The sequence below is a fragment of the Heterodontus francisci genome, chromosome 13, assembly GCF_036365525.1.
Source record: "Heterodontus francisci isolate sHetFra1 chromosome 13, sHetFra1.hap1, whole genome shotgun sequence".
Taxonomy (NCBI): Eukaryota; Metazoa; Chordata; class Chondrichthyes; order Heterodontiformes; family Heterodontidae; genus Heterodontus; species Heterodontus francisci.
Genome location: NC_090383.1, coordinates 38797187 through 38941365, shown reverse-complemented (window position 1 = coordinate 38941365; position 144179 = coordinate 38797187). Strand labels below are relative to the sequence as shown.

General features: G+C 45.0%; 1 protein-coding gene across 1 annotated transcript; it reads right to left on the bottom strand.

Annotated features, from left to right (window-relative positions):
• Positions 1 to 52825: 52825 nt before the first annotated feature.
• Positions 52826 to 130730, bottom strand: nt5e (5'-nucleotidase, ecto (CD73)). Its single transcript, XM_068044678.1, has 9 exons — positions 130327 to 130730; positions 99608 to 99830; positions 99341 to 99529; positions 78184 to 78381; positions 75456 to 75610; positions 74575 to 74683; positions 58336 to 58485; positions 56154 to 56354; positions 52826 to 56057 (listed from the first exon to the last, which is right to left on the bottom strand). The coding sequence occupies exons 1-9, from the start codon at positions 130651 to 130653 to the stop codon at positions 55891 to 55893; spliced, it is 1719 nt and encodes a 572-aa protein (XP_067900779.1). The 5' UTR covers positions 130654 to 130730; the 3' UTR covers positions 52826 to 55890.
• Positions 130731 to 144179: the final 13449 nt, after the last annotated feature.

The window sequence follows — 144179 nt, the reverse complement described above, 5'->3', positions numbered from 1 at the left end:
AAACACCATGGGTTGTGGATGCCTGAACTGCCTTGAAAGCTCCCTTCATGGACTTGATTGTAACCACTATTGTGGAATTGTCATCTACGGGTCTTAAGAGTGTTACATGTGCACACTATATGATTTAGATTTAGAGATACAGCAGTGACTCAGTACAATACTCATTCGTGGTCATGAGCAAAGATCCATTATTTATTTAGAGATATAGCACTGAAACAGGCCCTTTGGCCCACCGAGTCTGTGCTAACCAACGACCACCCATTTATACTAATCCTCCATTAATCCCATATTCCCTACCACATCCCCACCATTCGCCTACCTACACTAGGGGCAATTTACAATGACCAATTTACCTGTCAACCTGCAAGTCTTTGGCTGTGGGAGGAAACCAGAGCACCCAGCAGAAACCCACGTGGTCACAGGGAGAACTTGCAAAGTCCTCGCAGACAGTACCCAGAACTGAACCCAGGTCACTGGAGCTGTGAGGTTGCAGTGCTAACCACTGCGCCACTGTGCCGCCCCACAGTGTTGCTCTAGTCCCACTCTATGCACCATTTCACCCTTGAGCACTCCCAGAGATTCTGTTCTGTATCCCCCTGAATTCTTAGTGTCTGTGCCATTATCAGCAGAAACTTAAAAAACGTAAGTGTCTCTTTCCTACCGCCACTAGTCGGTCGGGTCACTAGTAATTCTTCTTTACCTGGTTCCAAATTAATCAAACTTAAGCCACAAACCTCCCTGTCTGTGTATCTGGGCACGGTGTCAAACTGAATAGCCTCGATATCTAATTCCATGTTGCCAATTAAATCTCGAGCCAGTATATTGCAGGTCTGTCCCTTAGATTTTGAACCAGTCAAACTCATTATGGCTTCTCTCAACAAAGTTAACCCTTTCACTAACCCCGTGCTTTGCAGATCTATGGCCGTGAGTGCATATTCTGTCCCTTGGTCCGCAAATTGCAAGCCTTTAGTGCTTTCTTGCATTACCCACGAGGCATAATCATTAATATTCGAAATACCCCATGAATTTAAAACCAAGTTAGTACTGCCCAACAGGCTCCCTACATCCCCAGATATGTTCCGCTTCTTCCTCCCCAGGGGCTATCCAATTCTTATAATCACTGATCTGCTCCTGCAATTTGTGCTCTGACCTTGGGTGATTACAGCAATTGGCCTTCAATGCAGGAATTACATTACTTAAATTATAAGTCATTTTTAATGTAATCATGGTAACATCATGCAATAACATCTTTGGTTTCCCTATCCTTATCACCGTCCTTGGGAGGCAACACATTGGTGGGGCACTGTGTCAGCTTCCCATAACCACATGTCATTAGATTAAAGTATCTTCCATCAGTACATCCTAGCTAGTTAATAACATCAATACACAATTCTTGACAATATTATCCTTTGAGTCCTGGCTCGCATATGAATGGGGGCAAATTGATCGATCCTGATCGCACCTTGACTCCCATTGAAAAATACTATGTTTGGAGCATAATTCAGTCCGCATCCAAACCAATACTCCCTGAGTCCCGAGTTGTTATCAATATCCCAATTATATCCATTGACCCAGCCGACCGATTGCTAAATGATATATTGGTCTGGCCTAAAGGTATTCCACAACCTCGTGGTTCTTCACATGCTTGCGTTAGGAAGAACCATTCTACTGCATCAACCTTTGCCTGATTGTAAAACATTGTAACCTCATCTCACACCCTGGGTTCAGTTGAGAGACTCTCACACCAGAACACAAGAACACAATAGGAGCAGGAGTAGACCATATGGCTCATCAAGTCTGCTCCGCCATTCAAAACGATCATGGCTGATCTTAGGATTCAACACCACTTTCCTGCCCGCTCCCCATATCCCTTGATTTCCTCCTGAGAGACCAAAAATCTGTCTCTCTCAGCCTTAACTGTATTCAACGATGGAGCATCCACAACCCTCGGGGGTAGAGAATTCCAAAGATTCACAACCCTTTGAGTGAAGTAATTTCTCCTCATCTCAGTCCTAAATGATCGGCCCCTTATCCTGAAACTGTGCCCCATGTTTTAGATTCCCCGACCAGTGGAAATAATCTCTCAGTGTTTACCCTGTACAGCCCCTTTAGAATCTTATATGTTTCAATGAGATCACCTCTCATTCTTCTAAACTCCAGAGAATACAGGCCCAATTTACTCAGTCTCTCATCATAGGACAACCCCCTCATCCCATGGAGCAATCTAGCGAATTTTCATTGTACTGCCTCCAATGCAAGTATATCCTTTCTTAAACGTGGAGGCCAAAACTGCACACAATACTCCAGATGTGGTCTCACCAAAACCCTGTACAATTATAGCAATACTTCCTTATTCCTGTACTCCAATCCCTCTGCAATAAAGGCCAACGTGTCATTTACCTTCATAATTGCTTGCTGTACCTACATGTTAACTTCCTGCTATGAAAACAAAAAGTGCTGGAAATACTCAGCAGGTCAGGCAGCATCTGTGGACAGAGAAGCAGAGTTAACGTTTCAGGTCAGTCACCCTTCATCAATTCTGAAACGTTACGTCTGTTTCTCTCTTCACAGATGCTGCCAGACCTGCTAAGTATTTCCAGAATTTCTTGTTTTTATTACATCAGCATCTTTAATTTAAAATGTAATTTAGTTTTTATAGCCCAATTCTAGGTGCACAAGCTTGAATTGAAATGAACATACTCAACATTCACATTCACACTTTTTAATTCCAAACAACTTAGAAATATTGATGAAAAGTCACAGGCCTGAAACGTTATCTCTGCTTCTCTCTCCACAGATGCTGCCAGACCTGCTGAGTATTTCCAGCACTTTTTGTTTTTATATTAGAAATATTGATTCCTGTAATGGGTTATGAATTCAAAATACCAGAAATTTGTGTTAAATTCCCAGTTCCAAGCCCAAGGAACACACACAGGTTCAACTAGTTCACAACCAAAACATAACTCAAGGTTCCCACAGAAATATACACATGCAAAAATAGAGTAAGTAACTGACTCATACTTTCAACACTAAAGCCAGACCACAAAGGATGAATAACTGTTAGCTCTACAGAACACAAGCTACACAGATAAGGACATTAATTCATAGGAGCTTCCAACATTCATTCAGACTTGAAGACACACAGTAGGCGGCGAACGTAAACAATGGTGGTCCGTCTGTGCAGGTTGCACGTCGCAGAACCACCACGATATTAAATGCATTTAAATTAGAATTAGAATTAGAATTAGAACATTACAGCGATGTTGCGCCGACCTGTGAAACCATCTGACCTACACTATTCCATTTTCATCCATATGTCTATCCAATGACCACTTAAATGCCCTTAAAGTTGGCGAGTCTAGTACTGCTGCAGGCAGGGCGTTCCACGCCCCTACTACTCTCTGAATAAAGAAACTACCTCTGACATCTGTCCTATATCTATCACCCCTCAACTTAAAGCTATGTCCCCTCGTGTTTGCCATCACCCTCAGCCTTTCCTCGTAAGACCGTCCCTCCATACTAGGCAACATCCTAGTAAATCTCCTCTGCACCCTTTCCAAATCTTCCACATCCTTCCTATAATGCGGTGACCAGAACTGCACGCAATACTCCGGGTGCGGTCTCACCAGAGTTTTGTACAGCTGCAGCATGACATCGTAGCTCCGAAACTCGATCCCCCTACTAATAAAAGCTAACACACCATATGCCTTCTTAACAGCCCTATTAACCTGGGTAGCAACCTTCAGGGATTTATGTACCTGGACACCAAGATCTCTCTGTTCATCTACACTACCAAGAATCTTCCCATTAGCCCAGTACTCTGCATTCCTGTTACTCCTTCCAAAGTGAATCACCTCGCACTTTTCCACATTAAACTCCATTTGCCATCTCTCAGCCCAGCTTTGCAGCCTATCTATATCCCTCTGTACCCTACAACATCCTTCAGCACTATCCACAACTCCACCGACCTTAGTGTCATCTGCAAATTTACTAACCCACCCTTCTACACCCTCTTCCAGGTCATTTATAAAAATGACAAACAGCAGTGGCCCCAAAACAGATCCTTGCGGTACACCACTAGTAACTAAACTCCAGGATGAACATTTGCCATCAACCACCACCCTCTGTCTTCTTTCAGCTAGCCAATTTCTTATCCAAAGCTCTAAATCACCTTCAACCCCATACTTCCGTATTTTCTGCAATAGCCTACCGTGGGGAACCTTATCAGATGCCTTATTAAATATTTAAAGATATATTGTTTTAAAAAATTAAATAAATTGATCCTACAGTCATAGAGTCATAGGGTCGTGCAGCATAGAAACAGGCCCTTCGGCACACCGCGTCCATGCCGACCATAATGCCTATCTATACTAATCCCACCTGCCTGCATTAAATGGTTGGGGTGGACTACTCCCCCCGATGAAGTGGAGGGGGCAGGCGGTCTGGCCCCGGCAATGGTGTCAGGGGCCTTTGCGCAGGCGCTAATGTTATTTGTATAGGGCTAAGAGGCCTAGCGTTAAATTTAAATATTTAAAGATATATTGTTTTAAAAAATTAAATAAATTGATCCTACAGTCATAGAGTCATAGGGTCGTACAGCATAGAAACAGGCCCTTCGGCCCACCGCGTCCATGCCGACCATAATGCCTATCTATACTAATCCCACCTGCCTGCATTAATTCCATATCCCTCTATGCCTTGCTCATTCAAGTACCTGTCCAGATGCCTCTTAAATGTCACTACTGTTCCTGCCTTCACCACCTCCTCAGGCAGCTCATTCCAGATACCCACTATTCTTTGTGTGAAAAATTTACCCCTTTGATCCCCTTTAAACCTCCTCCCTCTCACCTTAAATCTATGCTCTCTAGTTTTACTCACCCCGACCATGGGAAACAGACTCTGGCTACCTACCCTATCTATGCCTCTTATAATTTTATATACCTCGATTATGTCCCCTCTCAGCCTCCTTCGCTCCAGGGAAAACAGACCCAGCCTATTCAATCTCTCTTTATAACACAAGCTCTCCAAACCAGGCAACATCCTTGTGAATCTTTTCTGCACCCCCTCTAGCTTAATCACATCTTTCCTGTAGTGCGGCGACCAGAACTGCACACAGTACTCCAAATGCGGCCTAACCAACATTATGTAAAACTGTAACATGACGTCACAACTCTAGTACTCAATGCCTCGGCCGATGAAGGCAAGCATGCCATACGCCTTCTTCACCACCCTGTCTATCCTGACCCTCTTCTCCTCCCCCAATAGCCCTACAATTAATTGCCTGCCCTCCCCACCCGCCAAAAACACCTTGTGCACCTGACCTTCCCCCCCAAAGTTCGTAAACTTTAAACTTTACCCCTTCTCACCATCCCCTACACCAATGAAAGAACTCTGACCTTGCTCCCCCCACCTCCTGCACTGAAAATCTTACCTGCTCCCCCCTCCCCACCAGTGTTCCGCCTTGGATCACCAAATGCAAATCTCCAGATCCCCATCTGGGGATCCGAAGGCGTGGGAGTGCCAGCCAATGGTACCACTATCACTCCAGGACAGACGGTGGGAGCGAGAAGGTAATGTATTCATTAATTTAAATTATTATACATATTCAAATTTGGCTCCCATCATCGAGTGGCGGGTGGCCACCATGAGGCCTTGCTGCCACCGGCAATATAGGACCGGGCCTTCACAGCATCATGGCCCGGAGTGCAGACTGCAAGCTGAGTCTGGAGATTCGCGTTTGGTGAGTGGGATTTTGAGTGTTGTTACCTTTATAAAAATCTAGTCTGCAGTTAGCATTTAACTGGGATTTACTCTCTAGATAAAGTAGGGTTAAGACAGTAAAGTCGGGTTAAGGAAGTAAAGTAGGGTTAAGAAAGTAAAGAAAGTTTTTACAGTCTTAGGCAGGGGTTAACAGGCTCTGCTACAGAGTAGCTGATTAGTTAAGTAGCTGACCAGTCAAATCTGGTTGCTGCAGTTTCAGCTTTAAAAGGTATAAATACAGAGGTCCGGGTGCACCCTGCAAACCCTAAGTGGTGAGTTTGGTGAAGAGGGGAGGAGGTGCTCCATTAATCTACTTTTTTCATACTTTTTTAACCCTCCAGTATTTGGTTCCTGCTTTGGTGCTGTGGAAGGAGCTGTTTGGTGAGTACCTGGTAAGCTATTCTACTTATAATAAATAGTCTGTAAAGTTATGGTATGGCAGAGCAGCTCTGCCGAGTGGAATGTACATCCTGCAGTATGTGGGAAGTCATAGATGCAGCGTTGTCCTAGACAAACACATCTGCAGGAAGTGTCATAAAAACAAAAAATGCTGGAAATGCTTAGCAGGTCTGGCAGCATCTGTGGAGAGAGAAGGAAAGTTAATGTTTCAGGTCTGACCTTTCATCAGAAGGAAATGTCACCAGCGGGTTTTGGAATGGGAGCGGCGGCTGGAGTCACACTGCAGGTTAGAAGTATGCAGGCAGATAGGGAATGGGTGACCGCCAGGCTGTCTAAGAGAACCAGGCAGGTAGTGCAGGAGTCCCCTGAGATGATCTCACTTGCTAATCAGTTTTCCATTTTGGATACTGGTGAGGGTGATGGTTCCTCAGAGGAGTGCAGTCAGAGTCAACTTTGTGGCACCACAGGATGAAGAGGAGTGGAAGAGCAGTCGTGATAGGGGATTCGTTATTTAGGGGAACAGACAGGCGTTTCTGCGGCAGTAAATGTGACTCCAGGATGGTGTGTTGCCTCCCTGTTGCCAGGGTCAAGGGTGTCACAGAGTGGCTGCAGGACATTCTTCTGGGGGAGGATGAACAGCCAGAGGTTGTGGTCCACATTGGTACCAATGACATAGGTAAGAAGGAGGAATAAGGTCCAGTAAGCAGATTTTAGGGAGCTGGGAAGGAGATTAAAAAGCAGGACCTCAAAAACAGTAATCTCAGGATTACTTCCAGTCCCACGTGCACGTCAGTTTAGGAATAGGAGGATTGAGCGATTGAACACGTGGTTGAAGAACTGGTGTAGAAGGAAGGGCATCAGATTTCTGAGACATTGGGACAGGTTCTGGGGCAGGTGGGACCTGTATAAGATGGACGGGTTGCATCTTAGCAGGACTGGGACGAATATCCTCGCAGGGAGATTTGCTAGTGCTGTTGGGGAGGGTTTAAACTAAATTGTCAGGGGGATGGGAACCTGAGAGGGAGCTCAGATTGGAGGGAAGCAAAACTGGTAATTTGTCAGGGGTGTGGGAACCAGGAGCAAGTATTAGAGAGGAATACAAAGATGCACAGAATACTGGGGGAGATAGATAGCACAAGTTTTTTTGAGGAGGTAACAGAAATGGTTGATGAGGGCAATGATGTTGATGTAGTGTATATGGACTTTCAAAAGGTTTGATACAGTGCCACACAACAGACTTGTGAGCAAACTTGTAGCTCATGGAATAAAAGGGATGGTAGCAACATGGATATGAAATTGGCTGAGTGACAGGAAACAAAGAGTAGTGGTTAATGGATGTTTTTGGGGCTGGAGGAAGGTTTGTAGAGGAGTTCTCCAGGGATCAGTGTTGGGACCCTTGCTTTTCCTGATATATATTAATGACCTAGACCTTGGCGTACTGGGCACAATTTCAAAGTTTGCAGATGATATGAAATTTGGAATCATTGTGAAATTTGAGGAAGATAGTGTAGAATTTCAAAAGGACAGAGACAAGTTAGTAGAATGGGCAGACAGTGGCAGATGAAGTTCAATGTACAGAAATGTGAAGTGATTCATTTCGGTAGGAAGAACATTGACAGACAATATAGAATAAAGGGTATAATTCTAAAGGGGGTGCCGGAGCAGAGGGATCTAGGTGTATATATGCATAAGTCATTGAAGGTGGCAGGGCAGGTTGACAGCATGGGTAATAAAGCATACAGTATCCTGGGCTTTATTAATAGGGGTATAGAGTACAAGAGCAAGGAAGTTATGTTGAACTTGTGTAAGACACTAGTTCGGCCTCAGCTGGAGTATTGCGTCCAATTCTGGGCGCCGCACCTGAGGAAAGACATGAGGGCTTGGAGAGAGTACAGAAAAGATTCATGAGAATGGTTCCAGGGATAAGGAATTTCAGTTATGAAGATAGATTGGAGAAGTTGGGATTGTTTTCCTTGGAGAAGAGAAGGCTGAGAGATGATTTGATAGAGGTATTCAAAATCATGAGGGGTCTGGACAGAGTAAATAGAGAGAAATTGTTCCCACTCGTGAAAGGATCGAGAAAGAGACGGCACAGACTTCAAGTATTTGGTAAGAGAAGCAGAAATTACATGAGGAAATACTTTTTCACGCAGCGAGTGGTTAAGGTCTGGAATGCGCTGCCTGAGAACATGGTGGAGGCAGGTTCAATTGAAGTATTCCAAAGGGAATTCGGCAGTTATATAGAAACATAGAAACTAGGAGCAGGAGTAGGCCATTCGGCCCTTCGAGCCTGCTCCGCCAATCATGATGATCATGGCTGATCATCCAACTCAGTAACCTGTTCCCACTTTCACCCCATATCCTTTGATCCATTTAGACCCAAGAGCTAAATCTAACTCCTTCTTGAAAATAGACAATGTTTTGTCCTCAACTGCTTTCTGTGGTAGCGAATTCCATAGGCTCACCACTCTCTGGGTGAAGAAATTTCTCCTCATCTCAGTCCTGAAAGGTTTACCCCGTATCCTGAGACTATGACCCCTGGTTCTGGACTCCCCCACCATCTACCCTGTCAAGTCCTGTTAGAATTTTACAGGTTTCTATGAGATCCCCCCTCACTCTTCTGAACTCCAGCGAATATAATCCTAACCGATTCAATCTCTCCTCATACGTCAGTCCCGCCATCCCAGGAATCAGTCTGGTAAACCTTCGCTGCACTCCCTCGACAGCAAGAACATCCTTGCTCAGATAAGGAGACCAAAACTGCACACAATATTCCAGGTGTGGCCTCACCAAGCCCCTGTATAATTGCAGCAAGACATCCCTGCGCCTGTGCTCGAATCCTCTCGCTATGAAGGGCAACATACAATTTTCCTTTTTTACCACCTTTTGCACCTGCATGCTTACCTTCAGCAACTGGTGGACGAGAACACCCAGGTCTCGCTGCATATTCCCCTCTCTCAGTTTATAGCCATTCAGATAATAATCTGCCTTCCTGTTTTTGCTACCAAAGTGGATAACCTCACATTTATCCACATTATACTGCATCTGCCATGCATTAGCCCACTCACTTAACTGTCCTGAAACCTCTCTGCATCCTCCTCACAACTCACCCTCCCACCCAGTTTTGTGTAATCTGCAAATTTGGGGATATTACATTTAGTTCCCTCATCTAAATCGTTAATATATATTGTGAATAGCTGGGGTCCCAGCACCGATCCCTGCGGTACCCCACTTGTCAGTGCCTGCCATTCGGAAAAAGACCCATTTATCCCTACTCTTTGTTTCCTGTCTGCCAACCAATTTTCTATCCATCGCAATACACTACCCCCAATCCCATGCGCTTTAATTTTACATGCTAATCTCTTATGTGGGACGAAAGCCTTCTGAAAGTCCAAATAAACCACATCCACTGGCTCCCCCTCATCAACTCTACTAGTTACATCCTCAAAGAATTCTAATAGATTTGTCAAGAATAATTTCCCTTTCATAAATCCATGCTGACTCTGCCCGATTCTACCACTGTTCTCTAAGTGCTCTGCGATAAAATCTTTAATAATGGACTCTAGAATTTTTCCCACTACCGATGACTGCTGACTGCTCTATAATTCCCTGTTTTCTCTCTACCTCCCTTTTTAAATAGTGAGGTTACATTAGCTACCCTCCAATCTGTAGGAACTGTTCCAGAGACTATAGAATCTTGGAAGATGACCACCAATGCATCCACTATTTCTAGGGCCACTTCCTTAAGTACTCTGGGATGCACACCATCAGGCCCTGGGGATTTATCAACCTTCAATCCCATCAATTTCCCCAACACCATTTCTCTACTAATACTGATTTCTTTCAGTTCCTCTCCCTCACTAAGTCCTGTGTTCCCCAACGTTTCTGGTATGATATTTGTGTCCTCCTTTGTGAAGACAGAACCAAAGTATGCATTTAGTTGGTCAGCCATTTCTTTATTCCCCATAATAAATTCCTGTTTCTGACTGTAAGGGACCTACATTTGTCTTCACCAATCTTTTTCTCTTCACATACCTATATAAACTTTTACAGTCAGTTTTTATGTTCCCCGCAAGCTTGCATCGTACCCTTCTTAATCAATCCCTTGGTCCTCCTTTGCTGAATTCTGAACTGCTCCTAATCCTCAGGTCTGTTGTTTTTTCTGGCAAATTTATATGCCTCTTCCTTGGATCTAATGCTATCATTAATTTCCCTTGTAAGCCATGGTTTGGCTACCTTTCCCGTTTTACTTTTGCGCCAGACAGGGATAAACAATTGTTGCAGTTCATCCATGCGCTCTTTAAATGTTTGCCATTGCCTATCCACCGTCATCCCTTTAAGTAACGTTTCCCAATCCGTCATAGCCAAAGGAAGAATGCGCAGGTTTATGGGGAGAAAGCAGGGGAATGGAACTGAGGGAGTTGCTCTTGCAGAGAGCAGGTGCAGAGACAATGGGCTGATTGGCCTCCCTCTGCAGTGTAACGATTCTGTGGTGAGCCTCTACTGGAGACATTTTTTTAGAGATACAGCACTCATACAGGCCCTTTGGCCCACCGAGTCTGTGCCAAACATCAACCACCCATTTATACTAATCTTACATTAATCCCATATTCCTACCACATCCCCTCAATTCCCCTATCACCTATCTACACTAGGGGCAGTTTACAATGGCCAATTTACCTATCACCCTGTAAGTCTTTGGCTGTGGGAGGAAACCGGAGTACCCGGCGGAAACCCATGCGGTCACAGGGAGAACTTGCAAACTCCGCACAGGTAGTACCCAGAATCGAACCTGGGTCACTGGAGCTGTGAGGCTGCGGTGCTAACCACTGCGCCACTGTGCCGCCCATTTTCCAGCCCCCTCCACCACATCTCCCGACGTCAGGGGGGGCTGCAAATTTCGCCCCAGTAACTTGCTTTTATTCACTTTAAATTTCACTAAAATGTTCTTGTTTAAGTTGACCCTCTCGTGAAATAAATGAGGAGGACATAGTAAATAAGGGCAGTAGGACTAAGAGGAAGAGCAGGCAGGGAGATGTTGCTGAGCACAGCGGAACTGCTGGTCTGAAGTGCATTTGTTTCAATGCAAGAAGTATAACAGGTAAGGCAGATGAACTTAGAGCTTGGATTAGTACTTGGAAATATGATGTTGTTGCTTTTACAGAGACTTGGTTGAGGGAAGGGAAGGATTGGCAGCTAAATGTTCCAGGCTTTAGAAGCTTCAGGCGGGATAGAGGGGGATGTAAAAGGGGTGGGGGAGTTGCATTACTGGTGAAGGAGAATATCACAGCTGTACTGCGGGAATACAGCTCAGAGGGGTCATGCAGCGAGGCAATATGGGTGGAGCTCAGGAATAGGAAGGGTGCAGTCACGATGTTGGGAGTTTACTACAGGCCTCCCAACAGCCAGCAGGAGGTAGAGGAGCAGATATGTAGACAGATTTTGGAAAGATGTAAAGGTAACAGGATTGTGGTGGTGGGTGATTTTAACTTCCCCTATATTGACTGGACTCACTTAGTGCTAGGGGCTTGGATGGGGCAGAATTTGTGAGGAGCATCCAGGAGGGCTTCTTGAAACAGTATGTAGATAATCCAACTAGGGATGGAGCCATTCTGGACCTGGTATTGGGGAATGAGCCCAGCCAGGTGGTCGAAGTTTCAGTGGGGGAGCATTTCGGGAGCAGTGACCGTAATTCCATAAGTTTTAAGGTACTTGTGGATAAGGATAAGAGCAGTCCTCGAGTGAAGGTGCTAAATTGGGGGAAGGCTAATTACAACAATATTAGGCAGGAACTGAAGAATTTAGATTGGGGGCGGCTGTTTGAGGGTAAATCAACATCTGACATGTGGGAGTCTTTCAAACGTCAGTTGATTAGAATCCAGGACCAGCATGTTCCTGTGAGGAAGAAAGACAAGTTTGGCAAACATGCTGGTCCTGGATTCTAATCAACTGACGTTTGAAAGACTCCCACATGTCAGATGTTCCGAAGAAGGGTCACTGACCCGAAACGTTAACTCTGCTTCTCTTTCCACAGATGCTGCCAGACCTGCTGAGTGATTCCAGCATTTCTTGTTTTTGTTTCAGATTTCCAGCATCCGCAGTATTTTGCTTTTATTACAGGATATTGTGAGCCTGGTCAAAAAGAAAAAGGAAGCATTTGTAAGGGCTGGAAGACTAGGAACAGATGAAGCACTTGAGGAATATAAAGACAGTAGGAAGGAACTTAAGCAGGGAGTTAGGAGGGCTAAAAGGGGTCATGAAAAGTCATTGGCAAACAGGATTAAGGAAAATCCCAAGGCTTTTTATACTTATATAAAGAGCAAGAGGGTAACCAGGGAAAGGGTTGGCCCACTCAAGGACAGAGATGGGAATCTATGTGTGGAGCCAGAGGAAATGGGCGAGGTGCTAAATGAGTACTTTGCATCAGTATTCACCAAAGAGAGGGACTTGGTGGATGATGAGCCGAGGGAAGGGAGTGCAGATAGTCTCAGTCATCTCATTATCAAAAAGGAGGAGGTCTTGGGTGTCTTGCAATGCAATAAGGTAGATAAGTCCCCAGGGCCTGATGGGATCTACCCTAGAATACTGAGGGAGGCAAGGGAAGAAATTGCTGGGGCCTTGACAGAAATCTTTGCATCCTCATTGGCGACAGGTGAGGTCCCAGAGGACTGGAGAATAGCCAATGTTGTGCCGTTGTTTAAGAAGGGTGGCAAGGATAATCCAGGAAACTATAGGCCGGTGAGCCTTACGTCAGTAGTAGGGAAACTATTAGAGAGGATTATTCGGGACAGGATTTGCTCCCATTTGGAAACAAATGAACTTATTAGCGAGAGACAGCATGGTTTTGTGAAGGGGAGGTCGTGTCTTCCTAATTTGACTGAGTTTTTTGAGGAAGTGACGAAGATGATTGATGAAGGAAGGGCAGTGGATGTTATCTATATGGACTTTAGTAAAGCCTTTGACAAGGTCCTGCATGGCAGACTGGTACAAAAGGTGAAGTCACACGGATCAGAGGTGAGCTGGCAAGATGGATACAGAACTGGCTCGGTCATAGAAGACAGAGGGTATCAGTGGATGGGTGTTTTTCTGAATGAAGGGATGTGACTAGTGGTGTTCCGCAGGGATCAGTGCTGGGACCTTTGCTGTTTGTAGTATATATAAATGATTTGGAGGAAAATGTAGCTGGTCTGATGAGTAAGTTTGCGGACGACACAAAGGTTGGTGGAGTTGCGGTTAATGATGAGGATTGTCAGAGGATACTGCAGGATATCGATCGGTTGGAGACTTGGGTGGAGAAATGGCAGATGGAGTTTAATCCGGACAAATGTGAGGTAATGCATTTTGGAAGGTCTAATGCAGGTGGGAGGTACACAGTAAATGGCAGAACCCTTAGGAGTATTGACAGGCAGAGAGATCTGGGCGTCCAGGTCCGCAGGTCACTGAAAGTGGCAACGCAGGTGGATAAGGTAATCAAGAAGGCATACGGCATGCTTGCCTTCATCGGTCGGGGCATAGAGTATAAAAATTGGCAAGTCATGTTGCAGCTGTACAGAACCTTAGTTAGGCCACACTTAGAATATTGCGTGCAATTTTGGTCGCCACACTACCAGAAGGACGTGGAGGCTTTGGAGAGGGTACAGAGGAGGTTTACCAGGATGTTGCCTGGTCTGGAGGGAATTAGCTATGAGGAGAGGTTGGAAAAACTCGGATTATTTTCACTGGAACGACGGAGGTGGAGGGGCGACATGATAGAGAATTACAAAGTTATGAGCGGCATGGACAGAGTGGATCGTCAGAAGCTTTTTCCCAGGGTGGAAGAGTCAGTTACTAGGGGACATAGGTTTAAGAAGCAAGGGGCAAAGTTTAGAGGGGATGTGCGAGGCAAGTTTTTTACACAGAGGGTGGTGAGTGCCTGGAACTTGCTGCCAGGGGAGGTGGTGGAAGCAGATACGATAGCGACGTTTAAGAGACATCTTGACAAATACATGAATAGGAAGGGAATAGAGGAATATGGGCCCCGGAAGTGCAGAAGGTGTTAGTTTAGGCAGGCATCAAGATCGGCGCAGGCTTGGAGGGCCGAATGGCCTGTTCCTGTGCTGTACTGTTCTTTGTTCTTTCCTCAATCTGATACCTCTCACTTTCCCTTCTAACACTTGTAACCTGTCTCTTCTCCTGGGTCCTTGACCCGATGCACAAGGCTCCTCACCTTTGGGAACACCCGCTAAGCATTCCCACCATGACCTGTCCATCGGTCAGGTGCCTAAATACAATTTGCAAAGCTCTTTACTTCAGAGTAGTAACCGCTAAGCCTCCTTCCCGCTGCCTGTCCATCGGCTGTTGGTGATACAAGATACAAAGTTGTCTCCATATCCTTTTACCTCATTCAATTACTCCAACTCTGCTCAAATGGTCGTTGTCTCTGAGGTCCCTAGGTGGCCCCAGCGATTAGTCAGACCTAATTAAACGTGGGGTGGCAGCAAATAAAATCTACTCACATTCTTGTGTCTGCTGTCCGCGGGGACTCTCCTTTAGCTGGGACCGTCAGTGGACCCTGCCGACTATGCCAAGTTGTTGGGGAACAAAAGCCACTTCAGAAGCAGGATTGAGCTAAAATCAGGAAATCCTTATTACAAGCATGCCAGGGGAGAACCTTCAGTGGACCAAAGTCTCTCAAAAAATTCATGGCTACAGCAGCGATATTTATACAGTAACTTTATGTAGCATTAATAGAGTTGGTTACTCATATGCCCATATTCGGTTATCTTACGATTGCTTGTCCACTTCTTTTCAACACTACAATACCATTCTTCTTTGCAATTTCGCCCTCCCCAATTTTATCTCTCACAACAGATAAACAGACCAAGGCCTCATGATGGAAAGGTACAACAAGTGAAAAAACAACTTCAGTTGTGTGAATTTTAGTAACCTTATTAACCCTTCATTTTCCACATCAGGGAACCTCACAAAATCCCAGCCACAAAGTCAGATATGGACCTACAGCACTCTGACCCCGATTCTCTGACCGTGTTTCCATCAAGAGAGGATTGCTGCTAGAATCACTGAATAAACTCTTACATTATAGCAATAGCACCCAGATGAACACAACATTCTCCTTCCTCGAGCCCCCAAAAATGTTAGCTGTTAGGCTGGAGCTGAACTGTGAAGAGCAAGTTGATTTAAATGGCATGAAGACAGCTCTTTTGTTTCCAATCTTGAATCTGCTCTGATCTTCAGTGGCTATCCTTGGATGGATCTGGTGATGTAATTTAAAAAGAACCAACTAAAGCTGAAGGAGAAAACATAAGACCAAACAAGAATAATTTTCTCATCAATGAGGGATAACATTTTGGTAAGAAAACATAGAGGTTACGTATTACTTGGAAACTGAGAATATAAATGGGATACAGGAGTAAAGGGATCAGAGCATACAAATTCACAAATCACTAAAAATGACGATGCTGTTTTATAAGGCCATAAACAGAAATCAAGCATTTGGGTTTATTTCTAGAGGGATAGAAATGAAAAGTAGAGAAGTTATGTTAAACTTATATCAAACCTTGGTTACGTCACACTTGGAGCGATGGATACAGTTTTATGGTATGGTATAAACTATGGCATAAAAAGGATATAGAGGGACCACCGTGTATATATGACTACACTGACAGGTACCCTACCCAGAAGCCAACTTGATTGGCAGTCTTGGCCTCCACAGGGACCCAGTAGGCATGCGTTGCTGGAGAGAGGGGAAGGAGTGATCCTGGGAGGGGGGGGGGTGTCCAGTCTTTGTGGATTGTATCCAGTCCTGGGGTCCGGGGGGAAAGACGGAGGTCTTGGAGGAGTCAGGGATGGGGGGGGAATGAGAGATCACAGGGCAGTTGAGCAGGCAGGCATGCTGGATCCAGTAAAGGGAAAGGTAATTTCCTCCAAATCCCACAGTTCCTCCCCTGGATTTAGCTGACGGGTTTCCCAAGGCCCAGGGCACCTGGCCATCCAGCGTTAAGTTACAAATTTCAAAGTTTTAAAGTACATGGGATTGGGAGTAATATACTAGCATGGATTGAGGATTGGGTAACAGACAGGAAACAGAGAATAGGAATAAATGGGTCATTCTTTGGTTGGCAGGCTGTGACTAGTGGGCTACCACAAGGATCAGTGCTTGGGCCCCAGCTGTTCACAATCTCTATCAATGATTTGGAAGTGGGGACCAATTGTAATAATTCCAAGTTTGCGGATGACACTAAACTTGGTGGAAATGTGAGTTGTGAGGAGGATGCAAAGAGGCTTCAAGGGTGGTAGGGAGGCTTTGGGTGGCACAGTGGCACAGTGGTTAGCACCGCAGCCTCATAGTTCTAGCAACCCGGGTTCAGTTCTGGGTACTGCCTGTGCGGAGTTTGCAAGTTCTCCCTGTGACCGCATAGGTTTCCGCTGTGTGCTCCGGTTTCCTCCCACAACCAAAGACTTGCAGGTTTATAGGTAAATTGGCCATTGTAAATTGCCCCTAGTGTAGGTAGGAGAATAGTGAGGATGTGGTAGGGAATATGGAGTTAATGTAGGATTAGTATAAATGGGTGGTTGATGGCCAGCACAAACTCGATGGGCCGAAGGACCTGTTTCAGTGCTGTATCTCTCTATGACTCTAAGGGGATTTTGACAGGCTGAGTGAGTGGGCAAGAACATGGCAGATGGAATATAATGTGGATAAGTGTGAGGTTATCCACATTGGTAGGAAAAATGCAGAGTATTTTTTCAATGGTGAGAGATTGGAAAGTGTTGATGTCCAAAGGGACCTAGGTGTCCTTGTTCATAAATCACTGAAAGCTAAAGGTGCAGGCAATTAGGAAGGCAAATGGTATGATAGCCTTTATCGCAAGAGGATTTGAGTACAGGAACAAAGAAGTCTTACACTGGTGAGGCTGCACCTGGAATACTGGGCTGAATTTTACCAGACCCTCAACGCCACGGGTCGCGGTATGGGGGCCGGTAAAATGCTATGGGGAGAGGCCCGCCTTGACCTGCGATGTCGAGACAGGCCCGCCACATTTTATTGGTGCCGGTGGGACCTTGCTGCGGCCCCTTCGTTGCACGGTTGGGGCACCACAATTAACATATGGTAATGATTACTTACCTTTGCTGATTCTGCAGCCCGTCGCCTCTCCACCGACACTGCCGGATTTTTTGTGGAACGGGTGGCCGTCACGTGCCGTCCCGTTTACGATTTGACGATCTAAAAAGCATGACGGGTCCTTACTCTGCATTTTTAAAGGGAGGACGGCGGGGGGATACACAGGGGTCTAACCCTGCATTCTGGAAGGGAAGCGGGGGGGCGGGGAATACACAGTCATCTAACTCTGCATTCTTAAAGGGAGGAGGGAAGGGGGAATATGCAGGGGTCTAACTCTGCATTCCTAAAGGGAGGAGGGAGGGGGGGGGTGGGGGATACACAGGGGTCGCACACTGCATTCTGAAAGGGAGGGGGTCTGGTATTACTGGAGGGAAAGCTGTGCCATGAAGGGAGGTCCCTCTGTTAACAATGTACGCTCTGTGTTTGTGAGGGGGCAATGGCACACTAGGCACCCTGTGTGGGGGGAGGGTGCCAGAAAGGGCAGGAGCATTAAGGTTATATGGATAGTGGGGACAATCGATTCAGTTGGTAGGATCTCGATGTGGTCATGTTATGCCACTGAGTGTTGGCCAAGATGGGCAATGCCATGGCACACCAGGAAAGCAGCTGATGTACCCGTCACCACCAATCTATACCCTGTTAGGAACCTTCAAATACATGCAGGGTTCAACTTTATCACATGGAAACAGATGTGGCTCATCCTACATTGTGTGATCCTCTGCACGTGAAGATCCATATCCTCCAGAGGCAATACCAACAGGCAGGTGCAATCCACATAGAGGCCCCCAGTCGTGAGCAGCAGCCCTCAAGGGGAGCTCGCCATTACGTTTGCCGTGCATCTACAGGCCCCACATGACATGCCGTCAGATGTCAGAGCACCAGTGTCGGAGGAGATTGCACATATAGAGAGGGTGGCGACACGTCTCTGTGCCCTGCTCAAGGATGACCTACAGCCCATGGGCTCCGGTGGACATCCCATGCCTTTGTTCCTCATAATGGCAGCAGTTCTCAAGCCTGATGTCTCTGCTGCCTTTTAGGGGCCCACCAGAGATCTTTGTGGGGTCACACAATCAGCAGTGCACCGTTGCATCAGGGAGGTCACCAATGCCTTGCACTGGAGGGCCAGTGAGCATGTCCGCTCAGGACGGACTCTCACAGCCAGGCCCAGAGGGCGATTGGTTCTGACACCATTGCCGGGGAACCATAGGTTGTAATGTTCATAGACTGCACTCATGTGGCCATCAGGCCTACTGCCAGGTTATCACCTGCAGACATCACCATTAAAGGAGCCCTCTCAATCTAGGTGAAGCTGGTATGTGAACACCGCAGATGCTTGCTGCAAATGTGTGACCGCTTCTCAGGCAGCTGCCATGACACCTGGGTCTTGCGCCAGTCCTGGCTGCCACCGCTGTTCACTGAACTGGCTTAGATGGAGGGATGGCTTCTTGGAGATAAGGGCTATCCTTTGCAGACATGGCCCCCGACCCTGATGAGAGACTCCACCACTGCTGCAGAGGAGAGATACAACACCAACCACTGAGCTACATGAGCCACCATTGAGCAGGAGATCAGCATGCTGAAAGAGTGCCTCCAATGCCTGTATGGATAGGGTGATGCCCTGTACTACGGGGCGAAAAGGCCAGCTCCTTTCTTTGCTGCTCTGCACAACTACGCACCCAATAGGCCGGGCATGATGAGGAGAGATGTCAACAGGATTCCTCCTCGGACTATGAGGATGCTGAGGACCTACAATATGAAAGATGCAAAGGAGGGCAGATGGCACCCAAGCTCTGCACGTAGGGCCAGCAGTGAGGTAGGGACATACGGAAGTGGCTTATCAGACAAAAGCTATCGGCTCTATAGGAACTGACATGAGCTCTGCAAGCCACACATCACCCTTGCTCACCTACTATGCACCAGTCCACATCTGCAGCATCCCTGTGTAAACCATTAGGGGCAACAGCTGACTGAGCCAATTTCCACGTCACTGCATCCGTGGACACACTCACGTGTAATGGTGGCATGGCAATGATGTTATTGCATACGTTGGCTCTTCTGAAGGGCCAACAGTGCAAAGGGATGTGACATTGGCGATACATGCTGGCACGCATCATTCGCACAGAGAAAGGGATACACATATTGATGAGGAACATTTAGTGAAAGACGTATTTACATTGCTGTGACATCCGTGTGTTCCCATTTATCTGTAAACCTCTGTAATATGGTCTATTTAAGTCTCACGTCCTGGAATGTGCAAATTTAAGATTATTCACCCAGGTGGGGCACACCTACAAGAAGGAATATTACACTTGAGTGGGAGAAGAGGATTACAACTTCACAGGACACAACATTCCTGGTTACAGAGTTTTCAGATGGGATAAAGAGGGGGATTAAAAAGGAGTGGGGGGGGGGCATCACAATATTGGTAAAGAAACAATCACAGCTGTGAGGATGGAGGATATGCTAGAAGAAGCATCAAATGAGGTTATTTGGGTTGAACTGAGGAGCAAAAAAGGGGCAATCACTTTGCTGGGGTCATGCTACAGATCCCCAAATAATCAGAGGGAGACTGGAGCAAATATGTAGTCAAATTGCTGAGAAGTACAAAATAGTGCAGTAATAGTATAGGATTTCAACTACTCTAACACTAAAATAAGTGTAAAAGGTGTAAAGGGTGTTGAATTCTTAAAATGCATTCTGGAGAACCTTTTTAGCCAGTATGTAGCAAGTCCAACAAGAGAAGGGGCTACAACAAAAACAAGAAATGCTGGATTCACTCAGCAGGTCTGGCAGCATCTGTGGAAAGAGAAGCAGAGTTAACGTTTCGGGTCAGTGACCCTTCTTCGGAAGGGGCTATTAGTTTTAGGAAATGAAGCTGGGCAGATGGAAGGGGTATCAGTGGGGTGTCTGATCTTGGTGGCTGGGACCCAGTCCTGGGGTCTGGGGGGAAGGTTGGAGGCCTTGGGGCTGCTGGTGGTCATGGCTGATCATCCACTTCAATGCCTTTTTCCCACACTATCGCCATAACCGTTTATATCATTTGTATTTAGAAGTCTGTCAATATCTGCTTCAAACATACTCGATGAATGAGCTTCCAGAGCCCTCTGAGGTAGAGAATTTCAAAGATTCACTACCCTCTGAGTAAATAAATTTATCCTGATCTCGATTCTAAGTGGCTTCCCCCTTATTTTGAAATTGTGTCCCCTGGTTCTAGACTCCTCAACCATGGGAAACATCTTAGCTGCATCTACCCTGTCTATCCCTTTAAGTATTTTGTAGGTTTCAATGAGATCACCTCTCATTCTTCGAAACTCTATAGAATACAGGCCCAGTTTCCCCAATCGCTCTTCATAGGACAGTCCCGCCATCCTGTGAACAAGTCTGGTGAACCTTTGTTGCATTCCCTCTATGGCAATAATATCCTTTCTAAGGTAAGGGGACCAAAACTGCACACAGTACTCCAGGTGCAGTCTAACCAAGGATCTATACAACTAAAGCAATACTTCACTACTCCTGTACTCAAATCCTCTTGCGATAAAAGCTAACATACCATTAGCCTTTCTAATTGCTTGCTGCACCTGCATGTTAGCTTTCAGTGACTGATTGGCGAGGACACCCAGGTCCCTTTGTACATCTACACTTTCTAATCTCTTACCATTTAGGAAATACTCTGCACATCTATTCCTCCTACTAAAGTGGATAACCTCACATTTTTCCACATTATATTCCATCTGCCATATTCTTGCCCACTCACTAAGTCTGTCCAAATCCCCTTGAAGCCACTTTGCATCTTCCTCACAACACATATTCCCACCTAGTTTTGTGTCATCAATGAACTTGGAAATATTACATTTTGTCCCCACATCCAAATCATTGATATATATTGTGAACCTCTATCATGTCGCCCCTCCACCTCCATCGTTCCAGTGAAAATAATCCGAGTTTTTCCAACCTCTCCTCATAGCTAATGCCCTCCAGACCAGGCAACATCCTGGTAAACCTCCTCTGTACCCTCTCCAAAGCCTCCATGTCCTTCTGGTAGTGTGGCGACCAGAATTGCATGCAATATTCTAAGTGTGGCCTAACTAAAGTTCTGTACAGCTGCAGCATGACTTGCCAATTTTTATACTCTATGCCCCGACCGTTGAAGGTAAGCATGCCGTATGCCTTCTTGACTACCTTATCCACCTGCGTTGCCACTTTAAGTGACCTGTGGACCTGTACGCCCAGATCTCTCTGCCTGTCAATACTCCTAAAGGTTCTGCCATTCACTGTAGACTTCTCACCTGTATTAGATCTTCCAAAATGCATTACCTCACATTTGTCCTGATTAAACTCCATCTGCCATTTCTCCGCCCAAGTCTCCAACCGATCTATATCCTGCTGTATCCTCTGACAATCCTCATCACTATCCGCAACTCCACCAACCTTTGTTTTTTTTTATTTAGAGATACAGCACTGAAACAGGCCCTTTGGCCCACCGAGTCTGTGCCGACCATCAACCACCCATTTATACTAATCCTACATTAATCCCATATTCCGACCACATCCCCACCTTCCCTCAATTCCCCTACCACCTACCTCTACTAGGGGCAATTTTATAATGGCCAATTTACCTATCAACCTGCAAGTCTTTGGCAGTGGGAGGAAACCGGAGCACCCGGCGAAAACCCACGCGGTCACAGGGAGAAGTTGCAAACTCCGCACAGGCAGTACCCAGAATTGAACCAGGGTCGCTGGAGCTGTGAGGCTGTGGTGCTAACTACTACGCCACTGTGCCGCAAACTTACTAATCAGACCAGCTACATTTTCCTCCAAATCATTTATATATAATACAAACAGCAAAGGTCCCAGCACTGATCCCTGCGGAACACCGCTAGTCACATTCCTCCATTCAGAAAAGCACCCTTCCACTGCTGCCCTCTGTCTTCTATGACCGAGCCAGTTCTGTATCCATCTTGCCAGCTCATCTCTGGTCCCGTGTGACTTCACCTTTTGTGCCAGTCTGCCATGAGGGACCTTGTCAAAGGCTTTACTGAAGTCCATATGACAACATCCACTGTCCTTCAGTTCCTCATTCTCCCTAGTCCCTTGGATCTCTAATTCTGGGAGATTTCTTGTATCTTCCTCAGTGAAGGCAGACACAAAGTAATCATTTAGCTTCTCTGCCATTTCTCTATTCCCCATGATAAATTGTCCAGACCCTGCCTGTAATGGACCCAAGATTGTCTTAGCCAAACATTTCCTTTTTACGTACCGATAGAAGGTTTTGCAGTCAGTTTTTATGTTTTTTGTTAGTTTACATTCATATTCTATTTTCCCTTTCTTTATCAGTTTCTTGGTCCTCCTTTGCTGTATTCTAAAATCCTCCCAATCCTCAGATTTACTACTATTTCTGGCAATTTTATAGGCCTTTTCTTTTAATTGTACACAATCCTTAACTTCCTTTGTTAGCTTCGGTTGACTGTCTTTTGTTTGGGGTTCTTGTGCCTTGAAGGAATGTATAGTTGCTGTAAACTATGTAATAATTCTTTGAAGACTATCCATTGTCTATGTACTGTCATACCTTTGCATGTATTTTCCCAATCACCTCAGCCAATTTGCCTTCATAATTTCCTTTGTTCAAATTTAACACGCTTGCTTCAAATTGAACTACCTCACTTTCAAACATAATGTAAAATTCTATCATATTATGGTCACTCATCCTGCCCTGCTAACTTCAGGGAGTTCTGATGAAAGGTCACTGACCTGAAACGTTAACTCTGTTTCTCTCTCCACAGATGCTGCCAGACCTGCTGAGCATTTCCAGCATTTTCTGTTTCCTACCAATGTTTGCTGCCCCTTCCTGTTTCTTAGCTCCACCCAAACAGATTCCACATTTTGTTCTTCCGGTCTGAGATCCTCCCTTACTAATGTACTGATCCCATCCCTTATTATCAGTGCAACATCACCTCCTTTTCCTTTTTGCCTGTCCTTCCTAAATGTCGAATATCTTTGAATATTCAGTTCCCAGTCTTTGTCACCCTGTAGCCACCTTTCTGTAATGGCTATTAGATCATACCCATTTACCTCTATTTGTGCCTTTAAATCATTTACCTTGTTGCGAATGCTGCCTACATTCAGGTAGAGTGTCATTAACCTTGTCTTCTTGACGTTATTCTGCATTCTAAGCCAGGTTGATGCTCGCCTTTGTTTTGCTTGCCTGCTAATATCGCTTGCTACTTTTCTACCTCCTGTTACCAGCTTTACTTTCTTCCAATTTGAGCTATCCCTCAGGTTCCAATCCCCCTGCCAAGTTAGTTTAAACCCTCTCCAACAGCACTAGAAAATCTCCCTGTGAGGATATTAGCTCCAGTCCTGTTAAGGTGTAGCCCGTCCATCTTGCACAGGTCCCACCTGCCCCAGTACCTGTCCCAATGCCTCAGAAATCTGATGCCCTCCCTCCTACACCAATTGTCTAGCCACATGTTCAAACGATCAACCCTCCTACTCCTATGCTCACTAGCACATGGTACTGGGAGTAATACTGAGTTTACTGCTCTTGAGGACCCGCTTTTTGATTTCCTTCCTACCTCCCTAAAATCTGCTTTCAGGACCTCATCCCTCTTCCTACCTATGTCATTGGTACCAATCTGGAGTCTTTTAAGTATGAACTGAGCAAAGGCCTTCCCTGTGATGCGAAGGAGTGAGATGCCCCTGGTTGTTCAGTCTCCTCTGTCGCCTTTGTTTTTGTATAGTGTGATGATTTTGGCATCGCCCATCTCCTATGGAACAGTGCCTACTTTCCAGCATGCTGGATCCAGTAAGTAAGTGGAAAGGTACTTACCCCCTAAATCCGCAGCCCTTCCCCTGGGTTTAGTGGGTGGGTTTTCCAAGGCCCAGGGAACATGGCCATCCAGCGTTGAGTATCAAATTGTGAATAAAATTGATGCTTGTAGCATCATTATAATATTCAAATGATAACCCGCCTGCTTGGATTTTGGTGGTAGTGATAATAATTCAGTTAGATTTAGAGTAGTTATGGAAAAGGATAAAGTGAGACCAAAAGCTTTATATTGGGGAAAGGCCAATTTTAGTAAGCAGAGATGTGATTTGGCAAAAGTGGACTGGAAACAGCTACTCTAAGGTAAATCAGTGTCAGACCAATGGGAGGCATTCAAGGAGAAGCTCAAGAGGGTTCAGAACAAATATGTTCCCACAAGGAAAAAGGGTGAGACTCCTAAATCTAGAACCCGCCCCCTGCCCCCATCCCGCACCCTGGATGTCAAAGAGCATACAGAGCAGGATAAGACTAAAGAGGAAATCTTCTTGTCAGATGCCAAGAGCTCAATACTGCAGAAAGCCGACAGAAGTATAGAAAATAGAGGGGTGAAATTAAAAAGGAAATTAGGAAACCAAAGAGAGCCATGACAAAATATTGACAAGTAAAGTCAAGGTTTTATAAATACATAAAGAGCAAACTAAGGAAAGGCCGAGAGGGGGGTTTTGACGCTTGGGCAACTCTCAACCTCCATACATTCGCCCAGGCATGCGCCATGGAGAGGTCACTCCATAGTTGCCTCACAGCGACTGACACCACTGACCACCTCTAGGCGCTTACCCATTGTCTCTCGAGACAAGGAGGCCAAAGAAAGAAAGAAAGAAGAAACTAAGGAAAGAATAGGGCCTATTAGAGACCAAAAAAGGTAACCTGTGGGTGGAAGCAGAAGACATAGGGCATTGTTTTTAAGGAATACTTTGCATCTGTCTTCACAAAAGAGGGGATAATGCAGACATTGTAGTTGAGGAGGAGAAATATAAAATATTGGATGGGGTAAGCATAGTCAGAGAGGAAATATTAAAGGATTTAGCATCTTTGAATGTGGATAAAATGCCAGACCAGATGAAATGCAACCCAGGCTGCTACGAAAAGCAAAGGAGGAAATAGTGGAGGCTCTGACCATCATTTCCAATCCTCGCTGATTGTAGGCATGGTACTGGAGGACTGCTAATGTTGTACTTTTCTTAAGGAAGGGATAGCCTGAATAATTACAGGCCAGTTCGACTAACCTCAGTGGAGGTCAAATTATTGGAAAAAATTCATAATTCATCAAAGCACAGATTAATTAAGGGCAGTCAGCATGGATTGTTAAGGACAAGGTGAATTTTTTGAGGCGGTAACAAGGAGGGTCGATGAGGGTCATAAGTTTGATGCAGTCTACATGGATTTTAACAAGGGTTTTGACAACATCCCACATGACAGACTGCCCAAAGCAGTAAAAGCCGATGCAATGCAAGAGCAAGTGGCAATTTGAATCCAAAACTGGCCCACTGGCAAGAGGCAAAGGGTGATGGTCGACGGGTGTTTTTGTGATTCGAAGGCTGTGTCCAGTGGGGTTCCATTGCGCTTAGTACTGGATCCCTTGCTTTTTGTGGCATATGTCAATGATTTAGACATATGAACATACAGATTAGAAGCAGGGGTAGGCCACTCGGCCCCTCAAGTCTGCTCTGCCATTCAATAAAATCATGGCTGATCTGATTGTAATCTCGACTCCACATTCCTGCCTACCCCTGATAACCTTTCACTCCCTTGCTTATCAATAATCTATCTACCTCTGCCTTAAAAATATTTAATGACTCTGCCTTTGAGGAAGAGAGTTCCAAAGACTCATAACGTTCTGAGAGAAAACATTTCTGCTCGTCTCTGTCTCAAATGGGCGACCCCTTATTTTTAAACAGTGACCCCTAGTTCTAGATTTGCCCACAAGACGAAACATCCTTTCCACATCCACCCTGTCAAGACCCCTCAGGACCTTATATGTTTCAATCAAGTCGCCTCTTACTCTTCTAAACTCCAGTGGATACAAGCCTCGCTTGTCCAACCTTTCCTCATTAGCCAACCTGCTCGATCCAGGTATTGGTCGAGTAAACCTTCTCTGAACTGCTTCCAACGCATTTACATCCTTCCTTAAATAAGGAGACCAATACTGTACACAGTACGCCAGATGTGGTTTCACCAATGGCCTGCATAAACGTAGAGAGCATGATTAAGAAGTTTGCAGATGATACAAAAATTGGTTGTGTGGTTGATAGTGAGGAAGAAAGCTGAAGACTGCAGGAAGATATCAATGGGAGCACAGATGGATAGTGAAAAGAGACGAGCATTAACAGAGTGCTAAAGTTGGGACAACACAAAAGCAAAATACCGTGGATGCTGGAAATTGGAAATAAAAACTGAAAATGCTGGAAATGTTCAGGAGGTCAGGCAGCATCTGTGGAGAGAGAAACAGAGTTAATGTTTCAGGTCAATGATCTTTCATCAGAACTCCCTGAAGTTAGCAGGTAAGGTAGATAAAGTGGTTAAGAAGGCATACAAGATATTTGCCTTTATTGACCAAGCATTGAGTATAAGAGCAGTGAAATTATGCTAAAACAGTATAAAACACTAGTGAGCTCACAGCTAGAGTACTATGTACAGTTCTGGTTACTACATTAACCATTAATTATCCAATCAGGGTTGTTTTCTTTGGAACAGAAGAGACTGAGGGGTGAGTTAATTGAGGTGTATAAAATTATGAGCGGCCTAGGTAGAGTGCATAGGAAGGATCTATTTTCCTTAGCAAAGAAGTCAATAACCAGTGGGTATAGGTTTAAAGACATTGACAGAAGGATTGGGGGCAGTTGAGGAGAAATATTTTTACCCAGAGGCTGATGGGGATCTGGAACCCACTACCTGAAAGGGTGGTAGAAGCAAAAACCTGATCGCATTTAAAAACTACTGGATATGCACTTGAAGTATCATAACCTACAGGGCTACAAGAGCTGGAAAGCATGATTACACGCCAAGACCTTCCCACCCAGAGGCCAATGAAGGCCCTTAAGTGGCTCAATTAATGGCCACTTAAGGGCATCTTCCCACTTGCATTTTACCAGTGATGGGGTGGGGGGGGGACACCCAGTAACACCAGCCCACCCATGGAGGGCCCCCATGTCAAAGGTTGCCCCTGCTCCAACAAACCCCCGCCCTCAACAATAGTGCCCCCACATCCCTTGCCAAGGCCTGCCTGACTGGCCCCGATAAGCCCACCCCACTTACCTGCAGTCTGGGGCTCCAGCACTGTTCCTGGTCCCAGGCCTCCTGCATTACGAGCAGTGGCCAGCGCTCCTGCTGCTGCTGCTGGTACTGCGAGCCCTCTGAGCGGCTGGCAGCTCTTGTAGTGGGATCTTGTCCCTTAAAGGGAACGGCATCCCTGACAGTGGGCATTTAATTACCTCCCTGCTGCTGAATTCAGCTGGGGTTGCCCCCCCCCGCCTTCCGGCCCATTGTCGGACCCCACTCACCGAAATAAAGTCCAGCCCAATGGGCTGAATGCTCTCCTTCTGTGTCATAAATTTTCCATGTTTCTACATTTCTAGAGCTTTAACAACTGTAAAAGAAACTGCATTCTCGTTAATCTAGCTAGTTAACAGAAACTGCTTATCAGGTAACTGTCAAACAGCTATAAGCAATTGGTTGAATAGGTGAGAATTATGGGGAACAGGAAGCTGAGCTTGCAGTTCTACGTCAGCTGTCCCTCAATTCGAGGATGACGTCTACTCAAGATCACTAGTTTATGCCATGCGTCTTCATGACTGAACAGTCCGATTCTCGACCCACTGATCTTTGGGTACATGAGGCAGGATGTCGTTCGAAGCAGTGGGATCTGGAGTGCAGGATTTTCTTCATCTTCTTTCCTTCTGTGCTGCCGCTCTGCCTCATCATCAAGGCATTTGGACTCAAAGCACGATGCAGCTTGATGGACAAGTTGTCGCCATTTTGAACAATTGGCAGCAAGTTGCTCCCAGTCATCAATATCAATGCTGCCAGGCTTCAAAGAGAGTTTCAGAGTGGCTTTGAAGTGTTTTCTTTGTCGTCCCCTGGTACGCTGGCCATTTGAGAGTTGAGAAAACAGCAACCAGAGCAGTGGCACCACGGCTGGCACTGTTCAGCAGGGAGGGACAAAGCGCAGAAGAGCAATAGTTATAGGGGACTCTATAGTCACGGGCACAGATGGGCGCTTCTGTGGACGTGAAAGAGACTCCAGGATGGTATGTTGCCTCCCTGGTGCCAGGGTCAAGGATGTCTCTGAATGGACAGGGGGCATTCTGAAGGGGGAGGGTGAACAGCCAGAGGTGTGGTACACATCGGTACCAACGACATAGGCAGGAAGAGTGACGATGTCCTGCAGGGGGAGTTTAGGGAGTTAGGTAGGAAGTTAAAAGACAGGACCTCAAGGGTTGTAATCTCGGGATTACTCCCTGTGCCAGTGAGGCTAGAAATAGGAAGATAGCGCAGCTAAACACGTGGCTGAACAGCTGGTGCAGAGGGGAGGGTTTCAGATATCTGGACCATTGGGATCTCTTCAGGGACAGTTGGGACCTGTACAAGAAGGACGGGTAGCATCTAAACTGGAGGGGCACAAATATCCTGGCTGCGAGGTTTGCTAGCGTCACTCGGGAGGGTTTAAACTGGCGTGGCAGGGGGGGTGGGAACCAGAGCAGTAGGACAGCAAGTGAAATAAATGAGGGGAACTAGTAAATAAGGCCAGTAAGACTGAGAGGAAGAGCAGGCAGGGAGATGTTACGGAGCACAGCGGGACTGGTGGTCTGAAGTGCATTTGTTTCAATGCAAGAAGTATAACAGGTAAGGCAGATGAACTTAGAGCTTGGATCAGTATTTGGAACTATGATGTTGTTGCTATTACAGAGACTTGGTTGAGGGAAGGACAGGATTGGCAGCTAAATGTTCCTGGATTTAGAAGCTTCAGGCGGGATAGACGGGGATGTAAAAGGGGTGGGGGAGTTGCATTACTGGTTAAGGAGGATATCACAGCTGTACTGCGAGAGGACACCTCGGAGGGGTCATGCAGCGAGGCAATATGGGTGGAGCTCAGGAATAGGAAAGGTGCAGTCACAATGTTGGGGGTTTACTACAGGCCTCCCAACAGCCAGTGGGAGGTAGAGGAGCAGATATGTAGACAGATTTTGGAAAGATGTAAAGGTAACAGGGTTGTAGTGGTGTGTGATTTTAACTTCCCTATATTGACTGGGACTCACTTATGCTAGGGGCTTCGATGGAGCAGAATTTGTAAGGAGCATCCAGGAGGGCTTCTTGAAACAATACGTAGATAGTCCAACTAGGGATGGGGCCGTACTGGACCTGGTATTGGGGAATGAGCCCGGCCAGGTGGTCGAAGTTTCAGTAAGGGAGCATTTCGGGAAGAGTGACCATAATTCCATAAGTTTTAAGGTACTTGTGGATAAGGATAAGAGTAGTCCTCGGGTGAAGGTGCTAAATTGGGGGAAGGCTAATTATAACAATATTAGGCAGGAACTGAAGAATTTAGATTGGGGGCGGCTGTTTGAGGGTTAATCAACATCTGACATGTGGGAGTCTTTCAAACGTCAGTTGATTGGAATCCAGGACCAGCCTGTTCCTGTGAGGAAGAAGGATAAGTTTGGCAAGTTTCGGGAACCTTGGATAATGCAGGATATTGTGAGCCTCGTCAAAAAGAAAAATGAAGCATTCGTAAGGGCTGGAAGTCGAGGAACAGACGAATCCCTTGAGGAATATAAAGACAGTAGGAAGGAACTTAAGCAAGGAGTTAGGAGGGCTAAAAGGGGTCATGAAAAGTCATTGGCAAACAGGATTAAGGAGAATCCCAAGGCTTTTTAGACATATATAAAGAGCAAGAGGGTAACCAGGGAAAGGGTAGGCCCACTCAAGGACAGAGAAGGGAATCTATATGTGGAGCCAGAGGAAATGGGCGAGGTACTAAATGAGTACTTTGCATCAGTATTCACCAAGGAGAAGGACTTGGTGGATGATGAGCCTAGGGAAGCGAGTGTAGATAGTCTCAGTCATCTCATTATCAAAAAGGAGGAGGTGTTGGGTGTCTTGCAAAGCATTAAGGGCCTGATGGGATCTACCCCAGAATACTGAGGGAGGCAAGGGAAGAAATTGCTGGGGCCTTGACAGAAATCTTTGCATCCTCATTGGCTACAGGTGAGATCCCAGAGGACTGGAGAATAGCCAATGTTGTTCCTTTGTTTAAGAAGGGTAGCAAGGATAATCCAGGAAATTATAGGCCGGTGAGCCTTACGTCAGTGGTAGGGAAATTGTGAGAGAGGATTCTTCGGGACAGGATTTCCTCCCATTTGTAAACAAATGGACTTATTAGCAAGAGGCAGCATGGTTTTGTGAAGGGGAGGTCGTGTCTCACTAATTTGATTGAGTTTTTTGAGGAAGTGACGAAGATGATTGATGAAGGAAGGGCAGTGGATGTTATCTATATGGACATCAGTAAAGCCTTTGACAAGGTCCCTCATGGCAGACTGGTACAAAAGGTGAAGTCACACGGGATCAGAGATGAGCTGGCAAGATCGATACAGAACTGGCTCGGTCATAGAAGACAGAGGGTAGCAGTGGAAGGGTGCTTTTCTAAATGGAGGGATGTGACTAGCGGTGTTCCGCAGGGATCAGTGCTGGGACCTTTGCTGTTTGTATTATATATAAATGATTTGGAGGGAAATGTAGCTGGTCTGATTAGTAAGTTTGCGAACGACACAAAGGTTGGTGGAGTTGTGGACAGTGATGAGGATTGTCAGAGGATACAGCAGGATATAGATCGGTTGGAGACATGGGCGGAGAAATGGCAGATGGAGTTTAATCCGGACAAATGTGAGGTAATGCATTTTGGAAGGTCTAATGCAGGTGGGAAGTATACAGTAAATGGCAGAACCCTTAGGAGGATTGACAGGTAGAGAGATCTGGGCGTACAGGTCCACAGGTCACTGAAAGTGGCAACGCAGGGGGATCAGGTAGTCAAGAAGGCATACGGCATGCTTGCCTTCATTGGTCGGGGCATTGAGTATAAAAATTGGCAAGTCATGCTGCAGCTGTACAGAACTTTAGTTACGCCACACTTAGAATATTGTGTGCAATTCTGGTCACCACACTACCAGAAGGATGTGGAGGCTTGGAGAGGTACAGAAGAGGTTTACCAAGATGTTGCCTGGTTTGGAGGGCATTAGGTATGAGGAGAGGTTGGATAAACTCGGATTGTTTTCACTGGAACAACGGAGATGGAGGGGCGACATGATAGAGATTTACAAAGTTATAAGCGGCATGTGGACAGAGTGGAAAGTCAGAAGCTTTTTCCCAGGGTGGAAGAGTCAGTTACTAGGGGACATAGGTTTGAGGTGAGAGGGGCAAAGTTTAGAGGAGATGTGCGAGGCAAGTTCTTTACACAGAGGGTGGTGATTGCCTGGACCTTGTTGCCGGGGGAGGTGGTGGAAGCAGGTACCATAGAGACGTTTAAGAAGCATCTTGACAAATGCATGAATAGGATGGGAATAGAGGGATACGGACCCCGGAAGTGCAGAAGGTTTTAGTTTAGACAGGCATCAAGATCGGCGCGGGCATGGAGGGCCGAATGGACTGTTCCTGTGCTGTACTGTTCTTTGTTCTTTGACCTGGTGGGGGAGATGGTTTTCGTCCGTCCAGACACAATGTCCAGTCCATCGAAGTTGGATTTGCAGGAGTTTTGCCTGAATGCTTGTGGAGCTGACTTCAAGAAGGACACTCGTGTTTGTTCGACAGCCCTCCCATTGAAACCGGAGGATGCAGCGGAGGCATTGCTGATGGAATGTCTCTAGTGCCGCTGATACAGAGTCCAAGTCTCACTGCAGTACAGCACTGTCGTGACAACAACTGCTCTGTACACTGGGACTTTTGTTGACTTGCAGAGATCTTTGTTGTTAAACAAACGCTGCCATAGTTTGTGGAAGGCTGTGCTGGCGCAGCTGATCCGTTGTTGGATCTCATCGTCAATGGTAGCCTTTTGAGAGAGGTGGCTGCCAAGGTATGGGAAATGCACAACATATTCGAGAGTCTCTACTTCAACATCGTGGCACAGTGGTTAACACTGCAGCCTCACAGCTCTAGGGACCGGGGTTTGATTCTGGGTACTGCCTGTACGGAGTTTGCAAGTTCTTCCTGTGACTGTGTGGGTTTTCACTGGGTGCTCCGGTTTCCTCCTGCAGCCAAAGACTTGCAGCTTGATAGGTAAATTGGCCATTGTAAATTGCCCCTAGTGTAGGTAGGTGGTAGGAAATATGGGATTACTGGAGGGTTAGTATAAATGGGTGGTTGTTGGTCAGCACAGACTCGGTGGGCCGAAGGGCCTGTTTCAGTGCTGTATCTCTAAATAGATAAATATGGGAGGTTGAATATTTGGCTGACCAGGTGTGGGTTGCTATGAGTTTTGTTTTGGCAACATTCAAGGGCAGGCTGAGTCTCTTGTATGCAGAATTGAAGAGATCGAGAGTGTAATTTGAGTGTGATTCATAATATAAATATACAGTATCTGTTATGACATTGACTGTGAAAAGAGAGCAGCATTAAGAGTGCTAAATTTGGGAATTTGGTGCAGAGTTGGAACAAGATGTTGCTTTTTCTTCCACCTCCAATGCTTGCAGTGGTTCTTGTAAGTTTGAGGCACTAAGTATTTAAAAGCTTTGTCCACTTCTTCATGCAAGTTATGTGTAGAAAAAGAAAAAAAACACTGACAACAAACTAAAAACCAGATCCATATCGGATTAGTAAAAGGTAGATCTTGCTCGACTAATCTAATTGAATTTTTTGATGAAGTAACAGAAAAGGTTGATGGTTTTATATGGATTTTAAGAAAGCATTTGATAAGGTACTACATAAAAGGCTGATTAGGCTCTTGGAATATGAGGGTCAGTATCCAATTGGATAAAAAAAGTGGCTGCAGGACAGAAAATAGCGAGTATCAAAATTGAGGCTCTTGGAATATGAGTGTCAGTATCCAATTGGATAAAAAAATTGGCTGCAGGACAGAAAATAGCGAGACATAGTATTTGGTTGTTTTTCAGACTGGAGGATGATAGACAGTGGTGTGCCCCCAGGGTCAGTTCTGGGACCACTTTTGTTTGCTATATATAAATGATTTGGATCTTGGAATATAGAGTAGAATCTCAAAATTTACTGATGACACCAAAATTGGAGGTGTGGCAAATAGTGAGGATGATATAAACTGCCTGCAACAGGATATAGATAGGCTAGCAGAATAGGCAGAGAGGTGGCAGATGGAATTTAATACTGACATGTACTTCAGTTGAGTTCATAGATATGGGGATAGTGCGGGTAAATGGCATTGAGGTAGAAGATCATCCATGATCTAGTTGAATGGTGGAGTAGGCTCATGTGAGGTGACGCATTTTGAGAGAAGGAATAGGGAGAGGCAATATATTCTTAATGGCACAGTTCTAAAGAGTGTGCAGGAACAAAGGGACCCGGGGTGAATATGTATCAATCTTTGAAGGTGGCAGGACATATTGAGAGAGTGGTTAGTAAAGCATATGAGATCTTGGGCTTCATTAATAGAGGCATTGAGTACGTAAAACACTGGAAATAGGAGCAGGAATAGGTCATTCGGCACCTCGAGCCTACTCCACCATTCAACTAGATCATGGATGATCTTCTACCTCAATGCCATTTACCCGCACTATCCCCATATCTATGAACTCAACTGAAGTACGATGATCGAAACTATGGACTAACTCTGAAGAGTTATGAAAAACTGACTTTTTCTTTTAAAAAAGGAACCTTTATTTAAAAAAGTGAACAATGATCCAAAATGGCCACCGAAGGAAAGGGGATTGGCCATTGTGTATTCAAACTGTCTGACAAAGACAAAGAATAAATCTTCAAAGCTAAGAGGTGTCAATTGCATCCCATGCTAAAATATTACAGAATTGAATGTCTTCTTCTGAAACAAAGAAGGTGTGACGTATCCACGTCCTGGGCCATGGTGCAATCACCAAGGAAAAAAGATGAGAATGTCTTCTACTAGGAGGAGAGAAGTAACACAGCTTCACCTTAAAGAAAGACAGCCTAAAGCCAGGGAGAGAGAGAGATAGATAGATAGAGAGTGACAGAAAGAGAAGCTACACCTAGCACCTTATGTTCCAGAAAGCCAGAAGGCATGTACCCTGCTGTAGAATCCTACATCTACATTAGACAGCAGTGAACTAGAAGTGTCCCATCGTTTTCAACTGAACCTTCAATCAAGAGAGAAATCTACAAGTATCTCAGGCCTGCACCCATCGAGAACTTGATTTCCAAGAGAATTCAACAGGTTTATCAAGACCTCCCCTCCACTAAAAGTCAGCTTCCATTTTTTCCCTCTCTATCTGTCTCTTCTTATGTGCGTGTGCATGAGCAAATGCCTGAGTGGATGCAGTTGTGACAATTTCTGGAGAAACAATTGATTTTCTGCTTTTCAAAACCTATGAAAACCTGTCGCTGTCTGTTTATTGGAAAAATAAAACACCAAGGGGCTAAACCCTAATAATAAAACACTTGCTGTGGTCAGGGGGGGAGTTGAACAATGTGAATATCCCACATCACACTACATGGCCATAACATATTCTTAATATCTAGAAATCTATCGATCTCTGTCTTGAATATACTCAATGACTGAGCCTCCACTGCCCTCTGGGGTAGAGAATTCCAAAGATTCACCAACCTCTGAGTGAAGAAATTCCTCCTCATTTCAGTCCAAAATGGCCTACTTCTTATTCTGAGTCTGTGTCCCCTGGTTCTAGACCCCCAGCCAGGGAAACATCCTTCCTGCATCAAACCTGTCGAGCCCTGTAAGAATTTTGTATGCTTCAATGATATGGCCTCTCATTCTTCTAAACTCTAGAGAATATAGGCCCAGTCTACTTAATCTCTCCTCAGAGGACAATCCAGCTATCCCAGGGATCAGTCTGGTGAACCTTTGTTGCATTCCCTCTCTGGCAAGTATATCCTTCCTTAGGTAAGGAGACCAAAACTGTACACAATACTCCAGGTGGGGTTTCACCAAGGCTCTATACAATTGCAGTATGACTTCTTTACTCCTGTACTCAAATCCTCTTGCAATAAAGGCCAACATACCATTTGCCTTCCTAATTGCTCGCTATACCTGCATGTAAGCTTTCAATGACTTATGAAAAAGGTCCCTTTGGACATCAACACTTTCCAATCTCTCACCATTTAAAAAATACTTCGCATTTCTGTTTTTCCTACCGAAGTGGATAATTTCACATTTTCCACATTATACTCCATCTGTCATGTTTTTGCCCACTCGCTTAGCCTGTCTAAATCCCCTTGAAGCCTCTTTGCAGCCTCCTCACAAATCACATTCCCACCTAGTTTTGTGTTATCAGCAAACTTGGAAATATTACATTTGATCACCACACCCAAATCATTGATATAGATTGTGAATAGCTAGGGAATAGCATTGATCCTTGCAGTACCTCACTAGTCACAGCCTGCCAACCTGAGAGGGACGTTATGCTGAACATTTATAAATCTCTGGTTATGCCCCAACTGGAGTATTGTGCCCAGTTCTGGTCACCACATTTTAGGAAGGATGTAAGCGTCCTTGAGAGGTTGCAAAGGAGATTTACCAGAATGGATCCAGGGATGGAGGATTTTAGTTACAAGGTTAGGTTGGAAAAACTGGGGTTGTTCTCCTTAGAACAAAGGAGATTGAGTGGGGGGGGGGGGTTTAATAAAAGTGTACAAGAATATGACAGGCTTAGATCAGTTAGATGAGGAAAAACTGTTTCCAATAACTAATGGTTCAAGGACTAGGGGACACAGATTGAAAGTTTTGGGCAAGAGGTGCAGGAGGAATGTGAGGAAGAGGTTTTTTACACAGCGGGTGGTAATGAACTGGGTAATGGAAGCGGAGATAATCAATGACTTCAAAAGGAAATTGGATAGGCACTTGAAGGAAATAAACTTGCAGGACTATGAGGATATAGTGGGAAAGTGGGACTGACTGAATAACTCCATGGAGAGCCAGCTGGACTTGATGGCCCAAATGGCCTCCTTCTGTGCCATAAATGACTCTATGACAAATAATTTAGATGAAGATATGGCAGAGCAGGTTGTGTATCTAGGCTGCAGTATATGCGAGACAGTGAAACTGTCCTATGCAAACAAGTCTGCAGTAAATGCATCTGTCTCAAATGTCTCTGTCGCAGAGTCAGTGAGCTGGAGTGTGAGTTGGAGAGACTCCAATACGTAAGGCAGGAAGAACAGTATCTGGGTAGTTTGCTCCAGACTTTGGTCACACCTCATAGAGAGGTACAGGATCAGAATGGGGTGGTTGTGATTGCTGACGTACAGAGTAAAGGGATCCCAGGTGAGATAGAGATCAAAGACCCACAGAAACTAATCCTACCCAATGGGTACAATGCACCTGTGAGGATAAGGATCAAGACTGTTGGAAGGACAGCCAGAATGCAGACCATAGCACCTTGGTGCAGGAGGCTGACCAAAGAGAGGAGGAGGAGGAAGAGAGGAAACCTAATGGAGTAGTTGTAGGGGATTCAATAATTAGGTAGACAGATAGTATCCTTTGTAAGCAGGATGTCCCATAATGTTTGCTGCCTACCTGGTGCCAGGGTGAGAAACATCTCAAACCAGCTTGAAAGGATAGTGGCAAGGGAGGGGGAGGATTTAGTCATTGTGGTCCATGTGGCCAATAACATAGGGAAGAGTAAGCAAGAGCGTACCAGCAACTAGGAGCTAAATTGAAGGTCAGGAACCCAATGGTTATTATCACTAGATTATTACATATGTCACATGCAAATTGACATAGGGCTAAGCATATTAGGAAGATGAACACTCAGCTGAAACATAGAAAATAGGAGCAGGAGTAGGCCATTCGGCCTTTCGAGCCTGCTCTGCCATTCATTATGATCATGGCTGATCATCCAACTCAGTAGCCTGTTCTTACTTTCTCCCCATACCCTCTGATCCCTTTAGACCCAAGAGCTATATCTAACTCCTTCTTGAAAACATACAATGTTTTGGCCTCAACTGCTTTCTGTGGTACTGAATTCCACAGGATCACCACTCTCTGGGTGAAGAAATTTCTCCTCATCTCAGTCCTGAAAGGTTTACCCCGTATCCTTAGACTATGACCCCTGGTTCTGGACTCCCCCACCATCGGGAACATCCTTCCTGCATCTACCCTGTCAAGTCCTGTTAGAATTTTATAGATTTCTCTGCGATCCCCCCTCACTCTTCTGAACTCCAATGAATATAATCCTAACCGACTCAATCTGTCCTCATATGTCAGTCCCGCCATCCCAGGAATCAGTCTGATAAACTTTCGCTGCACTCCCTCTATTGCAAGAACATCCTTCCTCAGATAAGGAGACCAAAAGTGCACACAATATACCAGGTGTAGCCTCACCAAAGCCCAGTATAATTGCAGCAAGACATCCCTGCTCCTTTACTCGAATCCTCTCGCTATGAAGGCCAATATACCATTTGTCTTTTTTACCGCCTGTTGCACCTGCATGCTTACCTTCAGCAACTGGTATATGAGAATACCCAGGTCTCGCTGCATATTCCATTCAGATAATAATCTGCCTTCCTGTTTTTGCTACCAATGTGGATAACCTCACATATATCCACATTATACTGCATCTGCCATGCATTAATCCACTCACTCAACTTGTCCAGATCACCCTGAACCCTCTCTGCATTCTCCTCACAACTCACCCTCCCACCCAGCTTTGTGTCTTCTCAAATTTGGAGATATTACATTTAGTTCCCTCATCTAAATCATTTATATTGTGAATAGCTGTGGTCCTAGCACCGATCCCTGTGGTACCCCACTAGTCACTGCCTGCTATTCAGAAAAATACCCATTTATCCCTACTCTTTGTTTCCTGCCTGCCAACCAATTTTCTATCCATCTCAATACACTACCCCCAGTCCCATGCGCTTTAATTTTACACGCTAATCTCCTATGTGGGACTTTGACGAAAGCCTTCTGAAAGTCCGAATAAACCACATCCACTGGCTACCCCTCATCAACAGTACTGGTTACATCCGCAAAGAATTCTAGTAGATTTGCCAAGCATGATTTCCCTTTCGTAAATCCATGCTGATTCTGCCCGATTCTGCCACTGTTCTCTAAGAGCTCTGCTATAAAACCTTTGATAATGGACTCTAGAATTTTCCCCACTACCAATGTCAGGCTGACTGATCTATAATTTCCTGTTTTCTCTCTACCTCCCTTTTTAAATAGTGGGGTTACATTAGCTACCCTCCAATCTGTAGGAACTGTTCCAGAGACTATAGAATCTTGGAAGATGACCACCAATGCATCCACTATTTCTAGGGCCACTTCCTTAAGTACTCTGGGATGCATACCATCAGGCCCTGGGGAATTATCAGCCTTCAATCCCATCAATTTCCCCAACACCATTTCTCTACGAATACTGGTTTCCTTCAGTCCCTCTCTCTTACTAAGCCCTGTGTTCCCCAACATTTCTGGTATGATTTTTGTGTCCTCCTTTGTGAAGACAGAACCAAAGTATGCATTTAGTTGGTCAGCCATTTCTTTGTTCCCCATAATAAATTCCCCTGTTTCTGACTGTAAGGGATTTGCATTTGTCTTCACCAATCTTTTTCTCTTCACATACCTATAGAAACTTTTATAGTCAGTTTTTATGTTCCCCACGAGCTTGCTCTCGTACTCTATTTTCCTCTTCTTAATCAATCCTTTGGTCCTCCTTCGCTGAATTCTAAACTGCTCCCAATCCTCAGGTCTGTTGTTTTTTTCTGGCAGATTTATATGCCTCTTCCTTGGATCTAATGCTATCTCTAATGTCCCTTGTAAGCCATGGTTTGGCTACCTTCCCCATTTTACTTTTGCACCAGACAGGGATAAAACATTGTTGCAGTTCATCCATGCGCTCTTTAAATGTTTGCCATTGCCTATCCACTGTCATCCCTTTAAGTAACGTTTCCCAATCCGTCACAGTCAACTCGCGCCTCATACCTTCGTAGTTTCCTTTACTAAGATTCAGGACCCTAGTCTCAGAATCAATTACGTCACTCTCCAGCTTGATGAAGAATTCTATCATATTATGGTCGCTCATCCCCAAGGGGTCTCACACCACTAGATTGTCAATTATTCCTCTCTCATTACACAATACCCAGTCTAGGATGGCCTGTTCCCTAGTTTGTTCCTCAAAGTATTGGTCCAGAAAATCATCCCGTATACACTTCAAGAATTCCTTCTCTACGGTATTGTGACTAATTTGATTTGTCCAATCTATATGCAGATTAAAGTCACCCATAATTATAGATGTTCCTTTATTGCAAGCGTCTCTAATTTCCTGTATAATGCCATTCCGAATATCACCATTACAGTTTGGGGGTCTATATACAACCCCCACTAATGTTTTTTGCCCCTTGGTGTTTCTCAGCTCTATCCATACAGATTCCACCGTCAGAGCTAATATCTTTCCTCACTATTGCATTAATTTCCTCTTTAACCAGCAATGCAACTCCACCGCCTTTTGCTTTTTGTCTGTCCTTCCTAAATAATGAATACCCCTGGATGTTCATTTCCCATCCCCGGTCACCTTGCAGCCATTTCTCCGTAATCCTGACTATATCATACCCGTTTACATCTATTTGCATGATTAATTCATCCAATCTATTGCGAATGCTCTGCACGTTAAGGCACAAAGCCTTAAGGCTTGTCTTTTTAAACATTACTTGTCCCCTTCCCACTATTTTTCACTGTAGCCCTGTTTGATTCTGGCCCTTGATTTCTCTGTCTATCACTTTTCTTATTCCCCTTACTGTCTTTTGTTCTTGTCTTTGATCCCCCCTCCTCAGACTCCTTGCAAAGATTTCCACCCCCCTGCCATTTTAGTTTAAACCCTCCCCAACCACTCTAGCACTGAAGGAGTGGTGTGGGTAAGAGGGGTTCCATTTCATGGGATACTGGCACTAGCATGGGAACAGGAAAGAACTGTACCGTGGGGACAGGCTCCACCTGATCTGGACTGGGCCCAGAGTCACAGCCAAAAGGATAAATGGGGTGTTCACAAAGACTTTAAACTAGTAAGTGGGAGGCAGGGCTCAGGTGGAAAATATAGTATAGATTTGTTCAGAAACAAACAAAAGGGAAGAGAGTCGGGTTATAGTTATAAATTGTGCTTTAGGTATTACAGGTAAAGTGAAAGCTAACGATGTAAAATAATTAAACCAGGAGAGAAATAGGAAACGTGTGACTAAAACATTCGAGCAGAAGCACAGGTTAGGTTCTGATGCAAGGTCATCGACCTGAAAGATTAACTGTTTCTCTCTCCACAGATGCTGCCAGACTTGTTGAGTATTTCGAGTATTTTCTACTTTTATTTCAGATTTCCAGCATTCACAGTATTTTGCTTTTGTGACAGATTCTTTATAAATACACATGGAGTATAAGGAACAGATTGAATTTGCGCCTGCAATTCAGTCAGCGTGGAGTGTATGACGTGGTAGTCATTACTTCAGACACGGCTGCAAGGAATTAAATGTACCAGATTATAGGGTCTACAGGAAAGATAGGGAAAATGGTTGAGGGGAGAAATTGCCTCAATAATTAAGGATGAAATCACTTCAATGATAAGAGAGGATTAACTAGAGATAAGGAGGCAATGGAGACTTTATGGGTAGAATTAAGGAATAGAATAGGATTTAAGACTGTAAAGGGAGTTGTGTATAGGTCCCATGGCAGCAGTTTTGAAGTGGTAGATTGTATAAATGCAGAGATTGGACAAGCATGTAGCAAAGGCAGAGTGCTTTTAATGGGGAATTTTAACTTTCATATAGATTGGGATAAGCAGACTAGCACTTGTCAGAAAGATAGTGAATTTCTTGAGCACCTCCAGGTAGTTCTGTGTAGCAATATGTCCTAGACCCAACAAGGGAGCATGCTATAATAGATTTAGTTATGAGTTATTTGCTAGATTTAGTTAACAGCCTAACAGTGCATTAACATTTATCTAATCGTCTTTAATAATATTCAGTTTTTGTCTGTCGGACTGTTTTGATTGGTCAGTTTAAGGTCAGTCTGTTGATGAGTTAATTTGATGGGTGGAGCCTAGTGCATGTGGGGCACGTGGAGAACAGGATGACATGAGAGGGATGGATGAGGTGATGGAATTGGTTAAGTGTGGTAAAATGGCAGGGACAATTATGTGATGCAATTTATTATTCGAAAACTATTCTTTGCGCTAAAATTGAAGATTCACTAGATTTGAATGAAAAAGTTTTAGAAAAGCTGTCAGGTGAAGTAAAAGAATACATCAGCATTGATTCTATAGACGAAGACGATGATGACAGTCTATACCCTCCAGAGTTTCTACACAGTCTAACTACAATGGACATGCCACTGCACAAACTTAGACTCATGGAAGGAGCAGTAATAATGTTGCTGTGAAACTTGAATCCTAAACAAGGACTTTGTTCAGGAACAACTTTGGTAGTTAGGAAGCTGTTTTCTTCGATGATAGATGCTAAAATTATAACAGACAGATTTCAAGGAAATAGAGGCCAGGATTTTCGTCACAGGGTCAGGAAACAGATGCCTGGAACATGTCCAGGTATCCGATCCCAGGGTATCCGATCCCGCACTGCATCAGCATCAGTGACACAACACGATCTTCAAATGGATATCACTGAATTGGCCTGCAAAGGGGGGGGGGGGGGGCGAGTCTGGCGCTCAATTAGAGGAGCCGGAAACAGGTCACTTAGGGCAATTTTAAAAGACAAGCAGCAGCCATAATAATAAAACCAAAATACTGTGGATACTGGAAATCTGAAATAAAAACAGAAAGTGCTGGAAATACTCAGCAGGTCTAGCAGCATCTGTGGAGAGAGAAGCAGAGTTAACATTTCAGGTCTATGAACTTTCATCAGAACTGGCAAAGGTTAGAAATGTAATAGGTTTTAAGCAAGTATAGCGGGGATGGGGTGGGCAGGAAGAGAACAAAAGGAAAGGTGTATGAGAGGACAGAGGGCCAGAGAGATGACCCGATAAGGAGGTCATGGGACAAAGGCAAACAGAGTGTGCTAATGGTATGGTGAAAGACAAAGCATTAGTGCAGGGAGAGTGTTAATGACAAAATACTGAACAGCCCTAGCCTAAAGCACACACGTGAAAAACCCAGTTTCAGGCAGGCACGTGGTAATAAAAATGATAAAACAAAATAAAATAAAATAATAATAAAAAGGGGCCAGTCATGCTCTGAAATTATTGAACTCAATGTTCAGTACTGACACATCACATCATATCTCGGCCCCTCCCACCAGCACAGACACATTCACCTCGGTTGGGCCAGTGATTCGGGTAGAAAGGGGAGCACTGGGTGAACCTCACAGAACGTGTGAGCAGGAGGAGGAGGGTGAGGCAGAGTCAGCTGTGGACAGTCCCCTCAGAGGACAGACACAGTGATGCTTCGCTTGGTGAAGATGCTGGGCCTCAGGTGTCACAGACGAGGAGGGCCTTCCTCAAGAATCAGAGGCAGCTAAGTTCCTGTTTGTCAGAGTTCCTGAGGCCTTGATGAGCCATGCAGAGCATGTACTCTGTCATGACTCAGGGATTGGATCATATGAGCTCCTCCATTGAGAGATTGGACAACTCTTGGAGAGCCAAATGCAGCACACTGAGTGGGTGCAGGAGCAGTGCACTGATATGCACAGAAAATGTAGTACTGACCGCTCAGTGCCGCTGATGGGGCAAAGATGCTCAGAGTGGTTGTCAGCTGTGTCCCAGTTGGTGGCCACATCTAGATTCGAAGGGCTGAGATAGTAATAAAAACAGAAAGTGCTGGAAATACTCAGCAGGTCTGGCAGCATCTGTGGAGAAAGAGAGTTAATGTTTCAGGTCAATAAGGGGTGAGATTTAAAGTAATTGGCAGAAGGATTAGAGGGGAGTTGAGAAATCATTTCACCCAAAAGGTGGTGGGGGTCTGGAACCCTCTGCCTGAAAGTGTGGTAGAGGCAGAAACCCTCATCAGAATGAATAAATACTTAGATATGCACGTGAAGTGCCGTAACTGCAGGGCTACGGACCAAGAGCTGGAAAGCAGGATTAGAGTAGACAGCTCTTTTTCAGACAAGATGGGCTAAATGGCCTCCTACTGTGCTGTAAACATTCTATATTTCTAAGAAACCTCTTTTTCTAGAGAGTGGTGAGAATGTGGAACTCACTACAGAGTGAGTAGTTGAGGCAAATCGTATAGATGCAGCTGGATAAGCAATTGAGGGAGAAGAGAATGGAGGTTTATGCTGATGGTGTTAGGTAAGGAAGGATGGGAGGAAGCTTGAGTGGAGCATAAATGCCAGCATGGTTTGGTCGTGCTGAACAGCCTGTTTCTGTGCTGTAGAATCTATGTAATACATTTAACACAATTTGCCCTTAACTTGCTGTTAAGAAGTTCATTAGTGTGAGGGCCTTGTTTGGTGTTAGTTTCCTTTCTGCTTGAACATATGACCAGGCTGTGAGTGTGGTATAATATGGACTTATGCAGTTATAGGGCACTAGTGGCACAGGTCATAAGGAAAATGATCCACACATGCTTGTGCTGGGAGGCTTCTGGATTTCAAGCAAATTGGTTCTCCAGTAAGCCCTGGCAGATTGAAATGGTGCTGTGATATTCAGAATGAATGTCTTCATGTAGTTCCTTTGTCCATTTGTTATAAAAAAAACCTTGCATAGTTAAGGCCAGTGTTTGTACGACAACAAGCCACAATCAAAATATATGTTATATATTAACAAAGGAAAATACTCAGGCAGCACTTGAACTGCAACTGATGATTTTATAAATAATACTTTCTAGGATATTACAACTTTAATAAACCACCATTGGGAAAATGTCACACTGCATTGCAATACAACGGTAGGAATCCTTAATTAATTATTGGGATGTGGATGTTACTGGTAAGACCAGCATTTATTGTCCATCCTTAGTTTCCCTTGAGAAGGTGATGGTGAGCTGCCACCCTGTACCACTCCAGTGCATGTGCTGAAGATACTCCCACAATATTGTTAGGTAGGGAGTTCCAGGATTTTGACCCAGCCACAATGAAGGAATGATGATATATGTTCAAGTCAGTATGGGGGTGTGACTTGGAGTTAAATGGAAGGTTCTGTTGAAGAAGCTTTGGTGAGTTACTGTAGTGCATCCTGTGGATAGTACATGTTGCGCCAGTGGTGGAGGGAGTAGAAGTTTGCGCAAGTGATGGACTGCTTTGTCCTGGATACTGTTGAGCTTCTTGAGCGTTGTTGCTGCTACCAGGCAGCGTATTCCATCACAATTCTAACTTGTGCCTTGTAGGTGGTGGAGAGGTTTCTGGGAGTCAGGAGATGAGTCAGTCACCACAAAATAACTTGCCTCCAAACTGATCTAGTAGCCACAGCATTTATGAGACTGGTCCAGTTAAGTTTCTGGTCAATGGTGACCCCCCAGGATGTTAACGGTGGTTACACTCTCTCATGTTTGAGATGGTCATTACCTGGCATTTATGTGGTGTGCACGTTATTGCCACTTATCAGACCAAGCCTGGATGTTTTCTAGATCATGCTGCATGTGGACATGGATGCTTTATTATCTGAGTTATAATAAACAGAGCTGAACATTGCAATTATCAGCAAACATCCCCCACATCTGATCTTATGATGGAGAGTATGTCATTGATGAAGCAACTGAAGATAGTTGGACCTCGGTCACCACCCTGAGTGATTGCTGCAGTGACAATCTGGGGCTGAGATAATTGGTCTCCAACAATCACAACCATAAGATCATAGGAAATAGGTTTCAGGAGTAGGCCACAGGGCCCCTCGAACCGACTTCACCATTCAATATGATTACAGGCCGAACTTCTACATTAACTCCACTTTCCCCCACTATCTTCATCTTCCTTTGTGTAAGGTATGACTCCAGCCACTGGAGAGTTTTCCTCTTGAATCCCACTGACATCAGTTTTACGAGGGCTCCTTGGAGTCACTCTCACCTCACCTCTGGAATTCAGTTCTTCTGCCCATGTTTGAACCAAGGCTGTTATGAGATCTGGAGCTGAGTGGTCATGGTAAAACCAAACCGAGCATCGGTGAGTAGGTTGTTGGCAAGTAAGTGCCACTTGATAGCCCTGTTGATGACTCCTTCTATCGCTGTCGATGATTGAAAGTAGGCTGGCAGCACAATGTTTAGTCAGGTTAGATTTGTCTTGTCATCTGACATGTGGGAGTCTTTCAAATGTCAGCTGATTAGAATCCAGGACCAGCATGTTCCTGTGAGGAAGAAAGACAAGTCTGGCAAGTTTCGGGAAGCTTGGATAACACGGGATATTGTGAGCCTAGTCAAAAAGAAAAAGGAAGCATTTGTAAGGGCTGGAAGGCTAGGAACAGACGAAACACTTGAGGAATATAAAGACAGTAGGAAGGAACTTAAGCAAGGAGTTAGGAGGGCTAAAAGGGGTCATGAAAAGTCATTGGCAAACAGGATTAAGGAGAATCCCAAGGCTTTTTAGAGATATATAAAGAGCAAGAGGGTAACCAGGGAAAGGGTTGGCCCACTCAAGGACAGAGATGGGAATCTATGTGTGGAGCCAGAGGAAATGGGCAAAGTGCGAAATGAGTACTTTACATCAGTATTCACCAAAGAGAAGGACTTGGTGGATGATGAGCCTAGGGTAGGGAGTGCAGATAGTCTCAGTCATCTCATTATCAAAAAGGAGGAGGTGTTGGGTGTCTTGCAAAGCATTAAGGTAGATAAGTCCCCAGGGCCTGATGAGATCTACCCCAGAATACTAAGGGAGGCAAGGGAAGAAATTGCTGGGGCCTTGACAGAAATCTTTGCATCCTCATTGGCTACAGGTGAGATCCCAGAGGACTGGAGAATGGCCAATGTTGTTCCTTTGTTTAAGAAGGGTGGCAAGGATAATCCAGGAAATTATAGGCCGGTGAGCCTTACGTCAGTGGTAGGAAAATTGTGAGAGAGGATTATTCGGGACAGGATTTACTCCCATTTGGAAACAAACGAACTTATTAGCGAGAGCCTGCATGGTTTTGTGAAGGGGAGGTCGTGTCTTACTAATTTGATTGAGTTTTTTGAGGAAGTGGCGAAGATGATTGATGAAGGAAGAGCAGTGGATGTTGTCTATATGGAGTTTAGTAAAGCCTTTGACAAGGTCCCGCATGGCAGACTGGTACAAAAGGTGAAGTCACACAGGATCAGAGGTGAGCTGGCAAGATGGATACAGAACTGGCTTGCTCATAGAAGACAGAGGGTATCAGTGGATGGGTGTTTTTCTGAATGGAGGAATGTGACTAGTGGTGTTCCGCAGGGATCAGTGCTGGGACCGTTGCTGTTTGTATTATGTATAAATGATTTGGAGGAAAATGTAGTTGGTCTGATTAGTAAGTTTGCGGACGACACAAAGGTTGGTGGAGTTGCGGATAATGATGAGGATTGTCAGAGGATACAGCAGGATACAGATCGGTTGGAGACTTGGGCGGAGAAATGGCAGATGGAGTTTAATCAGGACAAATGTGATTTAATGCATTTTGGAAGGACTAATGCAGGTGGGAGGTATACAGTAAATGGCAGAACCCTTAGGAGTATTGACAGGCAGAGAGATCTGGGCGTACAGGTCCACAGGTCACTGAAAGTGGCAACGCGGGTGGATAAGGTAGTCAAGAGGCATACGGCATGCTTGCCTTCATTGGTCGGGGCATAGAGTATAAAAATTGGCACGTCATGTTGCAGCTGTACAGAACTTTAGTTAGGTCACACTTAGAATATTGCGTGCAATTCTGGTGGCCACACTACCAGAAGGACATGGAAGCTTTGGAGAGGGTACAGAGGAGGTTTACCAGGATGTTGCCTGGTCTGGAGGGCATTAGATATGAGGAGAGGTTGGAAAAACTCGGATTGTTTTCACTGGAATGACGGAGGTGGAGGGGCGACATGATAGAGGTTTACAAAGTTATGAGCGGCATGGACAGAGTGGATAGTCAGAAGCTTTTTCCCAGAGTGGAAGTCAGTTACTAGGGGATATAGGTTGAAGGTGCGAGGGGCAAAGTTTAGAGGGGATGTGCGAGGCAAGTTTTTTACACAGAGGGTGGTGAGTGCCTGGAACTTGCTGCCAGGGGAGGTGGTGGAAGCAGATACGATAGCGACGTTTAAGAGACATCTTGACAAATACATGAATAGGATGGGAATAGAGGGATATGGGCCCCGGAAGTGCAGAGGTGTTAGTTTAGGCAGGGATCAAGATCGGCGCAGGCTTGGAGGGCCGAATGGCCTGTACCTGTGCTGTACTGTTCTTTGCTCTTTGTTCTTTGGTTTTTGCAGACAGGACGTACCTGGGCAATTTTTCACTTTGTCAGGTTGATGCCAGTGTTGAAGCTGCATTGGAGTAGCTTGTTCTGGAGCACGAGTTTTCAGTACTACAGCCATGATGTTGTGGGAGCCTGTAGCTTTTGTTATTTCCAGTGCCCTCAGTCTTTTTTTGATATCACGTGGAATTAATGAATTGGTTGTGGACTGACATCTGTGAAGGTGGGGACTTCAAGTTGAGGCAGAAAAGGATCATTGACTTGGCACTTCTGGCTAATAATGGTTGCAAACAATTCCACCTGGTCTTTTGATTGTATAGCCATCAGTCAGGATAGTGATGTTCATGGAGCCGCCTCCTTTTTTTAAAATTCATTCATGGGATGTGGGCATCGCTGGCCAGTCCAGCATTTATTGACCATCCCTAATTGCCCTTGAGAAGGTGGTGGTGAGCTGCCTTCTTGAACCGCTGCAGTCCATGTGGGGTAGGTATACCCACAGTGCTGTTAGGAAGGGAGTTCCAGGATTTTGACCCAGTGACAGTGAAGGAACGGCGATATAGTTCCAAGTCAGGATGGTGTGTGACCTGGAGGGGAACTTGCAGGTGGTGGTGTTCCCATGTATGTACTGCCCTTGTCCTTCTAGTTGGTAGAGGTCGCGGGTTTGGAAAATGCTGTCTAAGGAGCCTTGGTGCATTGCTGCAGTGCATCTTGTAGATGGTACACACTGCTGCCACTGTGCTTCGGTGGTGGAGGGAGTGAATGTTTGTAGATGGGGTGCCAATCAAGCGGGCCGTTTTGTCCTGGATGGTGTCGAGCTTCTTGGGTGTTGTTGGAGCTGCACCCATCCAGGCAAGTGGAGAGTATTCCATCACACTCCTGACTCGTGCCTTGTAGATGGTGGACAGGCTTTGGGGAGTCAGGAGGTGAGTTACCCGCCTCAGGATTCCTAGCCTCTGACCTGCTCTTGTCGCCACGGTATTTATGTGGCTACTCCAATTCAGTTTCTGGTCAATGGTAGCCCCTAGGATGTTGATAGTGGGGGATTCAGCGATGGTAATGCCGTTGAATGTCAAGGGGAGATGGTTAGATTCTCTCTTGTTGGAGATGGTCATTGCCTGGCATTTGTGTGGCACGAATGTTACTTGCCACTTCTCAGCCCAAGCCTGGATATTGTCCAGGTCTTGCTGCATTTCTACACGGACTGCTTCAGTATCTGAGGAGTCACGAATGGTGCAATTGTGCAATCATCAGCGAACATCCCTACTTCTGACCTTATGATTGAAGGAAGGTCATTGATGAAGCAGCTGAAGATGGTTGGGCCTGGGACACTACCCTGAGGAACTCCTGCAGTGATGTCCTGGAGCTCAGATGATTGACCTCCGACAATGGCGCCACAGTGGCGCTGTGGTTAGCACTGCAGCCTCACAGCTCCAGCGACCCGGGTTCAATTCTGGGTACTGCCTGTGTGGAGTTTGCAAGTTCTCCCTGTGTCTGCGTGGGTTTCCTCCGGGTGCTCCGGTTTCCTCCCACATGCCAAAGACTTGCTGGTTGATAGGTTAATTGGCCATTATAAATTGCCCCTAGAATAGGTAGGTGGTAGGGAAATATAAGGACAGGTGGGGATGTGGTAGGAATATGGAATTAGTGTAGCATTAGTATAAATGGGTGGTTGATGGTCGGCACAGACTCAGTGGGCCGAAGAGCCTGTTTCAGTGCTGTTTCTCTAAACTAAACTAAACTAAACTAAACCGCAACCATCTTCCTTTGTGCTCGGTATGACTCCAGCCAGCGGAGAGTTTTCCCCCTGATTCCCATTGACCTCAGTTTTGCTAGGGCTCCTTGATGCCATACTCGGTCAAATGCTGCCTTGATGTCAAGGGCAGTCACTCTCACCTCACCTCTTGAGTTCAGCTCTTTTGTCCATGTTTGAACCAAGGCTGTAATGAGGTCAGGAGCTGAGTGGCCCTGGCGGAACCCAAACTGAGCGTCACTGAGCAGGATATTGCTAAGCAAGTGCCGCTTGATGGCACTGTTGATGACACCTTCCATCACTTTACTGACGATTGAGAGTAGGCTGATGGGGCGGTAATTGGCCGGGTTGGACTCGTCCTGCTTTTTGTGTACAGGACATACCTGGGCATTTTTCCACATTGCAGGGTAGATGCCAGTGTTGTAGCTGTACTGGAACAGCTTGGCTAGTGGCGCGGCAAGTTCTGGAGCACAGGTCTTCAGTACTATTGCCGGAATATTGTCAGGGCCCATAGCCTTTGCAGTATCCAGTGCCTTCAGTTGTTTCTTGATATCACGCTGAGTGAATCGAATTGGCTGAAGTCTGGCATCTGTGATGCTGGGGACTTCAGGAGGAGGCCGAGATGGATCATCAACTCGGCACTTCTGGCTGAAGATTGTTGCAAATGCATCAGCCTTATCTTTCGCACTGATGTGCTGGGCTCCCCCATCATTGAGGATGGGGATATTTGTGGAGCCACCTCCTCCAGTTAGTTGTTTAATTGCCCACCACCATACACGGCTGGATGTGGCAGGACTGCAGAGCTTAGATTTGATCCGTTGGTTATGGGATCGCTTAGCTCTGTCTATCACATGCTGCTTACGCATTTTGGCATGCAAGTAGTCCTGAGTTGTAGCTTCACCAGGTTGACACATCATTTTGAGGTATGCCTGGTGCTGCTCCTGGCATGCCCTCCTGCACTCTTCATTGAACCAGGGTTGGTCTCCTGGCTTGATGGTAATGGTAGAGTGGGAGATATGCCGGTCCATGAGGTTACAGATTGTGGTTGAGTTCAATTCTGCTGCTGCTGATGGCCCACAGCGCCTCATGGATGCCCAGTTTTGCATTGCTAGATCTGTTCGAAATCTATCCCATTTAGCACAGTGATAGTGCCACAGAACACGATGGACGGTATCCTCAATGTGAAGGCGGGACTTCGTCTCCACAAGGACTGTGCGGTGGTCACTCCTACCAATACTGTCATGGACAGATGCATCTGCGGCAGGCAGATTGGTCAGGACGAGGTCAAGTATGTTCTTCCCTCATGTTGGTTCCCCCACCACCTGCCGCAGACCCAGTCTAGCAGCTATATCCTTTAGGACTCGGCCAGCTCGGTCAGTAGTGATGCTACCGAGCCACTCTTGGTGATGGACATTGAAGTCCCCCACCCAGAGTACATTTTTACCCTTGCCACCCTCAGTGCTTCCTCCAAGTGGTGTTCAACATGGAGGAGTACTGAGTGATCAGCTGAGGGAGGGCGGTAGGTGGTAATCAGTAGGAGGTTACCTTGCCCATGTTTGACCTCATGCCATGAGACTTCATGGGGTCCAGAGTTGATGTCCTCCTATTAGTTGTTTAATTGCCCACCACCCTAAATGACTGGAAGTGGCAGGATGGTAGAGCTTTAGTTGTGGGATTGCTCAGCCCTGTCTAAAGCATGCTGCTTTCACTATTTAGCAGGCACATAGTCCTGAGTTGTAGCTGCACCAAGTTGGCATCTTAAGTTCAGATATGTCTGCTGCCAATGATGGCCCACAGCACCTCAAAGATACTCAGTTTTGATCTGCTAGATCTGTTCTGAACCTATTCATTTAGCACAGTGCTAGTGCCACACAACATGGTGGAGGGTGCCCTCAGTATGAAGATGGGACTTGGTCTCGACAAGGACTGTGCGGTGGTCACTTCAGTCATGGACAGATGTGTCTGAGATAAGTAGGTCGGTGAAGACAAGGTCAAGTAGATTATTCCCTCGTGATGGTTTTCTCACCACCTGCTGCAAACCTGATCCAGCAATTATGTCCTTCAGGGCCAGCTCTGTCAGACCCCCACCCAAAGTACGTTCTGTGCCCTTGCTACACTGAGTGCTTCTTCCAAGTGGTGCTCAACATGGTGGAGCACTAATTCATCAGCTGAGGGAGAGTGGCAGGTGGTAGTTAGCAGGACTTCCATGAGACTTCATGGTCTAGAATCAATGTCGCCAACGTCAGTGGGCCACTCCCCTCAAATTATATACCGCACTGTCCCTACCTCTGGAGGATCTGTCCTGCCGGTGGAACAGGGCAGAACCAGTCTGGTGATGCAAGTCTGTAGGATATTGTGGATGAGTTGGACAAATAGTTATCATCACATTACCCTCCTGCCTCCAATAGTCCCACCCCTCACACTGTCTTACTGCAATGAATGGAAAGTGAACTAGATGGATGATTCTTGACTGCCCCATTCTCCAATCCTGGAGGATTGGCAATGAAGCCCGGCTCAGGTATAAAATTAAATCCCGACCCGAGCCTGACCTGGCAACAGCCAACCCGAACCGAGCCCGAGTCCTTTAATTTTTTTAAATGCCCGATGCGACCCGAACCCGACACATATATTCAAGTTTGGTCGGGTAGCCAGGCTTTAGATCAGTGATCGAGTACAGGTGCCAATTGTTGATGTACCTGTGTTCAATTCATGGGAAAAAAAGTATCCATTTCAGGAAATTATGCAATGTAACAAACAAGCTTTTGAACTGTATCAAGTTCCGATGTCATTAACAAAAAAAATCTCTGCTGAGAACTCAGGTTGGGAAGTTTAATCTCCCTATTTCCAGATAATTTTAAATCCTTCGGCCAAGTATAGATTAACGCAAGAGCTCAGTTGTTGTGTCTGTACTTACTGCAGTTCCTGGTATCTTCCCCGGGCTGGTCAGTTTCTCCCGGACTTGATAGATTTCACAGTGCAAGGGGTTAGGTTAATTTCACTTGGGTGCTTTATGTCGGAACTTGCAGCTGTTTCTTTCCTTTCCCCCCCACTCTTCTCACTTCTGATTTCTGTTTGTCCTGATCTCCGTCCACATCCAGCCTGACCCGACTCAAGCCCGAATTTCAGACCCAGAAAAGAGACCCGATCTGAACCCGACACGTCGTCGGGTCCCTTTGGGTTTGGATCGGGTAGCCATGCTCTAATTGTCAACCTTAGTGCTGAGTCCAAGAGCACTAATGGTATTCTTAAACTATAAACTATCCCAAATATTGTCCAATCATTGACCACAGAATGTTCTACAGGCAGATGCTCATTAGAATTAGATTTGGACTTCCCAATCCCTTTTCACATATAGCCACCAGAGAGCGGAGATTTTATGCCATCAGTAAGGGCTAGATTTGAACCTAGCTCTTTGAGCTGAGTATCCAAATCCACTGCACCTCCATGCGCCCAAAGCTTTTGTGCTCATTCTTACATATTTTGCATAGCTGAAAATTACATCGTTTTCTCCAAATTTTACTCTTGCAAAAACAAACTATTCAAAGTAAACAACTGACTAAAAACGTTTATCGTATTATTTCTAATAGATTAAAGGTCAGCGCACTGCTCAACCAGATCTTATAAATATTGAAATTATACAATACATTATGTTATACTTCTGTCATTATAAACCAGTGTACATTGCCATTCAGTCAGCAAGGCCATAGGAGATCAACCAATTTCATCATAAGTTAATTTTAAATAATTTGAACAATCCTTACTGATACCATGCCAAATATGATTTCCTTATAGCTACAGTATCTTTGGTAAAGCATAGGATCTTTAGTTTAATTAAACTGTTTTGATCCCAACACAAGAAACATTCCTTGACTTATGCAACATGAAGGAATTACATTACTTAAAGTAGCAGCATATTCCATAATTTAACACGGAATTACACAAGTTGGGATAACAACAATCGGTTGTTATGGAAGTGATTCTGTTTTTTTGTTAAAATATATTTTAAGGAATTCATAATCTAACTGAATAAAGGTTGGACCAGTTTTTTTCAAGACAGCTATCAAGGACTGAAAGAACTGGTTTGGCAACAAAGTTTACTGGTTGTCACATGATTCAAGTTAAAAATAGAACAGAAACCCTGGTAATGGGGAAGATGTGACAGAGAAGTGACAGGGACCCCTTGATTGGACAAGCCTGGGAGCAGCAGCACGCATCTGAGAGGGCAGAAAACTCACAAGCTTTTGGTTGTATTGTCAGTGTGTTTTACCTTCTGGAATGAGAAAAAGCTAGCCTGCTGCTGAAGAAGTGTCAAGGAAGGAGAGAAGACCATAACCCAGTTCGCTTTCCAGCACATCTCTGAAAGACCCCGAGAAGTCCACTGCATCAATTCATTTTGTCTCCTGTCTCTGAAGAAAATTACTTCTCACTGCCGTCTGAAAATAACTGTTCTAAAAGATCTCAGCGATCTGTTGACGTGTACTCGGAAGTTAGACTGTATGCCAGTTTTGGAACAACATATCTCATCTGCTGTTCTCTTCAAGAATGAACAAGGATTCAGCCCAAGTATTTTTTTGTCTGTAACAGAGCTCTGAACCAAAATCCTTTATATTAGGGCGGGACAGTGGCGCAGTAGTTAGCACCGCAGCCTCAGCGACCCAGGTTCAGTTCTGGGTACTGCCTGTGTGGAGTTTGCAAGTTCTGCCTGTGAACTTGTGGGTTTCTGCTGGGTGCTCTGGTTTCCTCCTGCAGGTCGATAGGTAAATTGGCCATTGTAAATTGCCCCTAATGTAGGTAGGTGGTAGGGAATATGGGATTTATGTAGGATTAGTATAAATGGGTGGTTGTTGGTCAGCATAGACTTGGTGGGCCAAAGGGCCTGTTTCAGTGCTGCATTTCTCTATGACTATTATTCCAGTTAACTGGTGTATGTGTGAGTGTGAGGAACTAAGGTAAAGGAACTTTAAAATTTCAATCTGTGTGTTTATGCTTTACTTCATTACTGGTTAAGACTTGCTTTATCATAAACTGATAATTTTGTTCTTCATTGAAGAAATCTGGTTAGTTTGTTTTATTCTTGGAAAAATAGAGTATATGATTGACCGTTATCGGTAAGTCGAAAAATTTTAAATATATGTTGTGACCTGAGGGACGTGGGACTTTAATAAACGGAGCACTCCTCGTGCCTCGGTTGTAACACTGTGCACATATTATGGGCTGGAATTTAAAGCCTTTCTGCCGCTGGGAACGGTGGCGCGGGGGCAATGAAAATCGGTAAGGAGGAGGCCTGCCACCGACCCCAACAGGACGCATATTAAAATATGTTAATGCCTACTTACCATGCAGGCCGCAGAGATTCAGCCACCATGTTGCAATCTTTACTCTGGCGGCCGTCAATGCCGTGCCTTCAAATCCCCGTTCAGGGAAACGAGACGCGACACCTGTGAGGAGGGGGCAGGAGGTGATTTTCTCTGTGTGAGAGGGGGAAAGCGGGGTTACAATGCTGTGGATTGGTCGGGGATAGGGGTAAAGGACAAAGGTTTCGAACTTTTGTGCGGGGATGTGCGGGGAGGTCAAATTTTCAAGGCAGGTATTCTGGGACAGAAACGTTGTGATATGCCATTTGGTGGCAGGGGCGGGGAGGGTGTGGGGTGGGAGAGTGAAAGGATAGGTCATTTTATTCATTTTTGCAAAACTTTACATTAACAGTCCTTTAAATTTTAAATGTACATTGAGGGTTGTAAGCCCTTTAAAGATGGCGCCTGTGCATTGGCGCCGGAGGCCGTCCCACGATTTCACGGCGGGGGTGGGTGGGGGGGGGGGGGGTGGGGGGGGTGGCGGGTGCCGCGGACATACAAACGAGCCTCCGCATTTGAAATTGTGGCGGCTCTGCGACATGCTCCCCGTGCTCACGGGCCGCATTTTCTTTATGCCTGCCACCTATATATGCCTGCAGCCCTATGAGTTAGAATATTGGTCTTGTTGTCACATTGTACTGCCATACAGCCATGGCTCAGAGATAGCACTCACCTCTGAGTCAGAGGTTGTGGGTTAAAGTGCCACTTCAGAGAGTTGAGCACAACAGCCAGGTTGACACTCCAACGGGGTATCGAGGGAGTGCTGCACTGTTGGTGCTGTCTTAATTATGAGAAGTTGAACTGAGACTCTCAGGCGGACATTCCACTATTTCGAAGAAGAGCAGGGTTATGGTTAACTCTTACCTTAACCTGATGTCCTGGCAAATATTTATCCTTCAACCAAGAACTAAAACAGATTATCTGGTCATTTATCTCACTGCTGTTTGTGGGACCTTGTGTGGAAATTGGCTGCCCTGTTTCTTACAACAGTGACAGTACTCTATTGACTGTAAATACTTTAGGACATCCTGAGGCCAGAAAAGACACTAAATAAATGTAAGTCTTTCTTATTGCATCAGTTGGTTGTGCTTGTAGAGCCCCACTCCATTACCCAGAAACCTTGTGCTTCTCGAGTGAGTGACTAGGCTGGGGATCAACCCATCATTGCTTTAGACAGAAAATATGATTAACTTCTCTCAGGACATGCAAATTACATAAAAAGACTTAATTAAAAGGCAAAAAGCTACTTCACTGGCATAATTAACTGGTCATAATCATCAAAAGTGGAAAAAACATCAGTCCGATTTTTAGATTACTGCATGACCGTGTGCCACTGTTTCCGATAAATGATATTCTTCCATCAACTGCAGGATAAACCCGCTGCATTTCTCTGATGTAGTTTGAAACTACTGAAAGATCTGTCCCACCTAGAGCAGCAAAAAAAATGATTAAAGTAACATTTCGTATAGATATTGGTAGTAAATAGCTGGTGGAGTGAACATCAATTGAAAATGTGTGTTTACCAGTGTCGTGTTTCAGGTTTTCATTCTTCAACATGGAGAACCCATCCCCACCTTCAGCAATATAGGAGTTGGCAACAATTTTGTAAATTTTGGAATCATCGAGAGGCTCATAGTGTGGCACACGGCAGTTTGAGCAGAGAACATCCAGCTTGACTACCCTGTGTCCTGGGTTTCTACTCAGGTCAAATACCACATGGACTCCTAAGAAAATCATCGTGTCAGTCTTGGCAGCAGGGAGAGAATTAACATTACAAACAATCATAATGGGTGTGTGAGAACATAAGAGAATAAGAAATAGGAGCAGCAGTAGACCATTCGGTCCCTCGAACCGGCTCCACCACTCAATATGACCATGCCTAATCTTCTGCCTCAACTTCACTTTCCTTTATCTAATTCAGCATGCTCTCTTGGTGGTTCTAGGACATATTGTTGCAGAAACTATCTTGGATAAACTTAAGAAATTCATTATCTTTCTAACATGTGCTAGTCTGTTTATCCCAATCTATATGAAAGTTAAAATCTCCATTAAAATCACTCTGCCTTTGCTACATGCTTGCCTAATCTTTGCATTTATACAATCTTCCACTTCACAGCTGCCACCAGGAGGCCTATACACAACTTCCACTACAGTCTTAAATACTTTTCTATTTCTTAATTCTACCCCTAAACTCTCCACTGGCTGCTTACTGCTAATTATATCCTCTTATATCACTGAAGTAATTCCATCCTTAATCATGACAGCTACTCCTACCCCTCCACCATTTTCTCTATCTTTCCTGTATAATCTGGTATATTTAGTTCCCAGTTCTGACTGTCTTGCAGCCATGTCTTAGTAATGGCTACTGTGTCATATCCTCCAAGTTGAATTTGTGCCTGCAATTGATTCAATTTGTTCCTTATATTCTGTCCGTTTGTATAAAGAATACTTATTTGGGCCACATACCCGAACCTGTACTTGTGCACTAATGTCGTACTTACACATTTTTTATTTCTCTTTCCTGGTTTAATTACTTTACATCTTTTAGTTTTCTCTTTACCTGTAGTCACTGAAGCACATGAGTCATTACTGCATAGAAGGAACCATTTGGCCCATCAAGCCCATGTTGGTTCTCCGTAGAGCAACCCAGTCAGTCCCATTCTCCCACTCTATCTCTGTAACCCTGCAAGTTTATTTCCCTCAAGTGCCTATCCAATGAAATCATTGATCTTTACAACTTTTTCTGCTTCCACCACCCTCAGAGGCAGCAAATTCCAGGTCAATACCACTTGTTGCAGAACAAAGTTCTTCCTCACATCACCCCTGTATCTCTTGCCCAAAACCTTAAATCTGTGTCCCCCAGCCCTTGTACTATCAACTAATGGGAATGGCTTTTCTTTGTCTACCTTATCTAAACCTGTGAGAATCTTGTACACCTCTATCAAATCTCCCCTCAATCTCCTTTGCTCTAAGGGAACAAGCCCAGCTTCTCCAACCTAACCTTGCAGCGAAATTCCCTGTCACTCTACTCTTTTCCCTTTTGTTTGTTTTGAAACTACTACTTTTACTACCTTTTCTACCACAGCCTACCTATCCCTCTGCCTCCATCCCCTTACAAGTTTAAAGTTATTGTGACTGCCCTATTTATCCTTTCCACTAGGACTCTTGAAACAGCCTGGTTCACGTGTGCAGCCTGTTCCAGCGCTACAGTTCCTCCCTGTCCCAGTACCAGTGTTCCAAGAAATGGAACCCCTCTTTCCCACACAGCCATGTGTTTACTTCCCTAACTGGCTCATCTGCAGGCTCCAACTCTACCCAAAATGGCAACGAAGTCCTATATATGACATAGGACCCCTATTTGCATACTAAAAAGATTGTGAAACATGCAGGTATTTCAGATACCCTCAGGGGTAAAATTGACCATGGGCAGATAGTTGTGTTTACAGGGTGTTAAGTCTACTGATCCCATTTTGAGGAAGTTATGATTTCAGCAAATTAAAAGTCCACAATTACAAAGTTGCATCCATGAACCCCAGCCGAGGGGTATGACTCCTCAATAGTCTTAAAAGTAATAAGCAATAGTGTCACAAGAGAAATGAATGATAGCTGAAGTGTTTTATTGTTATAGAAGAGATTGGCTATCGAATGCCAGCAACAATTGGCTTGTAGGATAGTGCCATGTTCAGCAGTGGAGGATAACCTTACCAGAGACTTGCAGGAACTCCCCTGTGTTCTGCCCATATCTTCTGACTGAATGCTCAAAAGCTGCTTTTAACGTTGAACCTCGGACGTCAAGCAGATCAACAGTACTTCCAAATGGTAGAACACTTAAAAGATTTTCTATTAGTATTGTTCCTGTGTGTAGGGAAAAAAGATGAACCCGTTATTTTATTTGATTGGAATGGACCATTTTAGTCACTGATAACTCTTTCCTCTCCCTCCATTTTCAGCTTTTTACATTTATTTAGTTCAATTTTTGTCTCCCAAACTGCAGAGTTTTATATTTCAAGTCCACTTATTAGTTATCTTGACTTCAGATATTTATCCAGTTTTCTTTTAAAGGATGTAGTGATCTCTGTCTGTGGCAACCTGTCTCCACAGTAAAGTATTCATGAAACTCCAACAGACTGTGTAAAGAAATTTCTCCCAACCTCTCCCCTCTTTCTCTTACTAATCGTTCTAAATTGTAGACTTATTATATCCTCAAACAGAGGAAATTGTCTTTCCCTAATCAAAATTTTGCATCATTAAAAAAAATCCTCTTGATCTGCTCTGCTTCAGTGAGAATAGTCCCAGTACCTCAGGCCTCTCCTCATAGTTATAGACTCCCATCCCTGGTATCAACCTGGTGAATTCACACTATACACTCCCAGCGTTTTCAATGTCTTTTCTATACTGAGGCACCCAAAACTTCACTAACAGTGGTGTAACCAATGTTTTTGTATAAATTCATTATTATTTTTTTACTCTTGTACTCTGTGCCCCTATTTATGAAAAACAGAATGCTGTTGTCCTTTTCTAAGGCTTTATTCACCTGCACTTTCACTTCAGGAAATGATGTATTTAAACCCTAGTTCTCTGTATTCATCTGCCCCCTTTCTTGTCTTTCCTTCGAGTGCATCTACCAAGTGCAAAAAAGTGCATCTAGCACCTGTTTGCTTCCTTCACCACAACAAGTTACATTTATATAGCACCTGTAATATGATAAAACCTTACAAGACACTTCACAGGAGCGTAGACAAAAATCTATTAACCAATCTATGTCTTCCTTAAGTCTTTTGCAATTCTCCTCACTGTTTACCAATCCTTTACTTTTGTCACCAGCAGGCTTTGAGATTTTGCTTCCTGCATTCCAATCCAAATCATTGACACATATGAAGGAAAAACATGAACCCTGCACTGACCCCAAGGACATCCCAATTCCAACTTGCTCCAATCTACGCAATATCCATTTACCCGAATTCTGTTTCCAATCCATGCTGCTTCATTTCTCCTTGTAAGAAAATTCAAACATATAGTACAAGAGCTTGCAGTTATCTTGCATTTTTAAGGTAGCAAAATTTCCCAAGCCACTTGTTAGACACCTTAGGCTGAACTTTATCAGCCCTCTGACGTTGGGGATCGTGGTGGAGGGGCCTGGAGACTTCTTCCGGGAGAGGCCCGCCACGACCTCTGATGCCAAGAAGGCTCCGCCACATTTTACCATTGGCAGCGAGGCTTTGGTGGGTCCTCCCACCACCCCTCCACCCCACCGCTCGGTGGCGGGCCTTCATTTTAATATTAATAATTAAAACGCATGCAAATTGCCCTACTTGAACCCGGCGCCCATCCCACGCTGATATTCCGGCCACGGTGGCTGGAAGTCCCGCATAGTCAGATCCCTGTTCGGGGATCTGAGGCGAGACACTGGTGGGGAACAGGAGGAGTGAAATTTTCAGGGCCGGGGTGGGGGGAGGGGGGTAAATCTGTTGATGAAGTTTTCAATTTTAATTTGCCCACAATGTGCCTTTAAAAAGTCAAACTCCCTGTAAGGGCTTGAAGTCCTTTAAAAATGGATCCGGCGACTGCGTGGTGGCGCCGGACGCCATTGCTGGGGACCCGCCGATGACCTGCTCTGCCCCCTCTATCTAAATGAGCCCCCGCGCGAAATATTGTGGTGGCTCAGTGGCGGCCGTTCTGTGCGGGCGGACCGCCAACTTCAAAGCACGTTGCCGCGATTTGCGCCACTCATAAAATTCAGCCCCTTATCAACACCTTCTGGGACCTCACCTGTCGCCAATGAGGATGCAAAGATTTCTGTCAAGGCCCCAGCAATTTCTTCCCTTGCCTCCCTCAGTATTCTAGGGTAGATCCCATCAGGTCCTGAGGACTTATCTACCTTAATGCTTTGCAAGACACCCAACACCTCCTCCTTTTTGATAATGAGATGACTGAGACTATCTACACTCCCTTCCCTAGGCTCATCATCCACCAAGTCCTTCTCTTTGGTGAATACTGATGCAAAGTACTCATTTAGCACCTCGCCCATTTCCTCTGGCTCCACACATAGATTCCCATCTCTGTCCTTGAGTGGGCCAACCCTTTCTCTGGTAACCCTCTTGCTCTTTATATATGTATAAAAAGCCTTGGGATTTTCCTTAATCCTGTTTGCCAATGACTTTTCATGACCCCTTTTAGCCCTCCTAACTCCTTGCTTAAGTTCCTTCCTACTGTCTTTATATTCCTCAAGTGCTTCATCTGTTCCTAGCCTTCCAGCCCTTACAAATTCTTCCTTTTTCTTTTTGACTAGGCTCACAATATCCCGTGTTATCCAAGCTTCCCGAAACTTGCCAAACTTGTCTTTCTTCCTCACAGGAACATGCTGGTCCTGGATTCTAATCAGCTGACGTTTGAAAGACTCCCACATGTCAGATGTTGATTTACCCTCAAACAGCCGCCCCCAATCTAAATTCTTCAGTTCCTGCCTAATATTGTTATAATTAGCCTTCCCCCAATTTAGCACCTTCACCCGAGGACTACTCTTATGCTTATCCACAAGTACCTTAAAACTTATGGAATTATGGTCACTGCTCCCGAAATGCTCCCCCACTGAAACTTCGACCACCTGGCCGGGCTCATTCCCCAATACCAGGTCCAGAATGGCCCCATCCCTAGTTGGACTATCTACATACTGTTTCAAGAAGCCCTCCTGGATGCTCCTCACAAATTCTGCCCCATCCAAGCCCCTAGCACTAAGTGAGTCCCAGTCAATATAGGGGAAGTTAAAATCACCCACCACCACAATCCTGTTACCTTTACATCTTTCCAAAATCTGTCTACATATCTGCTCCTCTACCTCACGCTGGCTGTTGGGAGGCCTGTAGTAAACCCTCAACATCGTGACTGCACCCTTCCTGTTCCTGAGCTCCACCCATATTGCCTCGCTGCATGACCCCTCTGTGGTGTCCTCCCGCAGTACAGCTGTGATATTCTCCTTAATCAGTAATGCAACTCCCCCACCCCTTTTACATCCCCCTCTATCCCGCCTGAAGCTTCTAAAGCCTGGAACATTTAGCTGCCAATCCTGCCCTTCCTTCAACCAAGTCTCTGTAATAGCAACAACATCATATTTCCAAGTACTAATCCAAGCTCTAAGTTCATCTGCCTTACCTGTTATACTTCTTGCATTGAAACAAATGCACTTCAGACCACCAGTCCCGCTGTGCTCAGCAACATCTCCCTGCCTGCTCTTCCTCTTAGTCCTCCTGGCCTTATTTACTATGTCCTCCTCATTTATTTCACTCCAGGGTCAACTTAAACAAGAACATTTTAGTGAAATTTAAAGTGAATAAAAGCAAGTTACTGGGGCGAATTTTGCAGCCCCCCCTGACATCGGGAGTTGTGATGGAGGGGGCTGGAAAATGGGCGGCACAGTGGCGCAGTGGTTAGCACCGCAGCCTCACAGCTCCAGCGACCCGGGTTCAATTCTGGGTTCTTGAGTTCCGAAGAAGGGTCACTGACCCGAAACGTTAACTCTGCTTCTCTTTCCACAGATGCTGCCAGACCTGCTGAGTGAATCCAGCATTTCTTGTTTTTGTTTCAATTCTGGGTACTGCTTGTGTGGAGTTTGCAAGTTCTCCCTGTGTCTGCGTGGGTTTCCTCCGGGTGCTCCGGTTTCCTCCCACAGCCAAAAGACTTGCAGGTTGATAGGTAAATTGGCTATTATAAATTGCCCCGAGTATAGGTAGGTGGTAGGGGAATATAGGGACAGGTAAGGATGTGGTAGGAATATGGGATTAGTGTAGGATTAGTTTAAATGGGTGGTTAATGGTCGGCACAGACTCAGTGGGCCGAAGGGCCTGTTTCAGTGCTGTATCTCTAAATAAAATAAAATAAAATAAAATCGTCACTCAATCTGACACTTGCCATCAACTCATACTGGCACTGCGCCTAATACAGAGGGTAGCAAAGAGACTGGATCTGCATGTGGCGAGTCAGTGGGCACCAGTGAGCTGCAACCAGGCCAGGGGGAAAGAAAGCATGGGTGCCAGCTCCCCAAAGGGCAAGGTTGCACATGAGTTCTGCTGCAGAGGACTCAGATGGGGCAATGTATAGAAAAGACTGATGGGTATGCACACAGAAATGCTTGGTGCATTGGCAGGACTGCCAGACAGCCTGCGGTCACTGTCAAGGCACGTGGAGGAGTCTGGCTCTAATTTGGCACAGGGCTTTGGGTAGAGCTTGGAGTTACCAGTGTGGAAGCGGTAGTCAACTCAATGAGAATACTGGCAGAGCCAACTATGATGAGAGTCTGATGGATGATGTCTGAGCTTCCATTGCAGCTGCAGTGGAAGCTCAGACTGAGGTCATCAGATCTATGCTTGCTGTCATGCACTCCCAGTTTGGTCCCATGCAGGCTCAGAGTGCTGTCATCATGGCTGCAGATACCAGTGCTCAAAGGGGCAGGTAGGCTCACACAGCAGTCCAGCAATCTATGCTACAGCAGTTTACTCGGATTGCTGAGGTGCCACAGCAGGGGTGAGGCAGTGGCTCCGTGGTGCACAAACTCATTGTTCTCAGGATGACGGCATTTACGCTCCCATCACTGTTGCTCCGCCAGTGCCCTTGCTGTTGCCAGTCAGCCGAGACTGCTGCTGCTGTACTTAGGTAGTGTAGCCTGAAGCTGGGCCCTCAAGGCCCAGAGCTGCTCAAGGTCGTACTGCAAGGCCATCTGCAGTTTACCGCACTGAAGGTCAGCAGCCATTCAGCAGCTACATTGCAGCCACTGGGGTAGCACTGCTTAGGAGCTCTTGGCTAGGCAAAGGCAACCACAAGACAGGCATAAAGGAAATGAACAAAGGTGATTAGGTGAGCTTTGTTTGGAAAATTGTTGGATAAAGTTGGTTATGGAATGATTGTTTTGTGGTGGCTTTTATTTCAGGATTATGACCAAGAGGATGATGTGATAGCCAATAACAGAAGGATGGTAAGGTGTGGGACAGTTGTACAATGGGGGTCTTGGGGTGTATTCATGGGAATTATAGTTGAATGGGATGAACCGCTTTGCTGGCCACGGCCTCAGTCGCAATGATTGCCAGCACTGCCTCTTCCATGAGGTTGAAGACATGTAGCCATGCAGCTCCCCACCAGTTAGGTGCTGCTGCCTCCAATTATGGGCCACCTTGTCCTGCATGAGATAGAGAGAGAGAGGTGTGTCAGTGAGTGTGATGCAATGTATTTGGGGTGATGTGCCTGCGACACTTGAATAGCTGGCAGTTTGAAATCTGTGAGATGTATGTGGCTCGCAGCAGTGTGATGTGTGTGAGGGTGAGGTGAGGTTTTGAATGTGAGGTATGAGTTGTGGTTGATAGAAATTATTGGTAGGTGAGTGAAGGGGATGTGGTGAATGGAACAATGTATGAGACCAGCAGTTCCTCAGAGTAGTGTCCGAGGCCCAACGACCTTCAGCTGCTTCATCAATGATCTTCCTTCAATCATAAGATCAGAAGTGGGGATGTTCGCTGATGATTGCACAATGTTCAACACCATTCGTGACTCCTCAGATACTGAAGCAATCTGTGTAGAAATGCAGCAAGACCCGGACAATATCCAGGCTTGGGCTGATAAGTGGCAAGTAACATTCGCGCCACACAAATGCCAGGCAATGACTATCCTCCTCCTCCTCTTCTTTCTTGTCCTCTTGAGGTGCTGACTAAATCCCTGGTGGCAAGGGCTGTGGAGGATATAGCAGACCACCATGAGCATAAATTGGGACATGAGCTCAGATGAGTACTGGAGGGTTCCTCCAGAGCAGTCAAGCCAGCGAAATCATTGCTTCAGCACCCCAATTGTCTGCTCAATGATGCTTCTTGTGGCAGCATGCCTCTCATTGTATGCGGAGTGGAGTTATAAACCAGGTGTTAAGCAGATAGCCTTTGTTGCCCAGTTGCCACCCTCTGGTTTGACCTGGTGGCTGAATGATTGAAGGAACAGCAGACAGTGAGAGCATCATAACAGCTGCCAGGATATTGGATGTTCATCAGCCTGATTTGCTGAGCAGAGTCACGCACCAACTGCACTTTCAGCAAGTGGAAACTTTTGCGGTTGTAGTACATCACAGCATTCAGATGCAGCACCCACAAAGCCATGTGTATAGTCGATGGCAACTTGCACCATGGGAAAGTCCACTATCCTGGCAAAGCCACGTGCATTCTCCATCTAAAATAAAAGCAAAATACTGCGGATGCTGGAAATCTGAAATAAAAGCAAGAAATGCTGGAATCACTGAGCAGGTCTGGCAGCATCTGTGGAAAGAGAAGCAGAGTTAACGTTTCGGGTCAGTGACCCTTCTTCGGAACTGACAAATATAAGAAAGGTCACAGATTATAAGCAAGTGAGGTGGGGGTGGGGCAAGAGGTAACAAAGGAGAAGGTGTAGATTGGACCAGGCCACATAGCTGACCAAAAGGTCACGGAGCAAAGGCAAACAATATGTTAATGGTGTGTTGAAAGACAAAGCATTAGTACAGATTAGGTGTAAATACACTCCAGCATTCTCCCTCTACCTGGACCCCTCCCCCTGGCCTCTTACCCGCTCTTGATATCTTCATTGAAAACTGTCGGCGAGACATTGGTCGTCTCAATTTCTCTGCCCTCCTCACTCACTCTAACCTGTCCCCCTCTGAACTTGAGGCACTCCGTTCTCTCAGGTCTAACCCCGACATGGTCATCAAACCTGCAGACAAGGGTGGTGCTGTTGTTGTATGGCGTACTGACCTCTACCTTGCAGAAGCTCAACGCCAACTCACAGACACCTCTTCCTACCTCCCTCTGGACCATGACCCCACCACCGAACATCAAGCCACCGTCCAAAGGACTGTCACTGACCTCATCTCCTCTGGAGATCTTCCCTCTACAGCTTCCAACCTCATAGTCCCACAACCCCGGACAGCCCGCTTCTACCTCCTTCCCAAAATCCACAAACGGGACTGTCCCGGCAGACCCATTGTGTCAGCCTGCTCCTGCCCCACTGAACTTATTTCTTCCTATCTCGACTCTATCTTTTCTCCGCTGGTCCAGTCTCTTCCCACCTACAACCGACTCTTCTGACGCCCTATGTCATTTTGACAATTTCCAGTTTCCTGGTCCCAACCGCCTCCTCTTCACTATGGACGTCCAATTGCTCTGCACCTCCATCCCCCACCAGGATGGTTTGAGGGCTCTCCGCTTCTTCCTGGAACAGAGGCCCAACCAGTCTCCATCCACCACCACCCTCCTCCGCCTGGCTGAACTTGTTCTCACATTGAACAACTTCTCCTTCAACTCCACGCACTTCCTTCAAGTAAAAGGTGTCGCTATGGGTACCCGCATGGATCCTAGTTATGCCTGTCTTTTTGTGGGATATGTCGAGCATTCTTTGTTCCAGGCCTACTCAGGCCCCCTCCCCCAACTCTTTTTCCGGTACATTGATGACTGTATCGGTGCCGTTTCCTGCTCCCGCCCCGAACGAGAAAACTTTATCAACTTTGCTTCCAATTTCCACCCTTCTCTCACCTTTACATGGTCCATCTCTGACACTTCCCTTCCCTTCCTCGACTTCTCTGTCTCCATCTCTGGGGATAGGTTGTCTACCAATATCCATTATAAGCCCAACGACTCCCACGCTACCTCGACTACACTTCTTCACACCCTACCTCCTGTAAGGACTCCATTCCATTCTCCCAGTTTCTCCGTCTCCGACGCATCTGCTCTGATGATGCTACCTTCCATGACGGTGCTTCTGATATGACCTCCTTTTTCCTCAACCGAGGATTTCCCCCCACAGTGGTTGACAGGGCCCTCAACCGTGTCCGACCCATTCCCCGCACCTCTACCCTCACCCCTTTCCCTCCCTCCCAGAACCGTGACAGGGTTCCCCTTGTCCTCACTTTTCATCCCACCAGCCTCCATATCCAAAGGATCATCCTCCGCCATTTTCGCCACCTCCAGTGTGATGCCACTACCAGTCGCATCGTCCCCTCCCTTCCCCTGTCAGCATTCCGAAGGGATCATTCCCTCCGCGACACCCTGGTCCACTCCTCCATTACCCCGACCACCTCGTCCCCTTCCCATGGCACCTTCCCCTGCAATCGCAGGAGGTGTAATACCTGCCCATTTACCTCCTCTCTCCTCACTATCCCAGGCCCCAAACACTCCTTTCAGGTGAAGCAGCGATTTACTTGTACTTCTTTCAATGTAGTATACTGTGTTCACTGCTCACAGTGTGGTCTCCTCTACATTGGGGAGACCAAGCGCAGACTGGGTGACCGCTTTGCGGAACAGCTCCGCTCAGTCCGCAAGCAGGACCCTGAGCTTCCGGTTGCTTGCCATTTCAACACTCCCCCCTGCTCTCATGCTCACATCTCTGTCCTGGGATTGCTGCAGTGTTCCAGTGAACATCAACGCAAGCTCGAGGAACAGCATCTCATCTACCGATTAGGCACACTACAGCCTGCCGGACTGAACATTGAGTTCAATAATTTCAGAGCATGACAGCCCCCCATTTTACTTTCATTTTTAGTTATTTTTTCTTCCTTTTTTCTACATTCTTTTTTACATATTTTACAATCTTTTTTTGCATTTATTTCATTTCATCTTAGTTTGTTCAGTTTGCTTACCCACTGTTTTTTTCAGGTTTGCACTTGCTGCTGTTCAATATTCAGTGTATTTACACCTAATCTGTACTAATGCTTTTGTCTTTCAACACACCATTAACATATTGTTTGCCTTTGCTCCGTGACCTTTTGGTCAGCTATGTGGCCTGGGCCAATCTACACCTTCTCCTTTGTTATCTCTTACCCCACCCCCACCTCACTTGCTTATAATCTGTGACTTTTCTTATATTTGTCAGTTCCGAAGAAGGGTCACTGACCCGAAACGTTAACTCTGCTTCTCTTTCCACAGATGTTGCCAGACCTGCTCAGTGATTCCAGCATTTCTTGTTTTTATTGCATTCTCCATCTGCTTTGCTCTGTTCTGAGAGAAAAAAAATGAACTTTCCTCTCCTCACATATCTGTCACCTGTGATGCAGTAGTAAATGGCAAATTGGGAAATGTTAGATATGCCTCCTGTTTCAGCCTGGAAAGATCCAGGTGCGAATAAATTCAGGGTCTTGGTCACCTTCGCAGCCCCTGGCAGCAGTGTCCTCCCCCTGCTCTGACTGGTTCCTAGAAATGGCAGAGTTCTGTGAACACCTTCTCAAATCACAGACGAACACACATGCCAAGGTGGAGGCAGCAAAAGTGCTTCTGGAAAACCCTTAGTGCTTAAGACCTCCAGCTGAGAACACTTCTTCCCTTCCTCCTCCTTCCTGTGCAAGCAATGTGTCCTCTTCTTTGCTCCCTTTGCACCATTTTCCTCTCCTGCTGCAGCCCAAGGGGGTTGTTACTATAGCACCCATGACTGAGAGCAAGTGTGTGCCCACCGCCCTTGCAGTCACAACTAAAGCCTTCTCCACATGCAGCATCACTCCTTGCAGACTTCACCAACTGTAACCAACTCCTGAAAACACACAGCACTTCCACAAACCCAGACAGAGTCAGTGAAAGTAGTCAGCAAATAACCTGCAAGTTGTTGATGATTTCTTTAACTAGCGCTGGTGGAGGGTCCTTCTGCTGTGAGTTTGTGTGAGGTTAAGAGAGGGTGTTAGCTAGAGCAGCGAGATCTAAAATGGTCACATGCACATCAATGATGTTACAATCTGCCTATGACATTTTTATATGATTGTAAACGCCTTTACTATTTCCTTATACTTACTTTCCCTACTATTGCCTTTCTTCTTATTCTCTTTTAGCACTTCTAATCTCCCTGTTCACCTCCCTCTAACAACTGTTGTCTGCCTCATGATTTTCTCAAGTACTGTTAATTCTAACAATCATGGGGGTAGACTTTCTGCTCAGCTGTGCTGGTTTTTTCATCCCAATTCTGCTGAAACCAGTGTAACCTGCATAAATTATCGAAGAATTTTAAGCATGAATTACATTCAGTGCAACTCGAGTTTCCACGATCTTTTGTGCTAGTTTAAAAAACGTCACGTTAGAAGCAGCCCCAATCTCAAACCTGACCACGCCCCCAGGATCATCATTGGAAGTTTCCGCTAATTGCTCCCATTTGCAGGCCTTCAAGGAGGCTCTAAAAATTAAACTTTTTTTTGTGCACAAGGACAATAGGCACAATTTAAACGCTTTTGAATATTTTTTTTCATTTATGAAGGATCTGACTACTATACCCCTATATGTAGCAAATAGGTCTGCATAGTTTTTCAGTCATTTTCAGGAATTTATAATCGGGTTACTCACAGCTGGTGAATTTAAAATGTTTATTTTTTGTGATAAACCCATTTTCAGATGTATTCATCAAAATGTACCCAGTTACCACTCTTAAAAGTATCAAGGAATATTTTTCAACAATTCTTTTTTAAATTAAGTTTTAAATGCTGACAAACTGAGCAGGTTCATGGTAGATTTTGCGTGCAGTAATATGTAAATAAGGTTCAGTGGAAACTCAAGAAAAAGAACACTTTTCAAAACTGGTGCAATTTTGGGCAATTTGCGGCCAGGTCAATAATTGCACCCAAAATGGAAGCTATTAAGTTTTGGTTTGGTATCTATTTATCTTGTGTGTTACTGGGTGACTCACTATATTGTACAGATCACAAGCTTACTAATAGCTAATTTAATATAATGTACTGTATTGGTGAACTTTGATTAGTTAATTGGGCTTTTGATCGTTCGTATGTGTTTGCAGACTAATTCTACTTAGTCAAACGTGATATCAGGGAGATTGAACAGGTGGGAGGTACTCAGTCCTTTTGCTTCTGGATTAGAGTTCAAGTCTAACCTTCATTCCTCTCACAATGCAACAACTGAGTCACCACTCTTTAATGGTGCCCGAGCACCTCAGAGCTCTGTTTTAACCTGTTCATAGGATTACATAGGATACACAGCACAGCAACAGGCCACTCTGCCCAACCAGTCCATGCAGGCATTCATGCTCCACTCAAGCCTCCTTCCATCTTTCCTCATCTAAATATAGCATCGTAACCCTCTCTCCTCTTCTCCCTCAGTGCTTGTCTAGCTTCCTTTTTTTAATATGGCAATCAGAACTGCATGCAGAACTCTTAAGTGTGGCTTAACCAATGTTCAATACAGGTTTACCATAACTTTCCTTACTTTTCAATTCTATCCCTCTAGAAATAAAGCCTATGCTTGGTTTCCTTTTTTATGGCCTTGCTAACCTGTGGCGCAACTTTCAGTGATTGGTGTATTTGTACTCTGCTCCCTTTGTTCCTCTACTCCACCTAGACTTGCACCTTTCAAGTAATAAAAGTGACCTCACTATTCTTCCAACCAAAATGTGCTAACTCACATTTGTCGGTGTTGAACTTCATTTGCCAATAAACTGCCCATTCTGCAAGTTTTTTAATGTCATCCTGTAATTTGTTGCAGTCCTCCTCAGTATTGAAGGCTGCATTTTACAAGCTCGCTGCTGATCTCGGGGGCAAGCTTCAAAGATGGCGGCTCGCACGCGCGGTCTTTACTCCGCGAGGCTGCTGCGATATTAAACGTGGCGGCTCATTTACATGTTCGGGGTGGGGTGGGGTGGGGTGGGCCGCCCCCCCAGCCCCCGACAACAAGAAGGGGGCAGGCAATCCGTCCCCTGCAACGGCATCTGTGCCATTTTTAAAGGGCTTCCAGCCCTTACATTTAATTTCAATATTTAAAGAATGAGGCACTTTAAAATTTATGTGAACAATGAAAGAAATGTTTCCACCCCCTCTCCCACTCCCCAATATCCATTTATTTCATTATCTGCCCTTGCACCCTGCAAAATACTTACCTTGAGTACCCGACCTTCCCCTCCCCAAAGTTTATTAACTTTTACCTTCAACCCCTTCACGCCATCCCCTCCACCAATCAGAATCATTTTTCCCACTACCCACCCCGCCCCCCCCACCACTGAAATAATTTCCATGCTCCCCCCTTCTCACCAGTGTCCCACATCGGATCTGCCGCCTCCAATATGGCATATGGCAACAGAACAGATGGCGGGAGTGGGTAAGTATTTAATTCAATCATTTTGGTACATTTACATATTTAAACTTCAGCCCTGTCACTCAGGGGGGGTGGTGGTGGTACTGCCACGAAGCATCGCTGCCGCCGGCAATATGGGGCCGGGCCTTCCTGGCGTCGAGGCCCATGACAGGCCTCTCCCAGAGCCATTTTACGGCAACCTCCCCCCCCCCCACCCTTCCCCCCCCCCCCACCCTGCCATGACTCCCGGCATCAGCAGGGAAAATCCAGCCCTGAATATCCCTCCAATTTGGTGTCATTCACAAATTTAGAAATTGTGTTTTTGATTCCAAAGTCCAAATCGTTAAGGTAAATTTTGAAAGGCAGTGGTCCCAGCACTGATCTTTGTGAAACACCACTTCCCACCTTCTGCCACTCAGAATAATTACCCTTTACTCCCATTGTCTGCTTTCTGTCTTGAAGTCAGCTAGCAATCCATTCTGCCACTTGTCCACTGACTCTGCATTCTCTGACCTTATTCATCAGTCTACTATGGGGCACTTTATTGAAGGCCTTTTGAATATAAAGAAAAAAGACTTTCATTTCTATAGTGCCTTTCACAACCACTGGAAGTCTCAAAGATCTTTACAGCCAATCAAGTACTTTTGAAATGTAGTCGCTATTGTAATGTAGGAAATGCAAATCCAGATAAATTACATCTACTGCAAATACCACAGTGAAATCATTTAAATATTGCTGCCATCTCTCTAGTATGGTATTAATCTGTCTATTCCCATCTCAACCTTCCTTTTTTCATTGATGTGCCCTGTAAAATATTTTTAGTTTAGTTTAGTTTAGAGATACAGCACTGAAACAGGCCCTTCGGCCCACCGAGTCTGTGCCGACCATCAACCACCCATATATACTAATCCTACATTAATCCCATATTCCTACCACATCCCCACCTGTCCCTATATTTCCCTACCACCTACCGATACGAGGGGCATTTTATAATGGCCAATTTACCTACCAACCTGCAAGTCTTTTGGCTTGTGGGAGGAAACCAGAGCACCCGGAGAAAACCCACGCAGACACAGGGAGAACTTGCAAACTCCACACAGGCAGTACCCAGAATTGAACCCGCGTCACTGGAGCTGTGAGGCTGCGGTGCTAACCACTGCGCCACTGTGCCGCCCTATTACTATTTTACTATTTTGTTTTATGTTGCTTGATAGTTTAATTTCATAGTTCCTCTTTGCCTTCCTAATTATTATTTTGACTTCTAATCTTGTCCTGTTGTCTTTTATCATGCACTCCTCTGCTGCCTCTGTACTTAATAAATTCCTCTTTCCTAACTCTTATTTGTTCCCTTATGTCCTTATTCACCCATGGGCTCTCACTAGTGTTCCGAGTCATGGAGTCATTATGGCACAGAAGGTGGCCATTTGGCCCATCAAGTCCATGGATTGCTCTACAGAGATCTGGCAATCAGTCCCATTATCCTGCTCTCTCTCTCTGTAGCCCTGCAGCTTTCTTTCCCTCATGTGCCCATCTAATTTGCTTTTGAAATCATTCATCTTCTCTGCTTCCACCCTCCTCGTAGTCACCAAGTTCCAATTTATTTTAGTTTGTTTTTTCCTGCACTTTGTTGAACACCGTTTTTAAATGTTTCCCATTGTTTTGCATCATTGTTTGCCAATATTGTTGCCCATTACTTTTTTCCCCAAGTTCAAATCTCAGCCCTCAAAATCAGCTTTTCTCCAATCTATTAACCTTGTTTTCACTTATGTACTTCTCTATTATCATCTTAAAGCGTATTGTATTTGCCTAGATATTCCATTACTTTTACTTCTCTTATCTGCTCTGTTTCATTCCCCATCACTAGCAAATCATCCTGGGCAACAGGAGACAGAGAGTAGCAGTAGAGGGGAGTTTCTCAAAATGGAGACGTGTGACCAGTGGTGTTCCACAGGGATCCGTGCTGGGACCACTGTTGTTTGTGATATACATTAATGATTTGGAGGAAAGTATAGGTGGACTGATTAGCAAGTTTGCAGACGACACTAAGATTGGTGGAGTAGCAGATAGTGAAGGGGACTGTCAGAGAATACAGCAGAATATAGATAGATTAGAGAGTTGGGCAGAGAAATGGCAGATGGAGTTCAATCAGGGCAAATGCGAGGTGATGCATTTTGGAAGATCCAATTCAAGAGTGAACTATACAGTAAATGGAAAAGTCCTGGGGAAAATTGATGTCCAGAGAGATTTGGGTGTTCAGGTCCACTGTTCCCTGAAGGTGGCAACGCAGGTAAATAGAGTGGTCAAGAAGGCATACGGCAAGCTTTCCTTCATCGGACGGGGCATTGAGTACAAGAGTTGGCAGGTCATGTTACAGTTGTATAGGACTTTGGTTCGGCCACATTTGGAATACTGCGTACAGTTCTGGTCGCCACATTATCAAAAGGATGTGGATGCTTTGGAGAGGGTGCAGAGGAGGTTCACCAGGATGTTGCCTGGTATGGAGGGCGCTAGCTATGAAGAGAGGTTGAGTAGATTAGGATTATTTTCATTAGAAAGACGGAGGTTGAGGGGGGACCTGATTGAGGTGTACAAAATCATGAGAGGTATAGACAGGGTGGACAGCAAGAGGCTTTTTCCCAGAGTGGGGGTTTCAATTACTAGAGGACACGAGTTCAAAGTGAAAGGGGAAATGTTTAGGGGGGATATGCGTGGAAAGTTCTTTACGCAGAGGGTGGTGGGCACCTGGAACGCGTTGCCAGCGGAGGTGGTAGACGCGGGCACGATGGAGTCTTTTAAGATGTATCTAGACAGATACATGAATGGGCAGGAAGAAAAGAGGTACAGAACCTTAGAAAATAGGCGACATGTTTAGAGAGAGGATCTGGATCGGCGCAGGCTTGGAGGGCCGAAGGGCCTGTTCCTGTGCTGTAATTATCTTTGTTCTTTGTTTATCCCTTGTTGGGCCTTTTACATATTGGATTAGAAAGGAGTCCTGTACACATTGCAGGAACTCCATTCCTTTATCCTCTTTACCTTCCTCTTCTGGCCAATTAATATTGGGGTAGTTGAAATCCCCTACGATTATTATTCTGTTTTTACTGAATTCCCAAATTTGTCCTCAAATTTCTTTCTCCACCTCCCTTCCACAATTAGGTGGTCTGTAGACTATACCTATTAGTGTGGCTGATCCTCTTATCTTTATCTATATGGATTTTACTTTTGTCTTGCTGATAGCTGCGTCCCATTTTACTTCTGCCATATGTTATCCCTAACAGGAACAGCTACTCCACCTCCTCATTTTCCCTCTACATTTTCTAAATGTTATACCCTGCAATGTTTACTTCCCAGTCCTGATTTTTCCTTAGCCATGTCTCAGTAATCCCTACAATGTCTGTTTTTTCGCAACGCATGATTGCCTCCAGCTCTTCTGTTTTATTTCGGACACTGTGGGCATTGCTGAACAGATATTTTAACTCACTTCTAATAGGATTTCCTCTCACTTTTTCAGTTACACAGCATCCTCATGTCTCTTTGAAATCTAACCAACAGTCAAGCTCTTACCTTTCGTGGTTCCACCCTTACTCATACTTCATCTATTAACATTCTTGACCTCACTTTCTCCTCGATTCAAACTAGAATCTTCTTCTCCATTGCTAAAGACACCTCTGGGAGGCTGCTCCTCTCCTTCATGCTAAATGTCCAACAACTTTTAAATCTCGATCAAGCTCAAGGATGTCCACAACTTTTATTCGACAAAATTTTCTTTTATGTTTTCAATTCATTTATACTTTTCAAATTGCCCAAATTGGGCCATTTCCAGTCAAGATAAGGCTGGCACTGTTCATCAGATAGAAATTCTCAAAGTACTTGTCGAAGTATTAGCTGACCCACATACCGTTGTTACTGCGCTCGTCAATGGGCCCACGGATTCCGCCCCCTTGCGTCAAACAAATGGATACATGGCTCCAATACTTTCCATCTGGTTTTCGGATATTTTCGTAGAGCTGTAATCATTGCAAGAGGGAGAGAGGAGAACAATATAGATTCTGTTAGCTCACTTAGATGATCCTTACTCCACACTTCTGCAGGACATTCATTCCCATAACAATGCTCTCTGCACGTACATCTCCTCGTTCATGAGATCCCAATGTATATGACTCAATCATCATGGTCGTATCTATAATAATATTTCAAATTTCATTCTAACTTGACATAGTTGGTGAAAATGAGGAATGGAGATGGTGCAATGGAAGATGATGTAAGAGACAGACATGCGCTGGGTTTGTATAAAGTCTCAACCCTAGTTCCACAATGCATATTGTCCACAGCTCAAAATTGCCTCTAATTTTGCACTAAAGTTGCAATTTTGCACTTGGCTGTGTGATGTAGGAAGTGTAAAGCAGATTAGCAGAGATGTTCATTTTGAAAGTGGAATTAAAGTACAATTACCAACTCATCTCCAACAGGCCAGCACAGCTGTACCCATTTTAGAAACATGCTTAAATTTCAGTGGGTGAAGATTCATGCTCTATATGGGACTAGATACTGGAGGAGGAAAGAAAAAAACAGTATAAATATGAGGCGAATAATTCATTGGTTTGTGTCAATCAACCACTGCACAACTCAGATTACCTGAACAAGTGACAGAAAATGGAGTGAAGGCACCCCTACCCTATCTTAATTAAATAATGGCAGATAGTCACATTTATGTCTGTTTATTCCATTTATGCCCATAAAGTAAATGGCACTGAGGTTATTCATACAAGTGTTTCTTACCATAGCTTCACAGATTAAATTCCCCATATTGCATTCCCGATTCCTGCATTCCTCAGTGGTTCCATTCAGATAGACCAGTGTTCTCCCAATGAATTCCTTGGAATAACTGGCAAGTGCTTTTTTCCAGTTGTTTACATCTGCCAGCAACACCTCATCTGAAGATAAGACAGGAGACAAAGTTTTAGTGCCATTGATTTATAGAATTAAATGATACTCTTGACCGTTTTCTCCTTTTTTGCCCTGGGGAGAACTCCCCAGCTCTTTTTTGAAATAATAACAACTGCTACTTGCATTTATATAGCGTCTTTAACATAGTAAAATGTCCCAAGGCAATTCGCAGGAGGGTTATCAAACACCGAACCATATAAGGAGATATTAGGACCAAATGCTAGGTCAAAAAGCTAGGTTTAAAGGAGCATTTTAAAGGAGGGGTGAGAGGTAGAGAGCTGGGGAGGTTTAGGGAGGGGTTTCCAGAGCTTAGGGCATCTCCATCCCTGCGCACACTAAACACCCCACTGGAAGTGGATAGAAAATTCTGCTACCTTGGGTTCGCAGTGACAGACAATCTGTTCCTTGATGCAGAGCTCGATACATGCATAGGGAAAGCAGTTACCACCTTTGGCCGACTTGTGAAATGTGCATGGAATAAAACCAAGCTGACCCTCAGGACCAAGCTCATGGTTTATAAGGCCTGTGTTCTCAGCACTTTGCTTTATGGCTGTGAAACATGGTGACTTACAGCTACCAGGAAAAGAAGCTCAATAATTTCCATCTTTGCTGTCTGCAGCACATTATGGGTATATCCTGGCAGGACAAAATCACAAATGTGGCAGTCCTCTCAAAGGCAGAGATCCCAAGCGTGTTGGCACTAATCAAACAGGCAGCTTCGGTGGACAGGACACATCTGTAGGATGGAAGTTGGCCGCATACCCAAGGACCTTCTATACGGTGAGATAGCCGGGGCAGACGACCAGTGGGGTACTCAAAGCTCCACTTCAAGGATGCTTGCAAGTGCAACATGAAGGCCCTAAATGTCAACTATCGCACTTGGGAGTCACGAACTGGTGAAAGAGGGAAATGGCGACACATCCTGTGGATTGTTGTAAACTACATGATGACCAGTTGCTACAGCAGCTTGGCAACAGGCACCAATGTCAAAAACAACAACTCACAGTATCACTTGATAGCTTCACGTGCAGAACTTATGGCAGAACCTGCCTCTCAAGGATTGGCCTTCACAGCCATTAACAAAGGTGCACCAAAAGAAGACACCCCACCTAAATGGATTGTTTGCTGCATGTCCATCATCTTTCATAGATGGAAGGATGCCAACCAGGACTTAGACAGCCGAAAGCATGGCCACTAATATTGGAGCAATGAAAATCAGGAAATGCGCAAGAGGTCAGAATTGGAGGAACACAGTGCTATCAGAAGGTGCCACGGGAGCTTTAATGTTCACCTTAAGAGGCCAGACAGGGCCTCAGTTTAATATCTCATCTGACAGTGCAGCACTTCCTCACTTCTCGTCGGCCATGGCTCAGTTGGTTGCACTCTTGCCTCTGAGTCAGAAGGTTGTAGGTTCCGGAGTGGGACTTTAGCACAAAACTCAAGGCTGATACTCCAGTGCATTACTGTGGGAGTGCTACAATGACAGAGGTGCTATCTTTTGGATGAGATGTAAACTGAGGCCTCGTCTGACCTCTCAGGTGGACAAAGATTCCATGGCATTATTTTGAAGTAGAGCAGGCGAGTTATCCCCAATGTCCTGGCCAATATTTACCCCTCAATAAATGTCACAAAAAAGAGATTATCTTGTCATTATCACATTACTGTTTGTGGGAGCTTGCTGTGAGCAAATTGCTGATTGTATTTCCTATATCATAACAGTGAGTACATGTAAAAAAATTAATTATCTGTAAAGAACTTTGGGATATCCTGTGGTCATGAAAGGTGCTAAATAAATCCAAGTCTTTCTTTCATTACTGCACTGAAGTATCAGCTTAGAGAATGTGCTCAAGTCTCTGGAGTAGAACTTGTGCCCACAATCTTCTAACCCAAAGGTGAGAATGCTACCACTAAGCCTAGGCTGACACCTTATACAGCAGCAAGGACTGCTCTTGGTGCAAACAGTGCTCTATGGAAGTGTCGACAAAACAGTTTCCTCAAATTGAATTCTAACCTATTCCTTCAGAAAGAATGTTCTGAGCTGGAGCGGAAGAAGCTATTTTTATAAATTACACACATAGCAACAACAACAGTTGTGTATAAACTGAGTCTGCCCTCTCAGGCAATTTAAAAGGTCCATGGCACTATTCTGTAGAAAGTTTGGAGATTTCTTCCCGATGTCCTGGTCAACATTTATCACACAACAAACATAACTATTATGTATCTTAACTACAAAGGAAATAAAATTCAATTATGATGGGAAAATAAAATAACATGATGTAGCCTATGAGAATCATTAATACACACATGGGTCAGATATAAAACTGAGGACAACTTGAGTGATTGGTTTATGAGGCTGAAGTTAATGCTCATAATCAACCAATGTTAACTCTCTTCAAACAATACTGGGCATAAACTTCAATCAATCAGCATTTGAATCTAATCTGGTTGAATTCTTTTTGTCATAACTCAAAATGTAGTATCTGGAAAAGTTTCTTCAAAAACTCAATTTTTTTTTATCGGAATGAATGGCCTCCCAATCGATATGTACGTGTCACATTACCTTGAGGGATGCCGCTGTTCAACAGTATTGGATTTCCCTCAGCTTTGGTCACCATTCCTTCATCATTGAAGGTCACTTTTAGATGTCCAAGGTATTTTCCATATGCGTAGGCCTGTACAACAGGAACATCTTTGCCATCATCTGACCGTACCATGTATGGGTAAAGACCAACAGGGACTTCATTCGACGGAGCCGTGCCTGTCAAGTTAAAACAAACACTGTAACAGGTATTGCAGCATGGATAGCAAAAGTAAGGATGTATTTATTTGCCTCCTAGAGTCACAGGCTGGGATTCTATGCTGGCAATAGGGGGTCAACGTCCAGAAAAAGCAATGCCGCGACATCTCTTCAATGGAAAGCCCGCCCAATCCAGCACCAATTAGGCACTTAAGTGGACAGAGGCAGGCCTTCCACGGGATCAAGGACCCTGACGACAGAAGTCCCACCCTCGGATAGTTGCCACCAATCACTGAGCAGCATCACCACCAAAGCAGTGGCTGCTGCCAGTGCAGCACCTACCCGAGGCCCAGGAGCATCGCTGGACCCATGTCACAGGCAATGAGGGGGAGAATGGTGTGGAGGGGTCTCGCAGGGTGGGTATTGTGGGGAAGGGGGATCGGCAGCATGGGGAGGGGGTGGCTCTCAGTGGGCCCCCCCGCCTAATGCCGTGCCTATCGTTCAAGTACTAAGTGCCTTTGAATGAGGGACCTGCCCCGCCCCTGGAGCCAGGAAGCAGTTGGCACGGTTTTACGTGCTGTGATTCCCAAGCAATGATAGGGCTGCCTGCTGCATGGCTAATTGCAGTGGCAGGGGGATGAGGCCCTTAACTGGGCACTAATTGTCCAGTTAAGGGCATCAATTGGTGGCAGGGCAGGAAGACTGTTCAGAGGCCTTCCTGTCCAGGACTTAATTTCGGTAAGGCGGGAAGGTGGTGGGGTTGAGCAGAAAATTCCCCCTATAAGATCGTACAGCACATTTGGCTTATGCCTGTGCTGGTTCTTTTAAAGAGTCAATTAGTCCCACTACCCTGCTCTTTCCCACAGCCCTGTAAATCTGTCATTTTTAAGTTGAGATCGAATTCCCTTTTGAAAGGCAATGCATTCCAGATCATAAAAACTCAGTGTTAAAAAAAAATTCCCTTCATCTTTCCTGGCTTTTTGGCAATTATTTTAAATGCGTGTCCTTTGATTACTGACCATCCTGCTTGGGGAAACAGTTTCTCCCTATCTGCCCTAACGAAACCCTTCATAATTTTGCACATCTTTATTCAATCACCCCTTAACCTTTGCCTTAAGGAAAACAATCCCAGCTTCTCCAGTCGTGCTACGTAGCTAAAGTCTTTCATCCCAAGTACCAATCAAGTAAATTTCCTCTGCACCCACTCTAAAGCCTTGACGTCCTTTCTAAAGTGCAGTGCCCAAAATTGGACTAAAATTAGGTCTAACCAGTGATTTTTAAAGATTTTGCATATCTTCCTTTCTTTTGTACCCTATGCCTCTACTTATAAGGCATTTGACAAGGTGCCACATAAAAGGTTATTACGCAAAGTAGGAGCTCATGGTGTAGGGAGTAACATATTAGCATGGATAGAAGATTGGCTGGCTGGCAGAAAACAGAGAGTATGCATAAATGGATCCTTGATTAGCAGGTTGTGACGATTGGAGTCCCGCAGGGGTCTGTGCTGGGGCCTCAACCTTTTACAATTTATATCAATGACTTAGATGAGGGAAGCGATGGCATGGTAGCTAAATTTGCAAATGACACAAAGATAGGTAGGAAAGTATGTTCTGAAGAGGACATAAGGAAGTTGCAGACTGATATAGACAGGTTGAGTGCTTGGGCAAAAATCAAGCAGATGGAGGATAATGTGGGAAAATGTGCAGTTGTTCACTTTGGCAGGAAGAACAAAAAAGCAAAATATTATTTAAACGGAGAACAACAGCAGAATTCCGAGGTGCAGAGGTGTTCTAGTGCATGAGTCACAAAAAGTTAATATCCAGGTACAGCAAGTCGTAAAGAAGGCTAAAGGAATGCTATCCCTTATTACGAGAGGAATTGAAAATAAAAGGCTGTTATGCTTCAGTTATACAGGGCATTGGTGAAATCACATCTCAAATACCGTGAACAGTTTCGGTCTCCTTATTTAAGGATGTAAATGGGTTGGAAGCAGTTCAGAGGAGGAGGGTCAGTTCCGAAGAAGGGTCACTGACCCGAACCGTTAACTCTGCTTCTCTTTCCACAGATGCTGCCAGACCTGCTGAGTGATTCCAGCATTTCTTGTTTTTGTTTCAGATTTCCAGCATCCGCAGTATTTTGCTTTTATATTACTAGATTTATACCTGGTATGAGCGGGTTGTCTTATGAGGAAATGTTGGACAGACTGTTTTCATTGGTGTTTAGAAGAGGGGAATCTTGATTGAAGTAAATAAGATTCTGAATGGTCTTGACAAGGTGGATGTGGAAAGGATGTTTCCTCTTGTGGGTGAGTCCAGAACTAGAACTGTTTAAAATTAGGGGTTGCCCTTTTAGGACAGAGATGAGCAGAATTTTTTTCTCTCAGAGGTTGTGTGTCTTTGGAATTCTCTGCCTCAGAAGGTGGTGAAGGCGGGGTCATTGAATATTTTTAAGGTGGAGGTAGATAGATTCTTGTTAGGCAAGGGAATCAAAGGCTATTGGGGGTAAACATAGAAAATAGGAGCAGGGGTAGGCCATTCGGCCCTTCGAGCCTGCTCCGCATTCATTATGATCATTGCTGATCATCCAACTCAGTAGCCTGTTCTCGCTTTCACCCCATATCCTTTGATCCCTTTAAACCCAAGAGCTATATCTAAGTCCTTCTTGAAAATATACAATGTTTTGGCCTCAACTGCTTTCTGTGGTAGCGAATTCCATAGGTTCACCACTCGCTGGAGGAAGAAATTTCTCCTCATCTCGGTCCTGAAAGGTTTACCCCGTATCCTTAGACTATGACCCCTGGTTCTGGACTGCCTCACCATCGGGAACATCCTTCCTGCATCTACCCTGTCAAGTCCTGTTAGAATTTTATAGGTTTCTATGAGATATCTCCTCACACTTCTGCACTGCTGCAAATATAATCCTAACCGACTCAATCTCTCCTCATACGTCAGTCCCGCCATCCCAGGAATCAGTCTGGTAAACTTTCGCTGCACTGCCTCTATAGCAAGAACATCCTTCCTCAGATAAGGAGACCAAAACTGCACACAATATTCCAGGTGTGGCCTCACCAAGGCCCTGTATAATTGCAGTAAGACATCCCTGCTCCTGTACTCGAATCCTCTCACTATGAAGGCCAACATACCATTTTCCTCTTTTACCACCTGTTGCACCTGCATGCTTACCTTCAGCAACTGGTGTATGAGAACACCCAGATCTCGTTGCATATTCCCCTCTCTCAGTTTATAGCCATTCAGATAATAATCTGTCTTCCTGTTTTTGCTACCAAAGTGGATAACCTCACATTTATTCACATTATACTGCATCTGCCATGCATTTGCCCACTCACTCAATTGACCAAATCACCCTGAAGCCTCTCTGCATCCTTGTGTGGAGTGTGGAATTTGAGACACAAACAGATCAGCCATGATCTTATTGAATGGCAGAGCAGGCTCAAGTGGCCAAGTGGCCTACTTCTGCTCCTAGTTTGTATGTTTGTATATAAGGCCAAAGATCCTGTATGCTTTCCTCAGTTTCTGAGCGCTACATATTCCCTTTTTGATCCTTCAATAACACAACCAAAAAAGGTCAATAACTCATTGCAAACATCAAGAGAAACAAAAGGAAGAACTGCACTTATATAGCACCTTTCATGACATCAAGACATCCCAAAGTGCTGTATAGCCAATGAAGTACTAAAGTGTAAGTTGTAATGTAAGAAACATGACAGTCAAATTGCATATAGCAAGGTCACACAAACAGCAATGTGATAATGACCAGGTAATCTGTTTTAGTGATGTTGTTTGAGGGACAAATATTGGCCTGGACACTAGGAAGAGCTCCTACTAGGGCCATGGGACTTTTTACATCCACCTGAGAGGGCCTCAGTTGAACATTTCATCTGAAAGACAGCACTTACGACAATGCTCTTGTGTATTCAGAGTAAAACTAACATGAGATCTTAAATAAAAACAGAAAGTGGTGGAAATACTCAACAGGTCAGGCAACATCTGTGGAGAAAGAAGCAAAGTTAACGTTTCAGGTCTGTGACCTTCCATCAGAACAGAGATCTTGGGCTGGATTTTACCAGCCCCTCGATGCTGTAGGTCGTGGTGGGGAGGCCCGTAAAATGTCAGTGGGAGCGGCCCGCCATGACGCCGAGAAGGCCTCGCTGCATATCAAAGGTGGCGGCGAGGCCTTGGGCCGGCCTCCCTGCCACTTGGCGGCAGGGCCTTCATTTAAATATTAAAAGACAATAAAATAAATGGTAATGAACTTCGCTGGACTGGTGATATTACAGGCACCGGCCGCAACTTGCGAGCCTGCGGAACTCCTTACAGAGTTCCGAGGCGAGACACTGGTGGGGAGGGGAGGAATAAAATTATTAGGGTGGTGGGGCGGGGAAAACTATTCCTATTGGTTGTGGGGATGGTGGGAAGGGGTTGAGGGTCAAAGATGCTGAAATTTGGGGGGGGGAGTTTGGAATTTCGAAAAACGTGTTTTTTTGGGAGAATGCTCAATTTATATATTGAGTACTCAGTGGGGGGAAGGGGGAGGAGAGGGGATTCAAATTTAAATTAAACTTTTATTGAAATTTTTATCAAACCAGCACCTTTAAATATTTAAATCTCTCCTGAAGGGCTTGAAGCCCTTTAAAAATGGCGCTGGCACCTGCATGGTGGCGCCGGACGCCGTTGCCGGCGACGCTTAAGCCACCCCCTCTATGTCATCGGGGGCGGCCACTCCGTCCCCTCCATTTAAATGAGCCCACGTGCATAGGGGCTCTGCAGCGGCACTTCCGTGTTGGAAGGCCGCCGACTTCACAGCAGTGCGTGGCGCACTGATAAAGTTCAGCCCTTCAAGCAGGAGCAGCCATATTGGAAACTTTATTTGCACCTCCTAACAGAGAGGGCAGCACAAAAGATATAATATACCACACTCCCTCCCCACTTAAAAAATTTTTTTTGCATTAAATGTAAAATGATACATGTGCATAATTTCCCAGAATACAATAACACACTGAAATTTAACAGGTTGAGTTGCATGCTTGTTACTGTAATCACAACTAAAACATATATAACCAATATTTCCAGAGTAATTTACAAGTTCAAAAAACTGTTTTCCTTAACCCCAGTATGTCTTTAACAAAAATATCATCATTGATAAGAAGTTATGGAAGGAACAACTTATTTCTTCTTCCTTTCTATATACTTTCAATTGACCTAGTTGGCTTCTTCTTTGTCGGTATATCTTGTTCCATTTCCATTAGCTTGACTCTGCTTTCCTAACATCTCAGACTGTGTCGACACTGAACTTTGACTTTGATTATCAACCCCAATTAATGGTTCAGACTGTGAAATTGATTTTTTAGTCTTAATCAAAGACTCACTATTTACTCGACTGGTGTAATCTGTGCTACTGGTAAACCTTTAGTTTCTTTATGACCTTCACTTTCATTCCGATGTTCACTTGGAACTGTAGGAATTTGAACTATAGGAGGTTTCTCATGCTCTCATAGGAACATAGGAGCAGGAGTAGGCTATTCAGCCCGTCGAGCCTGTTCTGTCATTTAATTAGATCATGGCTGATCATCCACCTCAGCACCACTTTCCCGTGTTATCCCTATATCCCTTGATATCATTTGTCTCCGGATATCTATCAATTTCTGTCTTGAACATGCTCAATAATTGAGCTTCCACAGCCGTCTTGGGTAGAGAATTCCAAAGATTCACTACCCTCTGAGTAAAGACATTCCTCCTCATCAGTTTTAAATGGCCTGTCCCTTATTCTGAGACTGTGTCCCTTGGTTCTGGTCTCATCAGCCAGGGGAAACATCCTATCTCCAAGCACCCTGCCACGCCCTGTATGGTTTTTGTAAGTTTCAATGAGATCACCTATCATTCTTCAAAACTCTAGAGAATACAGGCCCAGTTTCCTCAACCTCTCCTCCACCATTAGGCTGGTGAACCTCCGTTGCATTCCCTCTATGGAAAGTATATCCTTCTTGAGATGAGGTGACCAAAACTGCACACAACACTCCAGGTGTGGTTTTACCAAAACTCTATACAATTGCAGCAATCCTCTTTCCTCCTGTACTTAAAACCCCTTGCGATGAAGGCCAAAATACCATTTGCCTTCCTAATTGCTTGCTGCACCTGCATGCTAGCTTTTAGTGACTTATGAACAAGGACACCCAGGTCCCTTTGGACATCAACACTTTCCAATCTCTCACCATTTAAGAAATGATCTGTCTTTCTGTTTTTTCTACCAAAATGGATAACTTTACACTTATTCACATTATATTCCATCTGCCATGTTCTTGCCCATTCCCATAGCCTGTCCAAGTCCCCTTGAAACTTCCTTGCATCCTCCTCACAACTTAAATTCCCACCTAGTTTTGCATCAACAGTAAATTTGGAAATAGTACTTTTGGTCCCCACATCCAAATCATTTATATAGATTGTGAACATGTGTAGTCCCAGCATGATCCTTGCAGTATCCCATTAGTAACAGCCTGCCATCCCGAGAATTACCCGTTTATTCCTACGCTCTGTTTTCTCTCTGTTAACCAGTTCTCAGTCCATTCCAGTATCTAAGAACATAAGAACTAGGAGCAGGAGTAGGCCATTCAGCCCTTCAAGTCTGCTCCGCCATTCAATGAGATCATGGCTGATCTTCTACTTCGACACTATTTCCCTGCACTATCCCCGTATCCCTTGATGTTTTTAATATGTAGAAATCTTTCAATCTCTGTCTTAAACATATTCAACAACTGAGCCACCACAACCCTCTGGGGAAGAGAATTCCAAAGATTCACCAACCTCTGAGTGAAGAAATTCCTTCTCATTTCAATCCTAAATCACCTGCCCCTTATTCTCTATATTCTTATGTTACCCCCAATGCCATGTGCTCTAATTTTGTTAACTAACCTCCTGTGTGGGACATTATCAAAAGCCTTCTGAAAATCCAAATACACCACATCCATTGATTCTCCTTTATCTATGCGACAAGTAACATCCTCAGTAAATTCCAACAGGTTTGTCAAACATGATTTCCCTCTTGTCTCTGCCCAATCATATCATTATTTTCTAAGTGTCTAGTTATCACATCCTTTATAATAGATTCTAACAATTTCCCTACTACTGATGTCAAACTAACAGGTCTGTAATTCCCCGTTTTCTCTCTCCCTCCTTTCTTAAATAGTAGGGTTACATTTGCTACTTTCCAGTCTGCAGGAACCTTTCCAAAATCTATAGAATTTTGAAAGATAACCACTATCTCGACAGCCACCTCCTTCAACACTCTGGGATGTAGCTCATCTGGTCCAGGGGATTTATCAACCTTTAATCCAGTTAATTTTTCGAGTACTACCTCTTTATTAATACAAATTTCTTTCAGTTCCTCATTTTTACAAGTCCTTTGGTTCTCAAATATTTCTGGAAGATTTTCTGTATTTTCTCCACGAAAACAGACATTTCCCTATTCTCCATTATAAATTCTTCTATCTCCGCTCGTAATGGACCTACACTTGTCCTTGCTAATCTTTTCTTTTTCACATACCTAAAGAAGCTGTTACAGTCTGCCTTTATGTGTCTCGCCAGCTTGCATTCATATTCTCTTTTCCCTTTCTTATCAGTTTCTTGGTCATCCTTTGCTGGATTCTAAATTGCTCCCAATACTCGGGCTTACCACTTTTTCTGACAACCTTATAAGCCACTTCCTTTGATCTGATGCAATCTTTAACTGCTTTTGTTAGCCACAGTTGATTCATCTTTCCTGTTGCGCTTTTGTGTCTGAGAAGAATGTATATTTGTTGTCTTCTTCTTCTTCTTCTTTGGCCTCCTTGTCTTGAGAGACAATGGGTAAGCGCCTGGGGGTGGTCAGTGGTTTGTGGAGCAGCGCCTGGAGTGGCTATAGATGCCAATTCTAGAGTGACAGACTTTTCCACAGGTGCTGCAGATAAAATTGGTTGTCGGGGCTGTTACACAGTTTGCTCTTCCCTTGCGCTTCTGTCTTTTTTCCTGCCAACTGCTAAGTCTCTTCGACTCGCCACACTTTAGCCCCGCCTTTATGGCTGCCCGCCAGCTCTGGCGATCACTGGCAACTGACTCCCACAACTTGTGATCAATGTCACAGGACTTCATGTCGTGTTTGCAGACGTCTTTAAAGCGGAGACATGGACGGCTGGTGGGTCTGATACCAGTGACGAGCTCACTGTACAATGTGTCCTTGGGGATCCTGCCATCTTCCATGCGCCTCACATGGCTAAGCCATCTCAAGCGCCGCTGACTCAGTAGGGTGTATACGCTGGGGATGTTGGCCGCCTCGAGGACTTCTGTGTTGGAGATACGGTCCTGCCACCTGATGCCAAGGATTCTCCGGAGGCAGCGAAGATGGAATGAATTGAGACGTCGCTCTTGGCTGACATGCTTTGTCCAGGCCTCGCTGCCGTAGAGCAAGGTACTGAGGACACAGGCTTGATACACTCGGACTTTTGGGTTCCGTGTCAGTGCGCCATTTTCCCACACTCTCCTGGCCAGTCTGGACATAGCAGTGGAAGCCTTTCCCATGCGCTTGTTGATTTCTGCATCGAGAGACAGGTTACTGGTGATAGTTGAGCCCAGGTAGGTGGACTCTTGAACCACTTCCAGAGCGTGGTCGCCGATATTGATGGATGGAGCATTTCGGACGTCCTGTCCCATGATGTTCCTTTTCTTGAGGCTGATGGTTAGGCCAAATTCATTGCAGGTAGCCGCAATCCTGTCGATGAGTCTCTGCAGACACTCTACAGTGTGAGATGTTAATGCAGCATCGTCAGCAAAGAGGGGTTCCCTGATGAGGACTTTCCGTACTTTGGTCTTCGCTCTGAGACGGGCAAGGTTAAATAACCTGCCACCTGATCTTGTGTGGAGGAACATTCCTTCTTCTGAAGACTTGAACGCATGTGAGAGCAGCAGGGAGAAGAAGATCCCAAACAGTGCAGGTGCCAGAACACAGCCCTGTTTCACGTCACTCAGGATAGGAAAGGGGTCTGATTCACCACTATGCTGAATTGTGCCTTTCATATTGTCATGGAATGAGGTGATGATACTTAGTAGTTTTGGTGGACATCCGATCTTTTCTAGTAGTCTGAAGAGACCACATCCGCTGACGAGGTCAAAGGCTTTGGTGAGATCAATGAAAGCAACGTAGAGGGGCATCTGTTGTTCACGGCATTTCTCTTGTAGCTGGTGAAGGGAAAACAGCATGTCAATGGTGGATCCCTCTGCTCGAAAGCCACACTGTGCCTCAGGGTAGACATGCTCAGCCAGCTTCTGGAGCCTGTTTAAAGCGACTTGAGCAACGACTTTCCCCACTATGCTGAGCAAGGAGATTCCATGGTGGTTGTTGCAGTCACCACGGTCACCCTTGTTCTTATAGAGGGTGATGATATTGGCATTGCGCATGTCCTGTGGTACTGCTCCCTCGTCCCAGCACAGGCAAAGCAGTTCGTAGAGTGCTGAAAGTATAGCAGGCTTGGCACTCTTGATTATTTCAGGGGTAATGCCGTCCTTCCGCTGGCTAGAGAATCAATGGCATCACTGAGTTCCGATTTTGTTGGCTGCACGTCCAGCTCATCCATGACTGGCAGAGACTGGGCTGCATTGAGGGCAGTCTCAGTGACATTTTCCCTGGAGTACAGTTCTAGGTAGTGCTCCACCCAGCGGTCCATTTGCTTGCGTTGGTCAGTGATTGTGTCCCCTGATTTAGATTTGAGGGGGGGCGATCTTCCTGATGGTTGGCCCAAAAGCTCTCTTCATGCCATCATACATTCCTCTGATGTTTCCGCTGTCAGAGGCTAGCTGAATACAACTGCATATTTGTTGTAGACCATGTAATACTTCATTAAATACTTGCCATTGCCTGTCTACTGTCAAATCTTTTACTGTCTTTTCCCAATCCACCATAGCCAAATTGAACCTCATACCTTCATAGTTTCCTTTGTTCAGATTTAAGACCCTAGTTTCAGAATGGACTATGTCACTTTCAAACTTAATGTAAAATTCTATCATATTATGGTCACTATTTTCCAAAGCCTCCTTTACAGCAAAGTTGTTAACTAGCTCTTTCTCCTTACATAATACTAAATCTAAAATAGCCTGATCCTCAGTTCGTTCTTCATGTTTTGCTCCAGAAGCCCATCTCATACACACTCCAGGAATTCATCCTCCACAGCATTAGTGCTATATGTAAATTGAAGTCATTCATTATAAGTGTATTACCCATGTTACATACACCTCTAATCTGCTGATTTATACCGTGCCCAACACTACCACTACTGTTTGGTGGCCTATAAACAATTCCCACCAATGTTTGCTGCCCCTTGCTGTTTCTTAGCTCCACCCAAATTAATTCGACATCTTGATCCTTTGATCTAAGATCCTCTCTCACTAATGTACTGATCTCAGCCCTGATTATGAGCACTACCCCATCTCCTTTTCCTTTTTGCCTATCCTTCCTAAATGACGACTGACCTTGAATATTCAGTTCCCAGTCTTGGTCACCCTGTAACCACAGGCTGATTTTATGCAGGAGGCAGGGCTCCTGGCGCAGGGCTGAAAAGTCAGGGGGAACCCCGCCTCTGCATTTTACAGCCCCTGGAGCGATCCTCCGGTGTTTTGGGGTGAAAGTTTAAGGAGGCAGGATCCCCATCCCTTTAAAGACTTAGTAGGGATGGGATCCCACCCCCCAAGTGCTCCCGGGCAATCACAGGGCCAGCAGCTCAGCAGTGCCACTGGGAGCAGTGGCCACTGCCAGTACTGCAGATGCCTCAGACCCATGCCCAGCAGTGGAACTCCGGAACACAGGTAGGTTATGCAGGGTCGCTGGCGATAGTCCGTAAGGCCCTGGCAAGGGGGGAGGGTGGAGGGCGGAGGGGTGGAGATGCGTGTGTGGGCATTTGGTCCAGAGGGAGGGGGTCCTGGAGGGTGAATTGGTTCCTGGTGGGGGCCCTCCATGGGCCACAAATTGCCCACAAAGGAGGGACACTCTCCCCCCTCCCCACCAAGCCTGCAGGGAGGGTGCCTCATTTTCCAAGATGTCCTCACCGCACGGCTGAGGCACCACCTCCCCCCACCTCCCCTCCAGAACCGCTGGTAAGATCCCAGCAATGGCGGAAAGAGGCCCTTATTCGGCCTCTGGGCGGGAAGATGGTTGTTGGCCTATCCCACCCCCGGGAGAATCAGAAACAGAAATCCCAGCGTTGGCTTCTGTGGCGTCCTTGTCTCTCCGATTCTCCACCACCAACCCCTTGCCCCAACCCTGCCATGATACCTGCCGTCGGGAGGAGAAGAAGATCCAGCCCCACATCTCTTAATGGCAATTAAATTATACCCATTTTCCTCTATTTGTGCCTTCAAATCATCTACTTGCATTCAGACAGAGTTCCCTTAACTTTATCTTAACATTGTTCCAATTCTGATCCTATTTGATGCTTGCCTTCATTTTGTCTATCTTCTAATTTCACTTACTACTTTTCTACTTCCTGTTACCAGTTTTGCTGCTCTTGAATCTTCCCTTCCTGCCACATTCAGATCAATTCTTTTTTTGTTACCTTACTCTCTCGCCTTCTTTCTCTCTAAATTATCACATCTTCCCTCACTTGATCCCTCACCCCCCACTATTTAGTTTAAAGTCCTCTCTACCACCCTAGCTATACGACTCACCAGAACACTGGTCTCAGCGGGGTTCAGGTGAAGACCATCCCAACGGTATAGCTCCCACTTTTCCCAGTACTGGTGCGAGTGCCACATGAATCAAAACTCCTTTGTCAGATTTCCTCTTTCAAGCAAATGATCTATATGACACTGACGGAGTCTCTCACCAAACTTCACTAGATATTTGAATACACCTAGTCTTTTTACAACAACTCCAAACACATACATTTATCACCTCAGTGGTTTTTCACCATGACCTTCTGACCTGCACTTAATTCTCTGAGTTTCATGCCTCAAGTATCATGACTCATCTTCACTCTGTCTTGCTTTTCTCTTACTTTTGTCTGGCTTAAGCAAACTAAACCTTACTGAACCCTACTGTAAATAACTTGGCCCAGTTTAAACGTATGTTCTTAAGCCAATTTCTTCCTAACAGTGAGACTTTGTTCCCTCCTACTACTACCAATGGCAAATACTAGGATGTGTTCCAACTTAACACACACTTCACCTAATACTGGAATACTGTTATTGGAATAACTAGTCAGTTTCACACCAGTTTTTCATAAAAGAATGTGACTTGGGACATCTTGCATTCTCTTTCCAAAATAACAGTCACTGCTGTGGCTGTATCGATGACAAACGCAAGTTGTGAATCACCGACTTTCATTCTTACTGTGGCACTGGAATTATACCTTCAGCCCTTTTACTCTCAACTTTCTTGTGCTGTTTTTCTTGCTCTCTGGATGAGTACAACCCTTGATCTTTCTGCTTGATAATATCATCTTCTGGTTCCATATATACCATATGCGCATTTGAGGACTTCCAGGAGCCTGAACTAGCTTTAGGCCAAGCACGACCTTGACCTGAAGCTTTTCCACAACCTGCAGCGTTACTGTTTCCTCTACTCCTGCATGCTGTCTGGTTATGACCACTTTCCCACAGACATAGCACTTTGACTGGAAATGGGAGCATTTAGATGGTTGGTGGCTACCATGGCAATGATAGCATCTAAATTTCTGTCTCTGTGTCTGTGAACTTGGCTGCCTGGTTCCTGCTGAAATCTGGTGGCCCTCCCCTGCCAGCTCAGGTAAAGCACCTCCTTGCAATCTTCCCCTATCTTTCTGCCATTTCTGCCTCATTGCAGGCCTCCTACCATGTCCGCTTATTGCCTTTGCACAAAATCTTCACTTGGATCTTATTGTTCTTTAGACATGCACCGAATCTGTCTTAAGGTTGACTTCTAAGTTGGCACCATAACCACAGTGACGAGAAAGTTTCTTTAATTAAAGGATAAAATCTGCAATAGACTGCAATGCAACTGAGAGCACAATTTAATTCTTAGTTGAGCCAAAATAAGAGTCTAGAATCTCATTTATTTCAGAACAGTCCACAGTACTGGTGGCTCGTTCCTCAAACGCATCTGGCCCCAACATGGTCAGGAAAACATTCACTTTATCATCATGTAGGATTTTATTAGCTTGTAGTCAAATGTGTAACCTTCATTCACAATTCTTTGTTAGGGTTGAATTTCCCCATTGCCCCAAAATAAGTCTTCAGTGCCATATTTTTAAAATTACGTACTCACTGAGTTGGAGCTGAACACGAATTACAGACACATGAAACAATCCTTCAAATCCCTCAAAATGTCTCAAAATCAACTTTGGGAGTTCCAAAACATGTGCCAGAATGTTCTTTAGATGGTAATTTCTCAAATGAGATGCAAAAAAAATCAATCCCATCCTTTTGTCATCATGTTTCTGTTGTGTATTCAGAGTAAAACTAACATGAGGTCTTAAGTGGGAGCCATGTTGGAAACTGTATTTACACTCCCAACAATGAGGGCAGCATTCAAAAGATATTACCATATACTACAAGTGTAGCACATCCTCAGTATTGCACTGAGATGTCTGCCTAGATTATATGCTCATGTTTCTGTAGTCACACTTGAACCCAAACTCCTCAGACTCAGAGACAAGAGTTCTATCACTCAGCCAAGGCTAGAAAGTAGCACAAGTTGATTCACTTTTTGATTTTCTATTCCTCAATATTTAGAGATGCTAGGCTTCTATTGTGCACTGTCCTAACTAGTTATATGGGATTAACTACTGAGAAATCAGATATCCTACTTCAAGCTGCAGTTATACTGCTACTCTGCACTGATGGGAAGCAGTTTCGGGTGACCACTGACATGAACAATGACAGCATAACTCAGCTTTCAGGTCCAAATCTGTCACCTGAGAACACTGAAGCCCAGCAGAGCACGAGACCACCCACTCCACCCTTCATCTCAGCTTGACACCAGTTACAGTTTAACTCCAGTTTGGTGCAAAATAAGACAATTTAAGAAGAAATAAAAAGGAACTCGACAGAATCTCCTGTGATCTGTTGGCATTTTGCATGGAATATTTTGAACGCAAGGACAAAGTCGTCACTACCAGTACTCTGTTCTAACATAAACACTCTGAAGCAGGGCATAGCAAAGCTCTCTGCAGAGTCAGTGTGAGTGGGCTGCATTGTAATAAGTCTTTACTGACCAACCACTGTAAGTGTGAAGATAAGATTCAAAGACTTGCTGCAAAACTGTCATGGTTAGATATTCTTCAGCTAGAACAAGACAGAAGTTAGGGCTCAGAGATTTCTTCAAATCCCTGGGAAACATTACAACCAGTTAAAATTGCAATGTTAAAGTTCTGCCACAGGAACAAAAATCCCAGCACAACTTTCAGATTTTTATTTAAAATGAAGCGTTAAAACATGAATTCAAAATAAAAAAGAACTCAGTGCTGAAAAGAGAGCTTGCAGCCAAGCTGGGATCAGTAGATGGAGTACTTGGCCAATTACCCATAACATTGTCAATTTTGTTTCCATGGAAGCAGCAACAATTTTAAGCTGCGATCTTGACTACATGATGTGTGTTGGGTGGGGGGCGGGTGCAGTTTGTAATGAGGTGCTGATTCCCTTGACACTTGGGCAAAGCAAATGAAGACACAGCATACAAGTTATTAGAGGAGAATAACATACGAGTGAATTTTCCAGCATCACCCAAGGGCTAGAGTCATCGAGAGCTACAGCACCGAAACAGGCCCTTCGGCCCACCAATCCCATGCTGACCATCAACCACCCATTTATACTAATCCTATATTAATCCCATTTTTCCCCTCTCACATCCCCACTTTCCCTCAATTCTCCTACCAACAACCTACACTAGGGGCAATTTTTTTACAATGGCCAATTTACCTATCAACCCACAAGTCTTTGGCATGTGGGAGGAAACCGGAGCACCCGGAGGAAACCCACTCGGTCACAGGGAGAACTTGCAAACTCTGCACAGGCAGTACCCAGAACCGAACCCGGGTCGCTGGAGCTGTGATGCTAGCCACTGTGCCACCTGGTTGAGTATTAACGTTATTAAACTGAAAGAATGCAATTGTATACTTTTCCAGATCCCTCCAGAACAGTATATGCACTCTTGCTCTTTCCCAACATACTTAGGATCTCAAATACAGGTTTCACTGAGATAAAAGCAGATTTAATAAATTATAAACAGATTCAAATTATCAACAGGTAACCTTAACTTGATGAAGTGTATCACAATGGGACAAATCTTTCTGGAAAATAACAGCATGTGAATGACGCGCACCGTTATTAATGCACGAATCAAGCAGCAAGCTCAGTAGATGAACAGGTACGTGTGAGCTATGAATCTCCAGAACTTGCTGTTCTAGTCATGTTGCTCCACTGTTTGCTTCACACAAATGGCATCTTGCTCTTAGCCTCCCTATTATTTTTAGGAATTTGCTGGATTTGCACGTTAAATTCCAAACTTAACATGCTGTCGTGAGTTTAACAGCATGCGTATCTTTTTAACAATATGATAATTATGTGATAATACAGAAATCAATAAGCACATGGGAAAGGCGTCTGCTGCTATGTCCAGACTGGCCAAGAGGGTGTGGGAAAAAGACGCACTGACACAGAACACAAAAGTCCGAGTGTTTCAAGCCTGTGTCCTCAGTAGTTGCTCTACGGCAGTGAGGCCTGGACAACATATGTCAGCCAAGAGCGACGTCTCAACTCAACAGATTCCTCGCTGAGGAAGAATCCTTGGCATCAGGTGGCAGGACCGTATCTCCAACGCAGAAGTCCTTAAGGTGGCCAACATCCCCAGCTTATATGGCAGGATCCCCAAGGACGCATTGTACAGCAAGCTCGTCACTGGTATCAGACCCACTGGCCGTCCATGTCTCCGCTTTAAAGATGTCTGCAAACGCGACATGATGTCCTGCGACATTGACCACAAGTTGTGGGAGCCAGTTGTCAGCGATCGCCAGAGTTGGCGGACAGCTATAAAGGCGGGGCTAAAGAGAGGTGAGTCGAAGAGACTTAGTAGTTGGCAGGAAAAGAGACAGAAGTGCGAGGAGAGAGCCAACTGTGCAAACAGCCCCGACGACCAATTTTATCTGCAGTGCCTGTGGAAGAGTCTGTCACTCTAGAATTGGCCTTTATAGCCACTCCAGGCGCTGCTCCACAAATCACTGACCACCTCTAGGCGCTTACCCATTGTCTCCCGAGACAAGGAGGCCAAAGAGAAGAGATAATTATTAATGCAACGCTAATCAACTTCTCCTGTCCAGAAAAGGAAAAGTTCAACCTTTACAACTTCATTCTTACGTGCTATAAAGTGTTGCTAGAGATTTTTTAAATTTCAAATTTTACATTTTTTCTACTTTTCCCTTCTGTCTCTTTTTATTCTCTCTCTTAATCCAATCTTTCTTTTCCTTTCTTTAGATCTCTTCTGTACCTGATTCACCCTCTAATTCACCCTCCTTCCCCATTGTTCCTCTAGTTTTCAATCCTTAAATCTCACTGATTATGGAGCTATACCTTTGGCCCACAATTCACCAAGGTCTCAGATGTTTTGGCCTCAGCACATCGTTATCAGCAACTTACAAGAATTTTTTTTCCCCGAGCTGATAGATGAACAAAAAAGTCTAACTAACAGTGCGTGTCCCATTCCAGCAAGATTTGGCCCAATATAATCTACACAAATATTGTAAATAATAAATGGCCTGTAACATTAGAAAGTGCAGATAATATTAAAATTAATTAGTGATTATCCTCCTTTGAGGACAAACTCTTTGCCATCCAGTTGAATCCAAAGTGGTATGCTGACGAAACTGAACCCATTATGTCAGCCTTAGTGATCCGATGACCAAACCAGACCAAGTCCAGGCACAATTAATGCTGATCAGTCCATTTGGAGCTGCAGACCTATCACTGAAGGCTGTGATTTATCCAATTTAAACTCCAGTTGTAACCCTGCCCATACTTGGAAATTCCTAGGCCTTGGACAAGACACCAGTGCCTAAGTTCTCTCAATTTAGGAAAGTGTAGTCTCAAACACCCAAACCACCCAAGGAGAGAATGTAGCCTCTGTCAGGCAAACAGCAAGTTACCCACATGACTTTCTTAGTAGTTTAGTTTGGAGACTGTTACATAGGAACAAAGGATCATTTAGTCCCTCAAGCCTGTTGATCCATTCAATTAAATCATGGCTGATCAGTATCTCAACTCCATTTACCTGCCTTGGTTCTGTAACCCTTAATTCCCTTGCCTAACACAAATCTATCAATTTCAGTTTAAAAAATGTTCAATTGACCGAGCCTCAACAACTTCTTGGGTGACAGAGTTCCAGTTTTCCGCCATCCTGTGTGTGAAGTGCTTTCTGACATCACCTCTGAATGGCCTAATTCTAATTTTAAGTTTATGCCCTCTTGACCTGACCTCCCCCACCAGAGGGAATAGTTCCTCCTTATCAAATTCTTTAATCATCTTAAACACCACAATTAGATCACTCCATCATCTTCTATACTAAATTTATGCAATCTGTCATCATAATTTAATCATTTTAGCCACTCTATGCTGCACCCCGCCAGGCCCGTATATCCTTCCAGAGGGTACTGAATGCAGCACTTGAAACAGTGTCTAACCAGAGCTCTGTACAGCTGTAACATAACTTCTACCCCTTTAAAATCCGTCCTTTTGAGATAAAGGCCAAAATTCCAATAGCGTTTTAAATTTTTTTGTACCTGTCCACTGGCTTTTAGTGACTTCTGTACTTGGGCCCTTAAATCTCATGGTTCCGCCACAGTTCCTAGCTTCTTGCCATTTAGAAAATACACTGAACTATCTTTCTCAGGTCCAAAAAGTTCCCACATTGCAATTCATCTGTCAAAATTTGCCCATGATTAGAGACAGTGATGGGTGGCCATGCATGTTAGACATTCGACTGACTAAAGAAAGGCATTAATAATATAATATATAATATAAAATAAAAACAATAAATGCTGGAAATACTCAGCAGGGCTGGCAGCATCTGTGGAGAGAGAAGAAGAGTTAACATTTCAGGTCAGTGACCCTTCTTCAGAACTTCTTCAGAACAGAACAAAGAAGGGCATTGACGTGTGGCTAACATTTTAGAGGTCAGAGCACCTCAAGACATATGCTTAGAAATTGAATTGCAGTCAAATCCGAGCGAAATGTGGGTGTGACAACTGATAGCGGGACCACAGGAAATCGGTCCACCAGCCTCATTTGTATTTTGCCTGTAAGTTGTGGGCACCAGTTAGGCCCAGAGGCAGTTTACTGTCTTGCGGCAGGTGGGGGCAGCACGAGCAGTCAGTGGGAGGCTGGCTGAAGGGAGGGGAGCAAAGAAAGTTAAGAGGAGTTCTGATGAAGGTTATTCAGAATTGTAAGGAGTTTTGATAAGTTCAACCATGAAAAACAATTTGCACTGGTTAGTAAGTCAGCAACTAAAGGCATACATTTATGATAAATGAATTGAGAGGTTTGGAGAATTTATTTTAGGCTGTGTTTGCTACCACTAGGTGTGCTGCAGTGGCACATGCGTAAATGCAGCATGTGCCACTAAAACGTCACAGTCTGCAACTTCAGACAGCTGCCAGGACTAAAGATGGCGCTGCTCAAATAATCACAAGAAGGCAACCTAACCTACATACTTGGCAGCACACAATGGTGGGAGGGAGTGTGTGAGCGGGCCAGGGACGCGGGGGAGCTGAGTGGGCCAGGGACGGGGGGTGGGGGGGGGGTAGCGGAGCGGGTCGGGAGGGAGCAGAGCAGCCGGAGAGAGAAGCAAGGGGGAGGAGCGGAGAGGCCGGAGAGAGCAGCAGGGTGGGGGAGGTGGGGAACGGAGTGGCCGGAGAGAGCAGCGGGGTGAGGGAGGTGGGGAGCGGAGTGGCCGGAGAGAGCAGCGAGGGGGTGAGCACAGCGGCCGAAAGAGCGGAGCGGCTGGAGAGAGCAGCAGGGGGGCGGCGGGGGGCGGAGTGGTCGGAGAGAGCAGCGAGGGGGTGAGCACAGCGGCCGAAAGAGCGGAGCGGCTGGAGAGAGCAGCAGGGGGGTGGTGGGGGGGGGGGGGGGGCGGAGTGGTCGGAGAGAGCAGCGAGGGGAGGAGTGGGGTGGCCATACAGAGCAGCGAAGGTGGGGGGAGCGGAGCTTGACGCATGGATGAATACCCGTTAGCGTTGCATTGCTGTACGCGTAAAGCGCATCTGCAGAGGTCAACCAGACGCGTTGCCCGAAGATGCACACGTCACGCAATGCATTAATTGGCGCATGCGCTAACCAGTCCTGGCAAGTCAGAACGGAGCGCACGCGCAGAGAGCAGGAGACTGTCTGTGCATGTGCGCACCTTGGCGCAGCCTGATGACGTCAGTGGCTGGCTGCGTTGTCAGGAATCACTTTGTTTCTTTTATGTAAGGCATGAAATGTGGTATCACAACAGTGGTGGGAGCAGAACTCATAGCAATGTTTAACGATCAAGTGAGAAAATATTTGGAAAAGAAAAATGAAAAGGATGTGGGAAGATGCTGGGCAAACCGAAGTGGAAAACAGTTCTCTGAGTCAGTTCAGCTGAATGTTGACAAATGTTGACAAATTCTATGATTTGCTAAATGTTTGAGGTGGGGGAGATTTGCCTGTCTTTCCTAATGCTGGCATCCGTCTTCTAGGTTTCTAGTGAAGGATGTGGAGGCTTTGGAGAGAGTACAGAAGAGGTTTACCAGGATGTTGCCTGGTCTGGAGGGCATTAGCTATGAAGAGAGGTTGGATAAACTCGGATTGTTTTCACTGGAACGACGGAGGTGGAGGGGCGACATAATAGAGGTTTACAAAGTTATGAGTGGCATGGACAGAGTGGATAGTCAGAAGCTTTTTCCTAGGGTGGAAGAGTCAGTTACTAGGGGACATAGGTTTAAAGTGCGAGGGGCAAAGTTTAGAGGGGATGTGCGAGGCAAGTTCTTTACACAGAGGATGGTGAGTGCCTGGAACTTGCTGCCGGGGGAGGTGGTGGAAGCAGGTACGATAGCGACGTTTAAGAGGCATCTTGACAAATACATGAATAGGATGGGAATAGAGGGATACGGACCCCGGATGTGCACAAGGTTTTAGTTTAGACAGGCATCAAGATCGGCGCAGGCTTAGAGGGCCGAATGGCCTGTTCCTGTGCTGTACTGTTCCTTGTTTGAAGAAACAAAATGAAAGTGATAATGAAGCAACATTAAACTACAGTGCAGAGATCAACAACTCAAATAAACAGCACTTTCATCCGTGGCACTCATAATTGAAAGATACCAAAGCTTATCACTATATATAACATGGGTAATTGTTTAACTTTGGTGTTCACCTTCTCCCACCCCTCTTGGCCCTCAGAGCAGATATTGGAAATTCAGATGTCAGGCATGTGATTACCTCTCTGAGAGTCCCAGAATTTCATTTATTTGCTTCCGGTTGGCATGGCTTTCCACTGTGAATGCAGATGTTGAAGAATTGTCCCATAGCATAAGGCGCTTTTGTTGAGGCTGTGTCCGCTGACCATGACATTTCACCTAACATTGAACTGTACTGACAATGTAGGGAAGAGGGTGGGGCAACTGGGCAACATTCAAACCAACACATTGCCTGGAATGTGTAATTTGAAGACCCTATTTTGTGCATGAGTTTGTGTTACACAGTTACACAGTTATGATCTGGAATGCATGGTCTGAAACCTGATGGAAGCAGATTCAACAGCAACTCTCAAAAGCAAATATGCATTAATACTTGAAGGGGAAAAGTTTGCAGCTCTATGGGGAAAGAGCGGGTGAATGGTACTAATTAGTAGCTCTTTCAAACAGCTGGGAAAGGCACAATGGACAAAATGGTCTCCTCCTGTGCTTTAAGATTCTATGATTACCTCACGACTGACAGAGAGATTTGGTTGAGAAGATTACCTGTGTAAAGAAAAGTGTTGGAATGTCCTCCCACTACAACATCAATTCCCCTCACATTCTTTGCAATTTTTTTGTCTGTTTCAAAGCCTGAATGGCCCAGGGCGATAATCTTGTTAACCCCCAGAGTTGTGAGTTTTTGGACTTCACGCTGCACGGCTTCAATCTCATCCTCGAAGATTAGATGCGGCCCTGGAATATATATTAAAAAATTGGCGATCATTTCAAAGCTCCATAACACAGTGAACCTCAGCTTCAGTTGTTACCCACCTGGGTCTGAAAGCATTGGCGTTTCTTTGCTGGTGTATCCAACCAAACCAATCTCCTGTCCACTGACGTTTAGAATCTTATAAGGCATATAGTAGCCAGCAATGCTTGGCGATAACTGTTGATCTGCTTTTACATTCGCACTCAGCACTGGGAAAGAAACATTTTGAAGAAAGGGGTACAAGAGGCCGTCCACCCCATTGTCAAATTCATGGTTTCCAAGAGCCTACAGAACAGAACAACACAACAGTCAAGTTACAAAGTTAAAAAGAGAAACCAAACCCACTCAGGGAATCAAAACTGTTCTGCCCATGGAGCTGGATTCAGTTTGATTCTAAATTTCTTTATGACTACATACTTTGCTCAATTTGCTAATGTTAAACAGTTGGTGCAAATTGGGAAATCATATGCCAGTTTTAGTTATTTGCAAACAGAGCAAACTGCAATCAAATTAAAATAGCTTGTATATAGTGACACCACAAGTTCTGGCCAGAATGACATAGAATTACATAGGATGTACAACACAGAAACAGACTACTTGGCCCATATGGTCCATACCAGTGTTGATGCTTCATACGAGCTTCCCTACACCCGTCTTCGAATAAACCAATCAGCTTCCCCTTAAATGCATTTATGCTATTTGCCTCAACTACTCCTTGTGGTAGCAAGTTCCACATTCTAACCACACTCTGGATAAAGAAGTTTCTTTGGAATTCCCTATTAGATTTATTAGTGACTATCTTATGTTTCAGGTCCCTAGCTTTGATCTGTTCTCTAAGTGGAAATATCAAGCCTGATTTTTAGGTCCTGCTGGGGCTTGGATCAGAGGCGGGTGGGCACTAAAATAGCACCGCTGGCCTGCGTGTCGGTTCCTCAGCTCCATCCTGCTCCAGGCCATTTTTGCCAAGGTGGGATGGCGGGGGGAGGGAGGTGCGGCAGATGCGGGCAGGCAGCAAATTGAGGTCATTAATGGCCTATCAGGGCCAATTAAAAGGATGCCAACTGGGATTTTCCAGTCGACCGCCAGATGCCCATAGGCAACAGGGGCCAGTGTATGTGCTTGGGGGTGATGTCCTGGCAGCAGACCGGAGTGGCAGCACCAGGTAGGCCTGGAGGTCCTTTCAGCCTGCCTGGGTGCTGCAGCAGCCGCAGGTTGCCCTGTAGAGGTGATTTCCCCCCACCCCTCAGTGGTGGCCTGGCTGCAAAATCCATTTTTAAAATTTAAATTTTAAGAAGTTGTGGTGATGTCACCTCCATTTTGAAGCACCTTCTCCCTTACTTACCTTCCATTGCATCCTGCTACTCCTTTCAAACTGAAAGGCCTCCGATTGGCCCTCCAAATCAACAGCCCGCAAAGTGAGCCTTGTGGTTTACATTTACAGAGTCTTCGAACTCATACAGCAAACACTCTCCTGAGTATAGCAGGAATATTTCTCATGAGTGGAAGATAGTTACATAATGCGAATTATGGCCAGGATTTTGTTTGGCCCCCTGAGGCGGGATCAGGGGTGGGGGGGAGGCACGGAGTATCGTGACAGGTAGCTGGGAGGTTGTGTGGGGGGGGGGGGGGGGATGAGGTGGCAGCGCTGGCGGAGGGCCCGTCGCCTCCCGATCACCAAGTGATCATCCTGGGGGCAGGATAGGCCTTCCCACCTAGAGGCCAATAGAAGCCCTTGAGTGGCCTATTCACAGCCAATTAAGGGCCTCTTTCTGCTGCCACTGGGATCTTACCTGAAAACCTTACAACATGAGGCACCCTCCCTGTGGACTTGGGGGGGGGCACTTCATAGGCAATTTGTGGCCCAGAGAGGACCCCCACTGGGAACAGGTTTACCACCCCAGAACCCTCCTCCTGGACTGCATGACCAGCCTCCCACAAACCCCCCCCCCCCCCTCCCCCACCAGGGCCTTCCAGACTGGTCCTGACGACCCTGCCTCACCTACCTCTGGTCTGGGGTTCCAGCTGAGGGAGGGCAGTAGATGGTAATCAGCAGGCTTCCCTGGGCATGTTTGACCTGATGCCATGAGACTTCATGGGGTCCAGAATCAATGTTGAGGACTCCCAGGCCACTTCCTCCCAAATGTGTACTTCTATCCCACTACCTCTGTGGGACAGCCCTGCCAGTGGGGTGCCCAAGTGATGGAGGAGTCTGGGATGTTGGTTGTAAGGTATGAGTCTGGATGACATACCATTGCTTGACTAGTCTGTGGGACAGCTCTCTTATTTTGGGTACAGGTCCTCATGTATTACAGAGGATGACGTTGCTAACTGGCCTTTATTGTGTTTGAATCTGACGCCCAGCTCGATGCCAAGTGGTCCAGCCTGTTTTATTCTTATTGTTCTTTTCTGTAGCGGTCTGGTACAACTAAGTGGCTTGCTGGGCCATTTCAGACAGCAGTTAAGAGTCAACCACATTGCTGTGGATCTGGAGTGACATATGGGTCATTCCAGGAAAGGACAGCAGGTTTTAACAGCAATCTGACAGCTTTGTGGTCACCATTACTGATACCAGCTCATTAGTCCAGAGTAATTTTAATTAACTGAACTGACATTCACAAACTGCAAAGTTGGGATATGAACTCAAGTCCTGGGATTATTAGTCCATGCCTCTAGATTACTAGTCCAGTAATTTAAACACCATACAACTGTACCCAAAACACATATTCCAGTTTTATAAGGCTATTAGTTATAACAGGTTCATTATAATTTTAGGCTTATTTCAGCATCAGGGTGTTGAGTTGAAAGCCCTGAAAAATCTAATTCAGGAAGGCTTCAATTTCCTTGCTTTGTGTGCATTCCAGGGGTTAAATAAAAGGGTAAATATTCTCCTGAGGTACAAATCATATAAGGTGTGTTCATCCACTAATATTCAGTCATTACTGCACATTTACAGATCACTCAGAATACATGAAAAGAAAACTTGCAAAAGACAAGGAAAGTGTTGTCATGCTTTGATTCTCAACTGCCATGGTAATATAGTTTTGCCCAGCTTACCTCCCAAATGAACACTGATGGGATGGATGGGCTCAAGAAGAGAGTGCAGACTGTGATTCTGGGAGGCAGGCCTCTCGACAATAAACAAGTTTTATTGTAATAAAGGCAGGGATAGGGGAAAGAAGACAAACTTAATTCAGATTTTTAAACCTTTCCATTGGCAAAGCCCGGTTTAGTAGCTTGTGTGCTAAGGATGTGTTGACTTGCTCCAACACCTATTCCGATTGCTGTGAAATGAGAACATGTCAGTTGTCAGAATTGAGGCTCTGAATAGACTAAAAATTAACTTTTAAAGCCAATTCACAAATGGTTGGACAACAATGAAGGAGAGCATAGGTCAGTTAAAGAGTTTACAGTTAGTAAAGTGTGCCATGGAATCGAGGAAGTAAATCAAAACTGAAAAGAAAGAGAATTGGGGAAAAAAGGATGGCACGGAAAGCACAATAATTTTTCAATTAACATTGGTTTAGCTGCTTCTTTTCATGGTTTAGGATTTTATGTTATCTTTATTACTCTGATATAAAATCAGAGAATCATACAGCTGATAAGACCATTTGGCCCATTGTACCTGTGCTGACTCTTTGCAAAAGATACCCAATTAGTCCCACTTCCCTATTTTTTTCCCTGTAGCCTTGCAAATTTTTCTTTTACAAGTATTTATCCAATTCCCATTTGAAAATTCCTGGAAACAATTTCTTATTATTTACTCAATCAGACTCTTTAATGATTTTGAACACTACTATTCAGTTTCCCCTTAAGCTCCTCTACTCTAAAGGAGAACCATCCCAGACACTAGCCTTTCCGCACATCAATGCTTGTTTTAGGAAGTGAGTTGTCAACTTACAAAACCGGTTAGGGCTGTGGGGGTGGGAACAGCAGAATGGGACTAATTAGCTAGCTCTTTTAAAGAGCCAGCAGAGGCACAATGGGATGAATGACCTCCTTCAATGCTGTAAGTTTCTTTGATTGTCAGCTCAAGGAAACAGAAATATTCTGTTGTGGGACGATCTTAAAAGCGGACCACCTTAAGAAGCTGTAAATGAAGGCCACTGGAGGAAGTGATGTCACGTCACACATGAACAGGGAGCTGTGAGTGTAGCCCGATAGAGCAAGATGTGTTAGATGTGGCTTGTGCAGTAACTGTTTGTATGTATATGTTCTAGTTAAGTTATAATATTACTTGTAGTCCTGTGAGTCTTACAATAGTTCACATATCAAAGGAACAAGTAGTATTACATATTCCTGGATCTGTCAGCAGTTTAATGGTTGAAAATCTGTGGGAGAAATAGACATGAGTAGGTTATTCAACTTGAGCAAAGATCTAGAGGACACAAACATGTACATATAAGGGGGATTTTTAACTCCTGCGTGGAAAGCTGGTGGGATCTGTGAAACACCCTGGGAGCTGCAGTGGGAGGCCTTGGTCCACTTTTAGGCTTGGGCCTCATTAACATTCTGCCAGTGATCTGCTTCCTTGAGTGTCCAGAGGAAACCTGCCAACTTTGCGCCTGTGAAGTAAGTCAGCACGTTAGGCGGGGAAAATTGGGGATTGTGATGGTTTCGCCTGCTCAGAAAGCCAGGGTGGGATCGCCCCTCTTGCTCCGCTCGGCCCTGCAAAGATAAATTTTGAAGGTTCCTGACAAAGGGGGTCTGCCAGGTAGTGCTGAGCGGAGCGCCCAAGCTGTGAACGCTTCAGTCATTTGGCCACTAAAATCACACCAAGGTTGCAATGGCATCGGAGGACCTCAATTTACATGAAATCTTGAGGAATCAGGTCTGATTCAGCCAAGCATCTCAAATGTCCAAGAAAACAAGCAGTGTCAAAATGGCTGCAGGGCAGGAAAAGAGCAGGAAATTCCACTTGATGGAGAGAGTTGAAATTGCCCCTAAAGTTATCATAAGGAATCAGAAGGTATTTTCTTCCAATCCCCACTCCACCAACTGAGCTGTGACCAGATGAAGTAGTGCCCCAGCCAAACCAAATACAGTAATGCCAAATAAAAACAAGAAATGCTGGAAATACTCAGCAGGTCTGGCAGCATCTGTGGAGAGAGAAGCAGAATTAACGTTTCAGGTCAGTGACCCTTCACCAGAATGCCAACCTCACCGTCTCATAATTCATGAGACAAAGTTTGCAAGTATTGTGAACTGTGAGGAGAATTCAAGAGGACACAGGCTGGTGGAATGGGGAGACACGTGGCAGATGAAATTTATGGGAGAGAAATGTGAAGTGATATATTTTGGTAAGAAAAATGCTGACAAGCAACATAAAACAAAGGATACGGTTCCCTAAAGAGGGGTGCAGGAACAGAGGAACCTGGGGGTATATGTGCAAAAATCATTGCTTTCAAAAGGAAATTAGATAAATACTTAAAAGGAAAAAAAATTGCAGGGCTACAGGGAAAGGGTAGGGGCTCGAGGGCCAAATGGCCACATTCTGTGCTGTAACCATTTATGATTCTATAAACTCTTCTTTTCCCCCCAAACATAACCCTGTATAGAACTCTACTTCTCTCTTCACAGATGCTGCCGGACCTGCTGAGTATTTCCAGCGTTTCTTGTTTTTATTCCTGTATAGATTAACAGATTATAAACCTCAATTTAATCTATATATTCTTGCATTTTATTGAATAGCAGTCTTTGAACTCTGGGCGGTGGTTACCAGGCCTCAGAGCACAGGAGTTTGACTGCCTTCACTGCCTCTACATTTAAAACCAAAGTACGCCGTTTCAGCTATTCACATAGACAGCTTCCCTGCCCCGTCTCCCCCACCTACATCCCCATCTCCACCACCTTGACCCCCGGCTCCCCCACCTTCATCGCTGTATTTATACAGATCAGTCTGTTAGTTCGATCGACATTTCTCTTTTACCCTTAAAGGAATTGAGTTGTAACTATTTTTAATGGTCGCTGTGAGCACTTATGTGTTAGTTATCAATATACTTATATCTGCATGTTGTTTCTAAATGTATTTGTGCATATCTGTTCATTTGTTTCTAAGAATTTGATTTTACCTGTGTGTGTGTTGTTTATAGATGTATTTTTCTTTGTGTTACTGATCAGTGCATTTGTGTTTCTCTCTGTTATTTTTAAATGTGTGAAGCTTTGTTACTTGACTGTGACAAAGGGAAACTATCCCTCCTTTTCTTTTTCAATCTGTCTGCAGCATTTGACTTATATTACCACAAAATTCTGCTCCTACTCATCTCCACTGTCATCCAGCTGGGTGGGACTGCTCTCACCTGGTTCCATTCTTGACAATCTAATTGTAGACAGAGAATGACCTGCAATGGCTTCTCTTCCTGCTCCTGCACAGTTACCTCTGTTGTCCCCCAAGGTTCTATCCTTAGTCACCTCCTATTTCTCATCTACATGCTTCCCCTCGGCAGCATTATCCAAAAACACCACATCATTTCCACACGTACGCTGATCACAACCAGTTCTAGCTCACCACCATCTCTCTTGACCCCACCACTGTCTGCAAAGTGTCAGATTGCTTGTGCAACATCCGGTACTGGTGTCATATTTGACCCAAAGATGAGATTCCAACCACATATCCATGCCATTACAAAGACTGACTCTTTCCAGCTCTACAACATTGCCTGATTTTGCTCTTGTTTCTGAATATATTTGCTTGTTTCGCTCTATTACTTCAAATCCCCACCCACTACCACCAGCTGTGAGAGAATAACAACAACTTGTGGTTACAGCTTCAGCCATCAGAAGCAGCACACTGGCAGTATCACACTTGATATCATCTCAGGGTGCCAGCAGACTGCAGAGCCTCAGCTGCGTTGCCTGCCTGGTGCCAGGGTTAAGGACATCAATGCCAAAGACTTGCGGGTTGATAGGTAAATTGGCCATTGTAAAAAAATTGCCCCGAGTGTAGGTAGTTGGTAGGAGAATTGAGGGAAGGTGGGGATGTGAGATGGATTAATGTAGGATTAGTATAAATGGGTGCTTAATGGTCGGCGTGGACTCTTTGGGCCGAAGGGCCTGTTTTGGTTCTGTATGACTCTATGACCTTGGGGCTGGAGAGGAATTTGGAGTGGGAGGGGAAGGATCCAGTAGTCGTGGTCCATATGGGTACCAACGACGTAGGTAGGAATAAGAAATTGGTTCTGCTGAGAAAGTATGAGCAGCTAGGGGCTAAATTAAAAAGAACCACAAAGGTAACAATATCTGGATTTGAGTATTGTTGAAAATAAAAACATGTTGTCAAAGCTTTTCATTTTTTTCTTATTCATTTCATGGGATGTAGGCATTGCTGGCCATGAGAAGGTGGTGGTGAGCTGCCTTCTTGAACCACTGCAATCCATGTGGAATAGGTTAACCCACAGTACCATTAGGAAGGGAGTTCCAGGATTTTGACCAAGTGACAGTGAAGGAACGGCAATATAGTTCCAAGTCAGGATGGTGTGTGGCTTGGAGGGGAATTTGCAGGTGGTGATGTTCCCATGCATCTGCTGCCCTTGTCTTTCTAGATGGTAGAGGTTGCGGGTTTGGAAGGTGCTGCCTGAGTAGCCTTGGTGCATTGCTGCAGTGCATCTTATGAATGGTACACACTGCTGCCACTGTGCATCGGTTTTGGAGGGAGTGAATGTTTGTGGATAGTGTGCCAATCAAGCGGGTCCCTTTGTCCTGGATGATGTCAAGCTTCTTGAGTGTTGTTGGAGCTGCACCTATCCAGGCAAATGGAGAGTATTCCATCACATTCCTGACTTGTGCCTTGTAGATGGTGAACAGGCACTGGGGAGTCAGGAGGTGAGTTACTCACCACAGGATTCCTAGCCTCTGACCTGCTCTTGTAGCCACGGTATTTATATGGCTACTCCAGTTCAGTTTCTGGTCAATGGTAAACCCCAGGATAGTGGGGGAATTCAGCGATCGTCATGCCGTTAAATGTCAAGGGGAGATGGTTAGATTCTCTCTTGTTGGAGATGGTCATTGCCTGGCACTTGTGTGGTGCGAATGTTACTTGCCACTTATCAGCGCAAGCCTGGATATTGTCCTGGTCTTGCTACATTTCTACATGGACTGTTTCAGTATCTGAGGAATCACAAATGGTGCTGAATATTGTGCAATCATCAGCCAACATCCCCACTTCTTACCTTATGATTGATGAAGCAGTTGAAGATGGTTGGGCCTAGGACACTACCCTGAGGAACCCCTGCAGTGATGTCCTGGAGCGGAGATGATTGACCTCCAACAACCACAGCCATCTTCCTTTGCACTAGATACGATTCCGACCAGTGGGGAGTTTTCTATTGCTGTTCAGACAATAATCCGTCTTTCTGTTTTGCCACCAAAGTGGATAACCTCACATTTATCCACATTATATTGCATCTGCCATGTATTTGCCCACTCACTCAACCTGTCCAAATAACATTGGAGTTTCTCTGCATCCTCCTCACAGCTCACACTCCCACCCAGCTTCATGTTGTCTGCCAACTTGGATATATTACATTTCATTCCCTCATTCATATATATTCTGAATAGCTGGGGTCCTAGCACCGATTCCTCGGTATCCCACTAGTCACTGCCTGGCACTCGGAAAAAGTCCCATTTATTCTTACTCTTTGTTTCCTGTCTGCCAACCAGTTCTCTATCCATGTCAGTACCTTACCCCTAATCCCATGTGCTTTAATTTTGCACGCTAATCTCTTATGTGGGACCTTATCGAAAGCCTTCTGAAATGTCCGAATACACCACATCCACTGCTTCTCCCTTATCTATTCTAGTAGTTACATCCTCTACTTTGCCTTCATAGATCTCACCAAAGCCTTTGACCTCGTCAGCAGACGTGGTCTCTTCAGACTACTAACAAAGATCGATGTCCACCAAAGCTACTAAGTATCATCACCTCATTCCATGACAATTCAACATAACGGTGCATCATCAGACTCCTTTCCCATCCTGAGTGGAGTGAAACAGGGATGTGTTCTCACACCCACACCATTTGGGATCTTCATCTCACTGCTGCTCTCTCATGCATTTAAGTCTTCAGAGGAAGGAATTTTCCTCCACACAGGTTGATGGCAGATTGTTCAACCTTGCCCACCTTAGAGCGAAGACCAAAGTACGGAAAGTCCTCATCAGGGAACTCCTCTTTGCTGACGATGCTGCCAGAGTGTCTGCAGAGACTCATCGACAGGCTTGCGGTTGCCTGCAACAAATTTGGCCTAACCATCAGTTTCAAGAAAATGAACATCATGGGACAGGACGTCAGAAATGCTCCATCCATCTATATCGGCGACCATGCTCTGGAAGTGGTTCAAGAGTTCACCTAACTAGGCTCAACTATCACCAGTAACCTGTCTCTCGATGCAGAAATCAACGTGCATGGGAAAGGCATCTGCTATTGTGTCCAGACTGCCCAAGACAGTGTGGGAAAATGGCGCACTGATACGGAACACAAAAGTCAGAGTGTTTCAAGTCTGTGTCTTCAGTACCTTGCTCTACGGCAGCAAGGCCTGGACAACGTATGTCAGCCAAGAGCAACGTCTCAACGCATTCCATCTTCGCTGTCTCTGGAGAATCCTTGGCATCAGGTGGCAGGACCGTATCTCCAACGCAGAAGTCCTTGAGGCTGCCAACATCCCCAGCATGTAGGCCCTACTGAACCAGCGGTGCTTGAGATGGCTTGGCCATGTGAGCCGCATGGAAGATGGCAGGATCCCCAAGGACGTATTGTACAGCGAGCTCGTCACCGGTATCAGACCCACCGGCAGTCCATGTCTCCGCTTTAAAGACATTTGCAAACATGACATGAAGTCCTGCGACATTGATCACAAGTCGTGGAGCCAGTTGCCAGCGATCGCCAGAGCTGGCGGACAGCTATAAAGGCGGGGCTGAAGAGAGGTGAGTTGAAGAGACTCAGCAGTTGGCAGGAAAAGAGACAGAAGTGTAAGGAGAGAGCCAACTGTGGAACAGGCCCAACAACCAACTTCACCTGCAGCACCTGTGGAAGAGTCTGTCACTCTTGAATTGGCCTTGATAGCCACTCCGGGCACTGCTCCACAAACCACTGACCACCTCTAGGCACTTACCCATTGCCTCTCGAGACAAGGAGGTCAAAAAGGAAAAAAGGACATTCTCAAAAAATTCCAGTAGATTTGTCAAGCTTTCCCTTTCGTAAATCCATGTTGACTTTGTCTGATCCTGTCATTATTTTCCAAATGCTCTGCTATGAATATATCCAACAGTCCATCAATTTAAGTGCATAAAGCTGGAGATACATGTGTTGAAGGCATAAGATTTACTTTCAATGGAGGTTCTGGGGAAATGGTCTTCATCACGACACCATTGACTTAATATTTTTGTAAATCATTTTTCTTCAGAGAAGGCTAGAGTCATGCCCTCTGTTTCACCTAGTTCATAACTGTTTACAGTACATGCAGAGCCATTAAAGGGAGGTACTTTCTGTGCAAATATCACTTCTTTGGCTTGTGAGGATCAGCCCTGACGAGCATCACAGGCATTCAATATCTGATATCAAAAAGGGGAAGTGCCACTGGGAAGGAACTACTGCAAACTTCAGGAGGAAACAAGTAATCTGTCACGATGCTTCAAGTCCTTCCTTCAGCTTCATAAAGTTACTGTTTGCTTTAGTTTGATCAGACAATATGGACCGGAAAAGGAAGTTAACTCAATACAATAGGATTTTAAAGTATGTGAAATATAGAATGATAGGAAGAAACGGAAATGAAAATCTCTGATGAACAAATGATTACAGCTTTGTTGTCATGCTGTGCAACACCCTCACTTTCTAATTACTGTGAATCTGCTCTAAATTTTAAATTCTGTTTGAAGAAATGGGGAGAAGAGGAAGTGAGAGAACAAGAAAGAGCAGGAGCCAGCTGTAGAGCAATTTAAATCAGATTGCTCGAGCAATTCTAAGACAGAGGCAACATTCAAACCATCACTCCTTCAATATGCAACTAGCAAACCACAAATGAGCATCTTCCTGCCAAACAGAGCAATTTTATTACTTTATTCGGCTATTGATAAAAGTAAAGAGGAGGCCCTTAAAGGGTTGGCAATGCTCAAAGTAGAAAAGTCACCCAGTCCAGAGTCACCCATTCCATTCTTGAGAGAAAGGTGGAAATTGCAAAGGCTTTAGAAGTGTAGATAGTATTGTAATGTACAAAATGTAGCAGCCAATTTGCACACAGCAAGGTCCCATAAACAGCAATGAGATAATGACCAGGTAATTTTTTTTTATAAAAGTGATGCTGATCGAGGGACAAATTTTGGCCAGGTCACCGGGAGAATTCCCTGTTCTTCTTTGAATGGGATCTTTTTACATTCACCAGAGAGGGCTGATGGGCCTCGGTTTACAGTTTCATCTGAAAAACTGCACCTCCAACAGTGCTGCGCTCCCTCAGTACTGCACTGGTGTCAGCCTAGATTCTGAGCTCAGGTCTCTGGAGTGGGGCTTTAACGGACAATCTTCTAACTTCAACTGCGCCACAGCTGACAAAGAAAAGAAACAGCTCCTGACATCTAACCCAATTTTGGGCCTATGTATTTTACACACTTGCCCTTGAATCCTACTATCTTTATCCATCATAAATAACTCTCCCAATGAGCATAGAATCTAATCCCTTAATTAATGTAAGAACTCAATCAAGTCCCTTCCAACATTTAGTTTCTCTGATAAAAATAACCCCAACTCCTTGCACCTAGCCAAATAGCCTAGAACAAAAACATTGCTATCATTTACTAGTCCTCCTCTGAACCTTCTTTAAGGCCTTGAAATTGAAACCTCTAGAATGTTAAACTTGTTTCCTTGCCAGACTGGCACATCCACAATCTATGGGATTTTAAGAAACATTTGAGGCAGTTTTCTGAATGAATGTAGGAGACAGCAGCATGAGCCAGAGCTTTGGGGAGTAAAGGGAGATGGGACAGTAGTTAGAAAGTACAGGGGGATCAAGCCTGGGCTTTTTTGAGCAGAAGGTCATGACAGCAATCTTAAATGGGAAAGGGACATTATATGAGGAGACAGAACAACTTACTGTGTCAGCTAGAATGGTGGCTGAGGAGAGAAGCTGGGTGATCAGGGCAGCTGTGGGAATAGGATCAAGGTTGGGGCGCCACAGTGGCGCAGTGGTTAGCACCGCAGCCTCACAGTTTCAGCGACCCGGGTTCAATTCAGGGTACTGCCTGTGTGGAGTTTGCAAATTCTCCCTGTGTCTGCGTGGGTTTTCTCCGGGTGCTCCGATTTCCTCCCACAGCCAAAAGACTTGCAGGTTGATAGGTAAATTGGCCATTATAAAATGCCACTAGTATAGGTAGGTGGTGGGGATGTATAGGGACAGGTGAGGATGTGGTAGGAATATGGGATTAGTGTAGGATTAGTATAAATGGGTGGTTAATGGTCGGCACAGACTCGGTGGGCCGAAGGGCCTGTTTCAGTGCTGTATCTTAAAAAAAAAGAAGCAGGAGGTGGGTCATATGCATAACATGAGGTTGGAGCGAGTGAGGGGGGGGGGGGTGGAAACAGAGGAGAAAACAAAGGGATAAGGTTCTGGGATATGGTGGGGACAGGACAGAAGAAGGTATGATTTTTGGAGGGAGTAAGGGGAAGCAGCAGAGCCTAGTTGTCTCCATCTTGGAGATGAAAAAAAATCTAAGCTTTTCACTAAACTTGTTAAATGTGACGATGGAATGGGCAGGGGACGGAGGATCCATGATGGAAACTGGTGGTAGAGAAAAGGAGGCTGGGATTATTTTTGTCCTCCAGAGCAGCAGCCCATTTTGGTCAAAGACATCGAAGCCCAGTAAAGCTTGGTGGGTTGAGCCAGGCATAGTGATGGAAAGCTAAACAAGTTGTATGCCAGCTACAGGCAAGTTTGTACCCCTTGGACTTGAGGGAACAAAAGACGGCAGCTCTACTTGGGGAAATGTTCAGGACAGAAGATGGTGAAGACTTACTATAGGTGAGGTAGAGGTAATTAAGCTCATAAAATGCTGCAGAAGTATTATGGTGAATGGAGGGCCAAAGGCTACACAGAGTAATCAGCCTTAGAAACTCTTGTGCATTGTGTATTGCTGCAAAGCACCATGTGGACAGTACAGTGGGAACAGCAAGAGAGTTTGCAATGGAAACACAAGGAATGACAATAAAGGTGTTGCAAGATCTACAGAATAAAGTAAGTTCTTGTGCCCCCGTCTTACCTACAAACACACAATGGTGAGCCCAAAGCTCGACTGAGTATTGAGACATTAAACACCATTGATGTACTATTAGAAATTGGCACATGCCATTGTTTGCTTTCAGCGACTGGCACATGTTCATAAAAGGCTAGTGACTAGCTCACGCTAGTGGAAGATCAGTTATGGATCGACCATCAGAACATTTTAGTGCAAGGACAATGAGGTCCTCTCGTCGTGATTATGAAGCATATTTTAATGGCAATGTCAAAACTTGGTAGAAGGAGACAGAATCTGGCATTCCTGTTGTGTAAATAAAGCGCGATTGGAGAGCTGCAGTCGGGGAATTTTCCATTCGAGAATCTTAAATTCCGATTGACTCCATGTAACCCATGTGGTTAACCAATAGTACACAGCCTTCTTTGACTGGTCGCCCAGGCGTCCCTCCTTTCCGTCAAAGTCAAATAAGTGGAATGTAACAGCTGTATTACAAATAATGAATTATATTCTGTAGCAGATTAAAAAGCAGGACCTCAAAAGGTTGTAATCTCTGGATTACTCCCTGTGCCACCTGAACCGGAAAGGGACCAACATCCTTGCTGGGAGGTTTGCTAGTGCTGGTGGGGGGGGGCAGTTAAACTAATTTGGCAGGGGGATGGGATACAGAGTGGAGGTACAGTAGGGGGTGAAGCACAGCCAAATATAGAAGAGAAACTGAGTCAGTCTGGAAGGCAGAGCAAATATAGACCTGTTAAGTTACAAGTGAAAAATGCAAGGCTGGATTGCATATACTTCAATACTAATAAGGCAGATGAATTGAGGGTATTGATTAGCACCATGGGATTATGATATTATTGCTATCACAGAGACATGGCTGAGGGAGGGGCAGGACTAGAAACTCAATATTCCAGGGTATAGAATCTTCAAGTGTGATAGGGGAGGGGATAAAAGAGGAGGTGGTATTGCACTGTTGATCAAGGAGTCAATTACTGCAGTGAGGAGGGATGATATCTTAAAAGGTTCCTCAAATGAGGCCATATGGGTAGAACTACAAAAGGGGGGCAATCACTTGGCTGGGCATGTGCTACAGACCTCCAAATAGTCAGGGAAAGATAGAGGAACAGATATGTAGGCAAATCTCAGGAGAGGTGTAAAAATAATAGGTAATAATAGTAGGGGATTTCAACTTACCTAATATCAACTGGGATAGTCTTAGTGCAAAAGGCTTAAAGGGGGAGGAATTCTTAAAATGCATACAAGAGAACTTTTTGAGCCAGTACATAGAAAGTCCCACAAGAGAAGGGGTGGTACTGGACCTAATCCTAAGGAATGAAGCTGGACAAATGGTAGCAGTATCAGTGGGGGAGTATTTCAGGGATGGTGACCATGACTCTAAGATTTAAGATAGTTATGGAAAAGGACAAAGACGGGCCAGAAATAAAAGGTACTGAATTGGGGGAAGGCCGATTTCAATTTGATAAAACAGGATCTGGCCAAACTGGACGGCGCAGTGGTTAGCACCGCAGCCTCACAGCTCCAGCGACCCAGGTTCAGTTCTGGGTACTGCCTGTGCGGAGTTTGCAAGTTCTCCCAGTGACCGCGTGGGTTTCCGCCGGGTGCTCCGGTTTCCTCCCGCAGCCAAAGACTTGCAGGGTTGATAGGTAAATTGGCTATTGCAAATTGCCCCTAGTGTAGGTAGGTGGTAGGAGAATTGTGGGGATGTGGTAAGGAATATGGGATTAATGTAGGATTAGTATAAATGGGTGGTTGTTGGTCGACACAAACTCGGTGGGCCGAAGGGCCTGTTTCAGTGCTGTATCTCTCTATGACTCTATGGACTGGGAGCAGCTACTTGTAGGAAAGTCGACATCAGGCCAGTGGAAGTCATTCAAAGAGGATACAGTGAGGGTTCAGAGCCAACATGTACCTGCTAAGGTGAAGGGTAGGACCATCAAGTCCAGGGAGCCCTGGATGTCAAGGGATATAGAGTATTGGATCAGGGAAAAAAAGGAGGCTTATGGCAGATTCAGAGCACTGAAAACAGCGGAGGCATTAGAGGAGCATAGAAAGTGTAGGGGGGTACTTAAAAACGTAATTAGGAGAGTGAAGAAGGGACGTGAAAAAACATTGGCGGTCAATATAAAGGAAAATCCTAAGGCGTTTTATAAGTATATTAAGGGCAAAAGGATAACCAGGGAAAGAGTAGGGCCCATTAGGGACCAAAGTGGCAATCTGTGTGGAGCCGGAGGACATAGGTGAGGTTTTAAATTAGATTACTTTGCATCTGTTTTCACTGTGGAGAAGGACGGTGTAGGTGGAGAGATTAGGGCGGGGGATTGTGATATACTTGAACATATTAACGTTGAAAAGGGAGGAAGTATTAGATGTTTTAGCGGGCTTAAAAGTAGATAAATCCCCAGGCCGACATGAGATGTATCCCGGGCTATTGTGTGAGGCAAGGGAGTTGATAGCAGGGGCTAGGACTCAAATTTTCAGATCCTCTCTGGCCACAGGAGATGTGCCTGAGGACTGGAGGACAGCGAATATGGTACCATTATTCAAGAAGGGTAGCAGGGACAGACCAGGTAATTACAGGCCAGTGAGTCTAACATCAGTGGTTGGGAAACTATTGGAAAAAATTCAGAGGGACAGGATTAATCACCACTTAGAGAGGCACGGAATAATCAGGGATAGTCAGCACGGCTTTGTCAGGGGGAGATCGTGTCTAACTCACTTGATTGAATTTTTCGAGGAGGTGATTGGGTGTGCAAATGAGGGTAAAGCAGTTGATGTTGTCCACATGGACTTCAGTAAGGCTTTTGATAAGGTCCCGCATGGGAGATTGGTTAAGAAGGTAAATGCCCATGGGATCCAGGGCAATTTGGAAAATTGGATCAAAAATTGGCTTGGTGGCAGGAAACAGAGGGTAATGGTCAAGGGTTATTTCTGCAAGTGGAAGCCTGTGACCAGTGGTACCATGGGGATTGGTGCTGGGAACCTTGCTGTTTGTACTGTACATGAATATAGGAGGTCTGATAAGTAAGTTCGCAGATGACATGAAAATTGGTGGTGTCGTAAAAAGTGAGGAGGAAAGCCTTAGATTACAGGATGATATAAATGGGCTGGTAAGGTGGGCGGAGCAGTGGCAAATGGAATTTAATCCTGAGAAGTATGAGGTGATGCATTTTGGGAGGACAAACAAGGCAAGGGAATATACAATGGATGGTAGGACACTAGGAAGTACAGAAGGTCTGAGGGATCTTGGGTGTACTTGTCCATAGATCACTGAAGGCAGCAGCACAGGTAGATAAGGTGGTTAGGAAGGCATATAGGATACTTGCCTTTATCAGCCGAGGCATAGAATATAAGAGCAGGGACGTTATGATGGAGCTGTATAAAACGCTAGTTAGGCCACAGCTGGAGTACTGTGTACAGTTCTGGGCACCACACTATAGGAAGGATGTGATTGCATTGGAGAGTGTGCAGAGGAGATTCACCAGGATGTTGCCTGGGCTGGAGCATTTCAGCTATAAACAAAGACTGAAAGTCTAGGGTTGTTTTCCTTAGAACAGAGAAGGATGAGGGGGGACATGATTGAGGTATACAAAATTATGAGGGGCATTAATAGGTTAGATAGGAAGAGACTTTTTCCCTTAGTGGAGGGGTCAATAACCAGGGGGCATAGATTTAAGGAACGGGGCAGGAAGTTTAGAGGGGATTTGAGGAAAACATTTTCACCCAGAGGGTGGTTGGAATCTGGAATACACTGCCTGAAGTGGTGGTAGAGGCAAGAACCCTCAACATTTAAGTAGTATTTAGATGAACACTTGAAACGCCATAGCATACAAGGCTACGGGTCATGTGCGGGAAAATGGGACTAGAATAGTTAGGTGCTTGATGGCCGGCACAGACATGATGGGCCGATGGGCCTGTTTCTGTGCTGTATAACTCTAAAGGAACATTGTGGTATTTTGGTCAAAGCACGGAAACAGGTGCTAAATGAGTGTAGTGCTAATAACGCACATCTGTTTGAAAGTCTAGATTTAGCACACAATTTGTTCCTAATTATTGATTATTATTAAGTGAACTTGCCTTGAGGTGCTAAATCAGACAGCTGCAGGTTTGGCAGTCAAGTGCTGATTCGATGTAATTTTCATGGAGCAGTGTATGTGGGCTCCTCCCACCCAGCACACTGCAATTTGGCTCAGGGACAGAGGGAGACGGTGAACAGGTTCTCAGATGTATACTAGAGGTCTTGGTGGAGGAAGGACCAGTCTACCAGTAAGGGGGTGGGGGTGGGGGAGGAGGATGCCACCTCACCCTGCTGTCCCTTGCTCCTGCAACAGTTGGTGCTGCTCTGCCTGATCTCATGTCCTCCACCTCTTATTCCTTGTCTAGACCAAGGAGGACCCCTCGCAAGATCCCCATGATCAAGCACTCGCTTTCTCCTGGTGACTCCTTTAAGGTGTTCAATAAGGTGGAACAGTTACTCTTTTGGGGTGAAGTGCTCAGAAAATTTCAAGAATAAAGTGTTGCTCGAGCGTTTGCGAAGTCTAAACTGTCCCAGAAATTCTCCTGGTGTGTTTCAGAGATCTCTTCACACCTCCAGAGCAATGATCATGAAATGACATTTCACCTTTAAGTGGTGCTTGAAATAGACACCAAAGGCCTGTTTACTCCCAAACAGCTGGTCGCTGTTTGGAGAGGGCCTGAGATGAAGTGCCAGCCACTAAAATGCTGTGCAGTCTCTTTAATGAGCATGAGCAGACATTTTAAGTGGCAAATCTAGACCCTACACCTACACTCCAGCAGTTCAGGAAGGCAGCTCACCATCACCTTCTCAAGGGCAATTAGAGATGGGCAATAAATGCTGGCCTGGCCAGCGACACTCGTACCTCACGAACGAATATATTTTAAAAAATCAGCTGTTTACCAGGCCTTCGGGTGGCTGTTCCTAGTGCTGGCTTCAAGTCCTTTACCAAGACTTTATTCTGTTATCAGCCATTGCAACAATACAGTAATTTTGTAGCCCAAGAACTCTTGGCTACAGCTGTCTGTGATTGTTTCACTGCACCAATGGCCCAGGCCATGGCTAGATGGACATTCCCCATGGTGACTGACAGATGTCACAGTATTGGAGCCCAGTACTGAACAGCCTCAGCCCTAGTTCAGCACTCTTGCCCTCGGTCAGGAAGTAGTGTTTTCAAGTTCCACTCCAGAGGCTTGTGCACAAAGCTCAGCTGTCACGACAGTGCAGTACTGAGAGAGTGCTGTGCTGTCAGAGGCAGTACCTTTGAGATGCAATGTTGAACTGAGGTCCATATGCCCTCTCACATGGCTTGAAAGATCTCAGCTCTATTTTGAAGAGCAGGGGATTTCTCCTCAATGTCCTGGCCAATCCCTCAAGCAACATCACTGAAAAACAGATTATCTGGTCATTATCTCGTTGCTGTTTGTGTGACCTCGCTGTGCACACACTGGCTGTATATTTCCCTACATTATGCAGTGACAACATTTCAAAAGTTCTCCATTGCCTGTGAAGTGCTTTGGATGTCCTGAAGTCATGAGAGGAGCTTTATAAATGCAGATTCTTTCATTCTAACCCTAGAGCTGACATGTGTCTCCTTCAGCAACACATCCCATACAACACCTTCAACTCAAAAAGTTAGTTAGTTGTTTAAACTATATAAAATGCTGAAAAATAATATTTTTCCACCACTTGTACATTATAGTCTTCTTCACTATTGGGTTTCACTCTTAGAGTCATACAGTCATAGAGTCGTACAGCATAGAAACAGGCCCTTCGGCCCACCACGTCCATGCCGACCATAATGCCTATCTATACTAATCCCACCTGCCTGCATTAATTCCATATCCCTCTATGCTTTGCTCATTCAAGTACCTGTCCAGATGCCTCTTAAATGTTCATTCCAGATACCCACTATTCTTTGTGTGAAATATTTACCCCTTTGATCCCCTTTAAACCTCCTCCCTCTCACCTTAAATCTAGTTTTAGTCACACCTACCATGGGAAACAGACTCGGGCTATCCACCCTATCTATGCCTCTCATAATTTTATATACCTCGATCATGTCCCCTCTCAGCCTCCTTCGCTCCAGGGAAAACAGACCCAGCCTATCCAATCTCTCTCTATAACTCAAGCCCTCCAAACCAGGCAACATCCTGGTGAATCTTTTCTGCACCCTCTCTAGCTTAATCACATCTTTCCAATAGTGCGACGACCTGAACTGCACACAGTACTCCAAATACGGCCTAACCAACGTCATGTACAACTGTAACATGACATCCCAACTCTTGTACTCAGTGCCTCGGCCGATGAAGGCAAGCATGCCATATGCCTTCTTCACCACTCTGTCTACCTGTGTTGCCATTTTCAGGGAGCTATGTACTTGCACGCCAAGGTCTCTCTGCTCAAGAACACTCCCCAGGGCCCTGCCATTCACTGTATATGTCCTGCCCTGGTTTAACTTCCCAAAATGCATCACTTCACACTTGTCAGCGTTAAATTCCATTTGCCACTCCCTTGCCCACTTTCCCAGTTGATCTATACCAAAGCATCCCACCAATGCAGGTTCATCCTGTGCAGCAAACATCCAACTTATTTTGTTCAGTAACCATCTCCAACTGTCTTTTTCTCTCCTTGAACATGTCTCTCCTTGGTCATGTGTTCCAAATTAATGCCCATCTTTCCCACAACTTCATGCTTGAATCTTTCTAATCAGGTTTCTGTATCTGCCGCAGCACTGAAACAGTTCTAAGAGTCACAAATGAGATCTTTTGTAACTAGCCATGGTGCACTATCCTTCATGTCCTCTTGACCTCTCTTTAGCTTAAACCACACCATATACCCCAGCACCTCTTCTGTTGCCCACCTCAGTCAGACTTCCCTTGCTTAGCTCCACTGTTAATTATTTCAATCATAGCCACAGCATGTCCAAAAATGAATTCTCCTATTGCCCCCATATTGCCCCTTCCAGAGGCACCCAGAGATCCAACCTTGGCTCCGTCCTCTTCTTTAACTTCCCAACTGACATGCAGCTCTTTTGGTGGCAGCATGTGAAGACATGGGGTTCCACATGTATGCTGACAACACCCAGCACCATCATTACCTCCACTGCCTCTGTGTTGTCTGGCTGCTTGTTCAACATCCAGATCTGGATGAGCTACAATTACCTCCAGCTAAAGATTGTGAAGACAATAACCATTGGTAAAATTGCAGAAAAGTGCAAGTGATATATTTTGGTTGGAAGAATGAGGAGAGGCAATCTAAACTAAATGGTGCAATTGTAAAGGGGGTGCAGCAACAGAGAAACTTGAGGATGTGTGCACACAAATCTTTGGAGGTGACAGGATAAGTTGAGAAGGCTGTGAAAAATCATACTGGATCCTCAGCAAGGAAGTTATGCTAAACATTTATAAAACACTAGTCAGGCTTCAGCTGGAGTATTAGGGCTGGATTTTCCCGATCTCGGCGACACCCCAACTTGGGGACCATTTCCAGGTCCCGACCCCACAAGATGTCGGAGTGTGCCAACTGTCAGTATTTTGCAGTGGGTACCAGCAGGAGGCAGGAGTTAGAAGCAACGGGCCCCATTTAAAGGGCACCCTCTGGATTTAAAGTGCAAGAAGCCAGACAGAATCAGCCCTGAGGTAATAGTCTTTCAAACAGGGCAGCCCCACAGTTCATCGACGCCTACCTGGAGGTCATGACAGAGGCGGTCTGAGCCAAGAGGAACATTTTGTTTTTGGAAAGTGGGAGGAGGAGGCCTACCTGGCAAACAAATGAGTCATGGCTGTAGGTCACCAGATAGTAAAGCGTGGCTACCTGACCCAAACCCGACCAGACCCGACAGCATGTTTCGGGTTCAGGTCGGTTCAGGTCTCTCTTCCGGGTCCAGCATTCGGGCTCGGATTGGGTCGGGCTGGACGTGGATAGTGCTGCCTTGCTCCGGGAAGTAATCTTCAAATGAACATATGAACATTCAGGATGTCAAGGTGGGAAACGTGCAGTCCGGAATCCGCACTCTGCAGTAAAGCCTGCTGCCTGACCAAACCTGGCTACATGTGTCGGGTCAGCTGTTGTTGGGTCGGGCCCGGGTCGGATTTTAATTTTATACCCGAGCCAGGCTTTACCAGAGAGGTCAGCAGCCACAGTCCACTTAGCAGGACTTGGCTCCAGTGCTTCAACGAACATATGCATTCTGGCAAGGCGAGTTTTTTTTGTTCGTTCATGAGATGTGGGCATCACTGGCTAGGTCAGCATTTATTGCCCATCCCTAAATGCCCCTGAGAAGGTGGTGGTGGTGAACTTCCTTTTTGAACTCCTGCAGTCCTTGGAGTGTAGTTACACCCACAGTGTTGTTAGGAAGGGAGGTCCAGGAGTTTGACCCAGCGACATTGAAGGAATGGTGATATAGTTCCAAGTCAGGATGGTGTGTGCCTTGGAAGGGAACGTTCAGATGGTGGTGTTACCATGCATCTGCTGCTGTTGTCCTTCTAGGTAGCAGAGGTCATGGGTTTGGAAGGTCTAAGCAGCCTTGGTGAGTTGCTGCAGTGCATCTTGTAGATGGTACACATTGCTGTCACTGCGTGTCAGGGAAAGGAGTGAACGTTGAAGGTGGTTGGATGGGGTGTCAATCAAGCAGGTTGCTTTTTCCAGGATGGTGTCAAGCTTCTTGTGTTGTTGGAGCTGCATGCATCCAGGCAAGTGGAGAGTATTCCATCACACTCCTGACTCTAAGATTTAAGGTAGTTATGGAAAAGGACAAAGACGGGCTGCAAATAAAGGTACCGAATTGAGGGAAGGTTGATTTCAATATGATAAAACAAGATCTGGCCAAATTGGACTGGGAACACTTACTTGTAGGAAAGTCTACATTAGACCAGTGGGAGTCATTCAAAAATGAAATAGTGAGAGTTCAGAGCCAACATGTTCCCATTAAGGTGAAGGGTATGAACAACAAGTCCGGGAACCCTGGATGTCAAGGGAGAAAGAGGATTGGATAAGGAAAAAAAAAAAAGGAGGCTTATGGCAGATTCAGGGATCTGAAAACAGCAGAAGCCCTAGGGGAGTACAGAAAGTGTAGGGCGGGGGGGGGGGGGGGGGGGGGGTACTTAAAAAAGTAGTTAGGAGAGCGAAGAGGGAGCATGAAAAAACACTGGCGGGCAAGATAAAGGAAAATCCCAAGGCATTTTATATTAAGGGCAAGAGGATAACCAAGGAAAGAGTAGGGCCCATTAGGGAACAAACTGGCAATCTGTGTGTGGAGCCTGAGGATGTAGGTGAGGTTTTAAATGATTACTTTTCATCTGTGTTCACTATGGAGAAGGACGATAGAGGTGTAGAGATCAGGGAGGGGGATTGAGATATACTCGAACAAATTAGCATTGAAAGAGAGGAGGTATTAACGGTTTTAGCGGGCTTAAAAGTAGATAAATCCCCAGGCCCAGATGAGATGTATCCCAGGCTGTTATGTGAGGCAAGGGAGGAGATTGCAGGGGCTCTGACTCAAGTTTTCAAATCCTCTCTGGCCACAGGAGAGGTGCCAGAGGAATGGAGGACTGCGAACGTGGTACCATTATTCAAAAGGGTAGCAGGGATAAACCAGGTAATTACAGGCCAGTGAGTCAAACATCAGTGGTAGGGAAACTATTGGAAAAAATTCTGAAGGACAGGATCAATCCCCACTTGGAGAGGCAGGGAATAATCAAGGATAGTCAGCATGGCTTTGTCAGGGGGAGATAATGTCTAACAAACTTTACTGAATTTTTCAAGGAGGTGACTAGATGTGTAGATGAGGGTAAAGCAGTTGATGTTTTCTACATGGACTTCAGTAAGGCTTTTGATAAGGTCCCGCATGGGAGATTGGTTAAGAAGGGATCCAGGGCAATTTGGCAAATTGGATCCAAAATTGGCTTAGTGGCAGGAGGTGATTGTGGAGGGTTGTTTTTGTGATTGGAAGTCTGTGACCAGTGGTATACCGCAGGGATCGATGCTGGGACCCTTGCTGTTTGTACTGTACATTAATGATTTAGATGTGAAGATAGCAGGTATGATAGGTAAGTTCACAGACGACACGAAAATTGGTGGTGTCGTAAATAGTGAGGAGGAAAGCCTTAGATTACAGGACGATATAGATAGGTTGGTAAGATGGGCAGAGCAGTGGCAAATGGAATTTAATCCTGAGAAGTGTGAGGTGATGCATTTTGGGTGGACTAACAAGGCAAGGGAATATACAATGGGTGGTAGGCCCCTCGGAAGTACAGGGGGCCAGAGGGACCTTGGTGTACTTGTCCATAGATTACTGAAGGCAGCAGCACAGGTAGATAAGGTGGTTCGGAAGGCATATGGGATACTTGCCTTTCTCAGCCGTGGCACAGAATATAAGAGCAGGGAGGTTATGATGGAGCTATATAAAACGCTAGTTATGCCACAACTGGAGTACTGTGTACAGTCCTGGTCACCACATTATCGGATGTGATTGCACTGGAGAGGGTGCAGAGCAAATTCACCAGGATGTTGCCTGGGCTGGTGCATTTCAGCTATGAAGAGAGACTGGTTAGGCGAGGGTTGTTTTCCTTGGAGCAGAGAAGGCTGAGGGGAGACCTGATGAAAGGGGTATACAAAATTATGAGGGGCATAGATAGGGTAGACAGGAAGAAACTGTTTCACTTAACGCAGGTGTCAATAACCAGGGGGCATAGATTTAAGGTAAGGGGCAGGAGGTTTAGAGGGCATTTGAGGAAACATTTTTTTCACCCAGAGGGTGGTTGGAATCTGGAACACACTGCCTGAAGGGGTGGGTAGAGTGATATTTGTCACGTTGTTTGTTGTGCGAGATAGTGACATCGTCACTGGGTCCTGCATTTGTGTGAGGTCTGAGAGTGCCACGTGGCCGTGTGCTCTTTCAGAGGACTCGCTGCATCATGAATGCTAAAAACCATGAGAAGTGGATCTTGTCTTGTACTGTGGAAATGGACCGCTATTTGTAAACTGGCAGTTCGATTTAGAGTCTTCCATTGGAGGATCTGCCATGCTCAGGAGAAGCGTTCCTGGATCAGGGCGGCCTGGGCTTCCCTCCCATCAAGGTCAGTGTGTCTCCACATGATCCTGATCACCTGGGTTGCCTTGATGCACTTCTGGAGATCCTCATCCTCCAACAAGGTGGTGCGTTCTTCCCCATGGACCTCCTCCAGTTCCACTCCTCTCTGTATGGCCATGTCGTGCAGAGCACAGCAAGCACAACAATGCAGGAAACCTTTGTAGGGCCTTACAGGAGGGCACCCCCCACCACCACCACCACCATCACTGAGTGGTCAAGGCACCAGAACCACATTTTCTGGAGGCCAATGGCCTGCTCATTAGCCCTTAGACTGAAAGGTTGTATCGCTCCTTTGCCTCAGTTGTGGGATTTTGCACTGGGGCTCAGCAGTCATCTCTTTACCAGGTACTCCTTATCCACCATGAGTCATCCAGGGAGGCTGCATGGTGGAATGAACAACTGTGGCTCCTGCCTCTGCCTCAAAATGAATGAATCATGATAGCTGCCAGGAAACCTTGTGCAAACCTGAAGGAAGCATTTAGGATGGTCGCACACGAGCTGAACATTTATCGAGTGGAAACCCTTCCTGTTGATGGATGCTCCAGTCTGTGATAATGGGGCTTTGATGGCCACACGTGTGCAGTTGATCATGCCCTGCACCTGAGAGAGTCCTGCCATCAAGGCAAACCCGCATCTGTGCTGAAATCAGATACCCTCAGAAAAAGTGCATCCATCAACGGAGATTTGCAGCTGTGGGCTGCCAATTGCGAGATCCCACATAGGTCAGCTGCTGACCCCTGAAAAGTGCCTGATGCTAGATAAAATTCAAGGTCACTGTCAGCTTGTCAGCTACAGGCACAGTGTGTCCCGAGCCTTGACGCACTGGACCAACTTCCAGGAGTGTGCACAACTCAGTTGCTACGTGAAACTGTCAGTGGCACTGCTGCTCCGAGATGTTCAGGAAGATGATCCTCTTGTGGTACACTTGATTCTGCGGGTATCACCCTCTGGCCCCTCCTGCCACTTGACCAGCACCTCTGCATCCCTGTGCACCATGACTGCCTTTGTTGGTCCTCTCCACTGCTCCAGCCATCTGAGTAGGTGTCCTCCATTATGAGGCATGTGTGATAGTGCGATAGTGTGAGGCGCTAGGGCCTCAGCGCCAAACTTCCCTTGCATCTTTGTGAAAGAGATATTCTCCAAGACCCTCCGTCTCCACCACCAATCCCAAATGTTCCTTTCAACAAAATATAATTTATAATTTGTAACACTGCTCTTACAATCATGCTAGTTTGACACTGAAGAAAGGGAAAAGATGCCAAAAAGACTAGCCAAAGGGTGTGTACTCTTCTGGTTAGCCACGCGGATTACATTGTGCTGATTACATTGCCCAGATTCTCAACTGGAAAAGACAATGGAAGTGCCAGCCAGAGCTGAAACAAATTCCCGACGCTCTACCCCGGCAATGCAAAAGGCATCACAATTGTGCAGGACAAGCTGGATGGGCCAGACGGTCTTTTCCTATTTGTCTTGTTCACAAACAAGCTCTGAAGAGTTTGCTTTTCCTTACAATTGTGATGTATCCTCTAGTTTCAGCTGTGGTTCAGTTGGCAGCCCTCTTGCCTCTGAGTCAGAAGCGTGTGGGTTTAAGTTCTGTTCCAGAACTTGAGCACAAAATCAAGGCTGACACTCCAGTGCAGTACTCAGGGATTGCTGCACTGTTGGAGATGCCAACTTTTGGTTGAGATGATAAACTAAGGCTGCGTTTGCCCTCTCACATGAATGTAAAAGATTCCACGGCAGTAATCAAAAAGCAGTGGAGTTATCCCCAGTGTCCTGGCCAAATATCTATCCCTCATTGAACATTACAAAAACAGATTTGGTCATTATCACATTGCTGTTTGTGGGAGCTTGCTGTGCACAAATTGGCTGCTGTGTTTCCTACATTATGACAGTGACTACATTTCACTTCATTATCTGTAAAGTGCTTGGAGATGTCTGGTAGTCATGAAAGGCACCATATAAATGCAAGTCTTTTTTATTAAATACTGTAACATGGGTCAAAACAAACCGATTCTTAGGTATACTGACTGCCTTTTATAGACAGTGTGAACGTTTTGCAACAACTGCTTTGTGACATCACTTTCTTCGGGTTGCCAAATTATTGACCAGGACCAAAGGAACAAACTCCAGTGACAACTGATCTTTATACCTTATTTATTAGTGATTACATTATGATTTAGAATGATGCAATACAATAAACCAATTACCTTGTTTATATTTATTTATTTTTTATTCATTCATGGGATCTGGGCATCGCTGGCTAGGCCAGCATTTATTGCCCATCCCTAATTGCCCTTGAGAAGGTGGTGGTGAGCTGCCGTCTTCAACCGCTGCAGTCCATGTGGAGTAGGTACACCCACAGTGCTGTTAGGAAGGGAGTTCCAGGATTTTGACCCAGCGACAGTGAAGGAATGGCGATATAGTTCCAAGTCAGGATGGTGTGTGACTTGGAGAGGAACCTGCAGGTGGTGGTATTCCCATGTATTTGTTGCCCTTGTCCTTCTAGTTGGTAGAGGTTGCGGATTTGGAAGATACTGTTTAAGGAACCTTGGTGAGTTGCTGCAGTGCATCTTGTAGATAGTACATACTGCTGCCACTGTGCTTCGGTGGTGGAGGCAGTGAATGTTTGTAGACGGGGTGTCAATCAAGCGGGCTGCTTTGTCCTGGATGGTGTCGAGCTTCTTGAGTGTTGTTGGAGCTGCACCCATCCAGGCAAGTGGAAAGTATTCCATCACACTCCTGACTTGTGCCTTGTAGATGGTGGACAGGCTTTGGGGAGTCAGGTGAGTTACTCATCACAGGATTCCTAGCCTCTGACCTGCTCTTGTAGCCACGGTATTTATATGGCTACTCCAGTTCAGTTTCTGGTCAATGGTAACTCCCAGAATGTTGATAGTAGGGGATTCAGCGATGGTAATGTCATTGAATATCAAGGGGAGATGGTTAGATTCTCTCTTGTTGGAGATGGTCATTGCCTGGCACTTCTGTGGCGCGAATGTCACTTGCCACTTATTAGTCCAAGCCTGGGTATTGTCCAGGTCATGCTGCATTTCTACACGGACTGCTTCAGTATCTGAGGAGTTGCAAATGTGCTGAACATTGTGTAATCATCAGCAAGCATCCCCACTTCTGACCTTATGACTGAAAGAAAGTCATTGATGAAGCAGCTGAAGATAGTTGGGCCTAGGACACTACCCTGAGGAACCCTGCAGTGATGTTCTGGAGCTGAGATGACTGACCTCCAACAACCACAACAATCTTCCTTTGTGCTAGGTATGACTCCAACCAGCAGAGAGTTTTCCCCGCTTCCCCATTGACTTCAGTTTTGCTGGAGCTCCTTGATGCCATACTTGGTCAAATGCTGCCTTGATGTCAAGCACAGTCACTCACACCTCACTTCTTGAGTTCAGTTCTTTTACAGTAGATTACAGTAGACACAGGAGAGAAGGACTGCACATAACCCAATCTAAAAGACTGAGCTCATAAAATCTTGAACAGTTTCTGAACACTGGGACGCTGTTTTGAGTGCGCATTCATGTCAAATTCACGTATACACTGCTTTAGCAGTCAATAACCAATTTATTCTAAATGGATTGATAACTTAGCTAAGTAGATCACATGGGAAATTAAGACCAATGTAATAACCAGTGAGCACTATAAATGGCAAAAAAGAATCTATATTCATGAGGTCATTGCTTCTGGAGCTGATGTAGTGGGTTAGCAAATTAGTCAATAAATTCTGGTTGACGACGTTCCCTTGCGAACACAATGCACTTGTACAACATTCCTTCCTGTGCAATATTTTGGTAACCATGATCCCAAACGTACTTGTGGGTTCTCTTGGTTAAATTGTGATTTGTTAGCATTTTATCTGACAGTGAGTGTGACTCTTTGAGATGTGACAGGCATACACTAAACAAGGCTTTATGTAGAAAATAGAATAATTTTATATATTTTGTCTGTATATGTTGGAATGGTAAAAAGGTTAAGATATATGTGGATCCCCTTTAACAGATATCACACCATCACCAACAATCCCCACCCCAGCAATGAATGGAGAGGGCAGATTGAAAGAAGATAGGGATACAACATCTGCCCTGACATAGTGAGGAAGAGATGATCCCGATGGGACTCTCCAATCAGACCATAAAACCACCAATGAGGAGAATTTCTGCAGGGTCCTCCCAATCTCCCTCTGTTACTTTGGTACATTGATGGAAACCCTGAAGAAATGGCTTCCCTTTCTCTGGAAAGTCTCATCAATCCTCCGCCAGGATCATGGTGGAACATCAGAGAACACCCTATCCACACTCCCCCAGAAATTCTAGGTGCCCCCTCCCTTAGCCAACAACCATAGAATTACTGGCACACCAAGTGTGCAAAGCCACCTCAATCTCAGTAAGGACAGCTACACAGGCAGGCAAATATCATCTAAACAGATGTGCAGTCACTCAACCAACAGAAATCCTGGAGAAAAAGAAAGCCAGCAAAGGGGAAAAACAAAACAGAAAAGATAAATGACAAGGTAATGACAAGGAAGATTAAAAACGGGGGAAGGTGAGATGTTAAAGAGAGAGAGGTGTATTTATAAAGAAACAAGTAAAGATGTCAAAAAGAATTGGAACTTCTGTCCCACTCCATCACACCTCTGGAGATGCTCCAAATGTTACTTCCAGAAAGTTGTATTTACACTGCAGGTTTAGCACCAGTGTGAAGCAATTACAGACAGTAATGATATGAAATCTGAAGTACAGTCTGGAGTCTGGGGCCACCCTGAGACTTCTGGAGAGTAAGGGAGGGGAGGGTAGTCTCAGTTTGACACCACATGGAGGTTAAATCCAAGTGCAGGAGCACAGCTGGTTTACAAAGTTGCTCTGTTAGATCCATTGGTACTTGTTAAATCTAGCTGATCTCAATGTGGTTGTTTGAAGGGTACAATCACTGTTGTAATATAGGAAATGCAGTAGCCAATTTGTGCACAGCAAAGTTCCACAAATAGCATTGCGATAATGACTAGATAATCTGTTTTTTTAGTGATTTTGGTTTAGAGATAAATAACAGATCAAACGCTGCTGCTCTTTGAAATAGTTTCATGCGATCCTTTACATCCACCCACAAGGTGGTGGATGAGGTCTTGGCTTAATGTTTCATCCAAAAGATAGCACATCTGACAGTGCAACACTCATTCAGTGCTGGATTAAAATATCAGCCTAGATTATGTGCTTAAGTCTCTGAAATTGGACTTGACTTTTTGAGAGTGCTACCACTGAGCCAAGGCTGACACTTACAGTTGAACTTGTTTGGCAGCTGTTAGGCAGCCCCTTAGATGAACCTAGTCATGCGGCTTTACTGAATTAAGTAGATCATTGGAACAACAGTAGGACATCTTGGCCCTCACGCCTGTTTTGTCATTCAGTGAGATTATGGTTGATCTGCGACTGGCTTCATATACCCACCTTGCCCCATATCCCTTAATATACTTTGGTTAACAAAAATTTATCAATCTCATATTTAAAATTAACAATTAATCCAGCATTAACCACTGTTTGTGGAAGAGAATTCCAAACTTCTACCATACTTTGTCTGTAGAAGTGTTTGCTAATTTGAAGGGTCTGGCTCTAAATTTTAGACAATGCCTCCTAGTCCTAGACTTCCCAACCAGTGGAAATAATTTTTCTCCATCTACCCTATCTGTTTCTTTTAATATCTTGAAAACTTTGATCAAGTCATCCCTTAACCTTCTAAATTCTAGGGAATAAAACTCAAGTTTGTGCAAATTCTTCTCGAATCCAGATATTATTCTGATAAATATACGCTGCACTCCCTCCAAGGCCATCCTTCCTAAAGTGACAGATATTAGGAATGTAAAAGATTTTAGGGCAAGAGATAACAAAAGATAGGTCAAGGTCACAGAGAATAACTGACCAGACGGTCATGGAGCAAAGGCAAATGTTAATGGTGTGGTGAAAGACAAAGCGTTAGTACTGAGAGGGTGTTTTACATTTCTAATATCTGTCAGTTCTGATAAAGGGTCACTGACCCGAAACGTTAACCCTGCTTCTCTCTCCACAGATGCTGCCAGACCTGCTGAGTATTTCCAGCAATTCTTGCTTTTATTACCTAAAACAGATAACCTTGTTTATTGTCATGTTGCTTATTGTGGGAGCATACTGTGCACAACGTGGCTGCCATGTTTCCTACATTACAACAGCTACACTTCAAAAGTACTGCACTGACTGTAAAGCCCTTTCGGATGTCCTGAGATTATGAAACGCGCAATATAAATGCAAGTTCTTTACTTCATGTCTGGAAAGGAAATGAGAAAAGTTTGCCTAACACTTAATGGTAAAAACGTTCTTTAATACACAATGGATTTGCAAGGACAAGATACCCTTACTTTTCCACTAGTTTAAGTAGAAAGCAGGCATTTACAGCATTCTTACCATTGCATCGTAGCCCAGTTTATGCATGAAGTGGGCAGCCTCAGCGCCCTTGTAATAATTGAACCAGATTGTCCCCTGGTACTGATCCCCGGCATCCAACAGCAGCACGTTCTTCTCCTCTCTTTTGATCTGCCGGATTTTTGTCCATCTCCTGGCCACTCCGGCGTAACAGTCAGACGCGCACTTGCCCGAATCTGCGCTGGTCTCCTCCACCCTGGCGTGTACATCGTTGGTGTGGAGAATAACGAGGTCGAAGGAAAAAGTGCGCTTGATGCAGAGGACGCTGAGCAGCGAGAGACACGGCAGTAATACAGAGAGACAGCCCATGGTATAAGTAAGCGAGCGTCTGACTTGCGCGTCGCTGCCTTCAGCCCAGTATGAAAGGAACTGGAACCTTGGCCTCTCCTTCATACACAAGGGGTAGGCGGAGCGTGCACTCCGCTTATTAGGTTGTTATTACCAATATAAAACACTGACGTGCCCTGGGAGCTGTAGGTTACTTGCAGGAATTTGGGAACATTTGTTGATTTAAAAGAGCTACGAATTTTGTACTGCATGCACATGTTCAAATCTCTACATTTTTCCACACTAAAGTGTGGCGTAAACTTTAAGTCACTGATTAATAGTTCAGCTGTGACTCAGTTGGTAGCACTTAGCCCAAGATTCTGAGTTCAAGAGACACTGAGAATTCCAAAAAATAAAAGCAAAATGCTGCTGATGCTGGAAATCTGAAATAATAACAAAATGCTGGAAATACACAACAGGTCTGGCAGCATCTGTAGAGAGAAGAACAGAGTTAACCCAGAGGGCCCAGAGCAGTACACAGAGGCTGGAGAAATTGAGGGGAGAAAACGAAACTCTGCACAACTGCAGAGGGCTGGTGAAGTCCCAAAAATCCTATAGGGGACAATAAAGCCAGAAGAATTTAAAAGGGCACAGATAGAGCCAAAAATATTTAAATGTAAGAGATTACATTCATCAGCCAGAACTCCTGCCTGCCCAGCTCTGTGAACCTATTTTTCCTCCACAAAGGGGAAGTTAGTTTTTAAACTCCTCAAGAAAAATCACCAGTCTGAGGTTTTCCTATATGGGCTGTACCTTAAATGCCCTTATCCACAGGTCAAAAGCCAGCTGCTTAAGTCTTTCAAACTCGAGGTAAGTTTGGTCTGGCTGCTTTGGAATTTCTGGCGGTACGCTTCCGGTACCAGCTCATATGCCATGAGATGGCATTTTTAGTCATCTCAGAATCTGATGAACTTTCATCTGGCAATAGTGAATAAACCTTATGGGCTTTTCATGTTAGCTTGATTTTTAACAACTGCATCCAGCTCAGCTGTCTTGCAAGCTTTTCATAAGTGACAAAAGTGCTTCCACGTCTCCCTCATTGAACTTTGGAATCAGCTGGAAGAACTTTAAGAGCTCAGCACACAGTCCAAAGCTAGGGGTAGCTTCCTCACTAGCTATGCTTCACTGGGGGTATTGTGTCACCCCTAGTTAATTCAAGCCGCCTTAGCTCTCTTTCCTCCATCTCATAAGAACTAGGAGCAGGAGTAGGCTGTCCGGCCCCTCGAGCCTGCTCCGCCATTCAATAAGATCATGGCTGATCTTTTTGTGGACTCAGATCCACTTACCCACTCTCTCACTGTATCCCTTGATTCCTTTATTGTTCAAAAAGATATCTACCTTTGCTTTAAAAACATTTACTGAAGTAGCATCAACTACTTCACTGGGCAAGGAATTCCATAGATTAACAACCCTCTGGGTGAAGAAGTTCCTTCTCAATTCAGTCCTAAATCTGCTCACTCTAATCTTGAGGCTATGCCCTCTTGTCCTAGCTTCACCTGCCAGTGGAAACATCCTCTCTACTTGTATCTTATCTATTCCCTTCATAATTTTATATGTTTCTATAAGATCCCCCCTCACTCTTCTGAATTCCAATGAATATAATCCCAATCTACTCAGTCTCTCCTCATAAGCCAACCCCCTCAACTCCGGAATCAACCGAGTGAACCTCCTCTGCACCCCCTCCAGTGCCAGTACATCCTTTCTCAAGTAAGGAGACCAAAACTGCACACAGTACTCCAGGTGCGGCCTCACCAGTACCTTATACAGCTGCAACATAACCTCTCTGCTTTTAAACTCAATCCCTTTAGCAATGAAGGACAAAATTCCATTTGCCTTCCTAATTACTTGCTGTACCTGCAGACCAACCTTCTGCGATTCATGCACAAGGACACCCAGGTCCCTCTGCATAGCAGCATGCTGCAACTTTTTACCATTCAAGTAATAATCCTTTTTACCGTTACTCCTACCGAAATGAATGACTTCACATTTATTAACATTGTATTCCATCTGCCAGACCTTTGCCCACTCACTCAATGTATCTATGTTAATCTGCAAAGTTTCACAGTCATCTGCACACTTTGCTCTGCCACTCATCTTAGTGTCATCTGCAAATTTTGACACCCTACACGTGGTCCCCAACTCCAAATCATCTGTATAAATTGTAAATAATTGTGGTCCCAACACCGATCCCTGAGGCACACCACTAGTCACTGATTGCCAGCCAGAATAGCACTCATTTATCCCCACTCTCTGCTTCCTGTTAGTCAACCAATCCTCTATCCATGCTAATACTTTACCCCTAACGCCATGCATCCTTATCTTATGCAGCAGCCTCTTGTGCGGCACCTCGTCGAAGGCCTTTTGGAAATCTAGGTACACCACATCCACTGGGTCCCCATTGTCCACCTTGCTCGTAATGTCTTCACAGAATTCCAAAAGATTTGTCAAGCATGACCTGCCCTTCATGAACCCATGCTGCGTCTGCCCAACGGGACAATTTCTATCGAGATGCCCTGCTATTTCTTCCTTGATAATAGACTCAAGCATCTTCCCCACTACAGAGGTTAAGCTAACCGGTCTATAATTCCCCATCTTTTGTCTACCTCCCTTTTTAAACAGTGGCGTCACATCTGCTGTTTTCCAATCAACTGGGACTACCCCAGAGTCCAGCGAATTTTGGAAAATTACCACCAGTGCACCTGCTATTTCTCCTGCCATCTCTTTTAGTACCCTGGGATGCATTCCATCAGGGCCAGGAGACTTATCAATCCTTAGCTCCATTAGCTTGCCCAACACTACCTCTTCCGTAATAATGATTGTTCCCAGGTCCTCACCTACGTTCGTCTCTTTGTCAATTACTGGCATGTTATTAGTGTCCTCCACTGTGAAGACCGATACAAAATACCTGTTCAATGCCTCGGCCATTTCATCATATCCCATAACTAAATTCCCCTTCTCATCCTCTAAAGGACCAACATTTACTTTAGCCACTCTTTTTCGTTTTATATATTTATAGAAACTTTTGCTATCTGTCTTTATATTCTGTGCTAGATTTTTCTCATGTTCTATCTTACTTTTCTTTATAGCTCTTTTTGTGGCTTTCTGTTGACCTTTAAAGTTTTCCCAATCTTCTAGTTTCATGCTGTTTTTGGCCACTTTGTGTGCCTTCTCTTTCAATTTGATAGCCTCCCTTATTTCCTTAGACACCCATGGCAGATTACCCCTTTTCTTCCAGTCCTTCCTTTTCACTGGAATATACTTTTGCTGAGCACTTTGAAAAATTGCTCGTCAACTGTTCCACCGTAAAATCTTTGTTTCCAGTCCACTTTAGCCAAGTCCTCCCTCATTCTATTGTAGTCCCCCTTGTTCAAGCACAGGACCCTGGTATTGGATTTTATCTTCACACTCTCCATCTGTATTCTAAATTCAACCATACTGTGATCACTCCTTCCAAGAGGATCCCTAACTATGAGGTCATTAATTATTCCTGTCTCATTACACAGGACTAGATCTAGGATAGCTTGCTCCTCGTCGGTTCCATTACATACTGTTCAAGAAAACTATCACGGATACACTCAATGAACTCCTCCTCAAGGCTACCCTGACTGAGCTGGTTCGACCAATCTACCTGTAGATTAAAATCCCCCATGATAATTGCCGTACCATTTTTACAGGCATTAGTTATTTCTTTGTTTATTGCCCTCCCCAATGTGATGTTATTATTTGGTGGCCTATAGACTACGCCTATCAATGACTTTTTCTTCTTAGAGTTTCTAATTTCCACCCAAATGGATTCAACCTCATTCTCCATAGAACCTATATCATCTCTCAGCACCGCCCTGATGTCGTCCTTGAGTATCAGAGCTACACCACCTCCCTTACCTTCCTGTCTGTCCTTCCGAATAGTCTGGTACCCCTGGATATTTAACTCCCAGTCGTGACCAACCTGTAACCATGTCTCCGTAATGGCTACCAAATCATATTCATTCGCGATGATTTGTGCCATTAACTCATCAACCTTGTTACGAATGCTACGAGCATTCAGGTAAAGTGCCTTTATGCTAGCTTTCTTACCCTCATGATTTCCAACATCTCTGATAATATCTCCTGAGTTATCCTTCCTTTCTGCTTCTTTCATCGTCTGCCTTGAACTTAAACCCTCCTGCACACATGTTAGCCTGCTGCTTACCTTTTTATTTATCATCATACTCCCTGTCGTTTTCCATTTCCCTTCCCCCCGACTCACTAGTTTAAAGTCCTAGAGACCACCCTATTTATCCTTTTCGCTAGAACACTGGTTCCAGATCGGTTCAGGTGGAGACCGTCCCATCGGTACAGATCCCCCCGGTTCCAAAACTGATGCCAATGCCCCATGAAATCTCCTTCTGGAAATTCTCTCTTTTTCCCTTTCTTCCCTTTCTTTTTCCCCTTCTTGATACTGTCTCTGCTCTTTTTCTCTCTGGAATTCCAATTTGAGTTTCCTCTGTTCTAATTGTACTTTTGCTAACATTAACCTGTCTGTTTCTGACTATAACTCTGTTTCTGAATCTTCAGGTTCAAGTAAAAAATGGTTGTCCATAAGTCTTAGGATTTTGGATTTCTTAGCTTTTACACAGAAAGTAATCCCTAACTGTCCAGCTATACATTCCTCAACTCTTCAATATTTAGGGCCTTTGACCTATCCCAAGTTGAGGAGTTAGGGTCCAAATTAAAACATAGAACCTCAAAGATCATTATCTCTTGATTATTACCTGAGCCACACACCAATTGGCATAGTGTCAAGTAGATTAGAGAATTAAACACTTGCTCAAAGACTGCTGTGGGAAGAAGGGGTTTCGATTCACAGGGCACTGCACCAGTACTGGGGAAACAGGGAGCTGTTATGTTGGGATGGGCTCCACTTAAACCAGGACGGGACCAGGGTCCAGACCAATTGTATAACTCGGACTGTGGATAGGGCTTTAAACTAAAAGATTGGTGGGGGGAGGGAGAGGTCAGGCGAAGGGATATTTTGAAATCTAAAGAGAAAAGCCAAGTGTCATGCACATCAGAAGTGTGATGATACAATGTTCATGGACTACTTCTGGGGACTTAAAAATACTAAAAATATGCTACATATTCATGCACATATTCACAGGAGAATCACACACACACACAAATAGATTACAGAAGGGAACAGATTTGGTGGTTGGATTAAAGTTCAGAATAAATGGAACTTAAATACTGTCTGTAAATCCAGTAGTCCTTGGCTGAAGCTGCATTCTTGAAGTCCTCGCTGGTCAAAGTATACTTCGGTTGGCCTGATTTGCTGAGGGTTGCTTGAAGGCAGAATTGCAGTTGGCTCTCTTCCCCTTGTCGCTGGCTGTAGCAATCTGTAGGCTTGGAGGGTCCCCAGTCGCAGACGGTTTTCACTTGATGTTTTCTGGGGAGAGAGAGAGAAGAGAGCTATTGTCCACTTGTTTACTGCGTGTCTCCTTGTCTGTGTAACAAAACTTGTTTCTTCAGAGAGGAACAGGCGGTCACATGGTTCTTCTCCATTCCCTTTGTTTCTATTGAGTATTTCTTGAATCTTCCAAAGAAATTCAAGTTTCTACATGCCCAAGGATGTCCATTCACATTTGGAAGGGGTTGGCTCTTTCAAAGTCAGTGGGTAGGGCTGGCCTTGACTGTCATGCTAATGAAGCCATTCTCGGTAATTCAATCACTTAGAGCTGGCTTCTTGTGAGTCTCCAGTTCAATCTCCTGGTATTTCAGATATAAATGGCAGTGGCCATCTTGGCTGCTAGTTTTTAAAAGTTACATGTAGTGTTTTTTTTCCATTAACAGTCTAAGGTAAGTTTCCAAACGATGAAATTAATATTTCCCATTTGGCATATAGGGTTTTCCTAACTAGTTTGACAAAGGCAAAGGACAAATCTTCAAAGCTAAAAGGTGTTAATGAAACCCATCTTACACCTATCCTAACAACACTCCAGAATTGAATGTCTTCTTCTAAAACAAAGGATGTGTGAACTAGCCACTTCCTGTGCCATTGTGTGATCCCCATGGGGAAGAAACCAGAATGTGTCTAGGCTGTTAAAAGAAGCAAGAGAGGAAATAGCAGAGGGTCTGACCATCATTTTCCAGTCCTCACTGGATACAGGTGTGGTGCCGGAGGACTGGAGAATTGCTAACATTGTACCTCTGTTTAAAAAGGGAGCGAAGGATAGACCGAATAATTCCAGGCCAATCAGTCAAACCTCTGTAGTGGCAAAATTATTTCTATGTTTCTAAGTTTCTATTATTGGAATCTATTCTGAGAGATACGATAAACTGTCACTTAGAATGGCACAGGTTAATCAAGGATAGCATGGATTTGTTAAGGAAAGATCTTGTTTAACCAACTTGATTGAATTTTTTGAAGAAGTAACAAGGAAGATAGATGAGGGTAGTGCAGTTGATGTGGTCTACATGGATTTTAGCAAGGCTTTTGACAAGGTCCCACATGGCAGACTGGTTAAAACAATAAAATCCCATGGGATCCAGGGAAATGCAGCAAGGTGCCTATCAAAGATTTTATAGCGGAGCACTTAGAGAACAGTGGTAGAATCGGGCTGAGTCAGCATGGATTTATGAAAGGGAAATCATGCTTGACAAATCTATTAGAATTCTTCGAGCATGTAACGTGTAGAGTTGATGAGGGGGAGCTAGTGGATCTGTTAATTTGGACTTTCATAAGGCTTTCGACAAAGTCCCACATAAGAGATTAGCGTGTAAAATTAAAGCGCATGGGATTGGGGGTAGCGTATTGCAATGGATAGAAAATTGGTTGGCAGACAGGAAACAAACAGTAGGGATAAATGGGTCTTTTTCCGAATGGCAGGCAGTGACGAGTGGGGTACCACAGGGATTGGTGCTAGGACCCCAGCTAATCACGAAATATATTAATGATTTAGATGAGGGAACTAAATGCAATATCTCCAAATTTGCAGATGACACAAAACTGGGTGGGAGGGTGAGTTGTGAGGAGGATGCAGAGAGGCTTCAGGGTGATTTGGACAAGTTGAGTGAGTGGGCTAATGCATGGCAAATGCAGTATAATGTGGATAAATGTGAGGTTATCCACTTTGGTAGCAAAAACAGGAAGGAAGATTATTATCTGAATGGCTATAAACTGAGAGAGTGGAATATGCATCGAGACCTGGGTGTTCTCATACACCAGGCGCTGAAGGTAAACATGCAGGTGCAACAGGCAGTAAAAAAGGCAAATGGAATGTTTGCGAGAGGATTCGAGTACAGGAGCAGGGATGTCTTGCTGCAATTATATAGGGCCTTGGGGAGGCCACACCTGGAATATTATGTGCAGTTTTGGTCTCCTTATCTGAGGAGGGATGTTCTTGCTATGGCGGGAGTGCAGCGAAGGTTTACCAGACTGATTCCTGGGATGGCGGGACTGACGTATGAGGAGACATTGAGTTGGTTAGGATTATATTCGCTGGAGTTCAGAAGAGTGAGGGGGATTTCATAGAAACCTATAAAATTTTAACAGGACTTGACAGGGTAATTGCAGGAAGGATGTTCCTGATGGTGGGGGAGCCCAGAACCAGGGGTATGGGGTAAACCTTTCAGGACTGAGATGAGGAGCAATTTCTGGTGATCCTGTGGAATTCGTTACCGCTGAAAGGCTAGAACATTGTTTGTTTTCAAGAAGGAGTTAGATATAGCTCTTGGGTCTAAAGGGATCAGAGGGTATGGGGCGAAAGCGGGAACAGGTTACTGAGTTGGATGATCAGCCATGATCATAATGAATGGCGGAGCAGGCTCAAAAGGCTGAATGGCCTACTCCTGCTCTTATTTTCTATGTTTCTATGTTACAAAATTGGCTTAGTGGAAGGAAACAAAGGGTATTTTTTGACGGCTGTTTTAGCGACCGGAGGACTGTTTCTAGTGACGTTCTGCAGGGCTCAGTACTAGGTCCCCTGCTTTTTATGGTGTATATTAATAATTTGGACGTAAATGTAGGGGGCACGATCAAGCAATTTGCAGACGACACAAAGATTGGCCGTGTGGTGGATAGCGAGGAGGATAGCTGTAGGCTGCAGGAAGATATTGATGGTCTGGTCAGATGGGCAGAAAAGTGGCAAATGGAATTCAACCCGAAGAAGTGAGGTGATGCATTTGGGGAGGTCAAACAAGGCAAAGGAATACACGATTATTAGGAAGTAAGGGACCTTGGAGTGAATGTCCACAGATCCCTGAAGGTAGCAGCTCAGGTCGATAAGCTGGTTAAGAAGGCATATGGAATCTTTTCCTTTATTAGCCGAGGTATAGAATACAAGAGCAGGGAGGTTATGCTGGAACTGTACAAATCATTGGTTAGGACACAGCTTGTGCAGTTCTGGTCACCACATTACAGAAAGGATGTAATTGCACTACAGAGGGTACAGAGGAGATTTATGAGGATGTTGCCAGTACTGGAAAAATGCAGCTATGAGGAAAGATTGGATAGGGTGGGGTTGTTCTCCTTGGAACAGAGAAGGCTGAGGGGAGATCTGATTGAAATGTACCAACATTTGAGGGGCCTGCAGAAAGTGGAAGTGAAGTGTCTATTCACCTTAGCAGAGAGTTCAGTGATGAGGGTGCATATATTTAAAGTGACAGCCAGAGATAGAGAGACTGACCCAGAACAAAGAACAATACAGCACAGGAACAGGCCATTTGGCCCTCCAAGCCTGCGCCGATCTTGATGCCTGCCTAATCTAAAACCTTCTGCACTTCCGGGGACTGTATCCCTCTATTCCCATCCTATTCATGTATTTGTCAAGGTGAAGCTACTTGTAACAGGTGGCATTCCAACAAGCCAGAAAGCACATGTCCTGCTGAAAAATCCAACATCTACATTATACAGCAGAGAGGGCTGGAAGTGACCCAGCATCTTCAACAGAACCTTCAATCGAGGGAGAAATCTACATTCATTACAGGCCTGATGAATAAACAATTGACTTCCTGTTTTTAAAAACCTAAAAGGAAACCTGTCACCGCCTGTTTATTTGAAAATACAACACCAAGGGTGAAGCTCTAATGCAACTACAGTTGCTGCAGTTGGGTGGAGAGCTGAACAGTAGGAACATACACAACATACCACCTGGCCGTAACACAAGGCATTCGTGTAGAAATTTGGGTAAAGACGAGCAGAGTGGGACAGGAAGGGACAGAGAGTTTAACGCTAATCGTGCATCAGTGAATAAGGAACATGCCAAGAATAGTAATAAAAAATAAAGGCTCCTCATCTAAATACGTGAAGCATTTTTAATAAGATAGATGAACAAGTGCTGCAAATAAAGTTTAGATCTGATGGCCATTACAGAGACATGGGACTGAAGTTTTAGGCCTCAATGTGGTCGAGCATGCAGACGGGCAGGTGCATAAATATATGCTGCCAGCCAGGGTGCCGAATTGCCACCTCCATCCTGCCTCCAGGCCATTTTCCTGGAGGTGGAATGGTGGGCGGGGGGTGGAGTGGGGGTTGTGGCAGGGCTACTTGACTGCAGGCAGCAGGTAGCTAATCAATTTAGTTAAAGGCCTATTAATGCCTATTGTTGGGGGCTGACTGGAATTTTCCAGTTGGTTTCTAGGTTCCCAGAGGTGTCGAAGAACAGTGTAGCTGCCTGGAGGTGGCCTCCTGGTAACAGACTGGGGGACCAGCACTGCAGGCAGACTTAGAGGCCCTCTCGGCCTACTTGGCTTTCTCCTCCACAATGGTGGTTCGGCTGCTGAGGGATTTTTTATTTTAAAGTTAAAAAAGTTGGAGACAGGGCACTTCCATCTTGGGGCGCTCTCCCCGTCACTTACCTCAGAATGACAACCTGCTGTGTCTTCATGTTGGAGGGCCTCCTATTGGCCTTCCAGCTTCAAGAGCCTGTCTACCATCTTAATTGGACAGCAGACCCACCTTCTGGCCACTAATTGGCCAATGTGGGGAAAATCAAAGCCAGGTGACTGCTCCCCATACAGTGTGGGCTTCTGGCCCCCACTTGAGCATGATGGCGGGGGCCTGAAGCCCATGGGGAAACTCCTGCTCATGGTTACAAGGTGACCAAGGTTGGGAAATAAATATTCCAGGGTACACAACATTTCGAAAAGACAAAGAGAATAGAGGAGGAATAGCCCTGATAGTAATAGACAACTCAAAGACATTAGTGAGAAAGGATCTTGGCTTAGAAGATCAGGAATTAGAATCAGTATGGGTGGAGATTAGGAATAACAAGGGTCAGAAAACGCTGGTGGCAGTAGTTTATAGGCCTCACAACAGTAGTTATACTGTTGGACAGAGCATTAAGCAATAAATTATTGGAGGTTGTAACAAAGGCAATGTAATACTCATGAGGAACTTTAATCTTCATATGACTGGACAAATCAAATTGGCAAAGGTGGACTGGAAGATGAGCTTGCAGAATGCTTTTGTGACAGTTTCCTAGAACAATACATTGTAGAACCAACCAGGGATAAAGCTATGTTAGATCTAGTATTGTGCAATGAAACATGTTTAATTAACAATCTTATGGTAAAAGATTGCCTGGGGATAAAGTCATCAGAATACAATTGAATTCCATATTAAGTTTGGAAGCGACGTACTGCAGTCCCAAACAAGAATTGTAAACTTTAACAAAGCTAATTACACAGGTATGAGAGAAGAGCTGTCTTAAGTTGATGGGGTAAATTGACTGGAAGGTATAGTCGTAAATAAACAGTGGGAAATATTTAAAGAAACAATTCAAAATGTTCAACAAAAATACATTCCATTAAAAAACAAAAACTCAGCAAGAAAGACGCATCTTTGGCTGACTGAGGAAGTTAAGGAGACTATGAGATGAAAAGACGAGGCTTATAATGTTACAAACAATGGTCGTAAACTTGAGAGAAAAACAAGAAATGCTGGAAATAATCAGCAGGTCTGGCAGCATCTGTGGGGAGAGAAGCAGAGTTAACGTTTCAGGTCCGTGACCTTCAGAACTAGCAGATATTCGAATTGTAAAAGGTTATAAGCAAGTAAAGCGGGGGTGGGGCAAGAGATAACAAAGGAGAAGGTGTAAATATGACAAGGTCACAGAATATATATATATATTTTTTTGTGGGCGGCACAGTGGCGCAGTGGTCAGCACCGCAGCCTCACAGCTCCAGGGACCCGGGTTCAATTCTGGGAACTGCCTGTGCGGAGTTTGCAAGTTCTCCCTGTGACCGCGTGGGTTTTCGCAGGGTGCTCCGGTTTCCTCCCACCGCCAAAGACTTGCAGGTGATAGGTAAACTCGCCATTATAAATCACCCCTCGTATTGGTAGGGAATAGGGGATTACTGTCGGGTTATTATAAATCGGTGGTTCTTGGTCGGCACAGACTCGGTGGGCGGAAGGGCCTGTTTCAGTGCTGTATCTGTAAATAAATAAATAACTGAACAGAAGGTTGTGGAGCAAAGGCAAACAATATATTAATGGTGTGTTGAAAGACAAAGCCTTAGTACAGATAGGGTGTTAACAGACTGAAAATTGAACAGCTGCAAGTACAGAAATGAAAAAAAAAACAGCGGGTAAGCAAACTGAACAAACTAAGATGAAATAAAATAAAATAAACACAAAAAAATATATTAAAAAAAGAAAAAAGCAAAAAACAACTGAAAATAAAAGTAAAATGGAGCCTCTCTGAAGTTATTGAACTCAATGTTCAGTCCGGCAGGCTGCAGTGTGCCTAATCAGTAAATGAGATGCTGTTCCTCGAGCTTGCGTTGATGTTCACTGGAACACTGCAGCAATCCCAGGACAGAGATGTGAGCGTGAGAGCAAGGGGGAGTGTTGAAATGGCAAGCAACCGGGAGCTCTGGGTCCTGTTTGTGGCCTGAGCGGAGGTGTTCCGCAAAGCGGTCACCCAGTCTGCGCTTGGTCACTCCAATGTAGAGGAGAACACATTGTGAGCAGCGAATAGAGTATACTAAATTGAAAGAACTACAAGTAAATCGCTGCTTCACCTGAAAGGAGTGTTTGGGGCCTGGGATAGTGAGGAGAGAGGAGATAAATGGGCAGGTATTACACCTCCTGCGATTGCAGGGGAAGGTGCCATGGGAAGGGGACGAGGTGGTCGGAGTAATGGAGGAGTGGACCAGGGTGTCACGGAGGGAACGATCCCTTTGGAATGCTGACAGGGGAAGGGAGGGGAAGATGCGTTTGGTAGTGGCTTCACGCTGAGATGCGTTTGGGAGTGGCTTCACGCTGGAGGTGGCGGAAATGGCGGAGGATGATCCTTTGGATATGGAGGCTGATGGGGTGGAAAGTGAGGACAAGGGGAACCCTGTTGCGGTTGTGGGAGGGAGGGGAGGGGAAGGGGTGAGGGTAGAGGTGTGGGAAATGGACCGGACACGGTTGAGGGCCCTGTCAACCACAGTGGGGGGGGAATCCTCGGTTGAGGTAGTAAACGTAAGGATTGGGGTGTTTTAGAAACCAGCAAAGGGCAGCCAAAAAGTTGATAAAAAGGGAAAAAATAGAATGAGAGTAAATGTGTGGTAGATAGCGAGGAGGATAGCTGTGGGCTGCAGGAAGATATTGATGGTCTGGTCTGATGGGCAGAAATGTGGCAAGTGGAATTCAACCCAGAGAAGTGTTAGGTGATGCATTTGGGGAAGTCAAACAAGGCAAAGAAATACACGATTAATGGGAATAACTGAGAAGTGTTGAGGAAGTGAGGGACCTTGCAGTGAATGTCCACAGATTCCTGAAGGTAGCAGCTCAGGTCAATAGGTGGTTAAGAAGGCAGATGGAATCCTTTCCTTTATTAGCCGAGGTATAGAATAAAAGAGCAGGGAGATTATGCTGGAACTGTATAAGTTGGTTAGGCCACAACTTGAGTACTGTGTGCAGTTCTGGTCACCTCATTACAGAAAGGATGTAATTGCACTCAATGTATTTCCACTGCCGGGACTGGAAAAATGCAGCAATGAGGAAAGATTGGATTGGCTGGGGTTGTTCTCCTTGGAACAGAGAAGGCTGAGGGGACATCTGATTGAAATGTACAAAAATTTGATGGACCTGGATAGAGTGGAGGGGAAGGGCCTATTTAGCTTAGCAGAGATGTCAGTGACTAGTGGGCATATATTTAAAGTGATTGGTAGAAAGATTGGAGGGAAGATGAGGAAAAACTCTTTTCACCCAGAGGGTGGTGGGAGTCTGAAAGCCACTGACTGAAAAGGTAGTTGAGGCAGAAACCCTCAACTCATTTAAAAGGTGTCTGGGTATGCACCTCAACTGCTGTAATCTGCCGGGCTACGGACCAAATGCTGGCAGGTGGGATTAGACTGGGTAGATCAGCCAGTTTTTCAGCTGGCACAGATGCGATGGGCCAAGTGGCCTCTTTCTGTGCTGCAAACTTTCTATGATTCTATCCAGGAATATAAAAGGGGATTTTTAAGAGCTTTGACAAGTATATAAAAAGGAAAAGAGTAGTTCAAATAAACTTTGGTCACTTAGAAGAAAAACAGGAGAAATT

Bases quoted from the DNA above. Each gene is read 5' to 3' on its own strand.
- nt5e (XM_068044678.1), bottom strand. From the start codon at position 130,653: ATGGGCTGTCTCTCTGTATTACTGCCGTGTCTCTCGCTGCTCAGCGTC. The intron at 58,486-74,574 runs GTATGTGGGTCA...CCCTACACACAG, and splicing joins TGACGAGCGCAGTAACAACG to GAACAATACTAATAGAAAAT. The intron at 56,355-58,335 runs GTAAGGTTATCC...TGATTTTCTTAG, and splicing joins GGAGTTCCTGCAAGTCTCTG to GAGTCCATGTGGTATTTGAC.